This window comes from Corythoichthys intestinalis, chromosome 8, assembly GCF_030265065.1.
Source record: "Corythoichthys intestinalis isolate RoL2023-P3 chromosome 8, ASM3026506v1, whole genome shotgun sequence".
NCBI lineage: Eukaryota > Metazoa > Chordata > Actinopteri > Syngnathiformes > Syngnathidae > Corythoichthys > Corythoichthys intestinalis.
In genome coordinates this window covers 57,918,792-58,044,401 of record NC_080402.1, presented here as the reverse complement: position 1 = coordinate 58,044,401, position 125,610 = coordinate 57,918,792, and the positions used below count along the sequence as shown (strand labels likewise).

At 42.5% G+C, this 125,610-nt stretch overlaps 1 protein-coding gene across 1 annotated transcript; it reads right to left on the bottom strand.

The window, feature by feature from the left end:
* Window positions 1-27,778: 27,778 nt before the first annotated feature.
* On the bottom strand, window positions 27,779-123,146 carry LOC130920060 (von Willebrand factor A domain-containing protein 7-like). The gene is made up of 17 exons (XM_057842903.1): window positions 122,955-123,146; window positions 112,177-112,384; window positions 85,417-85,502; window positions 85,226-85,319; window positions 84,957-85,076; window positions 77,365-77,551; window positions 77,082-77,251; window positions 75,338-75,450; window positions 75,074-75,190; window positions 73,146-73,346; window positions 72,933-73,068; window positions 39,000-39,152; window positions 33,088-33,180; window positions 32,891-33,000; window positions 30,072-30,239; window positions 29,381-29,680; window positions 27,779-29,160 (listed from the first exon to the last, which is right to left on the bottom strand). The coding sequence occupies exons 1-17, from the start codon at window positions 123,144-123,146 to the stop codon at window positions 28,711-28,713; spliced, it is 2,898 nt and encodes a 965-aa protein (XP_057698886.1). The 3' UTR covers window positions 27,779-28,710.
* Between the last annotated feature and the right edge of the window lie 2,464 nt (window positions 123,147-125,610).

Sequence of the window (125,610 nt, the reverse complement as noted above, 5' to 3'; positions counted from 1 at the left end):
TCCTGTGAATGGCTGTGAAAAATCTACATCTCTCACACTTAAATATCCGGCATTCCCAATTTCTGCCATTCTTAAAAAGTGGCATGTATAAAATTGCTCTAACGTCTGCTAAACCTGATTTTCCACCAGCTGTTAATATTTATTTATTTTGTGACATATACCAAACCGCTTCTCCTTCCTCAACAGGAGTTTGCTAATCAACATTTGGACCTCTCTTTATCTATACGACTTGTATTGATATCTATTATCATTCCCAAGAATTAATGGGAAGTCTTTTGACAGTTCCTACAGTATTTTGCCGTATACTTCAAAATCTAATTTAGTCAATCTATTTACTATGTCATTATGTGTGATTCCTTTTCTCTTTAAATCTGCCAATAATGAGTACATTTTTCTATTTCTGAATCACTTTCTTCATTATAAATTTTATAACGTCTCACCAAGATCATTTCTCTTAAATCTAGCCGAATCATTTTCTCCATCTTATTTTGAATGTTAAAGACTAGTTCAAAGATTAATACGTCAGATTACTCTACTTACTTGGAGTAAATATTATTATTTGTTCTTATTAGCCCGGTACATCTAAGAGTTGGTCATTTTCCCCCTGAATTCAGAAGAATTTACTTTCAAATAATATTATGAACAATATTCTTGAATAAAGAACATTTCTAACAATCTTTAATTTTCTTTTTATCAAATATACTAGCTCTTTGCTTAAAATAAATCTGTTAAGTTTATTTTCAAATAGCTATTTATCAACAGTTGATCTTTTCCTTTTATCCCAGACAATTGTTTTAGGTTGTTTAATTACATATTTTTGGCGAATACTTACGCCTTCATCAGAGTCTAAAAGCTATTTTTCATATTTCCAAAAATATGAATAAAATTTACTTAAAACACTGGCATATAGTTTCACTTATTTGAATTTAACTAGTTTCAAGGTGTATTTTTGCAGTGTTCTTCTCATTCAATTGTGTTTTCAACTTAATTTTATAATCCTTTACATTATTATTTTTAAGGTTTCTCCTTTTTTCAAAACATCAACTATTTTCTTTCTCTTTAAGCCAATCTCTTAACTTATCTCCTTCTTTGACCCCTGCTATTCTTTGTCTAAATAGATAGGAGTGTAATATACTCTGCCTTACTGCCCCTTCTATAATTCATTTTATTTTATTTATTCACTTACTTTGCTTTCTTTTAGCAATATTTACTTATTTATGAACTTCTTTATTTAGTCGTATATTTATTTGTATTTTCACGTATTTGTTATTCACAATGCTGAAACGTTAATAACAGTTTATGAAATGGTGACTCTTTCGTAGAAAAGTGAATGCCATGTGGCAAATGAAAAGTGCAGAAAAGGAAGCTTCTACAGTATAAATACTGCGCCTTTTCTCGTGGGGTTACCCCACACTTTAAATTCTTTTAATTCACTTCGGAAAAAGTCACAACATTCTTCCCGGTTATGTCAAATCCTGGGAAGTTCTCACTCACACAGACAAACAAACACAAATGTTAGTTTATGTGGATCCTTAATTTATTTACAGTAAGTCCCTAACCTATTTTATTCAAGATTTCCCAAATTTATCGCATAAACATTAATTCCCTGACTTATTTTTAGTCTCCGACTTATCTTATTTACAATAGTCCCCGACTTATAGTAATAATTCCCCAACTTATTTAAGATAGTCCCAGACTTATCTTAATTACGAATGTATACAATACCATCCGACAACTAAAATATCAGTGGCAAACTCATCACTATAACTCAAAGACAAACTCATCCGCAATCCGATTTACAGTTTACGTACACAATTTATAATAGGGGACAGACCCTTTTGGCGTGGGGAACAGATCAACCTGCGACTTTTAGTGGGCACAGAGCCTTCCACTGGCACGGGGAACAGATCAACCGGACTGCGGGGAGCCGGCGCGGGAGGAACTTGACTGCGGGGAGCCGGCGCGGGAGGAACTTGACTGCGGGGAGCCGGCGCGGGAGGAACTTGACTGCGTGGAGCCGGCGCGGGAGGAACTTGACTGCGTGGAGCCGGCACGGGAGGAACTTGACTGCGTGGAGCCGGCGCGGGATGAACTTGACTGCGGGGAGCCGGCGCGGGAGGAACTTGACTGCGTGGAGCCGGCGCGGGATGAACTTGACTGCGTGGAGCCGGCGCGGGAGGAACTTGACTGCGTGGAGCCGGCGCGGGATGAACTTGACTGCGTGGAGCCGGCGCGGGAGGAACTTGACTGTGTGGAGCCGGCGCGGGAGGAACTTGACTGCGGGGAGCCGGCGCGGGCCCATGCCGTCGGTGCGGACGAGCATGCCGAGGCTTCCATACGGTGTTGGATGGCAGACTGTGTGGCACATTACTTGGTGGGATTGAAGGAGGGGTGAAGGAACTACGGCCCTTACCTGGGCGCCCCCGCTGGCCACCACACGGAGGTCCAGGGTAGATGGCCAAACGGGAACCCAGGTAAGGGTCCAGGGAAAAAGGCTGGGAAGGGGACGTGTAATGAGGGAGGCCTGAAAAAAACCGAGAGGGTGAAAAAAAAGGGGCATGAACTCAAAATCTGGGTCAGGATCGCTGTCGGAAAGAAGTCAGGGCCTTCTTCACAATCGGAGAAATCTGAATCCAGAAACAGGTGAGGAGCAAGGCTGGGGGGTCGGAGGTTTCCCGCTGGGTCCATATTTGGTTGCGTCATTCTGTCAGGGAGGGCGTGGGCAGGCAGGTTGTGTGGATCCAAAAGCAGTGAAACAAAAATGCAAGGCAGGTGGCAGAGAACTCAAAAAGGCTTTAATGATAACTAACAAACGGCACAAAGTACAAAACAAAGGCTGTGGTGATCAAAAAACTCTTAACAAACAAAAGTCAGGTTAACTAATAAACTTACTTTCCAAGCAGGACAAGGAACATGAGGAACTGGGGAAAAATGCTGACATGAACGTGGCGATTGACCTTGACAATACATAGACGCTGACATTGACAATGACGCAACAAGGAGTGACAAGAAACTGGGTCATTATATACACACACGCAGACAAGGGGTAACGAGACGAGGAACAGCTGGGTAACACAGGTGGATGCAGATTTCAGGATACACTGGGAGAACACACACAGGTGAGAGCAATGGGCAATCACAGGGACAAGTCACACTAGGCGAAAACAAACACAAAACCTAACAGAAAGGACTAAAGCCAAGGTAATGTCTGAAATTACGCACTGCCCAGACTATCGCCCACAACTCCCGGTCATACGTAGACCACCGCCGTTCGACGGCCGTGAGAGAGCGGCTAGCGTAGGCCACTACCCTCTCACAACCATCAGTATTTTGTGCTAACACAGCCCCAACAGCCACCTGAGACGCATCCGTATACAGGTGGAAACAATGTGAAAAGTCGGGGTGCCTCATAATGGACTCAGCACAGAGAGCGGCTCGGAGGAACTCAAACGCCTCTTGACACTCCGTGGTCCAATTAAATGGGACATGTTTACCTGTGAGCTGACTGAGGGGAGAAGCGTGCTGGGCAAAACCTTTCACGAATCTTCGATAGTAGGAACAGAGTCCTAAGAACGTGCAGACCTCAGTAGCCAATCAAGGCACGGGCCAAGACCTCACTTTATCCGTATTTCTGGGGTCCGGGCGAAGACCTTCTGCCGACACCACATGACCCAAGAAGACGACATGATCGAGAGCTACAAAACACTTTTTCGCGTTTAACCGCAGGCCAGCAGCTCCAACCCGAGAAAATACTTCATCCAGCGAGGCAAGATGTTCTTCAAATGACCTACTGAAAATGAGAATGTCGTCAAGACACACCATGCAAATGTGCCAAGGCAGCCCCTTCAACACCAATTCCATAACGACCTGGAATGTAGCTGGGGCATTCGTGAGCCCCATTGGCATAGATTTAAATTGGTATAGACCCTGGCCTGTGGTAAAGGCAGTTTTTTCACGATCCGCCTGTGCCACTTCGATTTGCCAATACCCGTGCGAAAAGTCTAGGGTACTGAACCAGGTGGCACCTGCGAGGGCATCTAGCGAATCATCCACCCTGGTTAATGGATGAGAATCTTTAATCGTCACTGCATTCAGGACTCTGTAGTCAACACAAAAACGCCACGTATCATTTTTCTTACGGACGAGAACTACTGGTGAGGACCAAGGGCTGCAGCTCTCCTCAATAACACCACTCTCCAAAGGTTTTCGTACCTGTCTATTTATTTCTTTACGCTTATCAGGAGAGGTGCGATACGCGCGCTGTTTAATTGGAGGGTGGTCACCTGTTCGAATTTGATGTTTGATCAAATCGGGATTGCTCCTGCCACTACGTGTCGGGCTGAATACCCCCTGATGTTTAACCAATAAGGCCTCTAACTGGTGCCTCTCAGTGTTAGATAACTGGCAATCAGACACGTCTGGCAGGGGGGCATTTAGCTGCCCAGCAGTTACGCTTTCATCAGGGGAAAGTATGTCACCCGATTTGACGTGGTGGCATACGCCCAGATGGGTACCAGGATGTAATTCAAATTTTTGGTCCGTTGGGTTGAGCAGCTGTGCCACCGTGCACCCATTAATCATAGGAGCCACTGACCGCGCAACCACCAAACCCATATTGTCACGCACCTCCGGTTCTAAACACCCCAAATAAGAGTCACAAGGTGGCCCTACAACGTGGGAGCATTCCACTTGGACGGGGACAAGTATTTCGCAACAGGGGGGGACAGTGACGCTAGAACACACAGAAATGTTACAACAGTTTGGGATGATGTCAGTAGCTAACAAGAGAGGAACATGAACATCCCCAAGGATAACATGTCCGCGGCCAACATCTATAATAGTGTTGGTTTGGCGCATGAAATCAAAACCTAACAATATAGCTTTTGTAGCCCCCCTTACAACATGCACTGTTTGTTCATAAGGTCTACCACCCAAAGTTATGTGAAGGATCACGGTTCCCAAGGCATCTAACATTTGCCCATTTATCGCTCGTGCCAACGGGAACAGTGTATTCAACACACGTTTACGCAGGGTTGGAATGGACATCTTAAATTCCTCAGAAATTAAAGAAACATTAGACCCTGAATACATTAGCACAGTCACGTCAATGTTTTCGACCAGTCCCTTGATATAAGCTGTAGGCTCAGACTCACCCACCGAACGAGGAGGTGTAGCTGCAGCAATCTCACTTTGACCCTGTGACGACAACGCTGGCATCTGGGTCCCAATACCAGCTACAGGAAGTTTCCCTGTCCATGTACATGTGGGGAAGGTGAGCGTCATGAGGGTGACAAAAACCTGACACTGCGCCTTGCACGTTGCTCCTCCGTAGTGCGCGAAAGGCTTCCACTGGCTTTCTGGCATCCAGGAGAAGCCGAATCGGCGTCGCGGGCGCGTGGAGACCACCGCCTGTCCAATCCACGTTCAGGAGACCGTCCCCTCACGTCGTCCTCCACTCGGACGCCCCTGGAAGTCGATCTGCAGCCAACTCCACCACAATCACAGCGACAGGCACGACGATGTTCGCGACGCTCTCCCGGGCTCTGTTGACGGACCTCCGGAAAAGGGGAACGCCGACCACCATGCCCGACCTCACGTGACTTCGTCCTGAGCTCTCTCACCTCCAACTGCAAGTCATCCATCCTCGAATTGCGCTGCCCCAGCATACGAACCAGCTTTTCCGTCGAGTCCACTTTTCCGTCCACAATCCTCTGAGAAAATTAACCGAGGGTTGCCAAAACAGCAGGTTGCTGGATGGATTGCGCAAATGAAGGCGTGCTCGACTTCAGAGCCAACTTGGCTCGTTCACAACGGCCCCCAATGATCAAGGCCTCCTCAACGTCAGTGGCCCCTTGCTCGTGGCACTTGGCCTGCAGGCTAGGATCGAGACCGGCAAGAAAACGCCGAAAGGTCTCACCATTCCTCGCAACTATGTCATAGTCAGGGAAAGCTTCAGCCACAACCCTGGAAATATCAGCCGCGTAGACGTCCAAACTCTCACCAGGCTGACGAGGCCGCGCAGCGACGCAAGTTTGGAAATACAACAGGAATTGTTGTTGGCCGAAAGCCTCCTTAAATTTTTCCTTCACACGCCCATAGTCACATTGAATGTCCGGACCCAAACTGTCCCACAGCAGAAAAGCCGCGCCATCCAGCCTCGTGGAAAGAAGACTCACCACAGCGGCAGCGTAACTCCCGGGCTTCGCCTGCGCGCGCACGGCGGTCTCAAACTGCTTCACCCAAGTAGCAAAAGGCTTGGCGCCGTCCCCGCGAAAAGGCGCAGGGAGTTCGACTCTCACGCCACTCGAGGCATCCGTCCACGGAGCACAATAATCTTCATCGATGTCGCCATCCATGCTGCCACGTTTTAATGCGCCGAACATTCCGCCCAAATAAAAAATATATGCGCACAGCTAGCCAGCCAGCAGCCGACTAGAAAAGTCCAGTAATTGTCCGAAGAGGCAAAAAGTACCCCCTATCAGGAAACACACAAAAACACTGCTGCCACCAATGTAGCGGACCGTGTGGGTTGCTGTAGGCACACTCTTCGTGGAGAACAAAAACTTAGTAGACTTGTGCTCTTTTGGGTGAAGCCGTCCCAACTCTTTATTGAACCGCCAACAACTCAATAACAACTACTTTCTCCCTCTCTTTTTTGCACTCCTCTCCCGCGCTTGCGCACGTCATCAACATGAGACACATTTGAACGTTACAATATGTACACAATAAATGATGACGTGCACCAACCAAAAATACGACATAAAGTGATAAAAAGTTGGCAGTTTTTGGCCGACTGGGTCACCGCTTCGTGTGGCCACTCGATTCCGAACACACACGTCTCGATGGCTCTTCCATTATTTATTTATTTATTTTCAATCGCCAACCTTGCCATTTGGCAATCACAATAATGTCTTGACGTGACTTGCTCTTCGATGATACTCCCGTCGGCTTGGTCCATTTTTGCGTGTAGAAAATAATGTTTGATTCTATTCTACAATGGTGGAAACAACAGTCTGAGTGGACCAATCACAGTCCGTTTTCGCCACGTCATACACGTCTACGCGACGCGAAGGTTAGAAAATTCGAGAGGGGCGTGTCAGGCTACGGTGCAGGGTTGTAACTCGGGTCTTCCTTGACGGCGCAGGTCTGACGCGGAAGTATAACTCGGCCTTAAGACGGTACATATTTTTTTATTGCAGCTTACTTACCTTGAATCGGACGAATTTGTCAAGTAGATGACGAGAGGTTGGACGTGACTCATAACTTGAACATCGCGGTCCGGGAAAAGGATGTGGGGTCATTTCTGGTCGGACCCGACTGAAACAATGCTTTAATGTAAGTTCCTAGGCATGTGTTTGCAATAAATCGACCGGCAGTGAACAAAGACAGACGGTATTTTGGCCGCATTTTGAGCGGAAACACTTTGATGCCGAATCGGCACATAAGGCATTAAGCTGGTTGTCTTACGTCTCTGACCATTCTTGGGGGTAATTTAGTTAGCTTTATGTAGCCGCAAATGCTACTCAGTGACAGCCAACGAGCACTTTTAAATTTTTCATTGATAACAAATCTTAATTCTATAATTTATTTGCACTTCCCCCTTACTAAAGTTTTTTTTATTTTTTTATAACAGAAACGGTAACAGTGGCACTCAGATACCATTGTAATTCTTTTCAGGTCATTCATTGTCAGACAGAAGCAGTACATCACATTGTTACGCTAAAAAATAAGTTAAAAATATAAAAATTGCTTACCTCTTTGTCCTCTGAAAGACCATGCCAACCCAACAAAATGTTTACTGCATATGAAATGTGAATGGATTCACCGAGCTGGTGTTAAAGTCCGCTGTTGCAAGTGTTGCCTGGAAGATGTCAGGCGGGTGTGTGCGCATGCACGGGCGAGGGAAAAAAGGGAGCGCGCGCTGCAATGCCACGTTCGAGGCAGCCGGACGTGTGTGGGTGTACTCGGCAATAAACACCAACAGTTATAAAGCAATCAAGAGCAGTCATCCTTTTCCACCTGTCACCTCACGAGTCACGCAAAGGAGGTAGCACCGCACAAGTTGATACGGTCTTGACATTTTTTCCTCCCGAGTTTTTGGTTTCCGGAAACGTATCAAGAAAACATCCTTCATATGTCGTAATGTCTAGAGTCGTTTTTACAAGTTCCAAAAAAGCAATGTGTAATCTGCATGTTCGTTTTTGAAAGATTACCAAAGAAAAGTAACAAAAATTACGTTGTTTCTATGCGAGGGCGGGTCTATAATGTTACTACTTCCGCTTTACGATGTGACGTCACGGTCTAAAAATAGCATGCATGCGGACGCCATTGTTATTAACCATATATTTTTTCATGATTAGGTGACATAAATACATGTTTTTTTCCCATAGAAATAACTGTCATAGTACAACTTTTAAAATGTTTTCCATAGCCGATTCCGAATTAAACCTGGGAAAAGTGTTTCGATTGGGATTAGTGTCACCTACCTACCCGTCACGAGGAAACGATTAAAAGGGTACCTTGGATAGAAAGACATGTACTCCTCAAAAGATAAATGTTAATACAAGTTGTAATAATTTGATATTAAACCTCTTAATGTTTTCGTTTCAATAATATTTGTAAAATTATTTTAAATAGTAGGTCGCCATTGTTGTTGACGTCGCTGGCCGGTGACGTCACAGGGCCACGCTGCCGTACTTCAGTCAGTGTCACGCAAAAAAAAAAAAAAAAACACACAAAAGAACATGTCACTCTTTATTATGTAAGATAGTGATTTAATACGCCACAAGGTGTCAATGTCAAGTTTTAAATTAATTAGGGCTCAAGCCAATGAGTGCCGTTTTGTCCCTTGACTGATGCCTAGTTTTCCTTTAATGCACAATGGGGTGTAAGGCAGAGATAAAGGAGAGTGGAGACAGGCGTTCAGATTCGTAGCTCGGACCACCCCATTTATTGGCATAAGCTTCAGCAACTCCTACACAACAAGCATAAGTATCATATAGTGAAAATATGACAAAAATAATAGTTGTATCTCTCAAAAAAATAATGTTCACGAAAAAATAAGTGCTTCAATCCGTATTAATGCGGCCCCATTCTCACAGAGTTAAACAACAATGCAAAGAGAACTGGCACTCACAAATTCACAATCAAAATATATATGCATAATACTAAAGATGCACGATAATATCGGTCACCGATAATTATCGGCCGATAATGGCAATTATGACGCCACACAGATAATCCAGATAATAAAAAATTCAACCGATAATACAATCCGATAATTATATACTTCATAAGAATTCAGAATTCAGCAAGCCGCCTCCTCAACCCCTCCCCTCTCTGAAGCCCCTGAGGGAGGAGGGGTTGAGGAAGCGGAGTTAGACGACAAGAAGCAGTTGGATATTATGGCGGCTGTTACTAAAAAAACGACGCTCTCGCCATCTGCGAAACATGCACCGCAGAAGTTCCACGAGTCGGAAAGAAAGCGTCCTCATTCAACACCACTAACCCAGCAGCCATTTAGAACGGCATCACAAAGATTTTTGGAACGAATATGAGGCTGCTGCTAGCAAGAATGCTAAAGCTATTGTAAACACAAACTAATTTAAACTAAGGGGCTTGTGACGATCCAGAGTCGGGTTGTTTGGGAATGCAGCCCAAGGCAGGTTGTAAACTCGCATCTATGGATAAACACCGGCACAAATGGAGACCGATAGTCGGCAAGTAGCCGTCTTCCAACGGAGCCCGCTGCTCTGGCTGGTCAGGCAGGCCGCTACGACGGGGCGGGCCGAGCCCGGATCCCAGGCGGCGGGACCTCCAGCGAACACCCCGATTTCTTGAGCATTCCCCCACGGCGTGCGCCTCCGTCCGGAGCAGAGCCAGGCCCCGAATACACTGCGGGGAACCGGCCGGGGCGGGCGGATTATCCGGTACGAACGTAGCTGCCGCCACCGAGACAATACACGATTTTTTTACCGAAATGACCCGAGAGTCAAAGCCCTGGATAAAAAAATAATGCAGTTTATGCGACCACCATTCTTCATGAAAAACATGCCAATCACATCATTTTCACCACGGACATTTGGCCAAGTGATGTCCAGTAAGCAAGCTTATCATGACGGCACAGTGGTTATATGATCATTTAAACACGCAGAAAACGAAGTCAGCCAGTCAATAATGCATTCAGTATGTAAAATGACAAGCGGTCAGATGACTTTGTACCGCTGACTTTATTTTCGGCTTAACAAAACTCAGGCACAAAACAACACGCACGGGGATGCGAGCTCCAACTCCGTCCAAATAGTACTGCCGTGTATCAGTTTAGCTGCTGTAAAGCAAATGTCGTGAGTGCCGCAAATGTAAACAAAGCGCTGCAGAATGGGTACATGACATCTCATACATGACTTATTTGTCTGCTCAATTACAGTCACAGTAGATAATCAAAACTTATTGGCACTTATTAACACTTATCAACTTAAATATGCACATTCCTGTTGAAATGAAATAACAATAATATTCTGTAGCCACAAATATTATTCAAAATCTTTCCTTCTTCCAAGTTAAATTTTTTTTTTTTTTTTTAGGATTAAGGATAATAATTTATTGCTTAAAATAAGGCCGTTAAGATTATTTTCAGCTAGCTATTTTTCTTCCAAGAAATCTGAGAGAAATTTACTTGAAGCGCTGGCAGATAATTTCACTTATTTCCAAAAGATTTACACTTAAAACTGACTAGTTTTAAGGAGGTGTGTTTTGCAGTGTAGTAATGTTATATATGTTAGGAATGGCTTACTTTTAAAGGCATTTTTGTGCACCTTAGGTATTTACTCTGTAAGTAATTCTTGCCAAAAGTTTACCATTACACAATGTCAGACAATCTGTAATTATTTAGATGTTGGAATTGATTACTTGTCCATATTTTATGTTGAAAAAAAGAGCAATAATTTATATTTTTGCACAGTAATATTTTCTTTTGTGTATACTTTCAAATTTTACATCAATCTAATACAATCTTTTAATAGAATTATCGGCTTGACATTATCGGTTATCGATTGGAATGAGGAGGAAATTATCGGTATTCGGTATCGGTTGAAAAATGTATTATCGTGCATCACTACATAATACTCAGAGTTCGGGCAAATTCTATTTAAGCATTTTAGCAACTCATTTAGCACAACAAATACACTGGATGGCAATATTTACTCACAATATATAAACTATGGTGCTGGGAGCCATTATCATAAGTCCTGTTCGTTGTGACTGATGCTACTACGGCGTCAGTCAAGGGACAAAACACACTCATTGTCTTGCGCTCTTATTATTTTCAAAGCTCGCCAATGACACCTTGTGGTGTATTTAATCACTACCTTACATAATTAAAGAGTGACACGTTTTGATTGTTTTTTTTTTTTTGGAGTGACACTGTAAAGTACGGCAACATGGCCCTGTGACGTCACTGCCGTGCGACGTCAACAACAATGGCGAGCGACTAGTTGTCAGGGAAATTCAACTTAGAACTCCAAGACAAGTGACAACTCGATAGGTCAATGAGAAATGAATCACACTCAACCAAGGTTTGTTTTTGCAAGTTTTATGTACAATAAAAGAGCTCTTGGGTACAGACACGGAATAACGCACAAAGTGCCTCTCCGCATGTGGACAAAAGAGAGATACAGGGCATCCCTCTATTTATGGGTTGACACCATAGAAACGAAATCGAAACTTAGTAAGAACATCTCAAGTTACAGAAAAACATCTCTCATAGGGGAAAACCACCTTTAGCTATAACCTTGAATCAGCAGCTGTGGCCAGGAAGAAGTTTGATAAGCCATAGTTGCCACATTGTATTCATTCATGGCATATTGGAAACAACAGGAACATGACAGTCCATATTTGGGCATACTGACTCCGTCTACAATCGTCAAGGCTATGAGAAGGCCCACTCAAAAAGATTACAACAGATTGTTCTAACAATGATACTCTATGCTATAATGTTCTCATGCAAGCATAACAAAAGCATTCAACGTATAATATATAATGGTTGTGTTTTAAGCATGAATAAATTCTCTCACAATTCCCTCAAGTTTATCATGATTATAAACACATCACATGACATGACACTTATTGCTTGAGTAGGAAAAAAAATATTTAAAAAAAAAACCTTAGCAAAGGAAAAAGATGGAAACCTTTCCCAAGCAAGGAGCTACAGGAAAGAAAAAACAAAGGAAAACTCGCATTAGCTGGTTTTGGCACTATAAATGCATGTACATAGCAACAGATTTATAACAGAAACATCTAGATCAACATCTGACAATGCTTTTTGGTTAACCCTTCATAAACTATTAACTTATCTGATGGTAAATGGTAAATGGTGTTATATAGCTTTTACACACAAGTAGTTTCATCATCACTAACAGAACCTTCAAAATCACTGTCTGTATTGACAGGTTGGTATTCGGATAACATAACTGTAACCATAGAATTGACATGTGTGTTAACTGAGTCAAAGAGTTTTGAAACCATCATCTTACCAAAAGGCACACCACAACAAGCGCAGAGTGCCAGCAGGAAGAAAATACCTACAAACGCAGCTACAGCAGAGACAATCATATTTTTCCAGTTTCCAAAGGTCTGCTGAAGCCAATCTTGGAAAGGGTGGGGTTGAGTTCCCTCGTGTGCATGGAGCCTATCCTTAAACTGATCAAACCACTTCATGAGCTTTGTAATCGAACCATTTTCAGCAGTGTGTAAGGGAACTAAAGTACAACATTCTCCTGTTTTCTTAATGTAAGCATAAGCTCCTCTCTTTTCGGCCAGGAGCATGTCTAAAGCCTCATGATTTTGAATGGCAGTTACCGAAACAGCATGCAATTGTTCAGCTACTTGGGATTGTAATACACCAGTATAATTATAAAGAACTTGTACTTTAAAATTTAAATACTTTATCAGTTCGGTGTGCTTGTAGGTCACTACAGGAAAAATTGCGCCTATTAACGGCAGGTGGGAGAAGGCTGCACTTGCCTCATTTAACAGTTTAGCTTCATCAGGAACATTCCGCGGTTGACCAATAGCATCAAAATAAACCCCCTTATCCTCATCTGTAGGGAGACTAGACAAAATAGCTGATCGTCGTCTCCGAGTAAGAGAATCTATTGGTTGAGCGGACGTATTTGTGGAATCTGGAATTATTGTTGTCGATTTTTGTACTGCCGTGACATAAGCACATGTTCCTATCGATCTAGTGGGAAGTTTTGAACGAATCGCAGCGCCTCCACACCACCACCAAAGCTGTGACCGGTGGGTGTGGTCGACGTCTGCACCTGCAGGTTTGATTACTGTCTGATTACAAAGAGAGGACGAGATTTCACCTACAGTGCGGCATAGTGGAGTAAAACAATTGGTTCAAGAAAAACAGGTGAAATTTCTCGATTGTGGAACGTTGAACATCATGGGTCTTCCACCGCTGCCAACTATTGGGAATTGAGCAGCGTATTGATAACAAACCGTATTGTTTCTAACAATTTTGCCCAATGACATATTCCACGCACAATCCGGAAATGCCACCGCCTCTACAAGGTGTACAGCCAAATGTGGTTGGAGACACACTATGCAATCTTTTTGGACAGATTTAGCAATACGCAATACCATTTCAAGATACATGTTATTTACTGGTTGGATGCCAGTCTCTTTAACCAAAAAGTCATCTAAGTCCTCGCCCTGCAAATGGTGTATGACATTAGTAGCGGGCTGAATATTGCCCTCCCTCGATGAAGTTACCATTACAGACCCTTTACCATTAACCCGTTTAGCAGGAGTGTGGCATATTTTGATTGGCACATGAAGATGAGTACCGCCATTGCTCCAGGCCCACAAGGTGAGCATGGAGCAGTTGTTAACATCGGAGTTAGGCAGAACTTCCATTGATTCAAATGAAAAAACCAGAGAACCTTTAATCTGCATCATTGTGATGTTACCATGCCAATTAATAGCGCCGCCTGATTACGGTAGGGATTTTTCCAATAGTCGCCTTCTTCGGAGGTTATATAATTTTCCCAAGCTCGCCAATTATCAACAACAGCTGCAGACATCAAATAAAACCAATAATTTTCCCAGTGTGAAAGATCAGTTTTTACTTCATATTCTTTGGCTAAATTAGCAGCGTTTCCAGAATAATCAGGAATCGCAAATACGCGGCTAAAACAAGTTTGAATAGATTGGAACTGATCTAGCGGGATTGTTAATGTTTGTTAACTGTTGTTAGCTGGGTCAGATTAATGACAGTTCCCGTTCTTTTGACCAAAATTGTCAAATTACTCAACAGTCCTGTCTTTAGAGCAGTGGAACTCCGCTTGCGACGGAGCTTGCTTGCTTCTCCCCTGGAGTGACAGAGTTCACTGTGGATGGTGGCGTCCAGTCTAAAAGATGAAGTGTCAATACGAAAATCAGCACAGTTAGTCACATCATCAGAACACCAAGGCAACAGTCATCCTCTTTTGTCGTGAGGGGTATTGTCCTTCTGCCAGGGGCACCATCTTCTTGAGGATAGTGAGCTAATCTCGGAAAACCTCCTCTCCCACTGTGGTCTTTCGTAGGAGCGGACGGGCTGCCAGCAGGGCGGTAAACCCTTCCACCGCTCTTGATGACTTAGGTGAGGTCGGGACACTCGGAGTGGGGGCCTGGAGGACAGGCGTCGCTTGGTCCTTCTGGGAACCGGCTGAGCTTGCACTGGGATTGATGAATCCACCCGGTGCGTCTGTCGACTTTCACTGCAGTCGGGCTGACTGCAACCACTTCGTAAGGACCGTCCTAGCGTTCACTGTCCCACCTGGCACGTCGCAACACTTTCAGGAACACCAAGTCTCCGACCTGGACCTTGAAAGTCTGTGGATCAGAACATTCTGGCAGATCATTGTTGTCTCGAACTTGTCTTTGGTCAAGCAGTTTTTCATATGAGCTGGAATGCTGCTAGAACCTTTAACTGGTCCTGGACTTAAATCTGGAAGTCTAAATGGTCGACTATGAATAATTTCAAAAGGTGACAATGTCTTCCCTTCTGCGGGCGCTATCCAAAGAGGCGTTTTAACGAGGCCAACACACTTTGGCCATGGTCTCTTGGTCTCCCACATTGCCTTCACCAGTCTGTTTTTAATAGTTCCATTTGTCCTTTCAATTAATCCGGCAGACTGGGGTCTGTACACGCAATGTTTTTTCATGTCAATGTTTAACAGTCTGCCCACTTCCATTAGACCCTCAGCTATGAAGTGGGGTCCATTGTCACTTCGGACAATGGTGGGTATGCCAAATGTTGGAATAATTCTGTCACACATTGCATTAATCACTGTTTTTGCGTCTGCATGTGCGCTAGAAAAAATCTCAACCCATTGTGAAAATACATCTATTAACACCAGGCAGTATCTTTTCCCCAACGCTCTGTTTAACTCAATAAAATCCATGTGCAGTGTATGAAATGGTTTGGGTGGTTCTGGGAACCTCCCTCTTTTTGGTCTGAAATAACCTTGTGGGTTATTTTTATAACAAACATTTTTTGAGTATAATGTAAATCCATGAGTGTGATAATGCTGCTGTACTATCATCACCATCCCCATTTTTGAGTCGTGTCAATCCATGGCTCAATTTTGCTGCCCATTCAAATAATGACCTAGGAAGCCATGGCTTATTGTCTGATAAGGCACTGAGCCCCTTATCATTTGTGATTGCCCCTTTGTTGTCCCAAAACACTTTTTCATTTTTTCCCGCTTGTTGTTGTCTACTTTTTAACACATCATGGATATTGTCAGGGTCACTTGGAGGGGGATCCTGTCCCTCCCTCTGTGCATGCATTGCGTCAGCTGGAGGGCTGCCATGTGCCGCTGCTTTAGCGACCTTATCTGCTGATCTGTTACCAACAGTAACTGAGTCATTTCCTGTCAAATGCGCTTCGCATTTGCAAATTGCAATGCGTTTTGGGAATTGGATAGCTTCTAACAATTGTTAAAGAAGTTCTTCTTTATGGGCTACTTCCTTTCATGAAGCTGTTTTAAACCCTCACCTCGCCCAATGCTGACAAAACACATGAACAGAACCGTACCCGTATTGACTGTCAGTCCCAATTGATACATTACGACCTTTATACATTTTGCATGCTTTAATCAATGCTGCCAATTCCGCAGCTTGTGCGGATTTGTTTGATTTCAATTGCCCTTGAAACAAAATGGAGTCTTGAGTTGTTACTGCATAACCAACTCTGTTGTTACCCAGTTTATTTTTACTTGCTGAACCGTCTACAAACACAACGTGTCCTGTCGGTAGTGGTTGGTCAGTCAAGTCAGGTCTCGGTTTGGTCAACGTGTCAACTTCCTGCCCACAGTCTTGTGGGGTACCGTCTGTTGGTGTAGGGAGGAGTGAAGCTGGATTTAGCGCCCCACACAGTACAATGTTAATGTGTCCTTGAGATAACAGTGTTGTGGTGCAGTGCAAATGTCTTGCAGGTGACAAAAATTGCAATTTTGTCCCCAAAAGGAGGACAGAGACAGCATGTGGGACTTTAAGAGTAAACTGATGGAACAACACAACTTCGGCAGATGCCTCCACTGCTAACGCAGCAGGCAATACTGCCTGAACACAAGGTGGCGTCGCCGAATCCAACTGTTGCAAGTAATACGCTACAGGTCGCAGTTTCCCACCATGCTTCTGCATCAACACTGAAGTCATGAAACCATTTTTACTTGTCACTATCTGTTCAAATGGTTTTCCATAATCAGGTAATGCCAAGACTGTGGAGCTTATCAGCTCCTGTTTGATATGTGTGAAGGACAGGTCTCCTTCTTTAGTCCATTTCACAATGTCTTGCATGGACATTGGTGTGGTATAAATCATGTCTAACAAAGGCCTTGTGATCTCTGAGTAGTTTGGTATCCACATACGACAATAATTACAAAGTCCTAAAAAGGACATCATTTCCTTTTTTGTTCGTGGTTTTGGTGCACGTCTCACAGCCTGCTTCTATTTTTCACCCACCCAGCACCCTTGCGATGAGAGCGTGTGGCCTAGGTAAACGATTTCCTGTTTCCAAAGTTGCATCTTGTCTCTAGACACTTTGTTCCCTGTCTCATAAAAATGTTTCAATAGCTGAAGAGTATCTGCTTTGCACTGCTGCTCCGTTTGGGAGGCAACCAATAAATCGTCAACATATGGCAGCACTTGGCTGCCTCCAGATGGTTGGAAGTCAGCCAAGCATCTACTGATAGCCTCAGCAAAGATAGTGGGAGAATCACAAAATCCTTGTGAAAGTCTCGTAAAAGTTAATTTTTCTACTTTGAACGTAAATGTAAACCAATATTGACTCTCTGGGTGCACTGGAACACTCCAAAAGGCATTACTGAGATCAATGACAGAAAAAAACTTTGCCTCTGGACGCAAAGAGTTTAGCAACGTATGTGGGTTTGGGACGTTCGGTGCTTGTGACTGCACTGCCTGATTTACAGCGCGCAAGTCTTGAACTAGCCTCCATTTTCCTGTCTGTGCTTTCTTTACTGGAAAAATTGGTGTATTGCATGGAGAGTCTGGGCATGGCTTTAAAATTCCTGCTTCTTTTAGTTGAGCGATAATTCAATTCAATTTTATTTGTATAGCCATGGATCACAACAAGGTTGTCTCAAAGGGCTTTGCAGAGGCAATATGATAAACAATCAGAAACAGCAAATGAAGCAACAAAGATGAATAAATAAAGTTCAAGTCCTGGGTATCCCCCATCCTTAGACCCTCCATGTCGGCAAGGAAAAACTCCAAAAACTCCAGAGTCTTTGGGAGAAAATGAGAAACCTTGGGGAGTACCACAGTCAGGAGAGATACACTCCCAGGACGGATAGACAGGAAGCCCCAGGACTGCTAATGGGAATTAGCAGGCGAAGTTACAGTCCGTAAAGATGCAGTGGAGTAAAGGAACAAGAAGAGGTCCATCTAGCCAGATGAGACGGGAGTAGCAACGAGGACGTCCATCCAGCCAGGGGTCCAGACAGTCAGGAGGCTGCAGCTGAAAAACAGCCCCTCCCCAGAGGGGAGGGGGGAAAGGGGACACCGGGTGACTAGTGATGAAGGGACTAGACAACTAGATATTAAGATTGGAAAATAGAAGTAAAGTGAGACAAGTGGTAGGTAGAGTGAGAAAAAGGAGATAGAACTCAGTGGCTGTACTTCCCCCAGCTTTATAGCTTCTAGTGCAGCTTAGACTTGAGTTTACTCCGACTTCAACTAGCCTGACCATAAGCTTTGCTAAATAGGAACGTTTTTAATCTAATGTTAAATGTGCAGACTGTCTCGGCTTCTTTAATATTAGCTGGAAGCTGATTCCATAAAACAGGGGCTTGGTGGCTAAAGGCTCTAGCTCCGACAGTACTTTTAGAAACCCTGGGAACTACCAGTAGACCTGCATTCTGAGAGCGGAGTGTTCTGTTGGGGCAGTACGGAACCAGAGCATCGGTGAGATAAGATGGCCCAATCCATTAATGGTCTTAAATGTAAGAGGGAGGATTTTAAATTTAATTCTAAACTCGACTGGAAGCCAGTGAAGGGCCTGGAGACCAGGGGTGATGTGCTCTCTTCTATTGGTTCCTGTGAAAAGTCTTGCTGCTGCGTTTTGGACCAGCTGAAGACCTTTTAGAGAACTTTTAGGACAAGCTGCAAGTAGGGAATTACAGTAATCCAATCTCGATTTAACGAACGCGTGAATTAATTTTTCTGCATCACTTTTAGATAAAATATTTCTAATTTTGGCTATGTTGCGCAGGTGAAAGAAGGCCGTTCTGCAGGTTTGTTTAATGTGAGCTTTAAACGATACGTCAGGGTCGAATAAAACTCCTAGGTTTTTAACTGTTTGTGCTGGAAGCTACACTTACATTGTCCAGAGTGACTATCTGGGCAGCTAAAGAGTCTCTCACACTTTTCGGGCCTATTATAAGGACTTCTGTCTTTTCAGGGTTAAGTAGAAGATAGTTAGTGCTCATCCAGTTATTTATATCTCGAACGCAGGTGCTTAGTTTGTCCACTTGCCTGATCTGCTCAGGTTTAATTGATAAATACAGTTGTGTGTCATCAGCGTAACAATGAAAGTTAATGCTATGTTTTCTGATGATATTACTACGGTGGCCGAGACGTGTCAGGCGAAATGCAAAGTCCAAACACTTTGCAAATAGAAAAAAGCACGAACCCAAATTACAAATGCTTTGCAAAAGAAAAAAGCACAAATGCAAACTGCCACAACACGATCCCCAATTCCGAAAGCGCGATTGCAAATTGGCAAAAGCACGAACCCCAATTGCAACAACACGACAGCAACTGGCTTGTTGGACGAATGCAAATTTTCACAACACGATCCCCAATTCCTAAAGTGCGATTGCAAATTGGCAAAAGCACGAATCCCAACTGCCACAACACGACAGCAAATAGCTCGTAGCACAACAGCAAACGGCTCACAGCACAGCAGCAAAATCACGCAACACAACGGCAAGAGGATGACCCGGAAGTTAAAAAAACAAAAAAAGGATGACACTTTATACACTTTATACGTGCTTTGTGACCATCTATACGGACCTCCATGAAGTTGCCCCCCTCATCAGACGCAAATTTATATAAAAATTATGTCAATCGTTTGTGCTGCAACGGTTTTGTTGATACAGTATTATGCTTTTATAGAGATATTAATTTCGAGTGGTGACGTCACTCGTAGCTTTTCCTCAGTTTAGCTCCAGCAGCTAATGAAGCGTACCAACTCTCTCGATAACAGGGTGTGTCCTAAAAACTAGCTAGCAGGAACGTAACACAAACGAATGGCACCACTTCGGAACCATTTTGCTGTAAATGAGGGGCTTAGAGGGATGTCATCACTCGAAATTATTATCTCAAGCCCGTAATTTACTGCAAAATGGACCCGAATTTGTGTTATGACACCCCTCTGTTATTGAGAGAGTTGGTACGCTCCATTAGCCACAGGAGCTAAACTGAGGAAAAGCTACGAGTGACGTCACCACTCGAAATTAATATCTCAATAAAAGCATAATACTGTAGCTACAAAACCGTTGCAGCAAAAACGATTAACATCATTTTTATATAAATTTGCGGGGTGGGGGCATCTTCATGGAGGTCCGTATAGATGGTCACAAAGCACATTTAAAGTGCTTGTGACACGAAAAAGCATGTTTATTTCATAATACACGCGGTATTTTATGCTCCTGAATGATATGGACCGCTTGGATGTGTGTGGAAGCGATCGCTATATTTATTTAGTTTTTTGAATCCCGCGCCAGGAAAATGAGTGACTTCCGGCTTCGGTCTCGCATTGAGGAGGAGGGCGCTGTGACGTGTACGGTAGAAGACGTCCTCTTCACGCTACAGTGTACTGTTGTGTATGAGGACGAAGGATTCAGCTGATTTTGCGGATTAATACTTTTATTTTTTGCATCACGCCAGCCAAACGGCTGCAGAAAAATCATTCTTTATGCGGGAGAGGCGTATGCGCCTTTTTGGAGTTTCAAAAGGTTCCCATTCACCGTGGATATTTACTGTGGGACCATTGGACTTACAAAGAAGTGAGTAAACATCTTGTTTTGTATTATGTCAAATACGAATACAGTGATTACAAAGTAAACACTATAAAATTCCTTTAAATAAAGGACTACTTACGTTTGATCATTGATAGGCATGTAAAAAGCTATCCTCACGCTCATTAGCAGTTAGCTGTTAGCACGTTAGCTACACAACAATTCCAGCCACCCTCCTCCAGGGAACGAACTGTAAATTGCTCTCCGCCGGGCGGTTTGCCGATCCGCAAAGAAACTCGACAACCGGGTCGTCATGTCAAATAATCCAGGCTAGTTATGTGTGATTTTCCACTTCGAAGACTTTGAAACATCCCTCGGTTCGGGTTAGCATGTCGGCTAGCTGTCACTCCTTCTGGTCTGTTTACATTCTCCGAAGCCGGGGAAGGGAAATGACATATGTCCGATTTAGGTGTCATAAAATATCGTTCGGCAGGTGTGACAGTAAAGGTAAAGTCGACTGTTTTGACCATTATGGAGTAATTTTGCCATGTCGTCTTGGATAAATGGATTTTTATTATTTTATATTCCATTTAGCACAAGTTATTTGTCATGACCATGCCATTTATTTAGCAATTGGGGAAAGTACTTGGGTAAAAAGAATATCCTGTAAAAATATTGAAGTAAAGAGACAGAAACAATGACATTTTGCCGCTCTCTTCGTCGCGTTTTCCTCATTGTGAATAGTTCCCCCTCGACGGGCTGACTGGTCCTTCTCAAGCCATTTATATAGCTATTGGGGAAAAATACTTGGATAAAAAGAATATCCTGTAAAAATATTGAAGTAAAGAGACAGAAACAATGACATTTTGCCGCTCTCTTCGTCGCGTTTTCCTCATTGTGAATAGTTCCCACTCGACGGGCTGACTGGTCCTTCTCAAGCCATTTATATAGCTATTGGGGAAAATACTTGGATAAAAAGAATATCCTGTAAAAATATTGGGAGTAGAGAGACTGAAACAATGACATTTTGCAGCTCTCTTCGTCTCGTTTTCCTCGTTCTGAACAATTCCCCCTCAATGGGCTGAATAGTAAAACCGATGAGCCTAGTCTACCGCTGACGTCATCCACCTGTTGGGGACGCTAAAGCCCTATAATTGTAGGCGTGGCTAACCGGCAGATTAAAAGACTCATTTCTCGTCATCTGCGCTTTGCTAAATTGTTGTATATGGTCGAATCGTCTCAAAATATGATTCTAATTCACATAATAATGCCATTTAAGACTTTTTTTCTGGTGTCGTATGCTCTTTAAAGTGTATAAAGTGTAGTCCTTTTTTTTTTTTTTTTTTTTTAAACTTCCGTGTCATCCTCTTGCCGTTGTGTTGCGTGATTTTGCTGTTGTGCTACGAGCTATTTGCTGTCGTGTTGTGGCAGTTGGGATTCGTGCTTTGGCCAATTTACAATCGTGGTTTAGGAATTAGGGATCGTGTTGTGACAATTTGCATTCGTGCTACGAGCCATTTGCTGTCGTGTTGTGGCAATTGGGGTTCGTGCTTTTGCCAATCTGTAATCGCGCATTCGGAATTGAGGATCGTGTTGTGGCAGTTTGCATTCGTGCTTTTTTCTTTTGCAAAGCATTTGCAATTTGGATTCGTGCTTTTTTTCTATTTGCAAAGTGTTTGGACTTTGCATTTCGCCTGACACCTCTCGGCCACCGTATATTAGCTAGAGGAAGCATATACAGCGTAAACAAGATGGGCCTGAGGACCGATCCTTGCGGCACACCATAACTAACTCTAGAGTGCGGTGATGATTGCTGGTTTACATTGACAAACTGGTACCTATTCGATAAATATGATTTAAACCAGCAGAGGGCTGCTCTTTTAATGCCTATGTCACATTCTAGTCTCTGCCATAAGATATTATGGTCGATTGTGTCAAAGGCTGCACTCAGGTCCAAGAGAACCAGGATCGAGATTAATCCAACGTCAGCGGCTAGTAACAGGTCATTGGTTATTTTTACTAATGCAGTTTCAGTGCTATGATGAGCTCGAAAGCCAGACTGGAAATGTTCAAATAAATTATTGTCCTGTAGGTGCTGGCAGAGCTGTTTAATTACCACTCTTTCAAGGACTTTGGAGAGAAATGGTAAATTAGAGATAGGTCTATAATTGGCCAAAATCCAGCATAAAGCCAGTGAATGCAAAGTGAGACCAAAAGTTCAGAAATCTTCTTGTTCTTTTACTCCACCGCATTTTTTACGACTGTAACTTCGCCTGCTAATTCCCATTAGCGGTCCTGGGGCTTGCTGTCTATCCGTCCTGGGAGTGGATCTCTCCTGACTGTGGTACTCCCCAAGGTTTCTCGTTTTCTCCCGAAGACTCTGGAGTTTTTGGAGTTTTTCCTTGCCGACATGGAGGGTCTAAGGATGGGGGATACCCAGGACTTGAATTTATTTATTCACCTTTGTTGCTTCGTTTGCTGTTTCTGATTGTGTATCATATTGCCTCTGCAAAGCCCTTTGAGACAACATTTTTGTGATCTAGGGCTATACAAATAAAATTGAATTGATTTGAATTTATGGCCTGCCGTGCCGCAATTAAAGCATTTACCATCTCTAAACAGCCGTTGCTTTTCGGGTCTCAATTTGTCTGGGTCAAACGTTTTTCTTCCCTGGTTCCCTTCTCGTCTTTTTCCAGGCCGACCTGTATAGTAGTTATGAATAACTATTGCTGTCGGCCCTTTATCTGACTTTTTTGCTACTAACTTATAATAGTGCAGAGCCCATTGCAAAATCTGAGCAAGCGGGGCTGTAGCAGCACCAATGTGATGCTTGTGGATTGCTTTATACACATCTGGCGTCAAATTACATAGGAAGATTTGTTTCAACATTTCAGCGAAGGCTGGATCGCCTTCCTGAAGGCCTGAATGCCTTTTAAAGGGGAACTTTGAACTAAGGTTGGCCAACCATGTTTTTGAATAATATCAATGGCTAAACAATTATAAGCATATTTTCATTATTTTTTTTAACGCAACCCTTCCAGATTCTTTGTTTAGCCCATAGCAACGCCCTTGACAACGAAAATGCTTTTCTTCGGCAATCTTCGGAGATTACGTCACACCTAGACGTGCGAGGGAAGTCCACCATAGAATAGTACTGTTTGTTGCATTGCTTCTCGGTAAGATGCCACAGCGGTGTGTGGCGATGTTTTGTTCTCGCTCAAACGAAAAGTTGTATGTGTGGCCAAAGGATAGCGGGGCACGTAAATGGACATCTTTCGTTCGCACGAAGCGAATGAATTTCACGCCAACATCGAGTAGTGCTCTCTGCTGCAAACACTTCGAAGATGCCTGCTTCCTTAACCGGTCTGCTTATGATCAAGGATTTGCCAAAAAGTAAGTGTGATTTTTGGATAGATGACTGATGACTTTGTCAAGGCATAGCTGCCTACTGTTGTGGAATTGAACAGTATAAGCTAGCGACGTTAGCCGAAAGTTAACTCATGGCAATCCCCGATCATAGTTGTTGTTGCGTTTGCTAGGTTAAGCGTGTTTAAATTGTGCGTCATCTACGATCGTGTCCGAAAGGGTTAATCCACTGTCAATCGGGAAACAGGTGTGGATGTGCATGTGCATATAAACGGGTCGGCGTCGTGGTAATTCACGGTCACGTTGCTGTAAGAGACACACACCGCCGGTGAGTTTGTGCACATTTATTTGTATTTGTATTATGTATTTCCACCTTCATGCTTGAAGCATTGCATTGCTTTTGGACGGTTCAGCGTTCACGGTGATCGCATGATAGGCTTCTAGTTTGTGTTTTATGAGAGCCGCTGACAGGTGACAGCTGACAAATAGCGTGTTGGTTTAGCGTAGCCATTCAGTCAATCACGCAGCGAATCAGCGAGAGCGCAGGTCACACAGTGAATCATGGGAACTGTAGTCTCGGGACAACACTGAAGTGGTGCTTTGTAATCTGTTCGCTTGTGTGAAAAAACTACATTTCCTCACGCCATTAGACGCCAATTCCTGCCGAGAGCTGTGCCGAGCTGTGTTCTAACTTTTCCATAAGAACTGCTCCATGTGTTAATAAAGAGACAAGGTTGTCAGCGCGTCGCGTGTTCGATAAATTTGTAAACAAAAAGCTCATAACAAGACACTATGCACAATCCGTTTAAGAGACGCTGGAGTGGGAGGCGAGGAGGAGATCGGCGAGAAGCAAAACTTTGCGGTCGAATGTGGTGCCAGTCCGCTATTATTTTGTTTTCTTATTGTTGCCACAATAAAGTGGAGGAAGCCATCAAAGACTCATCTCCTTCTTTCCCCCCAACGTTTTTATATTATTATTTTATATGCACGAGAGCTGCCGGATCTGCCAAAATGAACATGAAGTCTGATTATTATTTGTTTTAACAATGTCATCACATAGACAAAAACATAAAATTGTGTGCAAATGCCTGCATCTTCAAATCATAAAAATAATAACAGCCTATATCTTACCAATGTTGTAATCTCGATGGGTCTTGTATCCATTCCATGTCAGGTAGTCTAGGCACATTGTTTGCATTCTGATTAGCGTCTGGCTAATACATGTTAGATCCAACATAAAATTCCAAGCTCCTCTTCTTCCTCCAACTCTTCAAAAACTTGGATCTCCTCCCTTGCGCTCGGTCTATCGCTTATATCGCTGTTTGAATCATTGTTTGAAGGGCTTTGTATGGCGGCCGTATGTATGGAGCTGCCAACGCTGTTGCCGGTGTGACGTATCACTTCCGGGTTCGTCCCCTTTCAGGCTCGAACTTCGGAAGCGCGATTATTTTGTCAAATATACAACATATAAATTATTTTTTCATGCTTTATTTGGTGGACAATGTTTAATTACTTTACTTGTGACCCTATTTGGCATGTGAAGAAATTAGTTCACACTACAGCTTTAAAGGTCTCAGTCAACCTGGTGAGGAAATCCTCTGGGTTTTCCTCATCCTTCTGTTTACAAATGTGAAGCTTTGTAAAATCAGGGGTCGTGGCAAAAGCATCTCTTATCCTTTGTCCAAGTGTTATTATCGCTGCGAACATATTAGGCTAATTGTATGTACTTCCCTTATCTCAAAATTCCCTTGGATCGTAGGAGCCCTTGATCCACAAAGTCTCACTAGGAGACGCACAATTTCCTCTGCATTTAACATGAAATCTCAGCAAACCCGCACAAATTCATCAGCGCATTCCACTGGGTTGTCCCGTGGTTTTGACATGTCTTTAACGACATCCATTATATCACTGGCTGTCCAAGGCCGATGTACTAAAATTGGGGGTCCGGCCTGACCGTTAGGTCCCGCTGGGCCAGGAAATGCTATCATCGGATAGGTTTCCACAGAATTGGGTTCCAGCCCTAATGGCTGCAGGGGGTGACTCGAATCCATGGAGTTATTCCAAACTCCTACTGGACCAGTAGATCTGGTTTTAGGCCGAACTGTGGGGGTCACTTCTCCCGTGAACAAACTGTGTGGTGACATGGGCAGATTTTTCAGAGGTGTGCTCCAACTAGATGTAGATAATTGGGGTGTGTGCGGGGTGTTCCCTTTCTCGTACTGGGTCAAATCGGGGTAAGGGCACAATGACGGCATGCCTCCTACCACCGCTGTTCCATAACTAGGCGGTGGTATTGGTGGCAAAATTACTGGACGCTGTAATCCATTTTCCTCTGACAGTTTCACTTTATCTGGGGTACTAGTTTGAGGCCACTGTGGTCCCTTTGGGGGCTGTTATACGGGGGCCACAGTCGGTGGCGCAAAGGCCACTTGAGGTAGTGCGGGGGTTGTGGGGGCCGCATTTAACTGCGGACCCTGAACGCCTCGCGAAGCCATTACGGCCTCATCTATTTCTTTTCCTGCCTTTTGGCGAACCTTTTGCTGCCTGTTGGCCCGCACTCGGTCCAACAGGACTTTACAACACATACTGTTTGCCATGCTCACCTTTATTGCCAATTTATTCAACAATATGCTCAAATCTTTGTCATTCTCAATGTCTCCGGAAAACCCATAGGTTTTTTCCCACTTTGGAACAAACTGACAACAACCCTTATATTCACTTTCTGCCCTTTTTACGACTTCTTTCCTTTGTTCGTTGGTGTTGATTGCGTCTGGATTTAAACCAGCCGGCTTACCAACTTCCTTCATTTTATTTATCAAATATGTTGTCTCTCAACCCAGGAAAATGCACTGCCCAGTGGGTGACCAGGTACCAAGCTTCTACCTTCCGAGGAAGGCGGATAGCTCCGGGTGTTTATACTCACAGTCACAAACCACCAGTTTTAGATTCGTGGGTATATTGAACCCTACCTAAACTGACCTTGGTCAGTTATACCGTTTTGTATTTTAATGCTTAAAATACAATTAGACTGTGGTGTCGACGACCAAGTCCATCCTGACGAAGAAACTCGTCTTGCGTGGGACGTACGTTCCCAACGCATCCAATTACATACTAACCTTGTTCAATCCTGGTTGGTGGTTGATTCGTTCTCAGGTTCGAATGCCGTTTGCAGTTCGCCAATGGAGGATGTCCGCGTCATGGCCTCGTAGAAAGGAGGGCTTCCCCGGAGGTTCTAAGGCTCCGGGTGGTGGGCAGCCGCAGGCGTCGTCATTCTTCCACCGGAGAAGAGCGTTGGCACCCGGCTCGAAGTACCAAGTAGAGAATGTCAGGGAAATTCAACTTTGAACTCCAAGTGTCAACTCGATAGCTCGATGAGAAATGAATCACACTCAACCAAGGATTGTCTTTGCAGGTTTTATGTACAATACTAGAGCTCTTGGGTACAGACACGGAATAACACACAAAGTGCCTCTCCGCATGTGGACAAAAGAGAGATACAGGGCATCCCTCTATTTATGGGTTGACACCATAGAAACGAAATCGAAACTTAGTAAGAACATCTCAAGTTACAGAAAAAAATCTCTCATAGGGGAAAACCACCTTTAGCTATAACCTTGAATCAGCAGCTGTGGCCAGGAAGAAGTTTGATAAGCCATAGTTGCCACATTGTATTCATTCATGGCATATTGGAAACAACAGGAACATGACAGTCCAATCGTCAAGGCTATGAGAAGGCCCACTCAAAAAGATTACAACAGATTGTTCTAACAATGATACTCTATGCTATAATGTTCTCATGCAAGCATAACAAAAGCATTCAACGTATAATATATAATGGTTGTGTTTTAAGCATGAATACATTCTCTCAAACTAGTTTATTTTTTTATTTAAAATTTTACAAATTTTAATAAAACGATAACATTAAGACGGGTTTTAATTTAAAAATATTGTAACTCGTACTAACATGTATCTTTCAAGAAGTACATATCTTTCTATCCAAGCTACCTTTTAAAACACGCCACCACACACAACCATAAATAAACACCTACAGACCAACATACAATGCATCTAACGCACTAAAATTGTCAATTTTGTAATCATTTTGTTGAATTTAACTGATTGGCCCTGCGTACCACGTATCAGACACAAGATGCAGCTCACAGCTCATGCGGTGTGAGGCGCTAAATGCCAGTTCAGTCACAAAGCTGAACTGGAAAACTAAAAAGATTTCTTCAAAAACCTTCTGAATATTTTTTCCAGTCGGAATTTGGTGTATTTTTGGCCTATATATGGTAATGTAATAGGTTATAGCCTAGTGTAATAATAACAGTTCATATGACACCCTTTCAAATATTAAAAATGGCATTTTGATATTGAAAAAACATAAGTGCTAAAAACCTGATTTCCCCCATAATTAGCTACATCAATGCAAACTGATAATACACTCATAAGCATTGTTAAATGACTGACAAAAGTGTTTATTAGCTTCACGTACTGTTTACCTTTTAATATACTTCATTTTTAAAAACATGTGGTAAGCCACCCATCCCAAAACAAGGACTTGAATAGATCATGCAAAAATGTAATTGTTAAAAATATAACGATAAACAATTAGCTAAAATTATTGCATACATTTTTATAATCACAATTTTCAAATAATCTATGATTAAAATTCACATTCAGATGGCAAGATTTAGAAAAGAATATATTTGTGACAGCTCAGGCATAATTAACTGACTTCAAAATACAAGTTATGAGTTCCTGATTATTATGCAAAAAAAGAACATCATTACATACATATTTTTCATTTTCAAAGTGTTAGTGTCACTATAGTAATCCAGACCCAAAGTGTGGTGCTCAGGCTCTGCTCTGCAGTGGAAGTGGAGTTAGTTGTCACAGTAGCTGGAGTCCCAACTGGAGTCCCAACTACAGGCTCAACTGTGGTGGAATGGCTCACCAGGCCCACACAAATTCCAACGTTTCCCACATTGTCCACAACAGACAGCTCCAGTCTGTCTGCACAGCAAGATGCCCTGTAGGAGACCACAGTGATGTTATCGCCCACTGGCCCGTTCACTGTGGTCGTGTGGAGGGTGCCATTCCCTTCACGGACGGTGATTCTTTCAATTCCCGTTCCATTAACACCGTCGGTCACATTGGCCACAAACTCCCACTGGGAGGAGTCACAGAGTGATGAAATTGAACAGTTGGATGTAGATGTACTTACTTCATGGCACACTGGTCTATTGACGTCAGTCACCTGGAGACGGAAAGCGGGAGGAAAATCGTGCGAGCCAAATCAAATCACCATTCTAAACATGTATCATAGAGATGAATGCCTGTTTAATTCAACTAAATGATTCATCTTGAATTGAATTTATTAAGGCCACAAGCAGAACCAATTTCAGTGTATTTGTAGCCGGCTTTACATGAATAAGAACTAATAGTATGTTACCGAAAGACGCACTCATTGCTCTTACCTTCGCAGTGACAGAAAACCTAAGGACAACATAGTTGATATCGGTGGCAGTTGCATCTTCCACCTGAATTGTAAGTGTCACATCTGTTCCTGACGTTGCTCTGTCGGGAGCCTTTAGGGTCACGGTGCCGTCGGCCTCCCCCCCAGTAGCTGCCTCTATGGTGACAGTGCTGGGCGATGTCGAGGTAAAGTTGCGGTCATTGGTAGCATTCACATAAAATGTCACAACTTTACTTGAGGTAACAGTGAATTGGATAGGGATCGTGGAACCTGGTTCAATGTTGGTGCTGTTAGCTCGAGCCTAGAAAATTCAGACAGCCTTTTAAAAAATCATAATGCTTTATTCAATTTGCAATTTTTTTCTAAGTTATATTCACTACCAAAGTAGACAGTAACCATAGACTGACCAAAGGCATCACAGTTTTCAAAGTCATAGTGGAAGGCGTTATCAAATTAAAGATAACTGTTAAATTATGGCAACAGTTAAATTCAGTATATTGCCCATTTCCCACTAACCATTATCAGTCCATGTGCACATTATTCCAGATTCAAAAGTAAACTTTACTTGTTTCAGGACCAGTTGTGTAATTTTCATATTTTAATCTAGAGGCTGTTTTAATTTTGGATGAGTTTCAAAGTCTGACAATGTAAATGCTGTCCTTTGGAAGAGATTTGAAGAAATTCAGTCTCACAGTTATAGAGAAGTTGGAAGTCTTAATGGAAGTGGAGGCCTGCCTCTGGAATCTGCTTGTAGTGGAAGACAGTGACGATGAGCTGGTGTCGTCTCCTCTTAGCCGCACAACAAAATCATCCGTTGGAGACACATTGAATGTCACCAAGAAGTTGGGACCTCCTAATGACTGTGAAGGTAGGGACAAGGCCAATCTTGTCAATTTCCCGAGCTTTGGGACACATGAAAGGTGACCTTCTATTTACTCCCTGCTCAAAGCTGTTTTGGTGAATAGTAGCTCACAAACAAGATTGAAATCTTCAAGTTCCCTTGTCGAACACTTTTGCCCCTGTTGCTCACCTCTGCCTTTTCCTTTTTTAAAATGCATATGGCAACATCTTGCAACAGTGCAAAAAAGCATCGCTGTTTGCTCCTGGCATGCTGCTACGGTCACATTTCCAAATATGGTCACACTGACACCGGTTTCGCGGGAGTCTGAATTCTGCGATGGCCTGTGCAAAAAGGGCTTTAGACTGCAATATCTTTGTCATTAGCCACGTTTACATGCTGACTTTTATTCATACCGATTCAAATCATTCCGAATGGAAATTTCACATCAGCTGTTTACATGTCACTTCATCTATTCCGATCCAGCGTTTACATGTGACTGCCTTTATTCCGAAAGGACGTTTGACAACTGCCGTCTGACATGCGCAGATTAATCAAAACAAAGCGTCATGTTGCAAAACATGGAGATCAATCGTCGGAGTGCTGCTGTTTTAACTTTAACCCACTTGTTGTGTTCGTGGGGTCGTATCCGCTTCTGCTGTTTTGCTCTTTTGCCTTGTAGTAGCCGGTTTTCCACCGGTTTCTAATCTGGTCAACGCTCCGGTCTATTCCGGCTTCGTGTAACCTCTCGTGAACTTTTTTAAATAGTTCACTGTTCCTCGTTTTACGCCTGTCTAAGCGAGCAATTATATTCAATTCTTTTAAAGTTTGAATTAAATACAATCTTTCCGCCGGACTCCAATTAGGTGCGCTGTGCTTGGAAGCCATGTTGCAAGTGACGTTACTTACGTCACAAAGTGACGTCACCACGTCAGTACGGAGCATGTGCAGACAGAACGCAACCAGACACCATTCCGCTTCCCTGTTTACATGATATAATTTTACTTCTAATCGGTTTGGGAAAAGGAATATTCCACCCCTGTGAATCGGAATGAAATTCCATTCGGTTTGGCGCTGTTCATTCCTAATGAGGTGTTTATATGGAACACATTTATTCGGTTTGAACAAATATTCCGATTGTAATTGGAATATTTGGCTCCATGTAAACGTGGCAATTGTCTGGTCAGAAATGGGGATATATCACTGGAACTGTTATGCAATTAATCAGTAGCCACGTTTACATGCTGACTTTTATTCAGACCGATTCAAATCATTCCGAATGGAAATTTCAGATCGGCTGTTTACATGTCACTTCAGCTATTCCGATCCAGCGTTTACATGTGTCTGCCTTTATTCCGAAAGGACGTTTGACAACTGCCGTCTGACATGCGCAGATTAATCAAAACAAAGCGTCACGTTGCAAAACATGGAGATCGATCGTCAGAGTGCTGCTGTTTTAACTTTAACCCACTTGTTGTGTTTGTGGGGTCGTATCCGCTTCTGTTGTTTTGCTCTTTTGCCTTGTAGTAGCCGATTGTCAGCGTTTTCCACCGGTTTCTAATCTGGTCAACGCGCCGGTCTATTCCGGCTTCGTGTAACCTCTCGTGAACTTTTTTAAATAGTTCACTGTTCCTCGTTTTACGCCCGTCTAAGCGAGCAATTATATTCAATTCTTTTAAAGTTTGAATTAAATACAATCTTTCCGCCGGACTCCAATTAGATGCGCTGTGCTTGGAAGCCATGTTGCAAGTGACGTTACTTACGTCACCAAGTGACGTCACCACGTCAGTACGGATCATGCGCAGAAAGAACGCAACCAGACACCATTCCGCTTCCCTGTTTACATGATATAATTTTACTTCTAATCGGTTTGGGAAAAGGAATATTCCACCCCTGTGAATCGGAATGAAATTCCATTCGGTTTGGGCCTGTTCATTCCGAATGAGGTGTTTATATGGAACACATTTATTCGGTTTGAACATCTAAACCGATTGTAATTGGAATATTTGGCTCCATGTAAACGTGGCATTTGTCTGTCCTCACGATATAGCGAGCTAGGTATCTATCTTTTTAGGATATCTTAAATATCACTGTAACAGAGTGTCTCAAGGACAAGTTAAATAAAATCAAGTAATTATGGTGAAAAAGAATACTTATAAAAGGTTCTGTTAAACTACAGTTTGGGCTGAAATGATGCAAAAATTCATGATTCGGATCGCTAAACTTATCCTATGATTCGATACACAAAACCATATTTTGAATGTGAAATTTATTTTGTTTAATGTTTTTAACTAACATTTAACGTAATGTAATAAATCCTATTGAACATTGAACACTATGCGTAGGCATTTATCCCTTGTCAGCAACAAATGCAGTTGATGAGGATGCTTTAGTTAATAGGCAAATTTACTTGTTTTCTCAGTCTTCTCAGCCCATGTCTGCGAGTTACCAGCTGTGGCGAATATTTGATTTGAACTTGACTTGAATGTTTGTCACCATGCTATCGACTAACACCACAGGTTCTGTGTCGTTGAGTTTTGCCATTTTGAGACACGTATCTTTACGGACTCGGCTGTAATACCTGCGGTACATTTTTTCGAGTTTAGCAATGGTATATTTTCTCTGTGATAAAATTTGTTTAAAAAAAAAAAAACGGTGTCTTCTAAAACTTGCCTGCAATGTTCCATTGACCTCTGTTGGGCTTGACCTGTCACACAGCGTGACCTCACTGACATTTACACCTTCACTCCCCATCACTGTGACCAGCAGGGTGACATTACCACCTAAGAATTTACACAAGAGACAAAAGAAATATTTTTGCAATTCCAGGGACATGAAAAAAAGAAATAACTTTGAAATTTATCTTTCACCAAAAAGTGGACGTCCCTCCTTCAAAAAGAAGTCTCCATGGATTCCTTCACGGGCTTCCACAAGGTTGTAGATGAAGTTCACTGGACTTTGACCTGACATTAACATTGTTAAAACAAATATTTGTGAGCTTCAAAACATGTACAAATAGAATAGATTGGCCTGCAGAGTTGGGTAGAGTAACCAAAAATTTTACTCTTAAGAGTCAGGAGCTTTGTTTCTAAAACATATTACTCAAGTAAAAGTAGTCATCCAAAAATTTACTCAAGTGCAAGTAAAAAAAAGTATTTGTTGAAAAGAATAGTCATGTAATGGGTAACATTGTGAGTGACTGCTTACGATGTCTGTTTTTTTCCCAAATACTGTAATAGTATTTTTCCCTCAGCACAACTTCATTGATATTAAATGCTATTATTATACTCAAACGTATTATATGACCATATAATGCCAAAAATATGACAAAAAAATCATTTAATTCAGACCAGAACAACACTATGAAAAACCACCCATCCAAAGAGCATGAGTGCCCTCGAGTGGAGAAAAACCTTTGTTACCTCTGATTGGTATCATGAAGTCATGTGGTTATTGTTATGACGTCTCATTGGTGAAACTGTCGGCATGTCTGGCAAAAATAAAGTCAATATGTGGTATAAAGAGGGAAAATGTAACGACTCTAGTGTAAGCCAAAGTAGCGGAGTAAGAGCAGTGTTTCTTCTTCCCAAATCTAATCAAGTAAAAGTAAAAAGTATTGTGTAGTAAAATATCTGTAAGAAGTACTTTTTTCTCAAAAAGTTACTCAAGTAAATATGAGTAAATGTAACGTGTTACTACCAGAGGTGGGTATAGTAACCAAAAATTTTACTCAAGTAAGAGTACCGTCACTTCAAAATAATTACAAATGTAAAAGTAGTTGTCCAAAAATGTACTCAAGTACAAGTAAAAAACATTTGGTGAAAAAAATACTCAAGTAATGAGTAGCATTGTGACTGCTTATATTTTTGTTGTATTTTTTTTTAAACAATGGTATTAAGCCAATCCCCCCCCAAAAATTTTTTGAATTCAGACGAGAGAAAATAATTATATAAATAAGGCATTATTTGTCCAAAGAGCATGAGTGCCCTCTAATGGAGAAAAAAGTTCCGAGTTTGAATAGTGAAGAGTTCATTCATAATTACTATTTTGAAATTAAAAGGATCATATCTCCGATTTTCAGTGGTCAATCGGGGCCAAATAAAAACTGGGAGGTTGAAATCCGCACTTTCAAGTCAGTGTTAAGGGCAGCGCTCTATATCAAATACTTAATTTATTAGGGTGCTTGAAAGACACCACATGATTGAACAGGCTGGTGTGAATTTAGAACGGCAAGCTTGCGTCTGATATAATGGAGTCATGTGATTATTGTTGCGGCATCTCATTGGTGAAATCGTTAGAGCTACTTGCAACTACTACAGCTGCTACAGCTACTTGGCATCGCTAGCAAAAAATAATAAATATAATATGTAGAATAAAGAGGAAAAATGTAATGACTCTTGTGTAGCCCAAAGTAGCGAAGTAAGAGTAGCGTTTTCTCTTCACAAATCTACTCAAGTAAAAGTAAAAAGTATAGCTTTGTAAAACTTCTCTTAAAAGTACATTTTTCTCAAAAAGTTGAGTCAAGTAAATGTAACGGAGTACATTTAACGCGTTACCATTGGCTGAGGTTGATGTAACCCGGTGGTTAACAACTGACAAAGTTTACCTTGTATCACTTTACGTTGTCTGATTATAACGTGTTTATTTATTGGACCAGTGCATCAGAAGCTAGACTCGACTACAGGAGACAGCGTGCACCCGGCAGAAGCAAATAAAACTCAAGACACAGATAATTGTGGGGTTTTTGTGTGTAATAAAAAAACAAAAATATTAAACTATTTACAATATTTACATTGAAAAGAAAAGTTAACTGCATGAAACAAATGCTCAAATTATCCAAAAAACTGTTACTTTACACCCCCTAACTTTACTAAGTGCACTTAGTGTTTTCCCTTCAACGTATTATTCCAGTCCCAAAACGCTATGTGAGCTCACATGTAAATCACTGTTGAGTATTATGGAAAGTTCCTACCAGATTCCCAGCTGAAACAAAAAAAGTGTCCAGTTCAGGTTCGAAAATTGGGTTAGCTCGCCACCGGTCCCTCCTTCGACAACCACTCCTGTGGCTCGACAGGTCGAGAGCGGAAAAATGAAAGGAAAAAAAAAATTGCTTCACAAGCGATCTCCCACGATGTCCTCAATGAAAGGCGACTCCCGCATAAAAGACCCGGCCTAAACAGGCCAAGCTAGTATTAACATCATGCTTCAAATTCATCTTTTTGCTTCTTAACATGTCATATAAAACACTCACCAGAACAAGGTGATGAGGGCACGTAGCTAACGGTTGTTAGCCAACCCGCGCTGTCACAAACTGCCTTCCTAACAGCCAGTTTGCGATGACGACGTAGCAAACATTAAATTAACATTAATACTCATACATTTGTTTCATAACATGTCATATAAAACACTCACCAGAACAAGGTGATGGCGGCACGCAGTTAACGGTTGGCCAAACCGCGCTGTCACGAGCTGCCCTCCTAACGGCCGATTGTGGCGATGACGCAGCAAAAATTAAATTAACAGTAATATGACCCCACTAAATTAGTGGCGATTCAATCGATTTTACTTACAATTCCAGTGACGCACAAAGACTGTAGTTGAATCCGTTTTTTTTTTTTTCCCGCAGTATGTTTGTAACTGTCAGACAAACCAAAGAAGCTGCGTCTTCACTAGCTCACGATGAGGAAGTAAAAGAGAGAGAGAAGACCAGTTCGCTCCTGTCATCCTACCAATGGCCTAGAACCTGCTCGCTCATTGGTTAAGGGAGAGAAATATCGCAACCTTCCACTGGCTTGTAGGTCGTTGCCTTTTAAAAAGTAATTAAATCAAACGATTATTTTTTTTTTTAAATAACCTATTTTTTCCTCACTAATTTTATATCAACTTTCGTTTGAGTTGATATTTTTTTTATTATAATTCCTGGCTAACTAAATTTCCATATGAATCATGTTCAGTGCTCTCTTATCATAGTAACGTGGGTTACATTGACTTTTGGGGTAGGTGGGGGGCACAACATGTTGATGACCCTGAAACGCAGTGTGAACAATAAAATTAACTTACAAGAATATTTATAATAATAAGTTGAAATTGAGTGTTTAGAGGGGAACTCTAAATCAGGCTGCTTAGGACAGCTATACTTTTCACCAAGATCATCATCCAATGAATATGGTACGCCCGCCTTTGTTGTACCAATGTAGTTACCTCTGTCAAAAATTTTATGCCCTGGGGGAAGCCACAGCACTGCACAGATTTGCTCGATTCCCATGTTTTGGTGATGTACAGTGCCTTGCAAAAGTATTCGGCCCCCTTGAACCTTGCAACCTTTCGCCACATTTCAGGCTTCAAACATAAAGATATAAAATTTTAATTTTTTGTCAAGAATCAACAACAAGTGGGACACAATCGTGAAGTGGAACAAAATTTATTGGATAATTTAAACTTTTTTAACAAATAAAAAACTGAAAAGTGGGGCGTGCAATATTATTCGGCCCCCTTGCGTTAATACTTTGTAGCGCCACCTTTTGCTCCAATTACAGCTGCAAGTCGCTTGGGGTATGTTTCTATCAGTTTTGCACATTGAGAGACTGACATTCTTGCCCATTCTTCCTTGCAAAACAGCTCGAGCTCAGTGAGGTTGGATGGAGAGTGTTTGTGAACAGCAGTCTTCAGCGCTTTCCACAGATTCTCCATTGGATTCAGGTCTGGACTTTGACTTAGCCATTCTAACACCTGGATACGTTTAATTTTGAACCATTCCATTGTAGATTTGGCTTTATGTTTTGGATCATTGTCCTGTTTGAAGATAAATCTCTGTCCCAGTCTCAGGTCTTGTGCAGATACCAACAGGTTTTCTTCCAGAATGTTCCTGTATTTGGCTGCATCCATCTTCCCGTCAATTTTAACCATCTTCCCTGCTGAAGAAAAGCAGGCCCAAACCATGATGCTGCCACCACCATGTTTGACAGTGGGGATGGTGTGTTCAGGGTGATGAGCTGTGTTGCTTTTACGCCAAACATATCGTTTTGCATTGTAGCCAAAAAGTTCAATTTTGGTTTCATCTGACCAGAGCATTTTCTTCCACATGTTTGGTTTGTCTCCCAGGTGGCTTGTGGCAAACTTTAAACAAGACTTTTTATGGATATCTTTGAGAAATGGCTTTCTTCTTGCCACTCTTCCATAAAGGCCAGATTTGTGCAGAGTACGACTGATTGTTGTCCTATGGACAGACTCTCCCACCTCAGCTGTAGATCTCTGCAGTTCATCCAGAGTGATCATGGGCCTCTTGGCTGCATCTCTGATCAGTTTTCTCCTTGTTTGAGAAGAAAGTTTGGAAGGATGGCCAGGTCTTGGTAGATTTGCAGTGGTCTGATGCGCCTTCCATTTCAATACGATGGCTTGCACAGTGCTCCTTGAGATGCTTAAAGCTTGGGAAATCTTTTTGTATCCAAATCCGGCTTTAAACTTCTCCAAAACAGTATCTCGGACCTGCCTGGTGTGTTCCTTGGTTTTCATAATGCTCTCTAGACTTTAAACAAAACCCTGAGACTATCACAGAGCAGGTGCATTTGTACGGAGACTTGATTACACACAGTTGGATTCTATTTATCATCATCGGTCATTTAGGACAACATTGGATCATTCAGAGATCCTCACTGAACTTCTGGAGTGAGTTTGCTGCACTGAAAGTAAAGGGGCCGAATAATATTGCACGCCCCACTTTTCAGTTTTTTATTTGTTAAAAAAGTTTAAATTATCCAATAAATATTGTTCCACTTCACGATTGTGTCCCACTTGTTGTTGATCCTTGACAAAAAAATTAAATTTCATATCTTTATGTTTGAAGCCTGAAATGTGGCGAAAGGTTGCGGGATTCAAGGGGGCCGAATACTTTTGCAAGGCACTGTAGTTATCTATGAGGTTTTAAAACATGGCCTATTCATAAAAAAATGCCTTTTTTTTATGTCGGATAACGTAACATACGTACTGAACGTAAAAAAGGAAATGTTTTTCTCTTTTACTCTTAGGATGACCTATAACAGTTAATACTGTAATTTAAGTCCTGTACGGAGTTTCTCCAGTTTAATGAATGCCGATGTCCAAAATATATAACTATGGTTCTTTTCTGGCTTCAATTAATTGTTTAAGTCGACATAACTCATAACTAATGTGTGTGTGTGTGTGTGTGTGCTCACGCGCCTAGTGCATACAATTTTGATGGGGGTAACTACATTGGCAAACACCGGGGACACCTCTGTTGTACAATTAGTGTCTTTATTGGGCCAAATTGAAACTCCGCTCACCATTTTGATGGTGACCTCTAGCGTTTCATGGTCCACTTTTTCAATCCTTGGTTCTTGCTCAGTCGTTGTTGACGCTTTTGAAAGCATAGGTTTGAAAATATTACGTATATCCATCTTGCCTCTTCGGTCCTCGAGTGGTTTTGGCTAAGCAAAGCAAATCGTCTAAGGTGCTAGTCACATGATCTGTTTGAAAAATAATTTTGACCCATTATAAAAATACAATTTTTGTTTATTTCATTCATTTTTGTTGTTTCTTTTATTGCTTTACAACTTTTATAGACAATATTTTACCAGAAAACTCTTAATTTAAAAATCATTTGAAAGTCAGGTGAAAGGTGAAAGTCAATTAAATGCAATGACACTTTTCGGCCACCAGGGGGGTTGCCCCCCCCCTTAAACTCCGCATATGCACGTTACTACCCACCTCTGGTTACTACCCACCTCTGTTTACCTGCTATTTTAAGTCCTATTCCACAACTGACCTGTGACCTTAACTGAGTAGGCATCAGAAGAGTCCACACTTATTTCCCACGATCCTGTTTCATTGACATTATTGAGCTTCAGTCGCCACAGGTTACCCACCATGTTCAAAGTTGCCAGAGGACCCCTTTGTTCACTGGAGTTCTGAGACACACCTGAAAGAGTAGAAACCGAGTGCTCTCTACAATAAGTTCAAGCCAATTAGTCAAGTAATATTTACTGCAAGGTTGTAGGTTTGCATAGGGATGGTAGGGACATAACACTACCAACCTTTCAGGATGCTGAAATTGTCCCCACCAACTTTTAAACAACCTTATTTCCATCATATAATGAGTTCAGTTAAATAAGTCATTTAGATTGTCTTCTCATATTTTGTAACGATAGAATTGACCCTACCATTATAAGCTGATTACTTTCATTAGGTTCGGACTTACCCTGACCCCTTTTCACTTGCTGAATGTGCCAGTCCAATTTTTTCCCTCAAACGCATGTTTAATTGGCTGATGACTTGACCCCCCCCCCCCCCACACACACACACAGGGAGTCACAGCCGTGACAGAAAAACTGCATGCGGCCTCCTCCGCCCCCTTCGAAGACGAGGAATATTAGAAATTCTTTCCGCCAGCAGCAGCCACTGCAAGTAATGTAAAAAGACGTCAATGTTGTGGAGGTGGTGAACACAATACTAATTTTGCTACTGAAAGTCGACCTGCATCAGAGTTAGCATAGCGTTAATCTGTGTCAATTCCTCAAACTCCAGTAGGAAGCTTTTTAAAACAAAGGTTTGAAACCAACGGTGTATCACCTGAACCATACATATGCACTGCAAAAACACACCTCCTTAAAACTGGTTAAATTCCCTTGTTTTCACTGTAAATCTACTAGAAATAAGTGAAATGATCTGGCAGTGCTTCAAGAACATTTTACACAGATTTCTTGAAAGAAGAAAAATGGCGAGCTGAAAATAATCTTAACACACTTATTTTAGCAAAAAGTTAGTATATTTCATCAAAAAAAATCTGAAATGTTCTTTGTTCAAGAGTAGTTATTGTTCAAAACATTATTTGAAAGCTTTTTTTTTTTTCTTGGTTTAGGTGAAAAATGACCAACTTTTCGATGAATTGCTTTACAAGAACAAATGGTAATATTTACTTAAAGTAAATGGAATAATCTGACCCATTAATCTGTAAAATATAGTCTTGAACACTCAAAACAAGATGGAAAAATTATTCCACTAGATTTAAGAAAAATTATCAAATCAAGATGTTATACATTTGCAGTCTGAAAGTTAGTATAAGTCATTACAGATTTATTTTGCATGAATCATTTAGCCTATAAATTGATTAGGTTCATATTCGTGACAAATGTAGGCCTGACTCCCATTCACCATGCCCTTGATTTACTGCCATTTACAAATGCTTTAATATATTTGCATTAAATATATATCCATAATGATATAAATATATGCCATAATCAGGGGTGAAAGTGACAAGAATTTCTTGCCGGAACTCCCTGACGTGAAGGTCGCCACGGAGCCAAAAATTTAGTTTGATTTTTTTTTTTTTTTTTTTTTTTGGGGGGGGGGACTCAAACCTCCTCAAAACTACTGAAATGCAAAGAAAACTGTTTTGGCACAGTTATTTCAACACATACAAAAACTGATTTTCATTCAAAATTGTATTTTTTCAATGATTTGCAAAATATAAGTTAACAAATACAGCAATAACCCCAACCTCCATTTCCTAATTTGTATTTTCCCTCATTTCCTCACATACATAAATGCCAAATCTCAATTTTAACTACTTAAGAACATAGGATGTATATTAAAATTTAAGTTAATGTAAACATTTATATATTTTGAAGATCGCGCAAACATTGACTTTTCTAAATCATAAGGAAATGAAAAAGTAGCCTAACATAAATGAACAAATATAAGTCCAAAGTGCACATTGACAGCTAAGATGTTCTGAACCTTCCCATCAGAGCAAATAAAACTAAATATGATAAACAAGCCTCCTCAACTCTTTTGTTGTTCTTTAAGATTTGATCCATTTTATGTTGCATTGCCCTTTTTTTGTTGCATCATTTCAACCTTTTTTTTTTTTTTTTTTGCTGTTCCAGAAAACATGCACATTTGAACCAATCAGAGCCAATTATCGCTGCTGATCACATGTCAGTATGTCAGCCAATGGCGTACCACAAGCAACACGTCACTTCCGCTCATTAATATTCATGACATTAGCTACTGTTGCTAAGTAGGGACAGGCCACCGTTTGTCCCTAATAGGAAATGAATGGAAATCGTGTACGAAGGAGATGTTTACAGAGCTAAACCTACCAACTCTCTCCGAAAATGATGTGCCTGGTGCCAAATTCACTGCGTACGGGGGGATGGTAATTGGCGCAAAAACAGAAATTTTAGAATATGCAAACCACCACTTACACAGCAAAACTACATCAAAAATGGGACAGAATCACACCAAAGAATGGGTTCTACTATTAAAAAAAACTTCTGCACCCTGCAACTGAAGTTTATGCTGCATATACCACAATAATGCTTATGTCCACACTCAATACAATGATGTCAACCAGGGTTTCGGAGTTATGATGGTGGTGCTGTTCCGACTCCGACTCCGACTTCGGGCTGCTGACCGACTCCGACTCCGACTCCGACTCTTGGCTCGTCGCCACGACTCTGAGTGACTCGGACTCCGACTCCAATTCCGAGTCCCCGCCAAGGTTCCGGAGCCGTGGTGGTGGTGCTATTCCGACTTCGACTCTGAATGCGGGCTTCTGACCGACTCCTTATCAGACCCCGACTCCTGAATCGCTGTCACGACTCAGGGTGACTCCGACTCCCGACTCCGACTCTGAACTCCGAACTCCTGATATCAACCATGGTTTGAAATAAATAAGTACCTGGTTAATGCTATTTATTCCTGTTTCCTGTTCCCCTTAACCAATTCCTGGTTCCTGTTTCAGATAAACCGGCCAGCAAGGCCCAAATCTCAACTTTGAGCTCATCGGACTGTTGAAGACCATGTCTGACTCTGGGGCAGGACCCAGCCGTAGCAGCTCGGACAGGAGTTCTCGGCCTCAAACTCGCTCCTCTGGCCCCGTATACGACCTGGATGTGATCTTCCCCAAGATGAAGACGTACCAGCCCTCCACCCAGCTGCCCACCTTGGCCAGTGTAGTCGGGATGCTAAGGTACTTCACGGACAAAACCAGGTGTGGCGCAGGCCACACCAGGGAGATGGGGGTGAACGAAGTGGCCAAACAAATCTACGCCAAATGGTATCATGATTCAATCCCATGCATCCCACTATCGAGTCTGAAGAGGCGGCTGGGGGACCTTCTGAAGTTGGTTCAGGAGGGCAACCACAGGTACCAGCAGCAGGAGAAAGGAGGAAAGGGGAAGCGTAAGGTGGCAGAGTACATGGAGCTCATCTCGAAGAAGGACCAGCTCTACGACATCTTTCCCAGGAAGCCGAATGGGGAGGAGGACAGGGAGAAGAAGAAAAAGGTGGAAGAGGAGTGGGGAGTGAGCATGGGGAGAATGGAGGAACTGTACTACGAGGACCAGAGGACGGAGAGGAAGATGAAATGTGGAAAGGAAGTGGATCCTGTGTGGTACCAGGCCATGATGAAGAGGCAGAGGGCGAGAGAGAGGCTGGAGGCCTACAGGGAGGAAAAGGACAAGCAGTTCCTGTACCATCCTCTCTCCCACATAGAAGAGATACTGAATGAGGATGGCAGCCTGTCCAGCAGTGATGCCAGCAGCGATGAGGAGGAGGGTAGCGCTGCTAAGAAACCCAGAACAGAAGACACCAAGGAGGAGAGGAAAGGAAACACTACCGAAAAGAAAACAGAGGAAGTCCCGGACGCCATGGAAGAAGAAGAGAAGCAAGATGTGAACAGAAAGACAAGGAAGAGATTCGTCGGAGCTGAAGAGGATGAAAACCCGCAGCCTCCAGGCTGTCAGCAGGCAGATGATTCTGCAAAGGTGCAAGGAGCTGAGGGAAGACCAAACCCCCAGCTTTAGGGGCTATAGGGAAGCGGCCATGGCAAAGAGGGAGCTGGAGCTCACCTGGACGAGCTCCATGAAGGAGAGGATGCAGAAGGGGTCTGATGAGAGGAGGGAGGCTTCACTGCAACACGAAAGGAAGAAACTGGAGTCCCTGGAGAAGCTGAAGGAGAGCGGTGGGCCCTTCACTTCGGCAGAGGAGGTGGACACCTTCCTGGCCGACATGACCGCTAACAACATGAAGGAGAAGCAGGAGAGGATGAAGACAGAGATGCAGTACGCGAGAGACACAAGCACGCTCCTTCCCAAGACAGATCCACTCTTCAAGATCAGAAAGACAGATATAAATGGGAAACAGAGAGACAAGACAGCTCAGGAGTTTGGGGAGGCTCTCAAGGTCTTCTTGGGGAGGAAGGGGGATAGGAAGGTGATGGACTACAACACCTTTAAAGAATGTCTCAGCAAGCTCGTGACAGGCTCCTAAAGCCATTCTGTGAGACATGCGCAGTCTGTTGTTGTGCCTGACTTGAAATACATCGGTTGCCATGCTGTAATAATTCATTGCCTATACCAACCTATGTGTGCATATGCATGCCCATGTTGCAAAAATATGGTGCAGGGTGCAGAAGTTTTTTTTAATCGCATGATCATTCCAAAGGTACCAATCATCATTATTTTAGGTGCGGAACACATGATTGAGTGGCAATTTGCATCGGTTGAAGTTGACATTTATCATCCCCCCCTATCACTGGCAAAGATGTGGAAGAACATAAAAATGTTCAGTTAAAGAGATGGCTTGAGTGTCGAAGGCTGATAAAGACGAAAAAAACGAGCCGACCTAAGCATAGCCTTAGCTTTTTTATCGACGCGACTGACAATGACATTCTCCTGTTTCAACAAGCTATCTTTTACCATCAGCTCTGTCTTTCTTATATATCCTCTAGTTGTCCTACGTCTCTGACCGTTCTTGGGGGTAATTTAGTTAGCTTTGTGTAGCGATCGTACATGCTACTCAGTGACAGCCAACGAACACTTTTAATTTTTTCATTGATAACAAATCTTAATTCTATAATTTATTTACACTTCCCCCTCCCCCCCCCCACCCCTTGTTTTATATATATATATATATATATATATATATATATATATATAAATTATATATATATTCTGTAAAATAAATTGTTGGAATTCAAAGATAAGACACAAGATGGATATATATACATTCAACCTACGGTACATAAGGACTGTAGTGGGCATTTCACTCTACTGTCATTTAAATCTGTCTATGCTGTCCTCACTCGGAAGCGTCTACTTTTTCCAAAGCTAGACAGCTAGTGAACGACGCCTTAATAATCAGACTTCTTCTTTTTTCATCTGATTTATTAATAAAATGGCCTCAAACCATTGTCCTCTTTAGACCGTTGTAAAACTACAAAAAAAAAGTACACAAGCATTGCATTAGCAACAACGTTAGCTTAGCACGCTATACAGGTTCACTAAACATAAACAAAAAGCGTCTCATACAAAAAATATAACATTTCGCTTACTAACATAATATGTACATTCTTTACAACAACCATACTTACGGACAAATCTTGTCCAAGGATCATATAAGCACAACATTACAACGTAGGCGTCAGCCCGAGACGTCGTGCAGCCATATTGAACTGGCAAGAACACAATAAACCATGTCGCAAAGCGACCACAAGAGTTCGCTGTTAGACAGCACAAAAAGCCTTGCTGTAAAACTTAACAAAAGGCAGAATACTGTCTGAGCTTTCTCTCTCTCTCTCTCTCTCTCTGTATATATATATATATATATATATATATATATATATATATATATATATATATATATATATATATATATATATATATATATATACAGTGCCTTGCAAAAGTATTCGGCCCCCTTGAATCTTGCAACCTTTCGCCACATTTCAGGCTTCAAACATAAAGATATGAAGTTTAATTTTTTTGTCAAGAATCAACAACAAGTGGGACACAATCGTGAAGTGGAACAACATTTATTGGATAATTTAAACTTTTTTAACAAATAAAAAACTGAAAAGTGGGGCGTGAAATATTATTCGGCCCCTTTACTTTCAGTGCAGCAAACTCACTCCAGAAGTTCAGTGAGGATCTCTGAATGATCCAATGTTGTCCTAAATGACCGATGATGATAAATAGAATCCACCTGTGTGTAATCAAGTCTCCAAATAAATGCACCTGCTCTGTGATAGTCTCAGGGTTCTGTTTAAAGTGCAGAGAGCATTATGAAAACCAAGGAACACACCAGGCAGGTCCGAGATACTGTTGTAGAGAACTTTAAAGCCGGATTTGGATATAAAAAGATTTCCCAAGCTTTAAACATCTCAAGGAGCACTGTGCAAGCCATCATATTGAAATGGAAGGAGCATCAGACCACTGCAAATCTACCAAGACCTGGCCGTCCTTCCAAACTTTCTTCTCAAACAAGGAGAAAACTGATCAGAGATGCAGCCAAGAGGCCCATGATCACTCTGGAAGAACTGCAGAGATCTACAGCTGAGGTGGGAGAGTCTGTCCATAGGACAACAATCAGTCGTACACTGCACAAATCTGGCCTTTATGGAAGAGTGGCAAGAAGAAAGCCATTCCTCAAAGATATCCATAAAAAGTCTTGTTTAAAGTTTGCCACAAGCCACCTGGGAGACACACCAAACATGTGGATGAAGGTGCTCTGGTCAGCTGAAACCAAAATTGAACTTTTTGGCCACAATGCAAACCGATATGTTTGGCGTAAAAGCAACACAGCTCATCACCCTGAACACACCATCCCCACTGTCAAACATGGTGGTGGCAGCATCATAGTTTGGGCCTGCTTTTCTTCAGCAGGGACAGGGAAGATGGTTAAAATTGACGGGAAGATGGATGCAGCCAAATACAGGAACATTCTGGAAGAAAACCTGTTGGTATCTCCACAAGACCTGAGACTGGGACGGAGATTTATCTTCCAACAGGACAATGATCCAAAACATAAAGCCAAATCTACAATGGAATGGTTCAAAAATAAACGTATCCAGGTGTTAGAATGGCCAAGTCAAAGTCCAGACCTGAATCCAATCGAGAATCTGTGGAAAGAGCTGAAGACTGCTGTTCACAAACACTCTCCATCCAACTTCACTGAGCTCGAGCTGTTTTGCAAGGAAGAATGGGCAAGAATGTCAGTCTCTCGATGTGCAAAACTGATAGAAACATACCCCAAGCGACTTGCAGCTGTAATTGGAGCAAAAGGTGGCGCTACAAAGTATTAACGCAAGGGGGCCGAATAATATTGCATGCCCCACTTTTCAGTTTTTTATTTGTTAAAAAAGTTTAAATTATCCAATAAATTTTGTTCCACTTCACGATTGTGTCCCACTTGTTGTTGATTCTTGACAAAGAATTAAAATTTTATATCTTTATGTTTGAAGCCTGAAATGTGGCGAAAGGTTGCAAGGTTCAAGGGGGCCGAATACTTTTGCAAGGCACTGTATATATTAGGGCTGTCAAAATTATCGCGTTAACGGGCGTTAATTATTTTTTTAAAAATCAATCACGTTAGAATATTTGACGCAATTAACGCAGATGTCCCGCTCAGACAGATTTAACACTAGAAGTCCCGGAGAATTCTGAGACTCCTAACGGTCCCAAGCAATGGCCAATTTGGCCTCTCCTCCGAAAAAACCCAGAGGTGGCCTAAATGACCCAAGTGCTTTTGAATTAGCAAGTCGTTGTCCGACAGACAACAGCCGTTCATATGGAAATGCAACCACTTGTGTTGGTATGCGGCCCAAATGGAGGGGAACACACAACAGTAGTACTATTCATGTCATATTATGTGTCAGTTCAAGTCAAGCTACATTTATGGGGTTTTGCACATTTTAATAATGTGTATTGTTTTACGATTTTACTGTCAGAAAAAAATATCCCTGACAGTGTATTTGTGGGGCCTTTATATGCTAGCAATATTTGGTATAACAGTATATTTGTGATGCCTGCAGAAAATAGAACATTGAATCAGTATCAAATGTAAAACTGAAATAAGAGTCTGACGAAGTTAATTTTTGTCTTTTCTTCCTGGTATTTATTGATGCACAGGATTCAAACAAGAATAATCACAGCAAATCAAAACTATCAAGTCAAAACGTTGAAATACTATAGAAAACACACATAAATGTACCTCTAATACACTCTCTATTCTCTATACTGGACTTGTTGAAAGGTTATCAAGAATTTTTTGTTTTCCTGGGACTACTTGGTATACAATGAGGAGCAATTATTTGCACTCCTTGTGATTTTGCAAGTCCACCCATTTTGAAAAGAGGTGGAGGTCTGAAATTTTAATCATAGATGCATTTCCACTCATAGAGACAATCTAAAAAAAAATCCAGAAATCACATTGTATGATTTTTAAAATGTATTTGTTATATATTTTTATCTACTGGGATTCAGTTCATGTATTTGTGCAACTGAGAATCAGCAATAATTATGTCACTCAAAGAGTGAGGCTGCTTTCTCTTTCGCCCAACCCCCTCCTCAGCTAAAGTAGCCTGACTTGAGCCTTTTTCGCCCAACCCCCTCCTCAGCTAACACTTATTTCTTACTTGCCTACTGCAGGTTGATAAATTTGTAGGTAGATTTGTGTATGTCTTAGTCAGTCCAAAAAAAAAAGGTTCCTTCAATCAAAGTATATATTTTCAATCGAAAACAAAAGTCACTTGAATGAAAGCAAAATGTGTTTGAATGCAAAAATTTCCTCCAAATAAAGACAGACAAAATTTTATGAGAATCAATCACAGCTTTGAGAGCCTACTGTAGGTTGATAGATTTGTAGCTAGATTTGTTTATTTCTTGGTCAAGCCAAAAAAAGTTCTTTCAATAAAAATATATATTTTCAATCGAGAAAAAAAAGTTACTTGAATGAAAGCAAAATGTGTTTGAATGCAAACGTAAACAAGTCAGGCTGCTGTTTCTTTACTTGCAGCCAGCCATTAGCTGTGGAAGGGACGTTGGGGGAAATTTTTCAGCCATTAGCTGGGGAAGGGGGTTGGGCGTCAGGCTACTTTCAGACACTTTTTACTTGACAATAAACTGCTAAACTTTTGAGGATGTTTTGACAGTATTTTAATAATTCTAATTTATTTGGATGTATTTGTTTGAATACCCTCTACATGTTAAAAAAAATATTTTTGAAAAGATCAGTTAACAATTTCCGTCGATATAGATTGAGATACATAGATATTCAGAAACACTACAACTAAGCATACCAAGCAACAGTGGTAACAAGAAAAGCACCTTACATGAAATGGCTGGAAAAAAAAATATGCAAGACTAGTAAATACCACTCTTGGTTCAGATACAAGCTATCATTCAGGCAACCTTTGCATTCAAACACATTTTGCTTTCATTCAAGTGGCTTTTGTTTTCGATTGAAAATATATACTTTGATTGAAGGAACCTTTTTTTTGGATTGACAAAGACATACACAAATCTACCTACAAATTCATCAACCTACAGTAGGCAAGTAAGAAATAAGTGTCTGAAGTTGAATTATCAGTCCTACTTATGAAGATGGTATGTCCTGTATCGGAATTTAAACAAATACATATAAAACAAATTTCCCATTTATTTTCAATGGCAAGTAATCAAGGTCCCTGTGATTTTTTAAAAACCATTTATCATGACAGCCCAATGAGATTGTATACCGCTAACTCTCATTTAGGTGAATTAAAAAAAAAAATGTAAAAAATCTGACCTACGTTTTTTGGGGAGGAATGAAAAAAATCAATTCAATCAGTTATCATAAACATCTTTGATGTGAAATGTTTTATAATGTATATTTGTAATAACGTGTAGAACATGAAAAGTAACATGAGTTACTTTGCTGAGTAACAAATTACTCTTACAATGAGGTAACTGAGTTACTTCTCCCAAAAAGTAATTTAGTTAGTAACTTGTAACTAATTACTTTTTGAAGTAAGATTGACAACACTGTGCAGTACATATTCCCTTCATAATAATTAGGACTATTAGGACATTCAGTCATTGTTTCAGTGTGTTCAAAGAAACCGTTCAGGGCCGCTCCCTTCCACCTTCTCTTGATGCAAATTCTGTTTCTGTTTTTCTCAAAGGTTTTCACACATTTTCTCGTACTAACTTCAGACAAAATGGCCACAATTCATGCTCCATTAGATCCAGTCATTCTTAACTATATACATGATCTTGCTTTAAACTCAAACTGCAGTTCTAAAACGTTTTTTTTTTTTTTTGCAAAAACAATGTACACATTGGGCCATTTTTTTTCAGTTTTTCTGTGTGGAGTATAGGAGAAGTAAGTTAAAAGTTTGTAAAAAGCGTAAAACTCCATAAATTAATGTAAATTAATAAATGTAGCTTGACTTGAACTGACAAAAACTATCACATGAAGTGTGCAACCGTGGTGTGTTCCCCTCCGTTTGGGCCGCATTCTAACACAATGTATGTCTAGTGGTTGCATTTACATATGAATGGGTGGTGTCTGTCGGACAACGACTTGCTAATTCAAAAGCACTTGGGTCATCTGGCCCACCTCTGGGTTTTTTAGGAAGAGAGGCCAAATCGGCCATTGCTTGGGAATATTAGGAATATTTGTCTTGGGGAAGGGCCGAGTCGGCCTCTACTGGGTTTTCTAGTGTTAAATGACAGTACACTGAAACGCTCACTTGTTGTTATGGAGTTTTGCCGCCCTCTGCTGGCGCTTGGGTGAATGACCATCTCGCATATTGCCTCAAACAGATTACATCATATGAGGCCGTTTATGGACATTAAGAGTGAAGAGAATGCCACCGGCCGCTTGGGGGCAGCGCCGTTCCATACTCATGTTATTTCTTCTAAACGTGGGAGAATTAGTAGTTGTGAGACGTTTATGCTGTATTCACAATGCAATGCAAATTGCTATTTGTACTCCACACATATTTCGGTAAGTTTTCTTTCTTTTAGTGGCAATTATGTGTCTCTTGTTGTATTTTGGGTAAGATATGTACAAATATATGCTATACAGTAGAGGCGAGTGGACACAGGCATTCTTTGGACTGCGCCGTTTATTGGCAGCTCCTTCACAACAAACATACAGTGGGGAGAACAAGTATTTGATACACTGCCAGTGGCAGTGTATCAAATACTTGTTCTCCCCACTGTAAGTATCGTTTAGTGAAAGCACAACAAAAATAATATTCCTATCTCTCCCCAAAAAAATAATGTTCACAAAAAGAAAAGCACTTCAGTCTACAGTAATGAGGCCCTATTCTGACACACAGTTAAACAACAATGAAAAACTAGGCCTGCAAGCAGGACTGAACGGGCCCTCGCAATCTAGCGCAACTCGGACGTCACGCAACTCGGACAGTGTGCAGGTCAGGGTGGTGGCAGATCGTCCTCTCTAATCATCTCATTAGAACCTAACATGCGCGAAAGTTGCCTCTTTACATTCACACACCTAAGAGATAAAAACCCCTATTGGACAGAGGACTACAAAAAAGGAGCGAATAAAGGGTCATCACAGCAACAGACAGAGACATGTGGACATGGGCCGTAAAATAAGTATTTTAAAAGGTCTTGAAACTACAATGACCAACCTGAAAAGAACTGGACATATATTTAAAAAAATGAGTGACTTTCTATTGCCACTAGTTGGCGCTGTAGGGTTGATGCAAATGACCCCTACAGGACCCTTCAGACTATGACTCAACAAGCACGATATGTTTGGCGCAGATATGTTGTAGAAGTTATGACTGTTCAAAACTTGTGGTGAGACGAAATGGCTTCAGTCATTTTTACTTCTCCTGTTGGACCCTTCTGCTTCAACCAAACCTCAGTATTTTTCATCAGGCACCTGAACACATGTCTTCAGGCTCCCCTGATGCAGGTTTGAGGTGAATAGATTTTTTTTTCCTTGGAGGAGGAGCCTGTTTCGTAAAAAAGGCATTTCCTGTTCCCACTAGGGGGCGCTAGGCCTAATGAGTAATATTTCAATGCACTCGTGTTCAGGGTGGGATCCCGCACATACATGCCAGATATGAAAAAGATTGAACGTTGTTTCAAGGAGCTATTAGTCCTTTACTGAATTTGTCATTTTGCCGAAAAAATGGCCGACTTTGGCACCACGCCCAGGTCAGACCCATGAATGAAAACACACCATTTTGAAAAGTTTAGATTTCATAGGTCTCCTGAATTGTCTAACCAATTTTGAAGATGATCCAATTGATTCCCTCTGTGACAAGGTCTCAAATGTGCACCCTGTTAATTGATAAAAATTTCACATTCGATCCAAAATACCCGATTTCCTGTTGGGTTTGGAATATGGGTGCAAGAGACTTTTTGGAGCAGTTTTGCACAAGGTATCGACTCCCCAAATTTCATTGCTCTACGTTAAAAAAACCTAATAGGAAACGCCTTTTTGAAAAATTCAAGGGGGCGCCACTGAGCCATTTTGTTACATTTTTTTGTAACGTTGAGAGATTATCGAAATCCACACAAAGCCGCATGTATGTGCAAAATTTGGTGAGTTTTCGTGCATGTCCAGGCCTCCAAATGTAAACTGTACTAGAAATGGACAGAAATTTCACATTTGATCCAAAATACCCGATTTTCTGTTGGATTTGGAATATGGGTGCAAGAGGCTTTTTTGAGCAGTTAGGCATAAGGTATCTACTTCCCAAATTTCCTTGCTCTATGTTGAAAAAACCCAACAGGAAAGGCCTTTTTTAAAACTTCTTTCTGTCGCCACTAGTTGGCACTGTAGAGTTGATGCAAATGACCCCTACAAGAACCTTCAGGGTATGACTCTCAACAAACACGGAAAGTTTGGCGCAGATATGTTGCATATCTGCCGAGTTATGACTGTTCAAAGTTTTTGGCGAGACAAATTGTTGACGGTCATTTTCACTTCCAGTTTGGACCTCTCCGCTTCAACGAAACCTCAATATTTTTCATCAGGCACCTGAACACATGTCTTGAGGCTCCCCTGAAACAGGTTTGAGGTCAATAGATTTTTTTCCCTTGGAGGAGGAGCCTGTCTCGTAAAGAAGGCCATTTCCTGTTTCCACTAGGGGCGCCAGGCCTAATGGGTAATATTTCAATGCAGTCGTGTTCAGGCTGGGATATCTCATAAACATGCTAAAAATGAAAAAGATTGAACGTTGGATCACGGAGTTTTTAATCATTTTCTGAATTTGGTATTTTGCCTAAAAATGGCCGACTTTGGGACCACGCCCAGGCCAGACCCTTGAATGAAAACACACCATTTTGAAAACTTAAGATCTCATAGGTCTCCTGAATAGTCTGACCAATTTTGAAGACGATCCAACTTTATCCTTCAGCGACAAGGTCTCAAATGTAAATCGATAAAATTTCGCATTTGACCCAAAATTTCCAGCTTCCTGTTGGGTTTGGAATATGGGTGCAAGAGACTTTTTGGAGCAGTTTTGTACAATGTATCGACTCACTAAATTTCATTGTTCTACGTTGAAAAAACCTAATAGGAGAGGCCTTTTTGAAAATTTCAAGGGGGCGCCACTGAGCCATTTTGTTAAATTTTTTTGTAGATTATCAAAATTTACGCAAAGTTGAATGTATGTGCAAATTTTGGTGAGTTTTCGTGCATGTTCAAGCCTCCAAACGTAAACTCCAACTGTGAACCGAAAAAATTTCACATTCGATCCAAAATACCCGATTTCCTGTTGGATTTGGAATATGGGTGCAAGAGGCTTTTTTGAACAGTTAGGCATAAGGTATCTACTCCCCAAATTTCATTGCTCTACGTTGAAAACCTGAGAGGAGAGGCCTTTTTGAAAATTTTAAGGGTCAAGGGGGCGCCACTGAGCCATTTTTTGACATTTTTTCAAAACGACGCAAGATTATCGAAATTTACGCGAATCTGCACGTATGTGCAAATTTTGGTGACTTTTCGTGCATGTTCAGGCCTCCAAATTGGCCATTTTCATTTGCCATGAAGAAAGAATAATAATAACTAGGCCTGCAAGCAGGACTGAACGGGCCCTCGCAATCTAGCGCAACTCGGACGTCACGCAACTCGGACTGTGTGCAGGTCAGGGTGGTGGCAGATCCTCCTCTCTAATCATCTCATTAGAACCTAACATGCTCGAAAGTCGCCTATATACAATCCCACACCCAAGAGATAAAAACCCCTATTGGAGCGAGTACTACAAAAAAGGAGCCACTACTGAGCTGTGCAGCCAAGCCCTTATTCAAAACCCAAAATTAATCTTCTAAGTGGGCCAATTCGACCAAGTGTGCCAAATATTGTGGCTCTATAAGCTGCCTGAGTCTCTGGAAAAAAATATTTCCTTTAAATGGCGAACAAAGGGTCGTCACGGCAACAGACAGAGACACTTGGACATGGGCCGTAAATAAGTATTTTAATAGCTGTTGAAACTACAATGACCAACCTGAAAAGAACTGAACATGTATTGGAAAAACGAGTGACTTTCAATTGCCACTAGTTGGCGCTGTAGGTTTGATGCAAATGACCCCTACAAGGCCCTTCAGGGTATGACTCTCAAGAAGCACGGGAAGTTTGGCGCAGATATGTTGTATATCTACCGAGTTATGACTGTTCAAAGTTTTTGGAGAGAAAAATTGTTGACAGTCATTTTCACTTTCCTGTTTGGACCCCTCCGCTTCAACGAAACTTCAATATTTTTCATCAGGCACCTGAAGACAGGTCTTAAGGCTTCCCTTATGCAGGTTTGAGGTAGATTGATTTTTTTCCCTTGGAGAAGGAGTGTGTCCTGTAAAAAAGGGCATTTCCTGTTCCCACTAGGAGGCGCCAGGCACAAATGGTAAAATTTCAATCCAGTCGTGCTCAGGCTTGTATACCTCACACACAGGCCAGATTTAAAATAGATTGAACGTTGTATGAGGGAGTTATCAGTCATTTTCCGAATTCGGTGTTTTGGCGAAAAAATGGCCGACTTTGGCACCCCGGCCAGGTCAGGCCCGTGAATGAAAACACACCATTTTGATAACTTAAGATTTCATATGCCTCATGAACAGTCTCACCAATTTTGAGAATGATCAAACTAATTCCCTAGGTGCCAAGGTGTAAAATGTGCACACTGTAAACCGATAAAAAGTTCACATTCAATCCAAAATACCCGATTTTCTGTTGGATTTGGAATATGGGTGCAAGAGGCTTTTTTGAGCAGTTAGGCATAAGGTATCTACTTCCCAAATTTCCTTGCTCTATGTTGAAAAAACCCAACAGGAAAGGCCTTTTTTAAAACTTCTTTCTGTCGCCACTAGTTGGCACTGTAGAGTTGATGCAAATGACCCCTACAAGAACCTTCAGGGTATGACTCTCAACAAACACGGAAAGTTTGGCGCAGATATGTTGCATATCTGCCGAGTTATGACTGTTCAAAGTTTTTGGCGAGACAAATTGTTGACGGTCATTTTCACTTCCAGTTTGGACCTCTCCGCTTCAACGAAACCTCAATATTTTTCATCAGGCACCTGAACACATGTCTTGAGGCTCCCCTGAAACAGGTTTGAGGTCAATAGATTTTTTTCCCTTGGAGGAGGAGCCTGTCTCGTAAAGAAGGCCATTTCCTGTTTCCACTAGGGGCGCCAGGCCTAATGGGTAATATTTCAATGCAGTCGTGTTCAGGCTGGGATATCTCATAAACATGCTAAAAATGAAAAAGATTGAACGTTGGATCACGGAGTTTTTAATCATTTTCTGAATTTGGTATTTTGCCTAAAAATGGCCGACTTTGGGACCACGCCCAGGCCAGACCCTTGAATGAAAACACACCATTTTGAAAACTTAAGATCTCATAGGTCTCCTGAATAGTCTGACCAATTTTGAAGACGATCCAACTTTATCCTTCAGCGACAAGGTCTCAAATGTAAATCGATAAAATTTCGCATTTGACCCAAAATTTCCAGCTTCCTGTTGGGTTTGGAATATGGGTGCAAGAGACTTTTTGGAGCAGTTTTGTACAATGTATCGACTCACTAAATTTCATTGTTCTACGTTGAAAAAACCTAATAGGAGAGGCCTTTTTGAAAATTTCAAGGGGGCGCCACTGAGCCATTTTGTTAAATTTTTTTGTAGATTATCAAAATTTACGCAAAGTTGAATGTATGTGCAAATTTTGGTGAGTTTTCGTGCATGTTCAAGCCTCCAAACGTAAACTCCAACTGTGAACCGAAAAAATTTCACATTCGATCCAAAATACCCGATTTCCTGTTGGATTTGGAATATGGGTGCAAGAGGCTTTTTTGAACAGTTAGGCATAAGGTATCTACTCCCCAAATTTCATTGCTCTACGTTGAAAACCTGAGAGGAGAGGCCTTTTTGAAAATTTTAAGGGTCAAGGGGGCGCCACTGAGCCATTTTTTGACATTTTTTCAAAACGACGCAAGATTATCGAAATTTACGCGAATCTGCACGTATGTGCAAATTTTGGTGACTTTTCGTGCATGTTCAGGCCTCCAAATTGGCCATTTTCATTTGCCATGAAGAAAGAATAATAATAACTAGGCCTGCAAGCAGGACTGAACGGGCCCTCGCAATCTAGCGCAACTCGGACGTCACGCAACTCGGACTGTGTGCAGGTCAGGGTGGTGGCAGATCCTCCTCTCTAATCATCTCATTAGAACCTAACATGCTCGAAAGTCGCCTATATACAATCCCACACCCAAGAGATAAAAACCCCTATTGGAGCGAGTACTACAAAAAAGGAGCCACTACTGAGCTGTGCAGCCAAGCCCTTATTCAAAACCCAAAATTAATCTTCTAAGTGGGCCAATTCGACCAAGTGTGCCAAATATTGTGGCTCTATAAGCTGCCTGAGTCTCTGGAAAAAAATATTTCCTTTAAATGGCGAACAAAGGGTCGTCACGGCAACAGACAGAGACACTTGGACATGGGCCGTAAATAAGTATTTTAATAGCTGTTGAAACTACAATGACCAACCTGAAAAGAACTGAACATGTATTGGAAAAACGAGTGACTTTCAATTGCCACTAGTTGGCGCTGTAGGTTTGATGCAAATGACCCCTACAAGGCCCTTCAGGGTATGACTCTCAAGAAGCACGGGAAGTTTGGCGCAGATATGTTGTATATCTGCCGAGTTATGACTGTTCAAAGTTTTTGGAGAGAAAAATTGTTGACAGTCATTTTCACTTTCCTGTTTGGACCCCTCCGCTTCAACGAAACTTCAATATTTTTCATCAGGCACCTGAAGACAGGTCTTAAGGCTTCCCTTATGCAGGTTTGAGGTAGATTGATTTTTTTCCCTTGGAGAAGGAGTGTGTCCTGTAAAAAAGGGCATTTCCTGTTCCCACTAGGAGGCGCCAGGCACAAATGGTAAAATTTCAATCCAGTCGTGCTCAGGCTTGTATACCTCACACACAGGCCAGATTTAAAATAGATTGAACGTTGTATGAGGGAGTTATCAGTCATTTTCCGAATTCGGTGTTTTGGCGAAAAAATGGCCGACTTTGGCACCCCGGCCAGGTCAGGCCCGTGAATGAAAACACACCATTTTGATAACTTAAGATTTCATATGCCTCATGAACAGTCTCGCCAATTTTGAGAATGATCAAACTAATTCCCTAGGTGCCAAGGTGTAAAATGTGCACACTGTAAATCGATAAAAAATTCACATTCAATCCAAAATACCCGATTTCCTGTTGGGTTTGGAATACGCATGCAAGAGACTTTTTGGAGCAGTTTTGTACAAGGTATTGACTCTCCGAATTTCATCCCTCTACGTTGAAAAAACCTAAATGGAGAGGCCTTTTTGAAAATTTCAAGGGGGCGCCACTGAGCCATTTTGTTACATGTTTTCGTAACGTTGCAAGATTATTGAACGTTATGCAAAGTCGCATGTATGTCGAAATTTTTGAGAGTTTTCGTGCATGTTCAAGCCTCCAAATGTAAACTCCTACTGTGAACCGATAAAAATATCACTTTTGATCCAAAATACCCGATTTCCTGTTGGATTTGGAATATGGGTGCAAGAGACTTTTTGGAGCAGTTTTGCATAAGGTATCTACTCCCCAAATTTCCTTGCTCTATGTTGAAAAAACCCAATAGGAAAGGCCTTTTTTAAAACTTCTTTCTGTCGCCACTAGTTGGCACTGTAGAGTTGATGCAAATGACCCCTACAAGAACCTTCAGAGTATGACTCTCAACAAACACGGAAAGTTTGGCGCAGATATGTTGCATATCTGCCGAGTTATGACTGTTCAAAGTTTTTGGCGAGACAAATTGTTGACGGTCATTTTCACTTCCAGTTTGGACCTCTCCGCTTCAACGAAACCTCAATATTTTTCATCAGGCACCTGAACACATGTCTTGAGGCTCCCCTGAAACAGGTTTGAGGTCAACAGATTTTTTTCCCTTGGAGGAGGAGCCTGTCTCGTAAAGAAGTCCATTTCCTGTTCCCACTAGGGGGCGCCAGGCCTAATGGGTAATATTTCAATGCAGTCGTGTTCAGGCTAGGATATCTCATATACATGCTAGAAATGAAAAAGATTGAACGTTGTATCACGGAGTTTTTAATCATTTTCTGAATTTGGTGTTTTGCCCAAAAATGGCCGACTTTGGAACCACGCCCAGGTCAGACCCTTGAGTGAAAACTCACCATTTTGAAAACTTAAGATCTCATATGTCTCCTGAATAGTCTGACCAATTTTGAAGATGATCCAACTATTTTCTTCAGCGACAAGGTCTCAAATGTAAATCGATAAAATTTCACATTTGATCCAAAATTTCCGGCTTCCTGTTTGGTTTGGAATATGGGTGCAAGAGACTTTTTGGAGCAGTTTTGCACAATGTATCGACTCGCCAAATTTCATTGTTCTACGTTGAAAAAACCTAATAGGAGAGGCCTTTTTGAAAATTTCAAGGGGGCGCCACTGAGCGATTTTGTTAAAATTTTTTGTAGATTATCAAAATTTACGCCAAGTTGCATGTATGTGCAAATTTTGGTGAGTTTTTATGCATGTTCAAGCCTCCAAATGTAAACTCCTACTGTGAACCGATAAAAATTTCACATTCGATCAAAAATACCCGATTTCCTGTTGGATTTGGAATACGGGTGCAAGAGACTTTTTGGAGCAGTTTTGCACAAGGTATCGACTCCCCAAATTTCATCACTCTCTGTTAAAAAAACCTAATAGGAAACGCCTTTTTGAAAAATTCAAGGGGGCGCCACTGAGGCATTTTGCTACATTTTTTCGTAACATTGCAAGATTATTGAACGTTATCTAAAGCCGCATGTATGTGCAAATTTTTAAGAGTTTTTGTGCATATTCAAGCCTCCAAATGTAAACTCCTACTGTGAACCCATGAAAATTTCACATTCGATCCAAAATACCCGATTTCCTGTTGGATTTGGAATATGGGTGCAAGAGACTTTTTGGAGCAGTTTTGCATAAGGTATCTACTCCCCAAATTTCCTTGCTCTATGTTGAAAAAACCCAATAGGAAAGGCCTTTTTTAAAACTTCTTTCTGTCGCCACTAGTTGGCACTGTAGAGTTGATGCAAATGACCCCTACAAGAACCTTCAGGGTATGACTCTCAACAAACACGGGAAGTTTGGCGCAGATATGTTGTATATCTGCCGAGTTATGACTGTTCAAAGTTTTTTGCGTGACAAATTGTTGACGTTCATTTTCACTTTCCTGTTTGGACCCCTCCGCCTCAACGAAACCTCAATATTTTTCATCAGGCATCTGAACACAGGTCTTAAGGCTCCCCTGATGCAGGTTTGAGGTCAACAGATTTTTTTCCCTTGGAGGAGGAACCTGTCTCGTAAAAAAAGGCATTTCCTGTTCTCACTAGGGGGCGCTAGACCTAATGGGTAATATTTCAATGCACTCGTGTTAAGGGTGGGATACCGCATATACATGGCAGATATGAAAAAGATTGAAAGTTGTGTCAAGGAATTATTAGCCATTTACTGAATTCGGTGTTTTGCCGAAAAAATGGCCGACTTTGGCACCACGCCCAGGTCAGACCCGTGAATGAAAACACACCATTTTAGAAACTTAAGATCTCATATGTCTCCTGAACAGTCTCACCAATTTTGAAGATGATCCAACTAACTCCCTCAGCGAAAAGGTCTCAAATGTGCACCCTGTAAATCGATAAAAATTTCATATTTGATCCAAAATAACCGATTTCCTGTTGGGTTTGGAATATGCGTGTCAATGCTTTTTTGGAGCGGTTTTGGACAAGGTATAGACCCCCCAAATTTCATTGCTCTACGCTGACAGACCCTAATGTTATAGGCCAATTTTAAAATTTCAAGGGGGCGCCACTGAGCCATTTTGTTATATTTTTTTGCAACGTTGCAAAATTATCGAAATTTACAATTTTCCGGACGTATGTGCAAATTTTGGTGACTTTTCGTGCATGTTCAGGCCTCCAAATTGGCCGTTTTCATTTGCCCTGAAAAAAAAAAAAAATAAAAAATAAAAAAATAATCCTTTGCAAAACAATAGGGCCTTCGCACGCTTAGTGCTCGGGCCCTAACTAGGCCTGCAAGCAGGACTGAACGGGCCCTCGCAATCTAGCGCAACTCGGACGTCACGCAACTCGGACTGTGTGCAGGTCAGGGTGGTGGCAGATCCTCCTCTCTAATCATCTCATTAGAACCTAACATGCTCGAAAGTCGCCTATTTACATTCCCACACCCAAGAGATAAAAACCCCTATTGGAGAGAGTACTACAAAAAAGGAGCCACTACTGAGCTGTGCAGCCAAGCCCTTATTCAAAACCAAAATTAATCTTCTAACTTGGCCATTTCGACCAAGTGTGCCAACTATTGTGGCTCTATAAGCTCCCTGAGTCTCTGAAAAAAAATATTTCCTTTAAATGGCGAACAAAGGGTCGTCACGGCAACAGACAGAGACACGTGGACATGGGCCGTAAAAAAGTATTTTAATAGGTCTTGAAACTACAATGACCAACATGAAAAGAACTGGACATGTTTTGGAAAAACGAGTGACTTTCTATCGCCACTAGTTGGCGCTGTAGGGTTGATGCAAATGACCGCTACAAGGCCCTTCAGGGTATGACTCTCAACAAGCACGGGAAGTTTGGCGCAGATATCTTGTATATCTGCCGAGTTATGACTGTTCAAAGTTTTTGGAGAGAAAAATTGTTGACAGTCATTTTCACTTTCCTGTTTGGACCCCTCCGCTTCAACGAAACTTCAATATTTTTCATCAGGCACCTGAAGACAGGTCTTAAGGTTTCCCTTATGCAAGTTTGAGGTAGATTGATTTTTTCCCTTTAGAGGAGGAGTGTGTCCCGTAAAAAAGGGCATTTCCTGTTCCCACTAGGAGGCGCCAGGCACAAATGGTAAATTTTCAATCCAGTCCTGCTCAGGCTGGTATACCTCACACACATGCCAGATTTAAAATAGATTGAACGTTGTATGAGGGAGTTATCAGTCATTTTCCGAATTCGGTGTTTTGGCGAAAAAATGGAAGAATTTGGCGCCCCGCCCAGGTCAGGCCCGTGAATGAAAACACACCATTTTTATAACTTAAGATTTCATATGCCTCATGAACAGTCTCACCAATTTTGAGAATGATCAAACTAATTCCCTAGGTGCCAAGGTGTAAAATGTGCACACTGTAAATCGATAAAAAGTTCACATTCAATCCAAAATACCTGATTTCCTGTAGGATTTGGAATGTGTGTGCAAGAGACTTTTTGGAGCAGTTTTGCACAAAGTTTTGACTCTCCAAATTTCATCACTCTATGTTAGAAAAACCTAAATGGAGAGGCCTTTTTGAAAATTTCAAGGGGGCGCCACTGAGCCATTTTGTTAAATTGTTTCGTAACGTTGCAAGATTATCGAACGTTATCCAAAGCCGCATGTATGTGCAAATTTTGGTGAGTTTTTATGCATATTCAAGCCTCCAAATGTAAACTCTTACTGTGAACCCATGAAAATTTCACATTCGATCCAAAATACCCGATTTCCTGTTGGATTTGGAATATGGGTGCAAGAGACTTTTTGGAGCAGTTTTGCATAAGGTATCTACTCCCCAAATTTCCTTGCTCTATGTTGAAAAAACCCAATAGGAAAGGCCTTTTTTAAAACTTCTTTCTGTCGCCACTAGTTGGCACTGTAGAGTTGATGCAAATGACCCCTACAAGAACCTTCAGGGTATGACTCTCAACAAACACGGAAAGTTTGGCGCACATATGTTGCATATCTGCCGAGTTATGACTGTTCAAAATTTTTGGCGAGACAAATTGTTGACGGTCATTTTCACTTCCAGTTTGGACCTCTCCGCTTCAACGAAACCTCAATATTTTTCATCAGGGACCTGAACACATGTCTTGAGGCTCCCCTGAAACAGGTTTGAGGTCAATAGATTTTTTTCCCTTGGAGGAGGAGCCTGTCTCGTAAAGAAGGCCATTTCCTGTTCCCACTAGGGGGCGCCAAGCCTAATGGGTAATATTTCAATGCAGTCGTGTTCAGGCTGGGATATCTCATATACTTGCTAGAAATGAAAAAGATTGAACGTTGTATCACGGATTTTTTAATCATTTTCTGAATTTGGTGTTTTGCCCAAAAATGGCCGACTTTGGGACCACGCCCAGGTCAGACCCTTGGATAAAAACTCACCATTTTGAAAACTTAAGATCTCATATGTCTCCTGAATAGTCTGACCAATTTTGAAGACGATCCAACTATTTTCTTCAGCGACAAGGTCTCAAATGTAAATCGATAAAATTTCACATTTGATCCAAAATTTCCGGCTTCCTGTTGGGTTTGGAATATGGGTGCAAGAGACTTTTTGGAGCAGTTTTGCACAATGTATCGACTCACCAAATTTCATTGTTCTACGTTGAAAAAACCTAATAGGAAAGGCCTTTTTGAAAATTTCAAGGGGGCGCCACTGAGCCATTTTGTTAAATTTTTTTGTAGATTATCAAAATTTACGCAAAGTTGCATGTATGTGCAAATTTTGGTGAGTTTTCGTGCATGTTCAGGCCTCCAAATGTAAACTCCAACTGTGAACCGATAAAAATTTCACATTTGATCCAAAATATCCGATTTCCTGTTGGATTTGGAATATGGGTGCAAGAGGCTTTTTTGAACAGTTAGGCATAAGGTATCTACTCCCCAAATTTCATTGCTCTACGTTGAAAACCTGAGAGGAGAGGCCTTTTTGAAAATTTTAAGGGTCAAGGGGGCGCCACTGAGCCATTTTTTGACATTTTTTCAAAACGACACAAGATTATCGAATTTTACGCAAAGCCGCACGTATGTGCAAATTTTGGTGACTTTTCGTGCATGTTCAGGCCTCCAAATTGGCCATTTTCATTTGCCCTGAAAAAAGAAGAATAATAATAATAACTAGGCCTGCAAGCAGGACTGAACGGGCCCTCGCAATCTAGCGCAACTCGGACGTCACGCAACTCGGACTGTGTGCAGGTCAGGGTGGTGGGAGATCCTCCTCTCTAATCATCTCATTAGAACCTAACATGCTCGAAAGTCGCCTATTTACATTCCCACACCCAAGAGATAAAAACCCCTATTGGAGAGAGTACTACAAAAAAGGAGCCACTACTGAGCTGTGCAGCCAAGCCCTTATTCAAAACCAAAATTAATCTTCTAACTGGGCCAATTCGACCAAGTGTGCCAACTATTGTGGCTTTATAAGCTCCCTGAGTCTCTGAAAAAAAATATTTCCTTTAAATGGCGAACAAAGGGTCGTCACGGCAACAGACAGAGACACGTGGACATGGGCCGTAAAAAAGTATTTTAATAGGTCTTGAAACTACAATGACCAACATGAAAAGAACTGGACATGTTTTGGAAAAACGAGTGACTTTCTATCGCCACTAGTTGGCGCTGTAGGGTTGATGCAAATGACCCCTACAAGGCCCTTCAGGGTATGACTCTCAACAAGCACGGGAAGTTTGGCGCAGATATCTTGTATATCTGCCGAGTTATGACTGTTCAAAGTTTTTGGAGAGAAAAATTGTTGACAGTCATTTTCACTTTCCTGTTTGGACCCCTCCGCTTCAACGAAACTTCAATATTTTTCATCAGGCACCTGAAGACAGGTCTTAAGGTTTCCCTTATGCAGGTTTGAGGTAGATTGATTTTTTCCCTTTAGAGGAGGAGTGTGTCCCGTAAAAAAGGGCATTTCCTGTTCCCACTAGGAGGCGCCAGGCACAAATGGTAAATTTTCAATCCAGTCCTGCTCAGGCTGGTATACCTCACACACATGCCAGATTTAAAATAGATTGAACGTTGTATGAGGGAGTTATCAGTCATTTTCCGAATTCGGTGTTTTGACGAAAAAATGGAAGAATTTGGCGCCCCGCCCAGGTCAGGCCCGTGAATGAAAACACACCATTTTTATAACTTAAGATTTCATATGCCTCATGAACAGTCTCACCAATTTTGAGAATGATCAAACTAATTCCCTAGGTGCCAAGGTGTAAAATGTGCACACTGTAAACCGATAAAAAGTTCACATTCAATCCAAAATACCCGATTTCCTGTAGGATTTGGAATGTGTGTGCAAGAGACTTTTTGGAGCAGTTTTGCACAAAGTTTTGACTCTCCAAATTTCATCACTCTATGTTAGAAAAACCTAAATGGAGAGGCCTTTTTGAAAATTTCAAGGGGGCGCCACTGAGCCATTTTGTTAAATTGTTTCGTAACGTTGCAAGATTATCGAACGTTATCCAAAGCCGCATGTATGTGCAAATTTTGGTGAGTTTTTATGCATATTCAAGCCTCCAAATGTAAACTCTTACTGTGAACCCATGAAAATTTCACATTCGATCCAAAATACCCGATTTCCTGTTGGATTTGGAATATGGGTGCAAGAGACTTTTTGGAGCAGTTTTGCATAAGGTATCTACTCCCCAAATTTCCTTGCTCTATGTTGAAAAAACCCAATAGGAAAGGCCTTTTTTAAAACTTCTTTCTGTCGCCACTAGTTGGCACTGTAGAGTTGATGCAAATGACCCCTACAAGAACCTTCAGGGTATGACTCTCAACAAACACGGAAAGTTTGGCGCAGATATGTTGCATATCTGCCGAGTTATGACTGTTCAAAATTTTTGGCGAGACAAATTGTTGACGGTCATTTTCACTTCCAGTTTGGACCTCTCCGCTTCAACGAAACCTCAATATTTTTCATCAGGGACCTGAACACATGTCTTGAGGCTCCCCTGAAACAGGTTTGAGGTCAATAGATTTTTTTCCCTTGGAGGAGGAGCCTGTCTCGTAAAGAAGGCCATTTCCTGTTCCCACTAGGGGGCGCCAGGCCTAATGGGTAATATTTCAATGCAGTCGTGTTCAGGCTGGGATATCTCATATACATGCTAGAAATGAAAAAGATTGAACGTTGTATCACGGAGTTTTTAATCATTTTCTGAATTTGGTATTTTGCCCAAAAATGGCCGACTTTGGGACCACGCCCAGGTCAGACCCTTGAGTGAAAACTCACCATTTTGAAAACTTAAGATCTCATATGTCTCCTGAATAGTCTGACCAATTTTGAAGACGATCCAACTATTTTCTTCAGCGACAAGGTCTCAAATGTAAATCGATAAAATTTCGCATTTGATCCAAAATTTCCGGCTTCCTGTTGGGTTTGGAATATGGGTGCAAGAGACTTTTTGGAGCAGTTTTGCACAATGTATCGACTCGCCAAATTTCATCGTTCTACGTTGAAAAAACCAAATAGGAAAGGCCTTTTTGAAAATTTCAAGGGGGCGCCACTGAGCCATTTTGTTAAATTTTTTTGTAGATTATCAAAATTTACGCAAAGTTGAATGTATGTGCAAATTTTGGTGAGTTTTCGTGCATGTTCAAGCCTCCAAACGTAAACTCCAACTGTGAACCGAAAAAATTTCACATTCGATCCAAAATACCCGATTTCCTGTTGGATTTGGAATATGGGTGCAAGAGGCTTTTTTGAACAGTTAGGCATAAGGTATCTACTCCCCAAATTTCATTGCTCTACGTTGAAAACCTGAGAGGAGAGGCCTTTTTGAAAATTTTAAGGGTCAAGGGGGCGCCACTGAGCCATTTTTTGACATTTTTTCAAAACGACACAAGATTATCGAATTTTACGCAAAGCCGCACGTGTGTGCAAATTTTGGTGACTTTTCGTGCATGTTCAGGCCTCCAAATTGGCCATTTTCATTTGCCCTGAAAAAAGAAGAATAATAATAATAATAATAATAATCCTTTGCAAAACAATAGGGCCTTCGCACGTCTAGTGCTCGGGCCCTAATAATAATAATAATAATAATAATAATAATAATAATAATAATAATAATCCTTTGCAAAACAATAGGGCCTTCGCACGCTCAGTGCTCGGGCCCTAATAATAATAATAATAATAATAATAACTAGGCCTGCAAGCAGGACTGAACGGGCCCTCGCAATCTAGCGCAACTCGGACGTCATGCAACTCGGACAGTGTGCAGGTCAGGGTGGTGGCAGATCGTCCTCTCTAATCATCTCATTAGAACCTAACATGCGCGAAAGTTGCCTCTTTACATTCACACACCTAAGAGATAAAAACCCCTATTGGACAGAGGACTACAAAAAAGGAGCGAATAAAGGGTCATCACAGCAACAGACAGAGACATGTGGACATGGGCCGTAAAATAAGTATTTTAAAAGGTCTTGAAACTACAATGACCAACCTGAAAAGAACTGGACATATATTTTAAAAAATGAGTGACTTTCTATTGCCACTAGTTGGCGCTGTAGGGTTGATGCAAATGACCCCTACAGGACCCTTCAGACTATGACTCAACAAGCACGATATGTTTGGCGCAGATATGTTGTAGAAGTTATGACTGTTCAAAACTTGTGGTGAGACGAAATGGCTTCAGTCATTTTTACTTCTCCTGTTGGACCCTTCTGCTTCAACCAAACCTCAGTATTTTTCATCAGGCACCTGAACACATGTCTTCAGGCTCCCCTGATGCAGGTTTGAGGTGAATAGATTTTTTTTTCCTTGGAGGAGGAGCCTGTTTCGTAAAAAAGGCATTTCCTGTTCCCACTAGGGGGCGCTAGGCCTAATGAGTAATATTTCAATGCACTCGTGTTCAGGGTGGGATCCCGCACATACATGCCAGATATGAAAAAGATTGAACGTTGTTTCAAGGAGCTATTAGTCCTTTACTGAATTTGTCATTTTGCCGAAAAAATGGCCGACTTTGGCACCACGCCCAGGTCAGACCCATGAATGAAAACACACCATTTTGAAAAGTTTAGATTTCATAGGTCTCCTGAATTGTCTAACCAATTTTGAAGATGATCCAATTGATTCCCTCTGTGACAAGGTCTCAAATGTGCACCCTGTTAATTGATAAAAATTTCACATTCGATCCAAAATACCCGATTTCCTGTTGGGTTTGGAATATGGGTGCAAGAGACTTTTTGGAGCAGTTTTGCACAAGGTATCGACTCCCCAAATTTCATTGCTCTACGTTAAAAAAACCTAATAGGAAACGCCTTTTTGAAAAATTCAAGGGGGCGCCACTGAGCCATTTTGTTACATTTTTTTGTAACGTTGCAAGATTATCGAAATCCACACAAAGCCGCATGTATGTGCAAAATTTGGTGAGTTTTCGTGCATGTCCAGGCCTCCAAATGTAAACTGTACTAGAAATGGACAGAAATTTCACATTTGATCCAAAATACCCGATTTTCTGTTGGATTTGGAATATGGGTGCAAGAGGCTTTTTTGAGCAGTTAGGCATAAGGTATCTACTCCCCAAATTTCATTGCTCTACGTTGAAAAAACCCAACAGGAAAGGCCTTTTTTAAAACTTCTTTCTGTCGCCACTAGTTGGCACTGTAGAGTTGATGCAAATGACCCCTACAAGAACCTTCAGGGTATGACTCTCAACAAACACGGAAAGTTTGGCGCAGATATGTTGCATATCTGCCGAGTTATGACTGTTCAAAGTTTTTGGCGAGACAAATTGTTGACGGTCATTTTCACTTCCAGTTTGGACCTCTCCGCTTCAACGAAACCTCAATATTTTTCATCAGGCACCTGAACACATGTCTTGAGGCTCCCCTGAAACAGGTTTGAGGTCAATAGATTTTTTTCCCTTGGAGGAGGAGCCTGTCTCGTAAAGAAGGCCATTTCCTGTTTCCACTAGGGGCGCCAGGCCTAATGGGTAATATTTCAATGCAGTCGTGTTCAGGCTGGGATATCTCATAAACATGCTAAAAATGAAAAAGATTGAACGTTGGATCACGGAGTTTTTAATCATTTTCTGAATTTGGTATTTTGCCTAAAAATGGCCGACTTTGGGACCACGCCCAGGCCAGACCCTTGAATGAAAACACACCATTTTGAAAACTTAAGATCTCATAGGTCTCCTGAATAGTCTGACCAATTTTGAAGACGATCCAACTTTATCCTTCAGCGACAAGGTCTCAAATGTAAATCGATAAAATTTCGCATTTGACCCAAAATTTCCAGCTTCCTGTTGGGTTTGGAATATGGGTGCAAGAGACTTTTTGGAGCAGTTTTGTACAATGTATCGACTCACTAAATTTCATTGTTCTACGTTGAAAAAACCTAATAGGAGAGGCCTTTTTGAAAATTTCAAGGGGGCGCCACTGAGCCATTTTGTTAGATTTTTTTGTAGATTATCAAAATTTACGCAAAGTTGAATGTATGTGCAAATTTTGGTGAGTTTTCGTGCATGTTCAAGCCTCCAAACGTAAACTCCAACTGTGAACCGAAAAAATTTCACATTCGATCCAAAATACCCGATTTCCTGTTGGATTTGGAATATGGGTGCAAGAGGCTTTTTTGAACAGTTAGGCATAAGGTATCTACTCCCCAAATTTCATTGCTCTACGTTGAAAACCTGAGAGGAGAGGCCTTTTTGAAAATTTTAAGGGTCAAGGGGGCGCCACTGAGCCATTTTTTGACATTTTTTCAAAACGACGCAAGATTATCGAAATTTACGCAAATCTGCACGTATGTGCAAATTTTGGTGACTTTTCGTGCATGTTCAGGCCTCCAAATTGGCCATTTTCATTTGCCATGAAGAAAGAATAATAATAATAATAATAATAATAATAATCCTTTGCATTACAATAGGGCCTTCGCACGTCTAGTGCTCGGGCCCTAATAACAATCCTTTGCATTAGAATAGGGCCTTCGCACGTCTAGTGCTCGGGCCCTAATGAACTGGCATTCCATATCAAAATAGCTATGCAAAATACACGTAAAAGTTAGACTTTGGTCACTCTATTTTTATTATTGTTATTTTTATTCCTCTTATTATTATATTAACTCTACTTTTGATTGAAAATTTTACAAATTTTATTAAAACGAAAACATGAAGAGGGGTTTTAATATAAAATTACTATAACTTGTAACTATAACATTTATCGTTTAAGAACTACAAGTCTTTCTATCCTTGGATCACTTTAACAGAAAGAATGTTAATGCCATTTGTGGATTTATTGTTACAATAAACAAATACAGTACTTATGTACAGTATGTTGTATGTATATATCCGTCGTGTGTCTTATTTTTCCATTTCAACAATAATTTACAGAAAAATATGGCATATTTTAGAGATGGTTTGAATTGCGATTAATTGCGATTAATTACGATTAATTAATTTTTAAGCTGTAATTAACTCGATTAAAAATTTTAATCGTTTGACAGCCCTAATACATATATATATATATATATATATATATATATATATATATATATATCCATCCATCCATTATCTTCCGCTTGTTCCGGGGTCGGGTCGCGGGGGCAGCAGCTTTAACAGGGAAGCCCAGACTTCCCTCTCCCCAGCCACTTCAACCAGCTCCTCCGGCGGGATCCCAAGGCGTTCCCAGGCTAGCCGAGAGACATAGTCTCTCCAGCGTGTCCTGGGTCGTCCCCGGGGCCTCCCGCCGGTGGGACATGCCCGGAACACCTCTCCAGGGAGGCATCCGGGAGGCATCCGAACCAGATGCCCGAGCCACCTCAGCTGGCTCCTCTCTACGCGGAGGAGTAGCGGCTCGACGCCGAGTCCCTCCCGCATGACCGAGCTTCTCACCCTATCTCTAAGGGAGAGCCCGGACACCCTGCGGAGGAAACTCATTTCGGCTGCTTGTATCCGGGATCTTGTTCTTTCGGTCACGACCCAAAGCTCGTGACCATAGGTGAGGGTAGGAACGTAGATCGACTGGTAAATCGAGAGCTTTGCCTTTCGGCTCAGCTCCTTCTTCACCACTACGGACCGGTGCAGAGTCCGCATTACTGCAGACGCCGCACCGATTCGCCTGTCGATCTCCCGCTCCCTCCTACCGTCACTCGTGAACAAGACTCCAAGATACTTGAACTCCTCCACTTGGGGTAGGATCTCATCCCCGACCCGGAGAGGGCACTCCACCCTTTTCTGACTGAGGACCATGGTCTCGGATTTGGAGGTGCTGATCTTCATCCCAACCGCTTCACACTCAGCTGCGAACCGCTCCAGTGAGAGTTGGAGGTCACGGCTTGATGAAGCCAACAGCACTAAATCATCTGCAAAAAGCAGAGATTCAATGCTGAGGTCACCAAACCGGACCCCCTCAACGCTTCGACTGCGCCTAGAAATTCTGTCCATAAAAATTATGAACAAAATCGGTGACAAAGGGCAGCCTTGGCGGAGTCCAACCCTCACTGGGAACGAATTCGACTTACTGCCGGCAATGCGAACCAGACTCTGACACCGGTCGTACAGGGACCGAACAGCCCTTACCAAGGGGCTTGGTACCCCGTACTCCCGGAGCACCCTCCACAGGATTCCCCTAGGCACGCGGTCGAATGCCTTCTCCAAATCCACAAAACACATGTAGACTGGTTGGGCGAACTCCCATGCACCCTCGAGGACCCTGCTGAGGGTGTAGAGCTGGTCCACTGTTCCACGGCCGGGACGAATACCACACTGCTCCTCCTGAATCCGAGATTCGACTTTCCGACGGACCCTCCTCTCCAGTACCCCTGAATAGACTTTACCGGGGAGGCTGAGGAGTGTGATTCCTCTATAATTGGAACACACCCTCCGGTCCCCCTTTTTAAAAAGGGGGACCACCACCCCGGTCTGCCAATCCAGAGGCACTGTCCCCGATGTCCACGCGATGTTGTAGAGGCGTGTCAGCCATGACAGCCCTACAATATCCAGAGCCTTTAGGAACTCCGGGCGGATCTCATCCACCCCCGGGGCCTTGCCACTGAGGAGCTTACCAACCGCCTCAGTGACTTCAACCCCAGAGATCGAAGAGCCCACCTCAGAGTCCCCAGACTCTGCTTCCTCAAAGGAAGGCGTGTCGGTGGAATTGAGGAGGGCTTCGAAGTATTCTCTCCACCGACACACAACGTCTCGAGTCGAGGTCAGCAGTACATCATCTTCACTATACACAGTGTTAATAGTGCACTGCTTTCCTCTCCTCAGACGCCGGATGGTGGACCAGAATTTCCTCGAAGCCGTCCGGAAGTCGTTTTCCATGGCCTCACCGAACTCCTCCCATGTCCGAGTTTTTGCCTCGGGGACCACCGAGGCCGCAGTCCGCTTGGCCAGCCGGTACCTGTCAGCTGCCTCACAGGCCAAAAAGGCCCGATAGGCCTCCTTCTTCAGCTTGACGGCATCCCTTACCGCTGGTGTCCACCAGTGGGTTCGGGGATTGCCGCCACGACAGGCACCAACCACCTTACGGCCACAGCTCTGATCGGCCGCCTCAACAATGGAGGTGCGAAACATGGCCCACTCGGACTCAATGTCCCCCACCTCCCCCAGGACAAGGGAGAAGTTCTGCCGGAGGTGGGTGTTGAAACTCTTTCTGACAGGGGATTCTGCCAGACGTTCCCAGCAGACCTTCACAATACGTTTGGGCCTGCCAGGTCTGGCCAGCATCTTCCCCAGCCATCGGAGCCAACACACCACCAGGTGGTGATCAGTTGACAGCTCCGCCCCTCTCTTCACCCGAGTGTCCAAAACATGCGGCCGCAAGTCCGATGACACGATTACGAAGTCGATCATCGAACTGCGGCCTAGGGTGTCCTGGTGCCAAGTGCACATATGGACACCCCTATGTTTGAACATGGTGTTCGTTATAGGCAAACCGTGACGAGCACAGAAGTCCAATAACAGAACACCACTCGGGTTCTGATCGGGGGGGCCGTTCCTCCCAATCACGCCCCTCCAGGTCTCACTGTCATTGCCCACGTGAGCGTTGAAGTCCCCCAGTAGAACGAGGGAGTCCCCAGAGGGGGCGCTCTCTAGCACACCCTCCAAGGACTCCAAAAAGGGTGGGTATTCTGAACTGCTGTTCGGTGCATAAGCGCAAACAACAGTTAGAACCTGTTCCCCCACCCGAAGGCGGAGGGAGGCTACCCTCTCGTCTACCGGGGTAAACCCCAACGTACAGGCGCCAAGCCAGGGGGCAATAAGTATGCCCACACCTGCCCGGCGCCTCTCACCATGGGCAACTCCAGAGTGGAAGAGAGTCCAACCCCTCTCGAGAGGATTGGTAACAGAACCCAAGCTGTGTGTGGAGGAGAGTCCGACTATATCTAGTCGGAACTTCTCTGCCTCACACACCAGCTCAGGCTCCTTCCCTGCCAGAGAGGTGACATTCCATGTCCCAAGAGTTAGCTTCAGCAGCTGGGGGTCGGACCGCCAAGGCCCCCGCCTTTGGCTGCCGCCCAACTCCCTACGCACCCGACCCCTTTGGCCCCTCCCACAGGTGGTGAGCCCATGGGAAGATATATATATATATATATACATATATAAATATATATAACAGAAATGGTAACAGTGGCAGTCAGATACCATTGTAATTCTTTTCAGGTCATTCATTGTCAGACAGAAGCAGTACGGCACAACGTTACGCTAAAAAAATAAGTTAAAAATATAAAAATGGCTTACCTCTTTGTCCTCTGAAAGACCATGCCAACCCAACAAAATGTTTACTGCATATGAAATGTGAATGGATTCACCGAGCTGGTGTTAAAGTCCGCGCAAGTTGATTTGGTCTTCACATTTTTTCCTCCTGAGTTTTTGGTTTCCGGAAATGTATGAAGAAAACATCCTTCATGGGTCGTAATGTCTAGAGTCGTTTCTACAAGTTCCAAAAAAGCAATGCGTGATCGGCATGTTCGTTTTTGAAAGATAACCGACGAAAAGTAGCACAAGTTTCGTGCTTTCTATGCGAGGGCGGGTCTATAATGTCCCACTTCGGCTTTACTTCTGCTTTACGATGCAACGTCACGGTCTAAAAATAGCATGCGTGCGGTACGCCATTGAACAATTGAACGGATAAATGAGTCCAGGCATTTTGCTTTGCATTCGCACATTGACGTGACACATCATCGTCAGACTCAGATAACTGCAGCAGCTGGGGAAACCTCCATGCCGTCCGTGGAATAAAATAATAATAAATACAGTATTGGTGGAAACAGATTACGCTACACAATCACTTTATTATGCTTGTTGTTAACACTTGTGTATGTAAATCTGATGTTGGTTGATTGTTTTCTTCCTGGAGATGAAATGCATGTGTGTCAGCTTAGCGCTTTTGGGTTTTTTGTTGTTGTTTTTTTTACATAGTGTTTTGACAGTTGCCTTCATATTTTCGGAATCAAAGCACCGTGTACCGGAACAGCATTCCGGCCCTGAATCTTATGCTGGAACAGCATTCCGGCCCTGAATCTTATACCGGAACTGCGTTCTGGCCCTGAATCTTATACCGGAACTGCGTTCCTGACCGTTCTGGCCCACTTTCACCCCTGGCCATAATATATATCATTTAGAAGTGCTTTTCATGGCCGATATCTAGGATGTTACCTGTTGAGCTGGTGATATCAAAGGTGAGAGATGAAGTCCCCATGATGTAGATGGTTATGTTTGTTAGTGAGGCATCCACATCAAATGTAAAACAAGCAGGCTCTCCGGGATCCCTTGCTGCTTGAAAAACCGTTACCTGAAGAGACATTTACAAACTGTGAATGAACAGGGAGATGTTCAGTGCGACGTTTGTCCCTCCCTTCTTTATATTACCAAAGCACTGGTTATGGAATCCTCGATGACAATTGTAGCAAGACCAAGATCTCCCTTATCGGCTTCAATTGTCTGTCCTCCAGAGGCCTGGGCTATGTCACGGAAGAGCTGAGCCTCTGTTTGGCCCAGCCATCGAGGCGATGCATCTTGAAGGCTTTGTTTATGTCGACTGGCTAGGACATTTGTCAGGATGAAAGTCACCTAAAAATGCAAAGATTCAAATGCACACACACTCTTATAATTTCTTTCTGTAAGGTACATTGGAGCATTGGTGGATGAAGTACTCACTTTTTTTAACTTACTGTAAGTAAAAGTACAGATACAGGTGCAAACAATTACTTAAATAAAAGCACAAGTATGTAAGAAAAATTACTCAAGTAAAAGTACAAAAGTACTTGCTTTAAAGTTTACAAGTAAAAAGTAAAATATTTTCTCTAGCTGCAAACAAATGTAATATACATACATATATACATCTGAGTCAATACTGAAAGAAAGAACCGGAAAAATCATTGACAGCTTTTTTTTTTTTTTTTTTTTTTTTTTTTAATGTGCAGACTGGAACAATAATGACGTACTTTATGACATTCCACCACTGCTGTTGAAGTTGCAATGTGAGTTTCAGATGGGAATGTCTTTATTGAAAGCTGTTCTCTGTAATTCAAAAGGAGAGCAAACGAAGCAAAAGTGGTTCCTCTCATTCCCTTGAAATATGCCCTATTCACATTTTGCTTGGAGACAGCTCTGTTGGAAGACTGTGTAGCGTGAGCTGAACACCATTGGAATGTTGTTTGTCTGATTGTTGATGGAATTTTCTCTGACCTAGCTCTATTGCCCTAGTAAAAACTGTATGTGCCCGACCGATTCGACAAAGGGCTCTGATGGGTGCAGGTTTATATTCAGACCGTTCACGAGGACTTTTCATTAATCTGATGTTTTAAGATTGTAATTAATAAGTTGATTGCAGTCAGGTGCTGCTTGTTTCAGGCGAAGCCTCATTTAGAGTTAAGATCGGGCCTAAAAAAAATCCAGCCCGACCCGACCCAGGTCCGCGGGTATTTAAGCCCAGCCCGATTAATCAACTTGATTTGCAGGCCTAACCCCAAAACAAACCCGAAATTTTATGTTTTATTTGTGAGGATTCAGGAGAGGAAGGAAAGGGAGGGGATGCGTCAGTCAGACCTGCCACTCTTTCTGCTCCCGTATGAGAGCAAAGCGCCACATTCACTACATTCAGCGGCTTACCCACTTTATTGTGGCAACAATAATCAAGAAAAACAATAACAAAATAACAGCGGGCCACCTCAACACAACCGCTAACTTTCGCTGTCACGCTCGTTCTCCCATTCTCTCTACTTGCTTCCCGCTACGTCACAGCTTCCCAGTCCGATCATCTCTTTAAGGGGGCCACGCATAGTTACGGACATTACAATATACTATATATACTATACTATATATACAATATACTATTTTAAAAAAGTTAGCGAGAGATAAGTACGAAAGTAATAATTGACATTATGGGCCCAAGGGATCGGGCTCAGCCTTAAGATCTTACTTACTACTACTTACTAGCCTCATTACTTAAAGTGTCTGTGCTGGATCGGCTGGAATGAAAACCTGCACTCACTGCGACCCTTTGTGGAGTCGTCTGGACAACTATGCCTTAGTGCAGGGTTGCCCAAACCGGCCTGCAAGGGCTGCTGTGGGTCCTGGTTTTTGTCCTTAATAAGCTTACCTTAACCAATGAGGTTTTTGCTCAAACAAGCAGCACCTGACTACAATCAACTGATTACACATGTAAGACAATAGAAAGGTGTTTTCCTGTGTATGTGTTGTGGAATAGTTTGGGGACCCCTGCCCTAGTGGGATGCTGAAACAGGACATTTTGGAAGCACGAAGGGTTAAAAAAAGGGGTTAAAAAAAAAACTCACGACAGACTTGGTATTCTCAATAAGGGCATCAATGGTGGTTTTCAAGTGTGCATCTTTTGCTGGCGCATCAGTGAAAACAAATATCTCAGATGAAACAGGAGCTGCTGTAAGGGCGAGCTGCAAGCCAAAACAAGAATATGCCAGCGTCAAAATTTCAGTTCCGTTCCCCTGTCTTTAATGAAAAATACTTGAAGTAAAAGTATTAACAGTACAGCACAGAACTTTTATTCCATAAAAAAATGAAAACAATATCAACTCAAACACCTGCAGTCCAGTCAAGCACATCTCAGGGAGGTCACCTCCTCCAAAAGCAGTCAGCTTGTCGATCTCTACTTTGAATATGTCTGCATCTTCTGTATATAGCAGAGGTCCAACCTCTGCCAATATCAATAGAATGCAGCATCGTAGGTTGTATTATATTGTAATATATGATTTAAATTGATTTTAAAAAATGCAATTTACTGGTTCTTTAAATCAAAATTCCCATTAAATTGGAATGCACTGTCGGTAATCTGTTCCTCTTCAGCTAAAACACAACCTTTTGGTTACACTTCTAGTTTACTTAGGAAAAATACAGCTAAGTGTATGAAATTAGAACATATTTTTAGATAGACAAACTGGAGTGTTCTATGTAGTGAAAGACTGAAATTGCATCAGAGACTCTAGTGCTCCTATGAATTTGCCACAAGTGGTTACTCATAACCAGAGGTGGGTAGTAACGCATTACATGCACTCTGTTACATTTACTTGAGTAACTTATGAAAAAATGTACTTCTAAGATTAGTTTTACAAAGCTATACTTTTTACTACTCCTACTCCGCTACTTTGGACTACACAAAGGGGATGGGGGGATGGCGTGGCTCAGTGGTGGAGTAGTTGTCCCCCAACCCAGAGGTTGTGGATTCAATTCTCCGCCCTGATGAACTTGCCTAAGTATCCTTGAGCAAGATACTGAACCCCACATTGCTCCTGGTGCTGCGTCACCAGTAGGTAGATGGCAATATAGTGTAAAGCGCTTTGAGCGCCTTGAAAGGTGGAAAAGCGCTATATAAGTATAACACCATTTACCACAAGAGTTACTACATTTATCCTCTTTATTCAACATATTAGGTTTATTATTTTTTTTGCTAGCGATGCTACTGCCAAGAGTAGCACTACTAATTTCACCAATGAGATGTTGTAACAGTAATCACATGACTCTATTACACCAATCAGACGTAAGCTTGCCATTCTATGATCACGCAAGCCTGTTCAATCACGCGTCTTTAAAACTCTGTAACAAATGAAGTATTTGACATAGAGCGCTGCCCTTAACATTAAATCGAAAGCGCGGATTTAAAACTCTCTCCCATGCTCCCTTTTTATTTGGCACCGATTGTCCACGGAAAACCGGAGATATGATCCTTTTAATTTCATAATAGTAACTATGAAGGAACTACAGTATTCACTATTTAAACTAGGAACTATTTTCTCCATTAGAGGGTAGGGGACGCATGCTCTTTGGACGAATAATGCTTCTTTTTTTTTTTCCCCCTCTCTTTAATGATTTTTTTTTTCTTTGGCTTAATGTGGTTATGTAATGGGCTATTGTACAGTATCATAATAACAACAGTTCATATAGAAAAAAAATACCATTGTTTGAAGAAAAAAAAAATTAACACAAACAAGCAGTTACTCAAAATGTTACTCATGACTTGAGTATTCTTTCACTGGATACATTTTTACTTGTACTTGGGTACATTTTTTGGATGATTTTTGGATGATTTTACTCTTACTTGAGTAATATCATTTTGAAGTAACGCTACACTTACTTGAGTAAAAGTTTTGGCTACTCTACCCACCTCTGCTCATAATGCAGATTCTTAATACCAAGCAAAATGTCTGCCAGGTAGCAGTTTATAAACACTTGTGAATCATCGCATGTTTGTGTATGTGTGCACTCCACATCCCTGGATCACTGAATGGAACCAGTATATCGTGTGTTTGTGTATGTGTGCACTACACATACCTGGGTCATTGAATGGAACCAGTATATAGGCAGCAGGCTCCTGTGGGGTTCCTATCTTGCTATCAATGATGTCAAAAGCAACTGCCTTAGCTTCGGTTATGTCATCAACCATACTGCCTGTAGTGTCAATGACAAAACACAGCACAGAGGAATGGGAAAGACCCATCAATCTAAAGGAATGGAAAAGAGACAAAAAATAGTTCAAATAGTTGTGTTTTCATCCTCATTGGTGTCATCTCCTAAAGTTGGAGCCGATAATTTGTTTTACTGTAAATAATCTTACTGTAGGAAGTTCCTGTCTCCAACAGCTAGTCTGATGTCTTCCAGAACGTCCATAGTAGCAATCACAGCCAAATTGGCCGCTTGTATATGAAGTGAGCCATGATGGGAAGAAACAGTGTCCTTATTAATGCCTCCCACTGGTTCCTGTAAACTCGACACGTCGGCTTTCCCTCCATGGCTGCATTTACCTTGGTGTAAAGTCAAATTAAAATGACTTATTTCCCCTGCATTAAATGATAATAACATTGCGTGACACAGGCAATGGCAACTTAGCATATAAGTATATGAAATGATCACTTCAGAAAACAGGGTTCTAGGTGATGTCACCAGGGACCATGTTTAGGCCTGCCCCCCAAAATAGTTTTCTTTCTTTTACTCAGGAATTTATTTTTTTTATCAACTCAACTCCTTCTTCCTTGCAGCCCAAGCACAGTCACATACTGGCACCCACTGGTGGCATGGTGGCATCGCAAATCAATGATGTAATAATTCCAATACACATAATATTCCCCCCTTACTGAACTAAAGTTCCTTCATCATTAAAGCAACATACACTGCAATTTATAATGTAATGAAACAAGGATTATTAGCAACAGCAAAATACTTTTCCCAAAGTAATAATCAATGACTAAACCAAAGTTTCATCCGGCATGGTGAATAATCAAAATCAGATGTAGTAGGCTGTAGTAAATTTTACTTCACTCAATTGTAATATCAAAACTTGCCAATAAGAATAACAAAGCAAGATCTCTTCACTGTATTTAGTAATCTGGAATTATTGTACCACAATATCAACATTTTCAACAGTACTAAACAGCATATTTTTTTTCACATCAACATTTTCACAACATATACGACATATACAACATATACAATACGACAGGATAAAAACAAAAAAGTCTTAAATTGCATTATTATGTGAATTAGAATCATATTTTGAGACGATTCGACTATGTACAACAATTTGGCAAAGCGTAGATGATTAGAAATTAGTGCTTTCATCCGCTGTCTAGCCACGCCTACTATTATAGGGCTCTAGCGTCCCCAATAGGTGGATGACGTCAGCGGGAGAATGGTTTCATCTGTCTCCAGCAGGGCCGAAAACCAAAAGTGGTTTTTGCCATGTGGCAAAATGTTTTTGCCATGTGGCAATTTTTTTTGCCATGTGGCATTTTTTTTTTGCCATGTGGCATTTTTTTTTGCCATGTGGCATTTTTTTTGCCATGTGGCAAAATGTTTTTGCCATGTGGCAATTTTTTTTTGCCATGTGGCAATTTTTTTTGCCATGTGGCAATTTTTTTTTGCCATGTGGCAAGCTATTTTTGCCATGTGGCATTTTTTTTGCCATGTGGCAAAATGTTTTTGCCATGTGGCAATTTTTTTTGCCATGTGGCAATTTTTTTTTGCCATGTGGCAATTTTTTTTTGCCATGTGGCAATTTTTTTTGCCATGTAGCAAAATGGATTTTGCCATGTGGCATTTTTTTTTTGCCATGTGGCAAAATGGATTTTGCCATGTGGCATTTATTTGGGGTATGTGGGAAAATGCATTTCGGTTTGTGGGGGGGTATATGGTATTTTGGGGGGTATATGGCTGTTTTGGAGGCCATACAAGTCCATGCCATTGACGGCTATGCACGTCCAAATTGTATTTTCATTTTAAATGGCAGAAAAGCATCTGTGGCTGTGTTTTTTGACCGTACACTTTATATTAGAGCATATCGGCATTCATCTGGAACCCCAAGTAAGGCTCTGCCATTGACGGCTATGCACGTCCAAATTGTTTTTTCATTTTAAATGGCAGAAAAACATCTGTGGCTGTGTTTTTTGACCGTACACTTTACATTAGAGCTTATCGGCATTCAACTGGAACCCCAAGTAAAGCTGTGCCATTGACGGCTATGCACGTCCAAATTGTTTTTTCATTTTAAATGGCAGAAAAACATCTGTGGCTGTGTTTTTTTGACCGTACACTTTACATTAGAGCACATCGGCATTCAACTGGAACCCCAAGTAAGGCTCTGCCACTGACGGCTATGCACGTCCATGCCATGGATACCAGTGTTTTACCAGTGCAATTATTATAATTTTTTTTCTGCCAGTCAAGTGATTTGGATATGGGACCATGTTGGACAATCCCTTTGGGCTCCGTAATTATCAAAAGGTTAAGATGCTCTGGTCTAGAGGATCCACACATTTGCACAAAGATACCAAATGCCATACAGTCCGTTTTTACCAACTTGTCAGTTTTCTTCTAGTGGTATGTGCTGCTTTTACTTGCCTGTCAGTTTTCATCTGGCGGCATTTTCAGTTTTGTTTTTCTGTTGCTAACCAGTAAGAACAAGAAACATTCAAGCTCTAACAAAACATGATTGAAACATCTTTTTTTTTTTTTGCACACAGGAAACAAGAGTGCAAGAATGAAATAAATAAAAAGTGAAATGAATAAATGTATAAATCAACAAATAATGAAATAAATAAAAATATTAATAAAGAAATATATATTGGAATAAATAAATAAATGTTGAGATAAATAAAAAATGGAAATAAAAATTAAAATAAATAAAAAGTGAAACAACTTAAAAAAATGAAATATAAAATGAAATAAATATTGAAATAGAAGCACTCTTAATTATTTATTTGTGTATTTATTAAATTTTTGCACTCCTGGCAACATTTTCTATTTAGCGTTGTATTTAACAGAGCGAGAGGCCAACACCTTAATAAACCTGACAATATCAAGTCAGCATTACTTTGGAATCCAATAAATACCTAACCCTTTGAATTACACTTATCTTAACTTTTAAAAAGTAATCTACCCATCGCCAAAATTATAAAAAATAAATAATAATAATTGTCTTATCTTTTCTTACCTTACCTAAACACGTCACACATTACGGGCCTTTCCTTATGTGTTATTAAATGAAGTTTGCGAACTTAACACACTTAACACGATTTTCAAACAACTTACCACTCATGTTGTCACTTTTTTTTTTGTTGGGTTACACAGTAAATAACACTTAATGCTCGTTTATGCAGCGGCGCGGTGACTGAACAACACACTCACACTTTGCTAACTGCTGTAAACTACAGCTTCACGTTCATCTCACCCGAGGGACAACGCCCCCGCCCGCAAAGGAGCCGCAATTTCAAGTAAAAATGATGTAGTATTGATGTCATCCTCAGCTATAGTTGCCACATTCATTGTTTTTTATTACTAGCAGCGAAATTGGAGTGGCAGCCTTACAGTTGTTTGGACAGACGGAAAACTAGAATCAATACATTGCGTAACAGTGTTTCAGTATCTGTGTGAAAGGAGAATAAAAGAAAACTGAGACGTACAAATTATTTTATTTTTAAACATACAAAACAATCATATAAACACATAAGCAGTATTATTATTAAGACTTACCTGTAATTGTTGACGTGGCTACTGAAATATCCTGGTAGTCAAACCGCGAGCGTAGTGACCGTATACCCAAGATTCATCAGTGCAGAAAAACAGCTGACACCGAAATTTGGCCGTGCGTAGCCGTCAATGGCAGAGCCTTACTTGGGGTTCCAGATGAATGCCGATAAGCTCTAATGTAAAGTGTACGGTCAAAAAACACAGCCACAGATATTTTTCTGCCATTTAAAATGAAAAAAAAATTTGGACGTGCAGAGCCGTCAATGGCAGAGCCTTACTTGGGGTTCCAGATGAATGCCGATAAGCTCTAATGTAAAGTGTACGGTCAAAAAACACAGCCACAGGTGTTTTTCTGCCATTTAAAATGAAAAAACAATTTGGACGTGCATAGCTGTCAATGGCAGAGCCTTACTTGGGGTTCCAGTTGAATGCCGATATGCTCTAATGTAAAGTGTATGGTCAAAAAACACAGCCACAGATGTTTTTCTGCCATTTAAAATGAAAAAACAATTTGGACGTGCATAGCCGTCAATGGCAGAGCCTTACTTGGGGTTCCAGTTGAATGCCGATATGCTCTAATGTAAAGTGTACGGTCAAAAAACACAGCCACAGATGTTTTTCTACCATTTAAAATGAAAAAACAATTTGGACGTGCATAGCCGTCAATGGCAGAGCCTTACTTGGGGTTCCAGTTGAATGCCGATATGCTCTAATGTAAAGTGTATGGTCAAAAAACACAGCCACAGATGTTTTTCTGCCATTTAAAATGAAAAAACAATTTGGACGTGCATAGCCGTCAATGGCAGAGCCTTACTTGGGGTTCCAGTTGAATGCCGATATGCTCTAATGTAAAGTGTACGGTCAAAAAACACAGCCACAGATGTTTTTCTGCCATTTAAAATGTAAAAACCATTTGGACGTGCATAGCCGTCAATGGCACAGCCTTACTTGGGGTTCCAGTTGAATGCCGATATGCTCTAATGTAAAGTGTACGATCAAAAAACACAGCCACAGATGTTTTTCTGCCATTTAAAATGAAAAAACAATTTGGACGTGCATAGCCGTCAATGGCAGAGCCTTACTTGGGGTTCCAGATGAATGCCGATATGCTCTAATTTAAAGTGTACGGTCAAAAAACACAGCCACAGATGTTTTTCTGCCATTTAAAATGAAAATACAATTTGGACGTGCATAACCGTCAATGGCATGGACTTGTATGGCCTGCAAAACAGCCATATACCCCCCAAAATACCATATACCCCCCCACAAACCGAAATGCATTTTGCCACATACCCCAAATAAATGCCACATGGCAAAATCCATTTTGCCACATGGCAAAAAAAAATTGCCACATGGCAAAAACATTTTGCCACATGGCAAAAAAAATTGCCACATGGCAAAAACATTTTGCCACATGGCAAAAAAAATTGCCACATGGCAAAAAAAAAATTGCCACATGGCAAAAAAAAATTGCCACATGGCAAAACATTTTTGCCACATGGCAAAAAAAATTGCCACATGGCAAAACCATTTTGCCACATGGCAAAAAAAAATGCCACATGGCAAAACATTTTTGCCACATGGCAAATACCACTTTTGGTTCTCGCTGTCTCTCTTCATCTGATTTAGTATGCAGCCCATTGAGGGGAATTATTCATAACGAGGAAAATACGACGAACAGAGCCGTAAAATGTCATTTTTTCTGTCTCTCTACTCCAATATTTTTAAAGGATACTCTTTTTATCGAAGTATTTTTCCCAATTGCTAAATAAATGACAAATAACAATCTTCTGCAAAATTGAATATGAAATAATAAAAATGCATTTATTCAGTACGACATGGCAAAATTACTCCATAATGGTCAAAACTGTCAACTTCACCTTTACTGTCGCACCTCCCGAATGCTATATTATGCCACCATAGTTAGTCAGGCTTTTGTCATTTCCCTGACGGCTTCGGAGAATGTAAACCAACCAAGACACGTGACAGCTATCCGACATGCTAACCCGAACCGAGTAACATCTCAAAGTCTTGTTTTCGCTTTTCGAAGCGCAAAATCACACAAAACTAGCCCGGATCATATCACACTGCTGTGGGGTTGTCGATTGTCTTCGCCGATCGGCAACCCGCCCAGCGGAGAGCAAGTTACAGCTCGTTCCCCTGATACTACGGACAGGAGAGCTCGCCGGGGAAGCAGGTGGAGAGTACCGCCGGACAAACCGGCCAACATCAGAAGAACGCGTAGCTGACACATGGTCAACACGGATATAATGAAAAATAATGTTTTACTACATGGCGACGATGTAAACAAAGAGCGGCATGCAGTTGTTGTGCAGCTAACATGACAGACAGAATGTGTCTTAGGAGATCTTTCCTACATGCCCATCCATTATGAACAGTAAGTAAATAGTCCTTTATTTAGAGAAAGTTTGTAGTGTTTAATTTGTAATCGCTGTATTCGCAGCCATTTTTAACACAAAGTTGCAATTTCCAATGGGGTTGAAAATCTGATAGAACACCGGACACATGAAGAGGGCAATAAACCTAGCCTATAATGCTCTCCCGGCGGGGGGGATGTGCGACAAGCCGCCGGTGTCATAGGCTGAGTGGACAAGGAGCATGTCAGCCACAAAATGCAAGCCACCTACGTGTTAAAATGACAGTATTTGACATACAGCAAAACACGATCTTACTCACTTCCTTGTAAGTCCAATGGTCCCACAGTAGTAGGCTTGTTTTGGCTAATATCCACCGGTGAATGGTAACCTTTTGCAACACCAAAAAGGCTCACAAGCCTCTCCCTGGTGCAGCCGTTTGACTTGACGTGATGTGGAAAATAAACAAATTAATCCGCAAAATCAGCTGAATCCTGAGACCTTCTCATACAACAGTACGGCTGGATTGTGAAAAGGACTCCTTCTATCGTACACGTCACAGCGCCCTCTTTCTCAACTCGAGACTAGAGCCGGAAGTCACTCATATTCATGGTGGGGGATTCAAAAATTGAATATATAAAACGATCGCTACCACACACATCCAAGCGGTCCATTTTATTCAGGAGCATAAAATATGAAATAAAGATGCTTTTTGGTGTCATACGCACTTTTAAGCCAGGCAAGCTTCTTTCTTACTCTAGTAGGTCTATCCATGATATGCTTGTTCATAGATTGATGAACTAAATCCGGTCCTGGAATAGGGGTAGAGCACACAAGAGGCTCTGATCCTGTCTGTCACACTTTCTGGCACGACAGAAAGGTGAGAAGCGTTCCATGTACGTCCATCCTCCAGCACATAAGCACTCGAACCCGCTTCACTTAACACTTGAGTAGGACCATAGAACTTTGACATTCCCTTTTTGACATGGTGTTTTACAGGGGTTACACACAGTTTGACGCGTCTTCGGTACGTCAATGCAGTTCATGCATCGGTCACGTGATTTTCTCAAAACAGTACGCGCACCGACGCAGGGATTGCTCCAGGAGCTTGGCACGTGTGCCGTGTGTATCGATCCCCGTCGACCTTCTGTCATGGACCCGTTTTGTTATTTCCCCTTTTTTCCGCGATCGCATGTTTGTTTTGTATTTAATAAATCCTCGAACGCATCCCTCGGTTGTTTGTTGTCTGTTTTGAGGTCCAACTTTGTTTCCACATCTGCGGACCCTAACATGGTGATGTTCTTTGCGCCCCTTTTACTTAGGAAATTAAGTGATTTCTGACAAAACTTCGGAAAATGACCAGCCTACAAGAACCCCTTTGCACTACGCCATGGTATTCAAGCAGGTAGTCGCCTTCTGGTTACGTGTACCGCTCCTGCCTCTTTCTCCTGATTGGCTTGGTCATCTGATGGCCGCGAAGTGGTTAGGATCACAGGTTGGCAAGACGGTACTGTATGACGACTGAATGAATTAGGCAAGACCATAGTGCAGGCAGATTTGTCCCTTCTGGTTTATAAATGGATGCTGATAAAAAATGGAATGTTTTGTGTTTGAGGTCCAATTCATGACTTTACATTTGCGTTCACATTCTAGCTTTTATCTCTAGTAACATCAATACTTCAATATGCCTAGTCACGTCCGCACACAGAGGGATATTTGTTTTAAAGTACTTTTGCCAAAAAGCACAGCACTCTTAATTTTTAGCCACTTCACTGTTAAAGTGAAAGACTGTAAAGACGCCATGAATTACCTCCTGGCTTGAAAATGCCAAAGTAGCCGGAGGTGAGAACCTTTTTTTTCAGCACATTTGGCAAAATGTTGTCGTCACAGTTATCTCCTTCACAGTTTCTACAGGTGGGAACAATTAGACCTGCACACAAATTGAGCAAAGAATAGTCTAAAAAATACATACAATACATTCATTCCGTTTTGGAGGAAGCTGATGTCTATGCATACATACAAGTACAATCCCACCGTGAGACACATGCCATGTTAACGTAGACAAATCTTGCATACTACCTGCCAGATTTTCTAAAGGCTTGTCGGGTTTGATCAGTGCATCGTAAGGAACCGTGTTCTCCAATTCCACCCAGTTGCTGTGGCTGTAGAAGTCCTGGGGGAAAACAATGTCATTGCTTACACAGGCCCTACGCATCTGAATTACACAACAATTAAAAAATAACAACAAGATCAATCATTTTTCAACTCACCTGTATAGTGTGAAATAGTTGTCCGAGTGTTGCACGCCCTGTGATGTAGCTCTTCTGTTTTACACTGGCCTTCACAACAGACACGCCTCAACGGAAGAACAACACAACCAAAAGAAAATTAGCAATGGAAAAGTATAGCGACTGTGTTTGGATCTCTCAAAATGAATAAAGAAGGATGAGAAGGAAAACAAATGGTAAGACATTATAATGAGTGCATAGGCAGAGTTTTACTTTTGTGGGAGTGGGGAAAAACATGTTGATGATCCCGAAACACATTATATATCTATGTATACATCTATATTAGAGGTGTGCATCGACACTGCCCTCACGATTTGATTCGATTACGATTCGGAGGGCCACGATTCGATTCGATTCGCTTCAGAGGGTCACAATTCGATTCTGTTCGATTCGGCAATGCATCGCGATGCCTTAAAGCCTGGGATGCATTAAAATTCGAAAGCAAAGCATATTTTTCGTGAATCATGAGGCAACACAAGCGGTCAGACATTAAACAACTTTTTATTGGCTCTTGTGTTACTCCTGGTTGAAGTCAAATGAAAATACTTTCAGATATATTTAAAAAGAAAAGATCACAGCATTTAATTGGTGCTTTGAATGAGACCAGGGCTTTCTCTTTTTTTTTTTACACACAGTAGCAGCCTTTCACACAGTCCAACATCTTAACTCCTGTGCAAAATCAGTAATAACAGTCACTGTATTTTAGTCACAACGACCCATTAATACAAATATTCAAGTAAATGTTAAAGAAAACAACAAAGAAAATATTGTAATGCAGCAGCATCTTTATCGCAATATCAATCCAGGGATCAGTTCAGTTGCAAACAAAACATCAACTAAATTGCAATGTAGAACAAAAGTAAATGTAGGCCTAGCCCACTATATATGTGCAATCAACTTAGAAATGCAATCAGTAACTACCACATAACAATAAAAAAATAATGAAGTAAAATTAAGTGCAGCAGCATTTTAGCAGACATAACAATCTGTTTCAACATTAGGAAATATCAGTTTTTTTGCAAGAGAGAGAGCAGAGAGATAGTAGAGGTTAGATCGGGCCTAAAAAAATCCAGCCCGACCCGACACGGCCCGCTGGTATTGAAGCTCGACCCGGCTTTGAGTGACGCGAAGAAAAAAACGCAGCAGCAGCAATTTATTTTCATTTCTTCGAGTTGGCAGAAAAAAGTTTTCTTAATGTTTAAATGGTCTACATATTTTTATGATCATTATAAAAGCATTTACACAACGAAATAACGCTGGGAAAGTTTAATATAAAAAAAAAAACCCATGCGATCTTGCAGACACGCAGAGGAGAAGATTCAAAAGGATCACATTTGTGTTGCCTTTGTGTGCATAAAAAAGTGTCTTTCGTGACAAATTCTCAGTTGGCAGAAAAAAAACGCAAGTTTTCTTAATGTGTCTACATATTTGTATGATCATTATAAAAGCATTTACACAACGAAATAACGCTGGGAAAGTTTAATATAAAAAAAAAAAAACATGCGATTTTGCAGACAAACAGAGGAGAAGATTCAAAAGGATCACATTTGGGTTGCCTTAGTGTGCATAAATAAAAGTGTCTTTCGTAACGAATCGCAAGCGCCACAGCGGAAAAGAAGAAGAAAAAGCGGGCGGCGCCACTGCTTCTTGTGCATGCACAAGCAAATGCACAATACAGAGAGCCTGCTCTCGGTTTTATCCCATTTTTTTTTTCTTTTTATAATTTATTTGTCCGGCGCCGCGGCCCGACCCATTCGGGTTCAGGCACAAGATCTAACCTCTAAGAGATAGGACATAACATAACAATGGCTGAAGCGGAGAAAGACAGAGCGAGAAAGATTATTGATGCACCTAAGACATTGAAAGCAGACATCTGGAGACATTTTGGCTTCTACGAGGTTGGTGGGAAACTTGACCAGAGTTATGCAGTGTGTAAAAAATGAAACATGAGAATAATAATACAAATGGGGAAACCAAATCCGTTGCATCACCGGAATTGCACAGGGAAGATTTTTGAACGTACTTATATATTTCAAAATGCGCTGAATCGATTTGGCTCGTTGCCCGCATCGAATCGAATTGTCAATGCCCCGCATCGGGATGCATCACCGCATCGATTATTTAAGACACCACTAATCTATATGTATCTTGACACTGTTTGTGTTCAATCCTCGGTTCAAGCTTTAAATAAATTCTGAATGGCTAAGCCGGGGGTCGGCAACCCGTGTTTTGAGAGCCGCATGCTCTTTAGCGCTGCCCTAGTGGCTCCCAGGAGTGTTTCAAAAATGTTTGAAAATGGATAAAAGATGGGGAAGGAAAATATATTTTTTGTTTGAACATGGGTTCTGTAGGAAGACAAACAATCTCAGCGTTTTCCAATGCTGTAAAAATGGGTAGAATAAATATGACATTTCAACATTTCTGTCAACGTGCGTCTTAGCCTGCGACGCACATTTCTATCAGCAGGGCGGCTGTTGTAAACATACATTTACCTGCATTTTATTAGCGACCGTTTTGACCCTTCGCCCAATCATTTAGAGAGAATAATGAAACATCACTGTCAAGCGCAGGCCCTCCGAGGGGATAGTGAGGGCGAGTGGATAGTGTACCTACACCGGCGGCTATATGATGGGACATGGATTCCAAATAGGAAAAGAGAAAAAAACTGAGGAGAACAGAGGATTCAACATTTCTTGGGCCGAATCAATTGCATTCACTGCCAAAGCTGAAGGATTTTATGAATGTTTGCTCTGTAGCGAGAATTTTTCAAATCACAAGAGGAGGCATGTGGAAAGACATTTGCAGGGAAGGCATAGTACTTTTGCAGCAGAATACCCAGTAAATGCAATTGCATTACTTCTGGAGAAATTATAGGAGTGCAAAAATAGATTTGAAAAGTGGATTGCATCTCCAAACTCCACTACTGCTTCAAGTTTTGTTGCAACCCGGGATAAATGATGTGTGGAAAACATTCACGGATGGTGACTGGTAAATGAAGGAGTCATTCATCAGCATATCAGAACACCTATTTGCAGGCTTCAAAAACAAAACCGAGATAATACAAAAAACTAGAAACTGCAATTTCTGGAGAAATTACACCTGGTCTTCCCTGTGTGGCTATACAGATCGTAGCCCCGCCCAAGGCTATCAATAGAATGGACAAACGTGCCTATCAATGGCATTAAACAAATTAAATCCCATTAGAAATGAATGGGAAATTCGGACGTCCATGGCCACCAATGGCGGCATCCTTAATAAGCGTCAATGGAATTGGGGAAGTTTGGGGGACACGTCCTATTGATATCTGGTCATTATCTGTTGATTTTCGGAGAAAAAAAAAATTCCCATTGAAAATGAATGGGAAAAATTTGGACGTCCATGAACGTCAATGGCATCACCCTCCATAAGCGTCAATGCAATCGTGGACATCTGGGGGACACGTCCTATTGATATCTAGTCCTTTTCTGTTGATTTGGGGGGAAAAAAACAATTCCCATTGAAAATGAATGGGGAAAAATTTGGACGTCCATGGACGTCAATGGTATCAACTTACATAAGCGTCAATGGAATCCAAGTACAATGGCATCAATAGAATGAACAAACATGAAGAAATGCAATTGGAAATGAATGGGAAGTTTGGACGTCCATGGACGTCAATGGCATACTTGCCAATGTACTTGGATTCCATTGAAGCCTATGTAAGTTGATACCATTGACGTCCATGGACGTCCAAATTTTTTCCCATTCATTTTCAATGGGAACATTTTTTTCCCCCCAAATCAACAGAAAATGACTAGATATCAATAGGATCTGTCCCCCAAATGTCCGCGATTGCATTGCCGCTTATGGAGGGTGATGCCATTGACGTCCATGGACGTCCAAACTTCCCATTCATTTCCAATGGCATTTCTTCATGTTTGTTCATTCTCTTGATGCCATTGTACTTGGATTCCATTGACGCTTATGTAAATTGATACCATTGACGTCCATGGACGTCCAAATTTTTCCCATTCATTTTCAATGTTTTTTTTTTTTTTTTTTTTTTTCCGAAAATCAACAGATAATGACCAGATATCAATAGGACATGTCCCCCAAACTTCCCCAATTCCATTGACGCTTATTAAGGGTGCCGCCATTGACGGCCATGGACGTCCAAATTTCCCATTCATTTCTAATGGGATTTAATTTGTTTAATGCCATTGATAGGCATGTTTGTCCATTCTATTGATAGCCTTGGGCGGGGCTACGATCTGTATAGCCACACAGGAAAGACCAGGTGTAATTTCTCCAGAAATTGCAGTTTCTAGTTACCTGGTCTTTCCTTTGGAAAGATCAGGTAGTGAGATTCTACGGCCTCCCCCTATATGTTATTCTGGTTTTTTTTTTGAATGGGAATCCTTCGGCGCGCTGCGCAGCCCGAACCGCTTGACCGATCGGCACCATTCAAGTATCGACACGTCCGGAATTTTCGCGCAACGCAGGGACTTTTTCAAAAGTCCCCCAAAAATTTTCCGTTTGCCCGTAAACGGCAATTTTCCGAAAAAAAAAAAAAGCAATTTTCAAAACGCTACTTGTCCTACAATTTTTGACTAAATCGCATAATTTGGGCATCAAAAATTCCGGGACGGTGAGGGGCATAAAAGTTGTATACAGAATTTGGAAAAAATTTACGGTTCCCCAGAAATTTGACAAAAACTTGCCCATTCATTTTTAATGAGAAAAAAAAAGTTTCAAAATGTAGTCCTACAATTTTTCACCAAACCACACAATTTGGGCATCAGAAATTCCAGGACAGCTAGGGGAATAAAGGTTATTAATACAATTTGGAAAATATATACGGTTCCCTGGAAATTTGCCAAAAACCTGCCCATTCATTTTTAATGGGAAAAAAAAGACAAGTTTCAAACTGTTACTAGTCCGTCAATTTTTGACGAAAACACACAAGATGGGCGTCAAAAATTCCGGGATGGCAAGGGGCATAAAAATGACAACGGTAAATTTTTTGATAAAATGTACGGTTTCCCGGCAATTTGCCAAAAACTGGCCCATTCATTTTTAATGGGAAACAAAGAAAAGTTTCAAAATGTATCTAGTCCTTAAATTTTTGACCAAATCACATAATTTGGGCATCAAAAATTCCGTGACGGTGAGGGGCATAAAAGTTATGTACAGAATTTTGATAAAAAAAATTACGGTCCCCGGGAAATTTGCCAAAAACTGTCCCATTCATTTCTAATGAGAACATTTCCCATTCACTTACAATGGGATTTCAAATTGAATTTTTTTACATTGCATTGATGCCATGACAGCCATGCATGTCGAATCTATTGATGCCAATGTACTTGGATTCAATTGACTTTATGGATGTCGATGCCATTGACGGCCATGGACGTCCAAAATGTTTCCCATTCATTTTCAATGAGGAAAAAACTAAATTTCCCCAAATCAACAGAAAATGACCAGATATCAATAGGACGTGTCCCCCAAATGTCCCCGATTGCATTGCCGCTTATGGAGGGTGATGCCATTGATGTCCATGGACGTCCAAACTTCCCATTAATTTCCAATGGCATTTCTTTATGTTTGTTCATTCTATTGATGCCAATGTACTTGGATTCCATTCACGCTTATGTAAATTGATACCATTGACGTCCATGGACGTCCAAAATTTTTCCCATTCATTTTCAATGGGAATTTTTTTTTTCCCCAAATCAACAGAAAATGACTAGATATCAATAGGACGTGTCCCCCAAATGTCCCCGATTGCATTGCCGCTTATGGAGGGTGATGCCAATGGCGTCCATGGACGTCCAAATTTTTTCCCATTCATTTCCAATGGATATTCTTCATGTTTGTTCATTCGATTGATGCCAATGTACTTGTATTCCATTGACGCATATGTAAATTGATACCATTGACGTCCATGGACGTCCAAAAAGTTTCCCATTCATTTTCAATGGGATTTTTTTTCCCCCCAAATCAACAGAAAATGACTAGATATCAATTGGACGTGTCCCCCAAATGTCCCCGATTGCATTGCCTTTTATGGAGGGTGATGCCATTGACGTCCATGGACGTAGAAAATTCCCATTCATTTCCAATGGCATTTCTTCATGTTTGTTCATTCTATTGATGCCAATGTACTTGTATTCCATTGACGCTTATGTAAGTTGATACCATTGACGTCCATGGACGTCCAAATATTTTCCCATTCATTTTCAATGGCAAAAAAAAAAAAAAATTGCCCAAATCAACAGGAAATGACCAGATATCAATAGGACGTGTACCCCAAATGTCCCCGATTGCATTGACGCTTATGGAGGGTGCTGCCATTGACGGCCATGGACGTCCGAATTTCCCATTCATTTCTAATGGCGTTTACTTTGTTTCATGCCATTGTTAGGCATGTTTGTCCATTCTAGTGATAGACCTGCGTGGGGCTAAGATTTGTATCTCCACAGAGGAAAGACCAGGTGTAATTTCTCCCGAAATTGCAGTTTCTAGTTATTATTATTACCTGGTCTTTCCTTTGGAAAGATCAGGTAGTGAGATTCTACGGCCTCCCCCTATATGTTATTCTGTTTTTTTGTTTGAATGGGAATCCTTCGGCGCGCTGCGCAGCCCGAACCGCTTGACCGATCGGCACCATTTAAGTATCGACACGTCCGGAATTTTGGTGCGACGCAGGGACTTTTTCAAAAGTCCCCAAAACAAATTCCGTTTGCCCGTAAACGGCAATTTTCCGAAAAAAAAAAGCAATTTTCAAAACGCTACTTCTCCTACAATTTTTGACTAAATCGCATAATTTGGGCATCAAAAATTCCGGGACGGTGAGGGGCATAAAAGTTGTAAACAGAATTTGGAAAAAATTTACGGTTCCCCAGAAATTTGACAAAAACTTGCCCATTCATTTTTAATGAGAAAAAAAAAGTTTCAAAATATATCTAGTCCTACAATTTTTCACCAAATCACACAATTTCGGCATCAAAAATTCCAGGACAGGGAGGGGAATAAAGGTTATTAATACAATTTGGAAAAAATATACGGTTCCCCGGAAATTTGCCAAAAACCTGCCCATTCATTTTTAATGGGAAAAAAAGACAAGTTTCAAACTGTTACTAGTCCGTCAATTTTTGACGAAAACACACAAGATGGGCGTCAAAAATTCCGGGATGGCAAGGGGCATAAAAATGACAACGGTAAATTTTTTGATAAAATGTACGGTTTCCCGGCAATTTGCCAAAAACTGGCCCATTCATTTTTAATGGGAAACAAAGAAAAGTTTCAAAATGTATCTAGTCCTTCAATTTTTGATCAAATCACATAATTTGGGCATCAAAAATTCCGTGACGGTGAGGGGCATAAAAGTTGTATAAAGAATTTTGATAAAAATTACGGTCCCCCGGAAATTTGCCAAAAACTGTCCCATTCATTTCTAATGAGAACATTTCCCATTCACTTACAATGGGATTTCCAATTGAATTTTTTTACATTGCATTGATGCCATTGACGGCCATGCATGTTGAATCTATTGATGCCAATGTACTTGGATTCAATTGACTTTATGGATGTCGATGCCATTGACGGCCATGGACGTCCAAAATGTTTCCCATTCATTTTCAATGGGGAACAAACGAGATTTCCCCAAATCAACAGATAATGACCAGATATCAATAGGACCTGTCCCCAAACATCCCTAACTCCATTGACGCTTATAGGGGGTGCTGCCATTGACGTCCATGGACGTCCAAATTTTTTCCCATTCATTTTCAATGGGATTTTTTTTTTTCCCACAATCAACAGAAAATGACCAGATATCAATAGGACGTGTCCCCCAAACTTCTCCAATTTCATTGACGCTTATGAAGGGTGCCGCCATTGAGGGCCATGGACGTCCAAATTTCCCATTCATTTTCTAATGGCATTTCAGCATGTTTTTATATTTTTTGATGCCAATGTACTTGGATTCCATTGACGCTTATGTAAGTTGATACCATTGACGTCCATGGACGTCCCAAATTTTTTCCATTCATTTTCAATGGGAATCCCCCCCCCCCCCCAAATCAACAGAAAATGACTAGATATCATTAGGACGTGTCCCCCAAATGTCCCCGATTGCATTGCCGCTTATGGAGGGTGATGCCATTGACGTCCATGGACGTCCAAACTTCCCATTCATTTCCAATGGCATTTCTTCATGTTTGTTCATTCTATTGATGCCAATGTACTTGGATTCCATTGACGCTTATGTAAGTTGATACCATTGACGTCCATGGACGTCCAAAAGTTTTCCCATTCATTTTCAATGGGAATTCCCCCCCCCCCCCCAAACCAACAGAAAACGACTAGATATCAATAGGACGTGTCCCCCAAATGTCCCCGATTGCATTGCCGCTTATGGAGGGTGATGCCATTGTCGTCCATGGACGTCCAAACTTCCCGTTCATTTCCAATGGCATTTCTTCATGTTTGTTCATTCTATTGATGCCAATGTACTTGGATTCCATTGACGCTTATGTAAGTTGATACCATTGACGTCCATGGACGTCCAAAAGTTTTCCCATTCATTTTCAATGGGAATTTTTTTTCCCCCCCAAATCAACAGAAAATGACTAGATATCAATAGGACGTGTCCCCCAAATGTCCCCGATTGCATTGCGGCTTATGGAGGGTGATGCCATTGACGTCCATGGACGTCCAAACTTCCCATTCATTTCCAGTGGCATTTCTTCATGTTTGTTCATTCTATTGATGCCAATGTACTTGGATTCCATTGACGCTTATGTAAGTTGATACCATTGACGTCCATGGACGTCCAAAATTTTTCCCATTCATTTTCAATGGGAATTTTTTTTTCTCCCCTAAATCAACAGGAAATGACTAGATATCAATAAGACGTGTCCCCCAAATGTCCCCGATTGCATTGCCGCTTATGGAGGGTGATGCCATTGACGGCCATCGACGTCCAAATTTCCCATTCGTTTCTAATGGCATTTAATTTGTTTTATGCCATTGATAGGCATGTTTGTCCATTCTAGTGATAGCCTTGGGCGGGGCTACGATCTGTATAGCCACACAGGAAAGACCAGGTGTAATTTCTCTCGAAATTGCAGTTTCTAGTTATTATTATTTTGCAATGGTTTCTCCGCGTTTTTTCGGTGCGCCGCGCAGCCCGAACCATACCACCAATCGGCACCGATCAAGTATCGACACGACCGGAATTTTTGCGCGACGATGGGAATTTTTCACCCTGAAAAATTTTCCGTTCGCCCGTAAATGGCGATTTTCAAAAAAATTTTCAAAATGCTACTTGTCCTACAATTTTTGACCAAATCACATAATTTGGACATCAAAAATTCCGGGACGGTGGGGGGCATAAAGATTGTATACAGAATTTGGAAAAAATTTACGGTTCCCCGGATATTTGCCAAAAACTATCCCATTCATTTCTAATGGGAGAATTTCCCATTCACTTCCAATGGGATTTCCATTGGAATTTACATCATTGATGCCATTGAAGGCCTTGCATGTCGAATCTATTGATGCCAATGTACTTGGATTCAATTGACTATATGGATGTCGATGCCAATGACGACCATGGACGTCCAAAATTTTTCCCATTCATTTTAAATGGGCAAAAAACAAATTTTCCCCAAATCAACAGAAAATGACCAGATATCAATAGGACGTGTCCCCCAAACTTCTCCAATTCCATTGACGCTTACGAAGGGTGCCGCCATTGACTTCCATGGACGTCCAAAATTTTTCCCATTCATTTTCAATGGGGAAAAAACTAAATTTCCCCAAATCAACAGAAAATGACCTGATATTAATAGGACGTATACCCCAATTGTCCCCAACTCCATTGACGTTTATGGGGGTTGCTGCCATTGACGTCCATGGACGTCCAAAAACTTTTCCCATTCATTTTCAATGGGAAATTTGTTTTTCTTCCCCAAATCAACAGAAAATGACTAGATATCAATAGGACGTGTCCCCCAAATGTCCCCGATTGCATTGCTACTTATGGAGGGTGATGCCATTGACGTCCACGGACGTCCAAACTTCCCATTCATTTCCAATGGCATTTCTTCATGTTTGTTCATTCTATTGATGCCAATGTACTTGGATTCCATTGACGCTTATGTAAGTTTATACCATTCACGTCCATGGACGTCCAAAATTTTTCCCATTCATTTTCAATGGGAATTTTTTTTTCCCCAAATCAACAGGAAATTACCAGATATCAATAGGACGTGTCCCCCAAACTTCCCAAATAACATTGACGCTTATGAAGGGTGCCGCCATTGACGGCCATGGACGTCCAAATTTCCCATTCATTTCTAATGGCTTTTAATCATGTTTTTTCATTCTATTGATGCCAATGTACTTGGATTCCATTGACACCTACGTAAGTTGATACCATTGACGTCCATGGACGTCCAAATTTTTTCCCATTCATTTTCAATGGGAAATTTTTTTTTCTCCCCAAATCAAAAGAAAATGACAAGATATCAATAGGACATGTCCCCCAAACTTCCCCGATTCCATTAACAATTATGAAGGGTGCCGCCATTGACGTCCATGGACGTCCAATTCTCCCATTCATTTCTAATGGCCTTTACTTTGTTTCGTGCCATTGACTGGCATTATGGTCCATTCTATTGATAGACCTGAGTGGGGTTAAGATCTGTATCTCCACAGAGGAAAGACCAAGGTGTAATTTCTCCCGAAATTGCAGTTTCTAGTTTGATCATCTTATTCTCCGCGTTTTTTCGGCGCGCCGCACAGCCCGAACCATAGCACCAATCAGCTCCGTTCAAGTATTGGCACGACCGGAATTTTCACGCGACGCAGGGACTTTTTCAAACGTCCCCGAAAATTTTTCTGTTAGCCTGTAAACTGCAATTTTCCGGGAAAAAAAAAGTTTCAAAATGTATCTAGTCCTACAATTTTTGACCAAATCACATAATTTGGGTATCAAAAATTCCGAGACGGTGAGAGGCATAAAAGTTGTATGCAGAATTTGGCAAAAATTTACGGTTCCCCGGAAATTTGCCAAAAACTTTCCTATTCATTTTGGATGAAAAAAAAAACGCGCGCTGCTCAGCCCGAACCGTTTGACCGATCGGCACCGTTAAAATATCGGCACAACCGGAATTTTCGCGCGACGATGGGAATTTTTCAATCGGACCCGAAAAATTTTCCGTTCGCCCGGCATAAAAGTTGTATACAAAATTTGGAAAAAATTTACAGTTCCCCGGAAATTTGCCAAAAACTCTCCCATTCATTTCTAATGGGAGAATTTCCCATTCACTTCCAGTGGGATTTCCAATTTAATTTACATTGCATTGATGCCATTGACGGCCATGCATGTCGAATCTGTTGATGCCAATGTACTTGGATTCAATTGACAATATGGATGTCGATGCCATTGACGGCCATGGACGTCCAAAATTTTTTCCATTCATTTTCAATGGGGAAAAAACAAAATTTCCTCAAATCAACAGAAAATGACCAGATATCAATTTTCTTTTCATTTCTAATGGCATTTAATTATGTTATTTCATTTTATTGATGCCAATGTACTTGGATTACATTGACGCCTATGTAAGTTGATACCACTGACGTCCATGGACGTCCAAATTTTTTCCCATTCATTTTCAATGGGAATTTTTTTTTCTTCCCAAAATCAACAGAAATTGACTAGATATTAATAGGACGTGTCCCCCAAACTTCCCCAATTCCATTGACGCTTATGAGTGGTGCCGCCATTGATGGCCATGGACGTCCAAATTTCCCATTCATTTCTAATGGCATTTTATCATGTTTTTTCATTCTATTGATGCCGATGTACTTGGATTCCATTGACGCCTATGTAAGTTGATACCAATGACGTCCATGGACGTCCAAATTTTTTCCCATTCATTTTCAATGGGAATTTTTTTTTCTTCCCAAAATCAACAGAAATTGACTAGATATCAATAGGACGTTCCGAGCTGTCACAAATCCAACATTAAGGACAGAAGATAGGACAGAAGATAGAGACTGTGTCCGTGCCTCGTATAGTGAACAGGGGAAAACGGTACTATAGGAACGATACCAAAGAATTTAACACATATAGCCCCTGATAGCAGTGAAAATAAAATAGCTCTTAATAAATATATAAAATGCGGATTATTAAACATCAGGTCAATCTCGCCCAAATCTCTGCTAGTTAATGACTTAATTGGGGATTATAATATTCATATTTTGGCCCTGACTGAAACTTGGCTTCAGCAGGATGACTTTGTTAGACTTAATGAATCCACACCCCCAAGTCACATGAATTTTCACACAGCTAGAAGCACGGGCCATGGAGGGGGGGGGGGGGGGGGGGGTGGCAGTAATATCACACTCTTGTTTAGGTATGAGCCCAAAAAGTAAAGCTAATTACATTTATAACTCCTTTGAAAGTCTAGCACTATCAATTATAGATGCTAACTGGAAGAACCAAAAACCAGTTCTTTTCATAGTGGTTTACCGTCCCCCTGGTCCCTACTCACAGTTTTTGTTAGATTTCTCTGACTTTTTATCTAGTATTTTGCTAAGCTGGGATAGAATTATAATTGTAGGGGATTTTAATATACATGTTGACGATGAAAGTGACTCCCTTGGTAAGGCCTTTAACGACCTACTAGATGGGACTGGCTTCATTCAAAATGTAAATAAACCAACTCATAGTCATAAGCACACCCTGGACTTGATTTTAACCTACGGTACGGAGATTAGTGATCTTAGTGTCCATCCCCACAACCCCGTACTGTCTGATCATTTTCTAATTACCTTTCAGTTTTTGCTTCAAGATAATCCGCCACTAGTGACTAGAACTCAGATGAAAAGGACATTAGGTGATCGCTCTGTTTCAGAGTATAAACAGATAATTCAGCCTATATTTGCCTCCATGTCATCTAATTATGAAGCAATAATGTCCGGCCTTGCTGTTAATGACGAGTTTGTTGATCGTGTTATGTCTACATTTCGTACTACCCTCGATGTCGTCGCTCCCTCCAAATTAAAGTTTATCAAGCCGAGACGAGCCTCTCCCTGGTATAATGCTGAAACACGCTCTCTTAAACAATCGACACGTAAATTAGAAAGACTTTGGCGCCGTTCCAACACAGAGCACACCCTCTCTGCCTGGAAACACAGCTTAGTGACATATAACCAGGCCTTGCGTACGGCTAAAACCAGATATTACTCATCCTTAGTAGAGGAAAACAAAAATAATCCTAGGTTTCTGTTCAGCACTGTAGCAAGGCTGACAAACAGTCACAGCTCAATAGAACCTTAAATCCCAACCACCCTTAGCTGTGATGACTTCCTAAATTTTTTTATCAATAAAATCGCAACTACTAGAAATAAAATAAATGAATCACTTCCAGTTATTAGGTCTGATAAAGTGCAGACAAAGAATTCGGAATCTCCTATAAACCCCTCTAAAATATTAAATAACTTTACCACTGTAGACCAAATTGATGTAATTTCAATTATAATGTCCTCCAAACCATCAACGTGCCTCCTCGACCCAATTCCAACCAAACTTTTTAAAGAGACCCTGCCTCTAACTATTGACACTATCTTAAATATGATAAATACCTCATTAGTTACAGGCTACGTGCCGCAGTCCTTTAAATATGCAGTTATTAAACCGCTCTTGAAAAAACCTACTCTTGATCCTGATATTTTGGCCATTTATAGACCTATTTCTAACTTACCATTTCTCTCCAAAGTCCTTGAAAGAGTGGTAATTAAACAGCTCTGTCAGCACCTACAGGACAATAGTTTATTTGAACAGTTCCAGTCTGGCTTTCGAGCTCATCATAGCACTGAAACCGCATTAGTTAAAGTAACTAATGACTTGTTACTTGCCGCTGACGTTGGATTAGTCTCGATCCTGGTTCTGTTGGACCTGAGTGCAGCCTTTGACACAATCGACCATAATATCTTATTGCAGAGATTAGAATGTGACATAGGCATTAGAGGAGCAGCCCTCTGCTGGTTTAAATCATATTTATCTAATAGGTACCAGTTTGTCAATGTAAACCAGCAATCATCACCGTACTCTAGAGTTAGTTATGGTGTGCCGCAAGGATCTGTCCTCGGGCCCATCTCGTTTTCGCTGTATATGCTTCCTCTAGGTAATATCATCAGAAAACATAGCATTAACTTTCATTGTTACGCTGACGACACACAACTGTATTTATCAATTAAACCTGAGCAGGTCAGGCAAGTAGAAAAATTAAGCGCCTGCGTCCGAGATATAAATACCTGGATGAGCACTAACTATCTTCTACTTAACCCTGAAAAGACAGAAGTCCTTATAATAGGCCCAAAAAGTGTTAGAGACTCTTTAGCTGCCCAGATAGTCACTTTGGACAATGTAAGTGTAGCCTCCAGCGCCACAGTTAAAAACCTAGGAGTTTTATTTGACCCTGACTTATCGTTTAAAGCACACATTAAACAAACCTGTAGAACGGCTTTCTTTCACCTGCGCAACATCGCTAAAATTAGAAATATTTCATCTAAAAGCGATGCAGAAAAATTAATTCACGCGTTCGTTACATCGAGATTGGATTACTGTAACTCCCTACTTGCAGCTTGTCCGAAAAGCTCTCTAAAATGTCTTCAGCTAGTCCAAAACGCAGCAGCAAGACTTTTAACAGGAACCAGAAGAAGAGAGCACATCACCCCTGTGCTCCAGGCACTTCACTGGCTTCCAGTCGAGTTTAGAATTAAATTTAAAATACTCCTTCTTACATTTAAGACCATTAATGGGTTGGGGCCACCTTATCTCACCGATGCTCTGGTTCCATACCGCCCCAACAGAACACTCCGATCTCAGAATGCAGGTCTACTGGTAGTTCCCAGGGTTTCTAAAAGTACTGTCGGAGCTAGAGCCTTTAGCCACCAAGCCCCTGTTTTATGGAATCAGCTTCCAGCTAGTATTAAAGAAGCCGAGACAGTCTGCACATTTAAGATTAGATTAAAAACGTTTCTATTCGACAAAGCTTATGGTTAGGCTAGTTGAAGTCGGAGTAGACTCACAGTTTAGTCTAAGCTGCACTAGAAGCTATAATGCTGGGGGCAGTACAGCTGCTGAGTTCTATCTCCTTTTCTTACTCTACCTACCACTTGTCTTACTTTATTTCTATTTTCCAATGTTAATATCTAGTTGTCTAGTCTCTTCATCACTAGTCACCCGGTGTCCCCTTTCCCCCCTCCCCTCTGGGGAGGGGCTATTTTTCAGCTGCAGCCTCCTGACTGTCCGGACCCCTGGCTGGATAGACGTCCTCGCTGCTACCCCCGTCTCATCTGACTAGAGGGACCTCTTCTTGCTCCTTTACTCCACTGTATTTTTACGGACTATAACTTCGCTTGCTAATTCCCATTAGCAGTTCTGGGGTTCCTGTCTATCCGTCCTGGGAGTGGATCTCTCCTGACTGTGGTACTCCCCAAGGTTTCTCATTTTTCTCCCAATTGACTCTGGAGTTTTTGGAGTTTTTCCTTGCCGGCATGGAGGGTCTTAAGGATAGGGGATACCCAGGACTTGAACTGTATCTATTCATCTTTGTTGCTTCATTTCTAATTGTGTATCATATTGCCTCTGTAAAGCCCTTTGAGACTTCTGTTGTGATTGAGGGCTATACAAATAAAATTGAACTGAATTGAATTGAATTGAGTCCCCCAAACTTCCACAATTCCATTGACGCTTATGGAGGATGATGCCATTGTCGTCCATGGACGTCCAAATTTCCCATTCATTTCTAATGGCATTTAATTATGTTTTTTCATTTTATTGATGCCAATGTACTTGGATTTCATTGACGCCTATGTAAGTTGATACCATTGACGTCCATGGACGTCCAAATTTTTTCCCATTCATTTTCAATGGGAATTTTTTTTTCCCCCCCCAAATCAACAGAAAATGACTAGATATCAATAGGATGTGTCCCCCAAACTTCCCCAATTCCAATGACGCTTATGGAGGATGATGCCATTGACGTCCATGGACGTCCAAAATTCCCATTCATTTCCAATGGCATTTCAGCATGTTTTTTCATTTTATTGATGCCAATGTACTTGGATTCCATTTACGCCTATGTAAGTTGATACCATTGACGTCCATGGACGTCCAAATTTTTTCCCATTCATTTTCAATGGTAATTTTTTTTTTTCCTCCAAATCAACAGAAAATGACTAGATATCAATAGGACGTGTCCCTCAAACTTCCCCAATTTAATTGACGCTTATGGAGGGTGCTGCCATTGACGGACATGGACGTCCAATTCTCCCAATCATCTCTAATGGCGTTTACTTTGTTTAATGCCAATGACTGGCATTATTGTCCATTCTATTGCTACACCTGAGTGGGGCTAAGATCTGTATCTCCACTGAGGAAAGACCCAGGTGTAATTTCTCCCGAAATTGCAGTTTCTAGTTATTATTATTATTATTTTTTATAAATGCAATCTGCGTTTCGTTGCACTATGTTTGTTGCCCAGATAAGGAACACGTTATGCATATTCTATTTTGTTGATGTTGTTTTTTTTTTTATCCGAATCTTCAAAATACATTCATTCATTTTCATTCATTTTCCATGCCGCTTATTCCTCACAAGGGTCGCGGAGGTGCTGGAGCCTATCCCAGCTAACTTCGGGCAGTAGGCAGGGGACACCCTGAATTGGTTGCCAGCCAATCGCAGGGCACAAGGAGACACACAACCATTCACGCACACACTCACACCTATGGACAACTTAGAGTGTTCAATCAGCCTACCACGCATGTTTTTGGGATGTGGGAGGAAACCGGAGTTCCCGGAGGAAACCCACGCAGGCACGGGGAGAACATGCAAACTCCACACAGGAAGGCCGAAGCCCGGGATTGAACCCTTGATCTCAGAACTGTGAGGCAGACGTGCTAACCACTCAGCCACCGGGCCGCCCCTTCAAAATACAAAAGACATTAAAATTCGGATTTCTTTAATTTTATCAAAGCAATTAAACGTAATTCATTAATATTGTAATGAAGTTAAACTTGAGGCAGTACCATACAACAACAAATAGTCACGTGTTGCATCATTCTCTATAGAATGCACTGCAAGGAAAATAAACATTTAATCATGATGGCTCATTATGTATTTATAGCCAACTTAATCCTTTTGATAGTCGGCTAATATAGATACATACAACAAGTGTTGCCTTCATTATAATGCTCGATAAGGCTTTTAAATTTTTTGCGGCTCCGGACATATTTGTTTTTTGTTATTTTGGGCAAATATGGACTATGCAAAGGACCATCTCTAAGGTGCTAGTCACATGATCTGTTCAAAAAATAATTTTGACCCATTATGAAATACTTTGTAGGATTCTTATTCATTTCGTTCAATTTTGTCGTTTGTTTTATTGCTTTACAACTTTTAAAGACAATATTTTACCAGCTAGCTCTGTATTTAAAATGATATATTATATAAGAAAGTCAAATACTTCCCATGGGCTCACCACCTGTGGGGGGGCCAAAGGGGTCGGGTGCGTAGTGAGTTGGGCGGCAGCCAAAGGCGGGGGGCCTTGGCGGTCCAACCCCCAGCTGCAGAAGCTAACTCTCGGGACATGGAATGTCACCTCTCTGGCAGGGAAGGAGCCTGAGCTGGTGGGTGAGGCAGAGAAGTTCCGACTAGACATAGTCGGACTCTCCTCCACACGCAGCTTGGGTTTTGGTACCAATCCTCTCGAGAGGGGTTGGACTCTCTTCCATTCTGGAGTTGCCCACGGTGAGAGGCGCCGAGCAGGTGTGGGCATACTTATTGCCCCCCGGCTTGGTGCCTGTACGTTGGGGGTTACCCCCGTAGACGAGAGGGTAGCCTCCCTCCGCCTTCGGGTGGGGGGACGGGTTCTGACTGTTGTTTGCGCTTATGCACCGAACAGCAACTCAGAATACCCACCCTTTTTGGAGTCCTTGGAGGTTGTGCTGGAGAGCGCCCCCTCTGGGGACTCCCTCGTTCTACTGGGGGACTTCAACGCTCACGTGGGCAATGACAGTGAGACCTGGAGGGGCGTGATTGGGAGGAACGGCCCCCCCGATCAGAACCCGAGTGGTGTTCTGTTATTGGACTTCTGTGCTCGTCACTGTTTGTCCATAACGAACACCATGTTCAAACATAGGGGTGTCCACATGTGCACTTGGCACCAGGACACCCTAGGCCACAGTTCAATGATCGACTTTGTAATCGTGTCATCGGACTTGCGGCCACATGTTTTGGACACTCGGGTGAAGAGAGGGGCGGAGCTGTCAACTGATCACCACCTGGTGGTGTATTGGCTCCGATGGTGGGGGAAGTTGCTGGCCAGACCTGGCAGGCCCAAACGTATTGTGAGGGTCTGCTGGGAACGTCTGGCAGAATCCCCTGTCAGAAAGAGTTTCAACACCCACCTCCGGCAGAACTTCTCCTTGTCCCGGGGGAGGTGAGGGACATTGAGTCCGAGTGGGCCATGTTCCGCACCTCCATTGTTGAGGCGGCCGATCGGAGCTGTGGCCGTAAGGTGGTTGGTGCCTGTCGTGGCGGCAATCCCCGAACCCGCTGGTGGACACCAGCGGTAAGGGATGCCGTCAAGCTGAAGAAGGAGGCCTATCAGGCCTTTTTGGCCTGTGGGACTCTGGAGGCAGTTGACAGGTATTGGCTGGCCAAGCGGACTGCTGCTTCGGCGGTCGCCGAGGCAAAAACTCGGACATGGGAGGAGTTCGGCGAGGCCATGGAAAACGACTTCCGGACAGCTTCGAGGAAATTCTGGTCCACCATCCGGCGTCTGAGGAGAGGAAAGCAGTGCACCATTAACACTGTGTATAGTGAAGATGGTGTACTGCTGACCTCGACTCGGGACGTCGTGAGTAGGTGGGGAGAATACTTCGAAGCCCTCCTCAATTCCACCGACACGCCTTCCTTTGAGGGAGCAGATTCTGGGGACTCTGAGGTGGGCTCTTCGATCTCTGGGGTTGAAGTCACTGAGGCGGTTGGTAAGCTCCTCGGTGGGTGCTCCGGGAGTACGGGGTACCGAGCCCCTTGGTAAGGGCTGTTCGGTCCCTGTACGACCAGTGTCAGAGTCTGGTCCGCATTGCCGGCAGTAAGTCGAATTCGTTCCCAGTACGGATTGGACTCCGCCAAGGCTGCCCTTTGTCACCGATTCTGTTCATAATTTTTATGGGCAGAATTTCTAGGCGCAGCCGAAGCGTTGAGGGTGTCCGGTTTGGTGGCCTCAGCATTGCATCTCTGCTTTTTGCAGATGATGTGGTGCTGTTGGCTTCATCAAGCCGTGACCTCCAACTCTCACTGGGGCGGTTCGCGGCCGAGTGTGAAGCGGTTGGGATGAAGATCAGCACCTCCAAATCTGAGACCATGGTCCTCAGCCGGAAAAGGGTGAAGTGCCCTCTCCGGGTCGGGAATGAGATCCTGCCCCAAGTGGAGGAGTTCATGTATCTTGGGGTCTTGTTCACGAGTGAGGGTAGGAGGGAGCTGGAGATTGACAGGCGGATCTGCGATCTGCAGTGATGCGGACTCTGCACCGGTCCGTTGTGGTGAAGAAGGAGCTGAGCCAAAAGGCGAAGCTCTCGATTTACCGGTCGATCTACGTTCCTAACCTCACCTATGGTCACGAGCTGTGGGTCGTGACCGAAAGAACAAGATCCCGGATACAAGCGGCTGAAATGAGTTTCCTCCGCAGGGTGTCCAGGCTCTCCCTTAGAGATAGGGTGAGAAGCTCGGTCATCCGGGACGGGCTTGGTGTCGAGCCGCTACTCCTCCGCGTTGAGAGGAGCCAGTTGAGGTGGCTCGGGCATTTGGTTCGGATGCCTCCTGGACGCCTCCCTGGAGAGGTGTTCCGGGCATGTCCCACCGGCAGGAGGCCCCGGGGTCGACCCAGGACACGCTGGAGAGACTATGTCGCTCGGCTGGCCTGGGAACGCCTTGGAATCCCGCCGGAGGAGCTGGCTGAAGTGGCTGGGGAGAGGGAAGTCTGGGCTTCCCTGCTAAAGCTGCTGCCCCCGCAACCCGACCCCAGACTAAGCGGAAGATAATGGATGGATGGATGGATGGATGGATGGATGGATGGATGGATGGATGGATGGATGAAAGTCAAATACATGCAATTACTTTTTTCGGCTACCGGGCGGGGGGGCTGGGGGGGTTAACTGCCCCACCTGCCCCACTCAAACTCCGCTTATGGATAAGGGTCGTCTTTTTAATGGCAAATCTACTGGGGTCGCAACCGTCACTAATTTACTTTCTGGCAAAACTACTATCATTTTCTATTATTATTTATTTATTTTATTTTATTTATTTACTATTATTTTCACGATCTAATCTGCACTTCCAAATTATTTCTCAAGGGGAATTTCATAAAACACTTCATAAACAGAATGGAATGAAATATTTAATAGGAACTGTAACAACAGCGGGAAAAATTCTTTCATTTAATTTTTTTTTTTTTTTTTTTAATCAAGACACTTGGGCTCCTTGTCATATGTACTTATGCAAAGAGGTGGGCTAAGAGGACACGTGGATCACACCAGTTCCCTTTGCTGCCAGCCAAAAAGGCTCCTCACATTCCTTTAAAATGTGTCCCAGTAGGATGCACTCACAGTCCATTTTTCTTGAACTGTTTTCTGGTGAGTCTTTGGATTTGGTTCCACCAAGGGGCCGTTTACATGGTGACGCTCCAAGAGTATGACAACTTTCATGCTTGCATTTAAATGCTTCCGTCTTGGTTGTGTCTCCAGGTGAAAACCATGTAGTATTTATGCAAGGCCCTCGGGGTCAGTGCAGTTTTACAAGTCGGAAGTCAATGATGCACTTACTTGACAACAACCTTCTCAGCCCGGACGACAACATACCTGCCCACTCAACGCAATGGCGTCCACACGTTTTTTTTCTTTTGCTTCAAAAGGCACACAAACATGAACATAAAATATATTTAAATTAAAAATATTATAAAAAACATTACAGCCAACTTTCCACCAGGTTTGCTGTTTTGAATGTTCAGTAGTAGCAACTGCACATGCGCAATTGATGTGTCCGAGTGCGGACGTCACCGGAGCGAGAGAGTTCCATTCAAATGGTTGCGGTGCAATCCCCGCAATCAACTCATTCCGCTTTGGAGGCTGAAATCGAAAGTTTGCGTCTTCGCCTTCCGGTTTCACCATCACCGTGTAAAGGTGAGGCCATTCCGCAACACAATTGTCGCATCTTGGTGTCACAGCGTCACCATTAAACTGCCCTACTAGTGTCTTGTTCCTGTAATTACCCATTGATTTCATCCGTTGTGCCTGCTGCTTACGGGTCAACCAATCTGCTTCCTCTTGTGTAACCTACCTGTGCTTCATTGTCTCGTTACCTCATGTCTGTATTTAAGAACCCCATGTGCAGTCAATTCTTGTTGCATCATCGTCTATGTCTCATCTAAGCCAGTATCATTGAAATTTTCCATGATGTTTCAGATTGCTCATTGCATGCTGTACAAATATTATCTATGAAATGTAATCCAAACACCCAAAGCTGGAAGCGATCTGGAAATTCCCCATAATCGACAGGAAAAGACTTGATATCAACTGGAAGGGACTTGAGCTGAGTTCTAATTGCTCTGATGTGCCCTGCAAAGTGGACTACACATTCTAAGAGATTCCGAACCGCAGTTGAGTACGGTGTAGGGAATACGATAAAACTGTTGTTCGCTTCGCCTAGGGTTGCCAACAGTCCCAGATTAAGCGGTACAACCCGGAACTTGGCCGCCGGCTGTACCAATCAAAACTTCCTAAATTCCAGGATGTTCCACGCAATCCTGGACTGTTGGCAACCCAAGCTTCACCGGAAGTTGACTAGCAAAATTCCTCATCATGCAATAGAGTCGTTGCAGCGCACTTACAATGGCATCATACAAAATGCACATTTCTCAAATCACGTTTAATTAACAAGAATATGAATGGGAAGTAGGGACCTAGGAGTACACTGTGGTTCGGAATGTAGCACCAGAAATGGTCCAAAATCAACAGGAAGTGACTCGCAGGAGTTTATAAGACCTCCAGAGAAAAGCATCCCGATGCAATTTCTCCAGAAACTCCATTTTCTAGTTGTCTCTGAAATACACCACACATCTCTGCTCTGTTATGAGTCTGCCACAGATCAGTTAAATTCACAAAAGTTGCAGCGTGCCATTCGTGGCAAGTTGAATTTGCTTTGAGTATGCAAATCTTTAATGCCAAATTTGTGCAAGCAGATTCTCTGCAAAATTCACAAACCTAACCAGGTAGGCTTGCAAATGCACAACATAAAGATGCAACATTTTTTACTAAGGGTGTAACAGTACATGTATTTGTATTGAAACGTTTCGGTACGTGGCCCTTGGTTCAGTACAGGGGCGTACCGAACGAGTTTCTGACAGAATATAAAGTGCTGTCAAATTTAGCGCGTTAACAGGCGGTAATTAATTTTTTTAATTAATCACGTTAAAATATTTGATACATTTAACGCAAGCGCGGAATGCCCGCTCATGCTTCCCATAATTCCACTGCTACGTCCCACAGACGGCTGCTAAGGGCGTAAAATAAAACGAGCCACGCACACAAGTTGCAAGTGGACACAAATTTAGTCACACAAGTCGAACTTGCAATGAACAAAATATACAAAATGCGGAAGAAGCTGGCTTCAGCGTATGCCCAGGCCAAAACAACAAACAAAATGAAACTACAATTGAATCCCACCTGCTATGTAAACCCTGATCGTGAAAAAAAAAAACAATACAGCCACTACCCTGGCTTCTACACTAAACAAAACGGGTTGAACAAAAACGGCAGTTTACCTCTACTGCTGCGGTGCTCTTATTTACAGTGGTGAACAAAAACGATCCAATAACGAATGAACACAAAATACCTCACCGAAAAAGCGGGAGTGTAACAAAATAGCGATCAAATGCACAGGTGAATGAATGGCGAGCAAACAGCTAGCGAGGAGGTACGCGGCACGTATGCGGTCAAATGCGAAGTTGCGAACTCTGAGTGTTGACTGTAAAATGACGAGCGGTCAGATGACTTTTGTTAACGCTGCCTTTATTTGGTTAACAAGACTCAGGCACAATACAACACACACGCGGGTATGCAAGCTCAAACAACGGCTTAATAGTATTACCCAGAGCCGTATTACCGTGTATCGGATTAGCTGCTGTAAAGCAAGTGTCGTTATTGCCGCAAATGTAAACAAAGCACTGCATAATGGATACATGTCAGACAGCGGCTAGTTCGGGTGGCCCGTCGGCGGCGGTGACGTCGTCTGCGTCAATCAGAGTACACCACGTTGGGAGGGGAGGCAGGCACCTCCGTGAAGTTGGCCCTCCATCAGACGCAAATTTATATAAAAATTATGTCAATCGTTTGTGCTATGATTGTGCTGGTTTGTGCTGCAAAAAGTTTCGTTTGTGCCATCATCGTTTTGCAGTTATTAAACATTGTTTTTTAGGTCATCCAGAGTTCACCCAGCCCCCCATCTGCGGCGGAATGGAACCCTGGTGGTGTCATTTGATTCTGCCTCGTTAGTGCTGGATTGTGCTGCAAAAAGTTTTGTTTGAACTGCTACGGGGTTCGAGATATTCATAAAAATGTCTAGTGATGACGTCACGCGCAGCCCCCCATCTGCGGCGGAATGGAACGGCGATGATGCCATTTTTTTCTTCGTCGTTAGTGCTGGTTTGTGCTGCAAAAAGTTTCGTTTGTGCCATCATCGTTTTGCAGTTATTAAACATTGTTTTTTAGGTCATCCAGAGTTCACCCAGCACCCCATCTGCGGCGGAATGGAACCCCAGTGGTGTCATTTGATTCTGCCTCGTTAGTGCTGGATTGTGCTGAAAAAAGTTTTGTTTGAACTGCTACGGTTTTCGAGATATTCATAAAAATGTCTAGTGATGATGTCACGTGCAGCCCCCCATCTGCGGCGGAATGGAACGGCGATGATGCCATTTCTTTCTTCGTCGTTAGTGCTGGATTGTGCTGCAAAAAGTTTTGTTTGAACTGCTACGGTTTTCGAGATATTCATAAAAATGTCTAGTGATGACGTCACGCGCAGCCCCCCATCTACGGCGGAATGGAACGACGATGATGCCATTTCTGTCTTCGTCGTTAGTGCTGGATTGTGCTGTAAAAAGTTTTGTTTGAACTGCAGTTTTCGAGATATTCATAATAGAGCCTAGTTCGGGCCTAAAAAATCCAGCCCGACCCGACACGGCCCGCTGGTAGTAGGCACGACCCGGCGCGAGCCCGATCAATTAACTAGATTTGCAGGCCCGAGCCCGAAAAACCCGATTTTTTTTTTTTACTTATTTGTTGGAGTGACGCGGGGAAAAAAACGCAGCAGCAATTTATTTTCATTTCTTCGAGTTGGCAGAAAAAACGCAAGTTTTCTTAATGTTTAAATAGTCTACATATTTTTATGATCATTGTAAAAACATTACACAATGAAATAAAGCAGGGAAAGTTTAATATTAAAAACAATATATGCGGTTTTGCAGACACACAGAGGAGAAGATTCAAAAGGATCACATTTGTCTTGCCTTTGTGTGCATAAATAAAAGTGTCTTTCGTAACGAATTCACAGTTGTCAGAAAAAAAAATGCAAGTTTACTCAATATTTAAATAGTCTACATATTTTTATGAGAATTATAAAAACATTTACACAACGAAATAACGCTGGGAAAGTTTGTTAAATATATTTCTGAGTGTGTAGGATATTGTTCTCACATGGACGCGCCTCTCTGACAAGGGGAGGGAACAGCAGCAAAAAACAAAAAAAAACTACAAATGCTTTGAAATAACATTCTTTATTTTAATGACAACAATACCAAAAATTAATTATAAAAAAATAAAAATGAAATAAAAGCTTTTAAACTGCGGGCCGGCCTTGACTGCAGTCTGCAACTTGCGGTCTCATGTCCTGCTCTTTATTCCTGTGAAATAAGGGAAATAATTAGACCGGCTCGGACTAAAAATGGCGATTTGAACAGCAGGATATTATGGCTTACTTACAGTGTTTATATTTTTTGGTCGTCGTCGTGCAGAAATAAAATTGCGTCCACTGGCAGGTTTCAGTGACGTTCTCCGCTGATCTATTGTGCGGCCTGCAGCGCTGAAAACTGACGTCATCACTTTACATTATTATGAATATCTCGAAAACCGTAGCAGTTCAAACAAAACTTTCTGCAGCACAATCCAGCACTAACGACGAAGAAAGAAATGGCATCATCGCCGTTCCATTCCGCCGCAGATGGGGGGCTGCGCGTGACGTCATCACTAGACATTTTTATGAATATCTCGAAAACCGTAGCAGTTCAAACAAAACTTTTTGCAGCACAATCCAGCACTAACGACGAAGAAAGAAATGGCATCATCGCCGTTCCATTCCGCCGCAGATGGGGGGCTGGGTGAACTCTGGATGACCTAAAAAACAATGTTTAATAACTGCAAAACGATGATGGCACAAACGAAACTTTTTGCAGCACAAACCAGCACAAACGATTGACATAATTTTTATATAAATTTGCGTCTGATGGGGGGCCAACTTCACGGATGCGAGGCAGCCAGCTGGCGGACGCGGCGATCAGATGACTGACAGTCTCAAAAAAGATAACAATTAAACAGCCAGGGCCGTCGCACCACTCAGAAGTGCAGTGAGCAGCGTGGGTAACGGATAAATGTTGACATGGAAGATGGTTGGCCCTCTGGGTGGGGAATTCAATTTAAAAAAGAATATAGATGGAACAACTCTTCACTTCAGTGTTGCAACTGTTCAATTTTGGACATCAGATATTTATTTTAAAGAAAAAGTCTTAGCCAAAGTTATTTTTTTTTCATTCATTCATTTTCCATGCCGCTTTTTTCCTCACGAGGGTCGCGGAGGTGCTGGAGCCTATCCCAGCCAACTATGGGCAGTAGGCAGGGGACACCCTGAACTGGTTGCCAGCCAATCGCAGGGCACAAGGAGACGAACAACCATTCACGCACACACTCATACCTACGGACAATTTAGAGTGTTCAATCAGCCTAACATGCATGTTTTTGGGACGTGGGAGGAAACCGGAGTTCCCGGAGGAAACCCACGCAGGCACGGGGAGAACATGCAAACTCCACACAGGAAGGCCGAAGCCCGGGATTGAACCCTTGATCTCAGAACTGTGAGGCGGACGTGCTAACCACTCAGCCACCGTGCCGCTAAGTTATTTTTTTGTTTTTCAAAATATCTACATTTCAGAATATTGTATTTTCTATTTTTGAGCAGAATTCTAGCTTTGTGTAGGCTAATGTTCCTACTGTTGAAAGCACAAACGTGTGTAATAAACAACTGCCACATTTATATTTTGCATTTTGTTTTCTTACTGTACCGAAAATGAACCAAACCGTGACCTCAAAACCGAGGTACGTACCGAACCGAGATTTTTGTGTACCGTTACACCCCTATTTTTTACGCACCATCGACACAGATCGTGCCCTTTTCTCAAATACATAATTCCAAAAGGGTTCAAACATATTCTCTATAGGCCCTAAAAAAGATATTAAGATTTATATTCGATTGTCAGAACTGCAAATTGGCAGAAGGTGGAACTGCCAGTCTTAAAGAAATAACCAAAAAAACACATCACATCATGGTCAGTTTGGTAAAAATGGGAAACAGCGTACCTTCTGTGATCAAATCTCGTCCTTGCTGGAAGGTCTCACTATCAAAATGGTGCTTTGTGCTGAGTGCGTATGCTAAATCTACATACGCATTGCCCAAGTACATAAAGGCAATGGAACCATGGAAAGAGAAACTGGACGAGAGTGAGCCTGATTTTCTTGAGGAGGAGCATGCCTTTTGTACTTGTTCAGCCGTTAGACTGTCATCAATCTAAAGAGAAAGGAAATGTTGGTTAAGTTGCAATTTGGAGATTGCGGTAGTGTTCTGACTGAAAACTGAAGATGAGTTTAAAGGCACTTTCACATTAGAATAAGGGGAACAGGCAGAGGCGTAGCGTCCCATTAGGCAAACCAGGCAATTGCCTCACTCGCTCTACCCCCTTGTGACTCAGAAGCCCTTTTCACACACATATCCAGGGAAATTCCCGTGTAAGGTGACAAGCGATTTACCCTCTTCATTGCTTTCATGCACAAAAAGATGTCCCGAGAACGAAGCGGGTTGGAGCTTTCACAGACTTGACCCGTGTTGCCCACTGGCGCTCTCTGTGCGGGGAGGGCTGCTGGTGTGATTTCATAACCTGATATCACGTCATTTTTGGTCGGCATCGGCTGTCACAATGTTGGTCAAATTGCATTTTGTTCCAGAGGGAGTGTTCCCGATGTCGTAACCGTCTTTTGTAACGAATTCTCAGTTGGTAGAAAAAACCCCGCAAATTTACTTAATGTTTAAATAGTCTACATATTTTTATGATCATTTAAATCAGGGTTTCTCCAAACTTTTTGCAAAGGGGGCCAGATTTGGCACGGTAAAAATGTGGGGGGCCGACCTTGGCTGACGTCCTTTACGTAGAACAATATATTTAAGCAAAATTTAGCAAGCCATTCAGTGTGTCACATTTGCTTTGTTATTTTTTTAATGAATAATTTCAACAATCTCGCAACTAGCCTTTTCGGCGTTCTCTTTCGACTCTCGGGTTCTTGCAAAATACTACTGCTGTGAAATTAAACTAGCTTCAGGTTGATTCAATTTCTTGCTGCGTATCTTCCCTGTAATCTCTGTCGTACATGTCAGCGTGTCTAGTTTGGTAATATCGCCTCACAATGAAATTGTTAGGTGCGGGAGCAAGAGGGGATCCCAGAGTGGACACACAGTGATCAAATGAGTAATCTTTTATTGATGATCAAAAGGCTGTCTCGGGTGTAGATTGCTGGGAGCGGAGCAGGGGAGCTGACGTGGAAGCTCGGAAGGAGGCAGGCGTGGAAGCTCGGAAGGAGGCAGGCGTGGAAGCTCGGAAGGAGGCAGGCGTGGAAGCTCGGGAGGAGGCAGGCGTAGAATCCGACAAGGAGCGCGCAGAGGACAGGACCTGGGGCGAGAGCAAAGTAGTCGTGAGCCGGGAATCAGTAATATCATATAAGAGTGCGAGAAACAACTGACGGCGAAACCAGACGAGTTGATCGGGCGACGAGGTGGAGCGTCTGCTGGGCTTTTAAAGCTGGCTGATGTTCATTGCTCTCAGCTGTGGCCGCTCCACTCGTCTGACCTGCAATCAGCTAAAAACATGCACACCTGCTGGAGGTGGGCATGTCTCAGAAGGAGGGGGAAGAGGACCTAACAGGACCCCCCCCCCTACGGGCGACACCAGGCGCCCGACGGAGACGCCCAGGATGGGCACGGTGGAAGTCCCGGATGAGCGCCCGCGACAGCACCCACCGGGCAGGGATCCAGGACCGCTCCTCCGGGCCATAGCCCTCCCAGTCAACTAGGTACTGGAGCCCACGGCCACGGCGGCGGACATCCAGAAGCCGCTCCACCCGGTAGGCCGGATGCCCGTCGACCGACAGAGGCGGTGGAGGGGGCGGAACAGGGGGGGCCAAGGGACTAGTGGAAACCGGTTTCACGAGGGAGACATGGAATGTGGGGTGGACCCGGTAATGTGCAGGGAGCCGGAGACGCACCGCGTTGGGGTTTACCACCTTGGTGATCTCGAAGGGCCCAACGAACCGGGGTGAGAGCTTCACGGACTCCGTCTTCAAGGGCAAGGACTTGGACGAGAGCCATACCTTTTGGCCGACAGTGTAAACAGGTGCGGGCGAGCGGTGACGATCGGCCTGGGTACGGGACCTCTCAGCAGCGCGGAGGAGTGCGGCGCGTGCCTGTTCCCAGACTCTGGCGCAACGGTCGACGTGGCCTTGAACAGATGGGACGGCGATCTCACTTTCCTGGGAGGGGAACAACGGGGGTTGATAACCCAAGGAACACAGGAAAGGGGACATACCTGACGAGGCATTTGGCAGGGTGTTGTGAGCATACTCAATCCAGGGCAGTTGATCGCTCCAGGTGTTGGGGTGAGCTTGAGTGGTGCAACGGAGGGCCGCTTCAAGCTGTTGGTTTGCACGCTCACACTGGCCATTTGTCTGTGGGTGGTAACCCGAGGAGAGGCTTACTCCAACGCCCAGGGCCTCACAGAAAGCCCTCCAGACCTGAGAAGTGAACTGGGGTCCCCTGTCGGAGACTGTCTGACGGGATGCCATGCAAACGGAAAACATGGTTAGTGAGGAGGGTTGTAGTTTCGGTGGCTGACGGGAGTTTGCGAAGGGGGATGAAATGGGCGGCCTTGGAGAATCTGTCCACTATAGTGAGGATCACGGTGTTTCCTTTGGAAGGGGGCAGACCGGGGATGAAGTCCAGGGCTATGTGGGACCAGGGTCTGCTTGGGATGGGGAGCGGCCGAAGGAGTCCACAGCTGGGCTTGGTGGACGTTTTGCTGCGGGCACATACTGTACAAGCCTGGACGTAGGATCGTGTATCATCTTGCATAGTGGGCCACCAGAATCGCTGGCGCAGGACAGCCAGCGTTCTCCGGATGCCGGGGTGACAAAAGAGTCGGGATGAGTGAGCCCACTCCAACACCTGTGAACGGAGCTCCTGGGGTACAAACAGGTTAGACTGGGGACCGTCTCGAGGGTCTGGGTTCTCACCCTGGGCGTCCTTTATTTTGCGCTCGATCTCCCACTCCACGGAGGCAAGGAAGCGGGTTTGTGGGAGAATCGGGGCGGGTTCCTCCTTAGGTTCGACAGTCTGAAATTGGCGCGACAAGGCATCCGGCTTGATGTTTTTGGAACCTGGAATGAAGGACAGGGTGAAGTTGAAGCGGCAGAAGAACATTGCCCACCTGGCTTGTCGAGGATTTAATGTTCGAGCAGACTTGAGGTACTCCAAATTCTTATGGTCGGTGAGCACGACAAAGGGCTGTGGGGTGCCTTCCAGATGGTGGCGCCATTCTTCCAGAGCTAGTTTGACCGCAAGGAGTTCTCTGTCCCCGATGCTGTAATTTCGTTCCGTGGGTGATAGCCTGCGGGAAAAAAAGGCACACGGGTGGACCTTGCCGTCGGCGGGCTGGCGCTGGGAGAGCACGGCGCCCACTCCAGTTTCAGATGCGTCAACTTCCACGATGAACTGTAATGATGGGCTGGGGTGGACCAGCACCGGGGCGGAGGTGAAACGGCTCTTAAGGTCGCTGAAGGCGGCGTCCGCGGCGTCGGACCAGAGAAAGGGTTTGATAACGGAGGTGAGAGCCGTAAGGGGTGCTGCTATCCGGCTGTAATTGCGAATGAACCTGCGATAAAAATTGGCAAACCCGAGAAAGCGTTGTAATTGCTTCCTGTTGGCGGGGCGAGGCCAGTCCAGAACCGCAGCTACTTTTGCTGGGTCCATACGTAGCTCCCCTTTTCCTACAATGTAACCGAGAAAAGCTGTCTCTGGAACGTCGAACTCACATTTCTCAGCTTTTACGTACAGCCGATTCTCTAGAAGCCTCTGGAGTACTTGACGGACATGGCTCTTATGTTCTGATGGAGTGTCAGAGAACACCAAAATGTCGTCCAAATATACCACGACAAACCTGTTAATCATATCGCTCAGGACGTCGTTAACCAAGTTTTGGAAGACCGCAGGGGCATTAGTGAGCCCGAAGGGCATAACTAGATATTCATAATGGCCCATGGGTGTGTTAAAGGCAGTCTTCCACTCGTCGCCTTCCTTAATACGGACGAGGTGGTAGGCGTTACGTAGGTCAAGCTTCGTAAAGATGGTAGCCCCGTGGAGGGGAGTGAAAGTGGAATCAATAAGAGGAAGAGGGTATTTGTTTTTAATTGTGATATCGTTCAGGCCCCGGTAGTCGATGGTGGGTCTGAGACCGCCATCTTTTTTATTCACAAAAAAGAACCCTGCACCGACTGGGGAGGAGGAAGGACGAATAATACCTGTGGCCAGGGACTCCGTGATATACGACTTCATTGCCTCCCTCTCTGGTAGCGAGATGTTGTAAAGTCGTCCCTTGGGGAGGGTCGCACCAGGAAGGAGAGTGATGGCACAGTCGTACGGACGGTGAGGAGGGAGTGACACCGCATGGTCCTTACTAAAAACCAGTCCAAGGTCATGGTAGGATTCCGGCACCGCGGAGAGGTCAGGTTGCGCAGGTTCCTGGACCGAACAGGTAGGCACTAGGGCAGATTTAAGACAGTGTGAATGACAATAGTCGCTCCATGCAGTTAATTTAGGGTGGGTCCAGTCTATGGCGGGGTTATGAGTTTTTAGCCAAGGAAGGCCAAGGACCAACGGTGTGCGCGGACTACGGAAAACAAAAAAAGAGCTCACCTCTCGGTGGTTGCCAGATATGAGTACATCAATTGCATCTGTCTGTCGGGTCACGTTAAACAGGGGCTGTCCATCCAGCGCCGTAGTCATTAAAGGGGCAGGAAGCGGGTGCGTGCTCAGCCCCAACTGGCTCACCAGGCTTTGGTCTAGGAAATTCTCGTCGGAACCACAATCTACCAGGGCGGTGACCGTGCGAGATTGGCCTCTCCAGGAGAGTGTGGCTGGGAGTTGGAGCCGGCGTGAGGAACTGTGGGACATGTGGCTCACCAGTAGTCCCTCCTCTAATGGTGAGCCTAGCAGTTTCCCGGACGCACCGGGCAGCTGCGAATAAAGTGCCCCCCTTGACCGCAGTAAATACATAACTGAGCGCTGTACCTGCGTGTGCGTTCCTCTTGGGATAGCCTGGCACGACCTAGCTGCATGGGTTCCGGTTTGTCAGCAGGGGGCGATGTAACATGAGCAGCGTCAGTGGCCTGTACTGGAAGCGGAGGCGGGCGTGGAAGGACAGCTAGGCGCGTGCCTGGGGGGGTCGGCGGTTCCCGGCGTTGTCGTCTTCGCTCCCGCAATCGATTGTCAATTTGGATCGATAGATTAATAAGGCCATCCAAAGATCCAGGCTCATCCCGCGTGGCCAATTCATCTTTGAGGGACTCATTTAAGGCGCGGGTGAAGATCTCCTGAAGCGCCGCGTCGTTAAAACGGCTCTCAGCTGCCAACGTGCGGAATTCTACCGAAAATTCGGCGACGCTCCGAGACCCCTGGTGAACGGACATTAGCCGCTTGGCAGCCTCTTTACCACGGATAGGATGGTCGAAGATTTTTCGCATTTCATCGGTGAATTGGGCGTACGATCTGCACACCGCAGACCCCTGCTCCCATACAGAGGAAGCCCAATCCAAAGCCGCTCCGCGAAGACAGCCGATCAGGTACGCAATCTTTGCGCGATTCCCCTGGTACATTGACGGCTGCTGTTCGAAGACGAGGCTACACTGAACCAAAAAAGCACGACATGTACCCAGGTTGCCGTCGTAAGGAGCCGGAGCGGGAACGTGGGGTTCCCGACCCGCAGCCGTTGACGCCAGGGTAGTTGCGGTGACGTGACTCGGCGAGGCGGTCGCGTGGCGGAGGGGAGACGGGGCTGTGCGCGCATGTGGTAGTGACGTGAGTTGTGCCTGGATGGCTTGAAGTGACTCGGAAATGTCTGTTACCTTACTGAAGAGGCATTCGATTGCTCGGTGCTGTTCCAGGAGTGACGTGGGCGAGCTGGCTGTATTGTCCGTGGGATCCATGGTGGCCCGATCAAACTGTTAGGTGCGGGAGCAAGAGGGGATCCCAGAGTGGACACACAGTGATCAAATGAGTAATCTTTTATTGATGATCAAAAGGCTGTCTCGGGTGTAGATTGCTGGGAGCGGAGCAGGGGAGCTGACGTGGGAGCTTGGAAGGAGGCAGGCGTGGAAGCTCGGAAGGAGGCAGGCGTGGAAGCTCGGAAGGAGGCAGGCGTGGAAGCTCGGGAGGAGGCAGGCGTAGAATCCGACAAGGAGCGCGCAGAGGACAGGACCTGGGGCGAGAGCAAAGTAGTCGTGAGCCGGGAATCAGTAATATCATATAAGAGTGCGAGAAACAACTGACGGCGAAACCAGACGAGTTGATCGGGCGACGAGGTGGAGCGTCTGCTGGGCTTTTAAAGCTGGCTGATGTTCATTGCTCTCAGCTGTGGCCGCTCCACTCGTCTGACCTGCAATCAGCTAAAAACATGCACACCTGCTGGAGGTGGGCATGTCTCAGAAGGAGGGGGAAGAGGACCTAACAGAAATCGTTAAAAACAGCGACTGTCTCTTTGCAAATGAGGCAAGACACAGTTGTTGCGTATTTTAGTGAAGAAATAGTCCAATTTCCAACTATCCTTGAAGCGTCTGCAATCACAGTCAACTTATTTTTGTGGATTGTCGCCATTTTAGAAAATTGGAAGTAGAGGGTCACACGGAGTAATGTTGCTTAGCCCTTAAATACCTGCAACATGAAGCAATTATCAGAGAATCCCAAAATTTGAAAAATAAGGTTCTAATGAAACTTTTTTTTCAAATTAGTGAAAAGAAAAGTCCAAATATGTGTAATAAGCGCTCTAATATCTATAATCCATGCTAAATCATGTTTTTTTCTTATGGAACCTGCAGATGCATGTGTTGACTTGCATCCATCATTTTTTTTTTTAAAAAAGAAATGTCAAAATTCTAAATTAGTCTGAAAATCATGAAATTTTAGGTTTATCAAATGTGATACATTTGGCAATAAAGGGTTAAAGTGCTGCTGCCTTTTAGTGGGTAAATGAGGAGCAGCATTTCGTGTGTAAGCTACTTCATATGCTGGTTGCAGTACTGCTGACCAATTTATTAAGTGTGTGCGGGCCAGATGTTATTGATTTCATGACAGAGGCAGGGGCCGGATGAAATATAACCACGAGCCGCATTTGGCCCCCGGGCCGGACTTTGGACATGCCTGATTTAAATGTATTTACACAAAGAAATAACGCTGGAAAAGTAAATATAAATAAACAGATGCGGTTTTGCGGACTTGCAGAGGGGAAGATTAAAGAGGGCGTATGGCACGCTCTGGCTCTGCAATCACCATACAGCGCCTTCTCTTTTTTTAATCCAAATTATTTATTTTCTAACAAATATTCCTTAGTTTAACATCCATACATCGTTTTAGTATACATATATAAGACAGAAAACACTGAGGTGACTTGAAGTTCCGCTCTGAGATCCCCAATTTGGCCAAATTTCAAAACTGTTCGATATGCATGTGTGATACATCACTGGAAAGCTTAAACTCTCAATTTTCTGGGGGAATGAAAATTTTGAGCAGGAGGGCATTTAAAAAAAAAAAAATTAAACAGCAAAACCCTATCTGGAGGCGAGAGCACGCGAGAGCAGAATTACAGACGCCATGACTTTAACAAGATATTATCGCGTACTAATCCTGTTTCGATCCAAAAACTCCATGCCGCATGCATCACTGAGTGTCAAGACACAGCTGTGAATGGCCACAACTGGATTTTTTGGGGATTTTAGGGTGAACCATGGTAATATAACAAGGGTCGCGATGAAGAAATTGCAGACATCAAGGAGTGGTCGAGATTTTCTTTTTCATATATTTACCCTTTTAAACGTTTTTTTTTTTTCAATTTATCTTTGCGACAGTGACAAAAAAATACAATTTAGGGATAGTTCTGAGGTCGATATCCGTGAGTTTTTTACAGACGCCGTTTTTTTCATTGTGACGTAATTTGTTTAGAAGTTTAAAATATGCGGGTGAATAATTTTTTAAAGTCGTTTTTTTTTTTTTTTTTTAATGATTCTAAGCTAAAAATGACAGACATTTTTAATCATAAATATAATTACTTACCTTGTTTTCATGACTGGGTTGAAACAAAAACAGTTGCGCGATGTCTGTAAACGGTGGTTTTCAGGGTAAAACGGGCAAATTAAAAATAGTTCAGGGGCGTCATGCACCATGAATCTTCTATGGCAGCATAGAGACATATTGTTTTATCAAACACAACAGTTTTTTTGGCTTAAAATACAGCAGTTTCTTTTAAAGAGGAGTGCAAGAGCAGAAACTGCTTTTTCAGTCTTGTCTGTGTTTTCTGCCATAAATATATATTTGTTTGTGAAATGTCCGCGTAAACGCCGTGTCAATCGACACAGGAAATTGGTTTCACACACAACTGCTGCACGGTTAAGTCCCGCGATATCCTGGTGTTTTGGAGTATGTGAAATGGGCTCGAGTGAGAGTGAGCAGTGATTTGGCTTTTTTTAAATCGGCATATATCCAAAATGAAGAGAAGTTATCCTTGTGGAAGCGACAAAAGAAAGAAAAAAAAAGCAGAAGAGGAGAAAAGGAAGCAAGTCAGCGGTGAGTGTACTATGTTACTGTTTTATGTCCTAATGTAGTAGAAGCTGGGCATTTGGACTTGGGCACAAAAAGCCTTCTTTGATACCGAGGCATTATTATACTTTTATTAAATATGGTATTGCTCCAAGTCCAACTGTCCCCCATACTTGCACTCGCTCGAAGGGCCCCATTTTGCTTGTTGCCTGGGGCCCCCGGGGACCCTTGCTATGCCTCTGGGAACAGGGTCCGTTTGGAAAACAACCTCGCAAGAACACCTGCAAATGACTTGTTGAAAAGGTTCCGAATTCTCACTGCGCCAACTGAACTTTCTGAGTATTATCACGTGGACGAAAGGCGCACTCATGGATTGAGCAAATTTAGAAGAGGAAATACCTCCCTCCTGGGAGGAGAGGGAGCGTGGAACGTCACAGAAACTGCACGTAATGTAGCAAAAGCACACCTTGCTGCGGTTGCATTCACAAGCGAGGCAGGGTGCGCTTAAAGCGAACGGAGACCCACGATATCTGATCTGATCAGAGTTTGTTTGGTTGGTTTGAACTACAGTTTGAATGTGTGTTCACATTTACAAAACGAAGCAGACTATCTGAGAAAAAGAACTCTGGACCGTTTGAAAAGGACCAAACAGTGCGAAAGTGTGAAAGCGCCCTTAGCATAAGACACATGCAGTAATGTGGAAGCAATAGTAACATTCATTTTTATTATGTACATTGTGCTAAAGTCTAGCTTTTAAAGTAAGGCGTAGGCTGCGTTCCAATCACGGTTTTAGTTGCCCTCGCTCACTTGCCTTAAGCACTTGCTATGATGTCACACAGAGGTCACTTGGAGGGCGGAGGGAAAGAAGGCGGAGGGGGAGTGAAAGATGTAAATGGAACACACCTGCCCTCGTTCAATCACATGGACATGTTTTCCGTGTACCACTGCAATGCATTGTGGGATACAGGGAGCTCCGGAGTGACCATCGTTTTTCACTCGATCACTGAGCCCTCTGAGGGTCCATCTCACCAAATTCACGTTGCTGTTTTGGGAATTGGAACGGCCCTTAAGATGGCGGCGGGGATTTCCCCGGGGGGCGGTGGCTAGGCAAGTGAGCGAGGGCTCATTTAAACCGTGATTGAAAAGCAGCCTACTTTAATTTCGGACTACAAGTGTACCTGACCATAAGCTGCACCCAACAAATTTCATTTGACTGATTTATTTATTTGATAATATTCATCCATACAGTAGACAGTATGTGTTACAATGGCACCTACTGCTTTGATATCTAAGCTGGCGTTTTATTTTTAATGGCTCTTTGAAATTGTTTAGTTTTAATCTAGTGTTAGGTGTTTTAGCCATTTTTAGTGTTATAAAAATTGTTTATTATTGCATGTTTTTAGTTTTATAACAATTGTTTATTATTGCATGTTTTTTAGTGGTGTACTGGATTGTTGGCAGCTGTGTGAAATCAGGACTGATTGATGGACCACCGACCTGGAGATGATGATTGGCTGTGACCTTTTTTAAAGAGAGGCCAGACAGCCGAAAAAAAAAGGAGTGGGTGGGGTGAGAATGAAGGAGGACAGAGGCAAGCGGTGTGGTCGTGCACACCAAAAGCAGCACAGACGCCGGCAAGCAAGCAACGGCAAACCTGCTCAGTAATAGCCTGGACTGACGCCGTATTTTCCCTCGTATGACCAATGTCTAAGCCTCACTGGACTTGCTGCAGGTGGTTACATTGCATTATGGGACATTCACATGCAACTCATTTGTTTGTAAAAATCCACAAATAAAGTGCAACAGACTATAAAGCAAAGGGTTATAAGCGGAGGGGGGAAAAGTGGTGGCATAAATCCCAAAAATTCATCTATAAAAATTGTAATTAAGTTCATTAAAAAGTCTGAGTTATAATTACTCCAAAATGAAGAACACTTTTACACAAAGTCAATGTTGTAAAACTGAGCTTACACTTTTCAATCTATCTACAGTAATTGCTTTGAAAATCCAGGTCTACAGTGGTGAATAGTCATGCAGTTATGTTTGTTTGTATTATGCCCAATTCAAGTCAATGAGGCAAAACCAAAATGATGAACGTACTTCAACACACTTCTCTGACAGTGTCACACGTTGCATGTGCATCTCTGAGTTTTCTAGCATAAATGAACTCGTTATTGTAATGTTTTTAATAAGATATAGATTGATGAAGTCCATCACTGACAAATGTTCTTACAGTCAGAATGAAGTCCTGTCCCTCTGCAGCAGCAATGTCTCTGCAGACCTCTGCCGTCTTACGGAGAACTGCCTTTGTTGTGATCTCGCGGTGAGTGATGGAGTTCCTCTTATAGAGTGGATGGAAGTTTTGAGTTTGAACTATGAGGTTGAGGACCACAAACAGCAGGAACGACCACCTGGTGGTGGCCATAATGACAGCAGATGAGGACAACCTGAAATCACAACAGTGACTGTTTTTCATAACACCACCATAACATCACAACTCACTGCATGTCATGAATTCTTCATTAAATTACATTATGGCACAAAAAGTGTGTATAGAGTGGAACAGATTAAACTATGCAATGGGAAGGGATTGTCAGATTCTCAACAACTACAGTGAAAACATTGATTTCAGCTTTTTAAATTTCTCTCTTAGTTTTTTGTTTTTTTCAGACTCACCTTAATATGTTCTTTTCAAGCGTTAGTCCAGTCAGTCAACTTGTCAGTCGCCGTTTGCGTACATTCCAGATAGGTAAGGTTGTATGTGTTTCCTTTGTTATCACTCAGTACGTGTTCGTACGTTTCGGTGTGTGTAGATGTGCGCGCACATGTGTGTGTGTTGATGTGCACATTGAATTAAGTGCCATGCCAGGCTAACTTAGAAATATTGGAAGACAAAAGCAAACCTAATCATGCAAACAGGGTAAAGAGGTTAAGAATATGGACGTACTGATGGACAAGGGTACCAAAAAATGGGATGATTAAAAAAAAACTAACGTGTTCCTTGATTTGATTTCTACTATATGGCTGACATCCACCCACAGGCCTGGTCTGCAGAATTCTGAATCCGCTGATAAAATTCCCCTAAATGCCTTTGGCCTCCTGCACCACAAATCAGATATGCTGTGAAAAGCTGAATCTTTTGGCCTGATTTTTGACCTCCAAATTGCTTGTTAAATTCACATACCGATGCAGTTAAGCGTTCACTGACACAATTTTCAAGGTGCGTCTGTTTCTATAATGTTTATCGTCAATGTTTTTCAGGCAGAGTTTAGGGGCGTTCAAGAACATTCACTTTAGGACCTCAAAAGGTTACAGGTCAGCTTGTTTGAATAGGAAACTAAATGCGGGTTCATAGGCGGGAGTTTGACTTTTGTGGGTGGGGGAGCAAAACATGACCCCGAAACGCAGTGTCAGCAATAAAATTAACTTACGGTATATTCAATTCAATTCAATTCAATTCAATTTTATTTGTATAGCCCTGGATCACAACAAGGTTGTCTCAAAGGGCTTTGCAGAGGCAATATGATACACAATCAGAAACAGCAAATGAAGCAACAAAGATGAATAAATACAGTTCAAGTCCTGGGTATCCCCCATCCTTAGACCAGGGGTCGCATTAACCGAATATTTTCCGTCGTTGACTAATTTTTTAAAATGGTGACGGAAAAAACTGAAGTCCATCCATCATTTTGACAGGTTGCAATACACACCGCAGACCACAGGGAGGCGAGTGAGCATATTAATTAGCTAATGTCTCTCTTGATGTATGACGTCGTTGGCCTTACTCTGAAAAATGTCAAGGCAACTGATTGTCCGAAGTTTCTTCAAAAAGCCCCAAAACGACGATGGTGTTGATAAAAGAGGTGAAAAAACAGGGACTGCACAAGCGGGCACGCAATTCAAGTCCATGCGCACCAGGAGGAAGGTGTGAAACTACATTCAGGCCACAGCAGGTGAACTGTTAATTTCATTGTTCCATATGCTACATATGGTAGGCTACCTGCCTACTGGGGCCACAGTAAGCTGTTTTTGTCACTGCGGAGAAAAAGTTACATATTCATCTGCTTGATGTGTGATGGCACGGTGTGGATTCTCTGTTAAGCTTGTTCGGACAGAATATTAATTTAAAATGAATGAAAACTAAATACTATTGAATATGTTGAAGCGGTATGCAATGTTAAGAGTCTTGTTAGCTCGAATTGCTGTGTCCAGCCGCTGTAGCTCTGCTGCTTTCTGTGAACTCTCTATTCAAGCCGGAACGCGCGTGGCTCTTAAGTGTCTCTGTCACGTGACTGTGTCGTAGCCGCTAACGCGCTCGGCCAAATGGACACACAAGTACGGAAGGTGAATTATGCCAAGTAAAGGGTCACCACAATGTCATTATCATCATTTAAAAAATTTAAGTGACGGGTAAAAATAGATTATGACCGGATTTTTATGACCCTGTCAGTCAAAATGACAGACAACGAAAAAGTCTAGCGCAACCTCTGCCTTACACCCTCCATGTCGGCAAGGAAAAATTCCAAAAACTCCAGAGTCTTTGGGAGAAAACTAATGCTGACTCTCTGGGTGCACTGGAACACTCCAAATGGCATTACTGAGATCAATGACAGAAAAAAACTTTGCCTCTGGACGCAAAGAGTTTAGCAACGTATGTGGGTTTGGGACGTTCGGTGCTCGTGACTGCACTGCCTGATTTACAGCGCGCAAGTCTTGAACTAGCCTCCATTTTCCTGTCTGTGCTTTCTTTACTGGAAAAATTGGTGTATTGCATGGAGAGTCTGGGCATGGCTTTAAAATTCCTGCTTCTTTTAGTTGAGTGATAATTCAATTCAATTTTATTTGTATAGCCCTAGATCACAACAAAGTTGTCTCAAAGGGCTTTTGCA

What these genes read in the sequence shown, in the direction of transcription:
- LOC130920060 (XM_057842903.1), bottom strand. Translation starts at nt 123,146, where the DNA reads ATGGCCACCACCAGGTGGTCGTTCCTGCTGTTTGTGGTCCTCAACCTC. An exon ending in TGATATCACCAGCTCAACAG is followed by an intron (nt 39,153 to 72,932) that starts GTAACATCCTAG and finishes CTACTCTTTCAG; the next exon opens with GTGTGTCTCAGAACTCCAGT. An exon ending in GGAGGGACGTCCACTTTTTG is followed by an intron (nt 33,001 to 33,087) that starts GTGAAAGATAAA and finishes GTAAATTCTTAG; the next exon opens with GTGGTAATGTCACCCTGCTG.